We start from the raw sequence: 105,000 nt of genomic DNA, 5'->3' as shown, positions 1-105,000 counted from the left end.
GACCTTATCCTGGTATCCTTTGCATGAAGCAACTCCAATTATTTCTACTCTCCTTTAGATGGGATGCTATTCCGTTGCAGGGTTACCCCCAGCATTGAATTTGCTGGTACTGATTTATATACCTGGGTGGAGAGAGGCACTATAAATGTATAGCATCTTGCCCTAAAACACAACACAGTGCCCTGGTCAGGACTTGAACCCGGACTTCTCAATCCTGAGTAGTGCGCGCTAACCATTAGGCCACCGCACCTCTCAATTGGACAGCCGTACTGTGTATAATTTCCATGCTCAATTAAGGTTACGGAACAGGTTCGCAGGTCAAATTTTTCCAAAATTGAGATATTTGGCATACATAAACTATGTGGTCTAGGATTTCTTTGGCAGAAAGAAAAAATCCGAAATCTCTTTTCGCTCTGGAGTTATTGTAAATTTCCTTTTTTGCATGACTCTTCATGTCACACTTCAAAGGTGTTAGAGTTGTCAACACCGCTGGACCTCCTGGGAATTTAGTGTAGGAGAGTGACTTCCAAAAGCGCGCCATCACAACTTTGCATTACTTGCGTTGCTTGCTTGTGTTGCTGTTGGTTTGTTGTTGTTGTAGTTGTAGTTTTGGATGGAGAGAGGAAAAAAAAGAAAGCGAAACAAAAGCGTTCCAAAGGCTGATCGACACACTCGGAAAAAGAAATCAGAAAATTTTTGTAGCAAAAACAAGGAAATGTTGGCGGAAAATGACAAAGGGTTGTCGTATTCACAACCATCGAACGAAATACAAAATACTGCTGCTATTTTGGCTACTTCCTCAAGCAGAAAAAAAACTAATAAGCTCAAACGTTCCAGTTGAAAGTGAGCGTAAGGAACTTGCAGTACTTCTACTAGTACATGACAGGTCCAAGGAAATGTAGTCAAAGTTTCATGCTTTTGTAAAGATAAAACACAGCAAACAAAAATGATGTTAAAAGACAATTTTTTGTGGCATAGTTGTCAGGACTCCATGCTTACTTACTAACTTGATTTGTGTTCAAGTTATTTTACTCTTACCCGCATTTTTAGCCAACCACTGCAAGCAAAACTCAGTTTGTTTTGTTTCTGAAATCTACAGGATGACAGATGAAAATCAATTACCTTCATTTCAGCTATTCCCTCAGATACATGCACATGACTGTATAATAAATTTGAAACTGGAGTGTTATTAATTAATCAAAACTACAACTACAAAATTCTTGAACACGATTGTACCTGAAGGTAATTATGCTCATAACCCCAAGTCAATCACTCATAGATTGGAAGTAAAATGAAAAGAAAGAACAACTTTTATTTCAAGTTTCCAGCAAGCTGAAAAAGCAAATATAGTTGAACCTCTATTATTCAGTCTCGTGGGGACGGGACAACTGGCCACTTAATAGAGGTTCACCTGAAAACAATGTTAGGCTTGGTCCAGTTTTCAGTTTATTTAAATATCAATAGAAACAAATGAAAGTGGAGAAAAAGGAGGATAATGATGGGCACTATAAAGTCCGTAATGTTAACAAAAGCTAAAACAAAACCTAAAAAAACAATATTATATGTATGAATACGGCACATCTGTCAACCCAGAACTGGCTCATACGTCTCTCAAACAAGCTAAAACGCTTCAAGAACTGTAGTCTACATGTGCTGTAACCTTTTGAATGAAATGCTTCTGACATCAAATACAATAAAATATTTTTACCATATTCTACATTTTCATTCTTTTACCCTCATCTGGATAGAAAAATCCAGCCTAAAATTTCCCCGGCCATTTAACAGAGGTATAAAACAATAATCACTCTTTCAGACAGCAAGAAGCAGGTCCCTGTTTTAAGGTGGCCGTTGAATACGAGTTTTGATTACAGTGATTAGTTGACAAAATTTCCGCAGCTGGCCGCTAAATAGAGGTTGGCCACTTAAAAGGGGGTTGCTAAATAAAGGTTCGACTGTAGAATTCAACTGTTACTTATAAAAAAAATAAATAAGTTAAAAGGGTACCTAAGCCTGTTTATAGTGGTTAGCTTCATTTCACTAAACAACATGCACAGTACAGTCAATCAAAGCTAAATACATGCTCCTACAGCTGTAAGTCAATGTACCCTTCCCAGACTCACAGGGTTATTCTAAATGATATTAATTTCTAAGGCATATATGTACCCTACAATAAACAGGAGGAAAAATGGCGGTTTGTTCTGGATTAACAAAGCGCAACTGGTCTAACCAGATCTTACAGTAAGTGTCATCTCTCTTGGCCAAACCCTCAGCAGGATCTGGTTTGTTCTTTCACCTAAAAAGGACAGGGAAGCAAGTAGAGAATGGATAAATGAAATTAGTATCACCCAGCTAGTGAACTAATGCAAATCCTGCATTTTAATTGGCTATGCTACTAGAGGACTATTACTAATAGTCCTCGAGTAGCGAAATTAGCGCAATCAAGCGTGACGCTTTCTTTCATGTTATTCCCAAATAAATATTTCTTCAACTTGCATTTGCTAAGTTTGTTATTGCCTTTTCTGTCCGACTAGTTGGTTGATACTAAAACAATTAGACCCTTGCGGGCTACGGGTCTAATTGTTAATTAGACATCACATTGTCAGTCAAGGGTTCTAATCAGAGGGTGCAACCCTTGGAACTCAGGAATCAGTACCAAGAAACTTAAAAGCCAGCTGGTGCCACCTGCCTTGAAGAAATTCACTTCAAGTGATCTCTTCTGACCATAAAAGATTAAACTTGTCATAAAATTGAGCCACAAAATTCACATCCATACAAATGGTTTGAATACTTTTCATAGGTGCGCTGCAAAATATCCTTAGCATGATCTCCCATATATACCTTCCTACTTAAAAGCTAATGAAACCCCTGCCGATCTTCTTAAGCTAATATTACCATGTAAGTGTTTCATACTGACCTTAACAACATATATTTTATTCTCAACCAATAAATACAAGATTCTACAGACTTCAATTCAACATGAAAACAAAAATAGCTATGGAGAAACAAAAACAAAGTGTTGCTGTCTGAATTGAAGTCTACGTACAGCAAATAACAATGCCAGAGTGTCTACAAAATTCCATAAGAAAAATCCTAAGGATATGTGCTAGTTTGAATCATCACTTCACTAATCAAAAATAATAGGCTAATAAAAAAAAAATTGTTTGGCTGGGTTAAAAAGAAGCTGGGAAAAGTAAAACTATTTTGAACGTGAGCCAACTGCTTGACTTACATTACAGACAATAATAATTTATTAACACATACATGTACATGTGGACTGGAATAATAATAGTTACCGGTACTTGTACTCGTGGCTCTGTATTGAAGGCCTACTTTAATTTCACCTGTAAGAAGCAAAATCATCGCAGTACTTAGGAAAGGAATTTGCGCATGAGCAACTGGTAGAAACGGCTGATTCTGCAACTTTAATCTGTACCAGGTGTCTACAGAGGACCATTTGGAACCGGTCCGGATTGGGTTTCAAATGGTCTCGTGTAAACAGAAGCCAATCCGGACCGGACCGTTCCGGAATGGTTTCAGTCCGGTCCCATGTAAACTTAGCCTAAGACCCAACCGCTTAGGTTTTAATGTACATGTAAGATTATAAAAATGCTACTGTTATACTAACAACCTGTCTTCAAAGGCTTTACAGTGACGACACTCGGACTGTAGACACTTGAGATTTTTTGTCCATTTTGTTAGTGACCAAAGGATGAGGGCTCTTCATATTAAGAAAAGTATTTAGCGTTTCTTTAATGTAAAAACGCTAATCTTATACATTACCATTCTCGGAAACGCAGAAGAGAATAGTTGGGTCAGGAAGTGTGAATGAAAGTTTTCAAGATCTCTCTTGTTCATTCTTGTAAACATTTGTTCGCACCTCTTCACCCGACTATTTGCGTCTGGGTTTCTGGGGATGGTACATCATATGAAGAGCCTTCATTCTATAGTCACCAGAAAAATATAAAAACACGTAAAGTGCTCATGGCTTATCTGCCTGTATTGTATATTGGGCCTTGAAAGTTTGATTACTTCCGTGAAAAAGTGGTGACACGAGTCAAACATTGGATGTCTGAAGGTGGCAATTGCCCTACTAGTGAGGTAATACTTACAATGGCAAGTTCGTGTTTGCTTTGGGAATGCTTCATTCAATGTCAACATTATCACTCGCTTTAATGACTGAAAAGAGAAATTTATTTATATTTAAGACGGTAAAGTAGTAAGTAAGTAAGTAAGGAAGCAAGCAAGCAAGCAAGCAAGCAAGCAAGCAAGCAAGCAAGCAAGCAAGCAAGCAAGTAAGTACGTAAGTAAGTAAGTAAGTAAGTAAGTAAGTAAAACCTTTACACATTTTGCTGTTCATTTACAGAAAACAAACATTCATTTGTGTCCAAATTTCTTTCATTATGGTCATTTAACTCTCATTAACACCAATATGACCTTCATTTGCGCGTAAGGAACGTTCAAGAAGAACATTTACATATGCATTAACATTCAAAATCATCAAAAGAAAAACAATACCTTCATTTGACATCATTGACTGTAAATGTATTTTCATTTTGGTCGAAAAAAAATTCGTTGTCACGAAACGACAATCATTTACACTTTACGACATTCAGTTTTCAACAAAAGACTTTCAATAACACAATTTGTATGAGAACTAACATTCAACTGCATTATTATGCAACCATATCCACGAAGGTAACAATCTTAAATGCGGTGAGACATACATTACCGTGTTTTCACCTAACGTTAAGAGAAAACAATCGCTCATTAGCGTAATTCTTTTGAACAGAGATATCTCGCCCAATTTTCCTCGAAAATTTGATTATAGAACAAGGGACCATATGTACTTTTTTCAAATCATAATTTCACAATCCTCCCCTTGCAGATATAAATTCGGCCACTTACGAAACTTTTTGCGTACAACTCAGAGGGCGCACTACAGTGTCCATGTGACATACATGTACATGTAGTGACAGTTCAATTTGTCCAGAAATGCCACGAAGAAATAGAATCGCACTTGAACACCGCGAAAGGATAGTCAGGGCTTTTGAAGATGTCAACGAAGACTATTTACTATTTACTACTGAGGCGATTGAAGGATAAATCGTTCAGCGAATTTGATATTCTATCTTTCAAAAATAAATGTTATTATGGCTGTAATGTTTGTCTCGCCGCATTAAAGATTGTTACCTTCATGGATATGGTTGCATAATAAAGCAATTGAATGTTAGTTCTCATGCAAATTGTGTTATTGAAAGTCTTTTGTTGAAAACTGAATGTCGTAAAGTGTAAATGATTGTCATTTCGTGACAACGAATTTTTTTTCAACCAAAATGAAAATACATTTACAGTCAATGAATGTCAAATGAAGGTATTGTTTTTCTTTTGATGATTTTGAATGTTAATGCATATGTAAATGTTTTTCTTGAACATTCCTTACGCGCAAATGAAGGTCATATTGGTGTTAATGAGAGTTTAATGATCATAATGAAAGAAACTTGGACACAAATGAATGTTTATTTTCTGTAAATGAACAGCAAAAGGTGTATTTATATTCAGTTGGTAAATTACAGTGAGATAGGGGAACTGTAGCTGATCTGAACTATCACATGACGTAAAGAAATCTCCAAATCTTTCAAATATCAACATACCGGTAGTGCATGGATGATGCTTTGAAGATGTTTTCTCCGTCGTGAAATGAATGTCCTGTACCTGCTCGCAAAATTGATTCGAAACTACAGCATATATTCCATATCCTCACTCCTCACTGTATAATATCATCTATTGATTTCCTTGATTATATGGAAACTGGTCCAGATGCTTTACTAAAGAGAATAAGAGCAGAATAATTATTTTTTTCAGTCGAGCACTATTACAAGCAGGAAAAACAGTTCAGTTTACGGGCAGACTTTATCCAAACCTACCACTACCCCCGAGGGCCTCTAAGACAAAGGTTTAAATTTCCTTAGGCTCGAAACATGATTCGAAAGCGATTTCTCGGGAAGAAGGATTTGTCTCTGGTTACAGGGGCGCAGCCTTATCTTAACTCAGATTCAGTTGATGCTGCTAAAATTTAAATTAACCAATCAGCACTCAGCCGGCCAAAGAACCTGTACTATTGGCACCTTCCTTTTAGAAACAAATTTCCAGGATGTTTCCACTGAGGACTCAAAAATTCATGTTAACCTTTTCACTCCCAAGATTGCAATATTAATTCTCCTTACTGTCTGCCATGCATTTCTTTTAATGTTAGTTCTGAGAATTTGATTTGGTGTGAGAATCTGGGTGAATTTATACTTCTGAGATTTTCAGCACTTTTGGACCAGCAGTTTTTATCCAGTACTATCCAGTCCTGAAAAATGCCAGTAACATTCAAGGACTTTCTAAGCTTTCCAGGACCCGCACAAATCCTGTTACCAGAAACCACATTGAATATTCACGAAACAGGATTTAAAGAAAATTTCGGCTATTAAACCAATTGTTACATTACGGACAGGGCGGACAGAACGCAAAAATGGCTGGACATGCGCAGTACGAGGCAAGCATTCACCTGCAAGGAGTCCCGCCATTCCATTTTCAAATGGCGGATGATGAATTAGCCTACAAACAGGCTCCCAGCAAGGACGGAAAAAAATTTCGGCGAGCGCGAAACAGAAGAATTCGGAGAGCAAAGCAATCGGGGCGGGGACAGGGGAGCCTGTATATAGCCCTTGGTGATAAGCCTGTAACAAATCAGTCAATGAGGTAATTAGACCTGTCAAAAAGCTACATTTTCGGTACTTGCAAACAGTTCTAATCCAGCTAATCAAATAGCCGGGCCGGGCGTCATAATATAGAGTGCAAGTAAGCACCACGTTCATGGAATATTTCAAACTTAACTTTGACCCTCCAGAGCCAATACTTAGAGAGCTTAAAACATATTTTACAATACTGAAATGAGCCTAAAGAAATTATGAGCACATGATAGGTGTCAAACTCTGCAAAGCGACAAGCAGATAACAGCGGAAAGTCCGGAAACCAAGCCTCTGATCTCTAAAAAAATTGCTATAGCACCGCCAAACGGCTCCACTCCACTAGCTTCTACTTAAAATTCGTCCTGGTAACAGAGCATAAGATACCCTTCAGAATCACTTGTGAAATAACGAGATGTTGAGAGACCGAAACTTAGAGGAGAACAGCGAATGCACTATTACATTTACTATTGTAACGAACTGTTGGAGTTGTATAATTTTACAAAGATCTGTCAAATATTCATCTCAAAGATCTCAACAATCAGCGATTTAACCAATCATGTCATGACACCAGGAGCTGGTATCATAGAATGGCAGCATCAATAGAATGTCTACAGGCTCCCTCGCTTCATTTGGGCTCACCGGGAGCCTGTTCGCAGGCTAACGACGAATGAAAAACGAACATGTCATTGGAAAAGCCACAGGGCCACTGATCTTCCCGCTGTAATTTTGTGGTCTTGTGAAAAACAAGTGCCATCATTCAAGGACTTGTTGTGGTTGTTTGTGCAGGAATTGGCAAAACGATCCTGTCAAAATCGGCTGCTAATTGTGGCAAATTTGGGGCCAAAAGTATCGCTTCTTGCTTTGTGTTGGGAAAGGTTTTTGCCTTTCCATAAGCTCGCCGCTAACTCAATAAGCTCAAGAAAGGTCAATGTTTGAGATCAGTACTTTTTATATAACATATCGAATACGACTTTTGTTTCGTTTCTATGAAAATTTTTGAATTCCGTTTAAAGGAGGACTTTTGCCGAGACACTTTTAGAGAGAGAATGAAGGTTCTTGTCTGCCAAGACCTGCCAAGACTGCCGCTAAGTGAGTAATTCAATCACCACATTACCATGGAGTTTTCGTAAAATTACGTTGTTTGCCATTTGAACGCTGCTAGCCATAGTTTTTTCGATTTCTCTCTCTTAAAGTAGTTGGAAATTTTGTAATTTCTAAAGAGTACTAAAGAGGTTAGTTCATTACACATGAATTTCTTCATCTTGTTTTTGTCTCCTTCGGGTTCGCTTTGCATTTGCGCACGCCATACTTTCCGACTCAAACCGCAGCTACACAGTTAATTGTTGCCAGTCATTGTTTCTAGTATGTAACAACGAAATGGGAATTTTTTTCCGTGAAAAATATGCATTGTTTAACCCATTAGCCCCTAAGGTGAATGGCGGTTTTTCCCAAATCGGCAAATAAAGACACTCTGCCTGTGTACAATATGCCATTTGAAAGCCACTAATCAGCTTATTTAAGAATTGACATCAGCAGCTATGAAGGATGTAGACATTTTGAGAGAAATTGCTTTAAAATAGGAAAATGAACGACTTCAAAAATGTATCAATCTTCTACTATATTAGGTATAACCCTAAACTATAGCTTATCTAGCAGCTCTTAGTGTATAGCTTGATATGAAACAAGTCTTACATTCCATTTGCATCCCAAAAAAGGAACTAAAAACTCCTGGGGGTGGTCAACCATGTCTTGGATAGGAGGGGGTCAAAATTTTATGACTTCAATGAGCAGATCTTCACAAGACAATTTGCATGGCAAAAATTCATAGAAATCTATCAAATGTTCACAAAGTTATGACCTTGTGTGCCAATTTGCACTCTTAGGGGGTAAAGGGTTAAATACCCCACGAGTGTTATGCAAGACGTCTACTGCAGACGATGAATGTTGGGGTAATGTATCTTTGTTGCCAGAATCACAAGCATGGGCCTGTAGGCTTTCTACTCAAGTGACGCTCTGCAAAAAAGCACGACGAAAAAAAATCAACAGAACAAATTAAAGTGCTGCTTCCCATTACGTGATGAGGAAGATTGCAGTGGGAATCTTGTTTTATGTCCACAGCGATTACTTCCAGTGTTCGACTGTTTTCAAAATCCTAAATATACCGGAACATTAATATGTGAGGCACACTTAAAACTGGCTGATGAATAACTACTTAATAACTGAGAGTGAGGTCATTACGGGAAAATCTCAAACTGAGGCCTTGCCGTATTGACCTCGCTATCGCTCGGTCAATATGGTAGGCCGAGGTTTGAGATTTTCCCGTAACGACCGAACAATCGAGGTTATTAAGTTGTCTATTATGTGGCTTATGAATTAAAGCAGAGAAAAAAAATATTTGAGTGGAAATCGTAATTTTACAGCCGGCGATGTGCGCGTTTACCTATTCATTCATCGTCTCAAACCCAGGGCAAAACTACACAGTCAGTGAACTTTACCACTGTATTACGTACTCCATTAAAAACAGATTTCTTTACAGGAAAAATGATTGTCACAGCCTCAAAAAGGTATTTTAGTATCGTGGTGCCACAACTTGATGGGGGAGTTTTTCCGCCTTTTGTGGCGAAACGTCAACGCATATAGAAAAGACAGAAAATGCTTAATAGTCCCAACAACGGTCTTTCGGTGAAAGAAAATACTAATGCTTCAGAATGTACTGCTCAGAATAACTCGATCTTCGCATCTGCTTTCGACAACATATCTTCGCCTTCTTCATTCTGGGATTTCCAAGCCTTGTGAACATCTAAAACTTCCTTCAGTTATCAGAAACACTGCTACCGACAGAAACCACCCGATTGTTTACATCTGATGATCCTGGAAGCTGATTTACACTTGCTTGTGTTAAAGCGATGGAATCTATTTGATGAGAACTGTGACGGAGTTCAATATTTCGGTAAATGTTGTGACTAAGATGATAACTTAAGTTTCTTCTTGGTGTTCTGCTCGGGATTCGTGACAGATCTGCCGATGGTGTTTTTCACTTAGCGATTTTAGCTTTACTGAAGACTCGGCAAACTTTGATTGGTTTTCACTAGTGCCCACCAATGTTGCCGGCTGGTAAGTCAAAAACGATTTCTCTATAAATTTTATTCAGGAAAAATCTCTAAACTTTTAGCTACTCGGAATTAGATTTACTTTCTCTTACTGTTTTTAATCAGCTTTCATCGTTTCAATGTGCTTGAATTTTCAGAGCCGGGCACTTCCTAATTTGCATAACCTGTAATCGGCCCATGGGCATTATAGCTGCATAATAACTGCTCGGATCTCGTTCTTAGCCAATCAGAGCGTGCGTTATATCGGCCACAAGCCATGTAATAAGATAAGAGAATCAGCGATAATGAAGCCTACACTCCGCCAAAAAAGGTAAGACATTCACATCTGTTAAATTCTACCCTCTCCCGAAATGTTACTTTGCACAAAACCACTTGTGGACCTTTGTGACAACCTCCCCTGCCCACGCACACACACACACACCCAGTCACAGATTTGTTTGTTTGACTAGCACTCAAGGTCACAATCAACCGACTCCATGAGTCCAAACCCTGACAGGGGAGAACTCCTAAGAAAAATCGAAGAACTTGAAAATGGCAAAACAAATTTGAAAGAAGAACAAAGAAAAACAGAGGAAAAAAACACATTCCTGATGAAAAAAATTGAAGGTATGTGCGACTGTTACCATGACAGAAATTTATCTGGCTACCACAGACAGGACTTGAAACGAGGATATGGTGTTGCAATGGCATGCAAAAGAGTGTACATGTAAACGAACAATTATTCTTGTCAGAAGGTCTGAAAAATTTTGTAAACGAAGCTTTTGACTGTATCGCAGTCTTCATCAGCGATTAAAGTGAGCTCACGTTGTCACGTGAATGCAAATTGTTTAATCACGTGACAACAGATGGTCAAAAATGGTGGGAAGATCATAGCCCCCGTCTCTGTTCAGTGTTGGGCGTTGATGTCTGATATGGATGGCCTCCTTGATTTTCCTTTTGATATCTACCGACTCTTTATCAAGAATCACCAATACACCAAGGTCAAGAATGAGCGTACATAGTCAGTGTACATGAAGTTGAAATGAAAATGTAGATTATCACAGATCTTAACTATTCCTACCAAACTGCCAGGTGTAGAAGCCATCTTCAGACTTCAGTATTTTAGTTGGCTCTCTAAAAGGTGTTGATCTAAACTTAGACTGGATTTTTACTTGCAATGAAAAACATATATCTGTGATTATAACACCACAAGTAACACCACAAATCAACGGCAAGTATAGGAGACAATTTTTTTTTAATATCCACAACATTATCCTATAGTAAAGAATAAAAGGTGTGGCCAAAAAAGGTAAGACATTCGCATCTGTTAAATTCTACCTTACATTTACTTAATTCTGCTCTACCTGAGAAGCCCAAACCAGACAGAGTTGCTGTTCTTGTTGCTGCTGCTTTCCTGGGGTGGCTAATGTTACGTTCTCATGTGTTGAATCTCTTTAAACTGTGTAAAGGCATTGAGTACACCTGCCTACTTTAGAAAACTACTTGGAAACTACTTGACCATAATGAGGAGATTTGCTGTTTTATCCATTTGCTGGAAGCGACGCCCCTATGACAAGCCAACGTCGTCATTATTGATTGATACAGTACTTCTCAAACTCATTAATAATTCATCAAGTTTAAACAAAGGAAATCATGACCGAGACGGATGTTTGGATACCCTGTCTTAATTAGCATAGATTTTGACAATGATACTTCTCCGTTTACTCCTTGGTTTTTGTTTCGATTGAGAAGATGTATCAAACAGTCGAGACAGTGTTTCATCAGCTATCCCAACACCTCGAATTTCGTCAAAAATACTCCGCTGCACGTCGTATTTTCAACTCTCTTCTTGGTGTTTGGATATCCTGATGAAACACTGTCTCTCGTGTTCGATATATTACATCAAAAACTGAACAATGACAAATACTTTAGCATGAAACAACAAATGCTAGCTGCATTTACAATCATAAATGGAATGACAACATTTGTAGCCCACTCAAATGGTAGTCTTCTTGTCATGGATAGCCTAGACTGTTCACAGTCCCCTATTTTTCCGTGAGATCGTAGATGTTGATTGTTGAGCTCGACGGGCCGCCATCTTGATCTCTTAATGCGAGCGAAACTGGAGAGAGTACAAAATGCCCGTGGGTAGGGGTGGTGGAGGGCACGGCTGGCGGAAAAAATAGGGAGACTGTAACAGCTTCACTCTGTCTCGTGTTCGAGGGGTGTGGCCGCCGGTTTGGCGCCTCTGTTAATCAAATCAATTAACAATCTCCTCCCCTGAGAAAAAACCTGTCAAATCAGGGATGATGATATGAATACATGTTACTGTGTTGTGAATTTCGAAACATTTTGAAGGTTTACTAAGTTGAGTCGAATGAATGCGGGACGGAAGAACTCTTCTCTGACTCCACAAAAAGTGGCAAAGCCCGCAGAGAATTCCAATTATTCAGATGCGTGCCGTCTTTGTGGCATTAACTGTAAAATTTCAGTTGGAAATAAGAACAACCAACAGAGCTTTCAGCCATTTCTTTCACCAAAACGAAACTTTGATATATTAAACTCTTGCCAAAACCAGTTGGAAGAACCGCCAAAACACCCTTTCCTTCGAGTAAACAAGAAACGGCCTCCTTTTGCTCGCGCTTTAATACCAATCCTCCAAGACAAGAAGCAGACAGACGATCAAAATCAAAACATTCTCAACAAAATTATCTTGAAATCGATGCCATTTTGGCCTGAGCCACGAAGTCACTCAAGTTGTCAATGCTCTGCTACACTCTGATGAACTCTATTGTCCCTTCAACCAATCAGGTGTTGCCGTTGCTGGAGCAACTAACGCAGCGAACACCAGACAGAGTGAAGCTGTTACAGTCTCCCTATTTTTTCCGTCCCGTCACCCCCACACTATTAAGCCCAACCGCCACTACCCACGGGCATTTTGTACTCTCCCCAGTTTCCTCGCATCAAGAGACCAAGATGGCAGCCCATCGAACTCAACGATCGACATCTACGATCTCACGGAAAAATAGGGGACTGTGAACAGTCTATGGATAGCCATCTTTCTCTCCCAAATGGTGCCCTACTCATACAAACGAGATGACATTGAGGATCTCTTAAATTGGTTGAGGGTAGCCTGCAGAGCAGGCGAGATTTTTTCGAGCGAGCGCTCACATCGTAAAAAGTTTAGCCACCATCTTGAATTTTTCATGCAGTGGAAGACTGGTGAGAGAAAGAAAGGGAGTGAATGATAGGCAAGAGGAAGGAAAGGGGAGGGGGTGGATTTTTCCCCTCCGCCATCCCCCACCGTCTAGCATGGCGGTCGCAAGGTTGTAACGCTAACTTGAGGGCTAAGTTGTTGATTCGCATTAATTGGTGTACAATCACGTTTGTTAAGTTCAACTGACAGTATTCAGCCTAGGGCAGTCCCAGAAGGAAACTGAAGAATTCTATTTTTACGTTGCGTACATATAAGATAGTTACTTGTTTGAAAAGTCTGGAAATGTTCGTTCAATCGAACACAAAGAAAGTCGCAAACACAAGCTTTATTATGAAAGTCGAATGAGCCGACCACTTCTAAGCTTCATTATAAAAAATTTAAAAAACGTGCCACGTGATAATATATTGCAGCCGGTGAATAACGTTAAAGATTTTAGCCAAAATTCAATTCGCTATTGGAAGGCAATAAGAACACGAGTTGAAGGGATTAAATCTTCGAGGTTATTTACATAATTAAAGCTCACTCACCGTCTGCAGCTTTCGACAAGACACTCTTGAAGCATCTCCATCGAAGTCGCAATGTCTTTATAAATAATAAAACTTATTTCCGTCCACTGATGGCTTCAAATTCGGAGAAAAAAAAATGCTTTGTTCTCCTTATCGAGCGTCCATTCGCACACTGCACGCAGAGCGGAAAAAGGCCAGGCGGTGAGACGGGCAGTCCGCTCTTGGTTCTCTTGGTCCAATGTGTGATGCGGAGAGGGACTGGCACGAGCGCACCTTTCGCGCTTCCGGTGCAATTAATGGCTGCCAAAAATATCCTCTCGACGAACCGGAAATCAAGTTTTCTTAGTTTATTTTTGAGCCACAAGTAGCGTATTTTGAAAGGTCTTTTTGATATTTTTGGCCCAAAACTCAATACTATTTTGTCTGTTGGAATATCACTCAAGTGTTTTTGTCGAAAGCTGCTCAAATTTGAGTAAAATAAGACGGTGTCGATTGCATGTATGTTCCGCTTATCATGACCAAGCTGTGATCTGCTTCTTCTTTTTAAATCATCATAATAGCCTTGTGACTTTTCATACCTTGTTTTCCTCAGCAGCATGCTTACCAACTGTTACAATTGTTTCTGGGGATACTGTTAAGAAAAATCCCTGAGCAAAAGAAAACAATTTTAATCTCGATAGCAAGCTCAGTATTGACTTTGACAGCAATCGCAGTTGACCGGTTTTTGGCAGTAATGTTTCCTTTAAAGTGATTCTTGACTTTTTAGGTATCATGCGGTCAAGCTATATCGAAGTCCTGTAATTTCGAACTATTTTTCGTCTCCCTTGAGAGTTCGAAACTTCGGGGTCTAACTGTAGTATAGCGAGATGGCCTGTGAACAAACTTTCCGTAACATAACAATATAGAATTATACAAAGAGGAAGACGGTTGAGAATAGAATATATTTGTAAGCCTTCAAGGGTCATCTGGTTTTCAGTGCAAGTTAATTTGCAAATGTCTTCCTGTCAGTCAACACAATTTTTTTCCTGAATCGATAAGTACCTCCCCTCTTATGTTAATTATCGCTATAAAGTACTATAAAAAGTACAAGGGACCAAAGCAGGTGGTTTCATGATCAAGAGGCGGACCGAGTTATTCAGCATTTTTGACTATCAGAAGGTGAGTTTTTCCTGCCTTTATCCATATTCGTGTACCTGTTAAGACCAGACACATATCATAGTAAGAAACTATCCCCGGCAAAGCTGTTCAGTCAGAGTTTGATGCACATGCAGTAAAAATGTTAAACACTTGATTGATGATGAATCTGAAGTTAATACAGATATAGTGTAAATTCACGGCCTTAATGAATTTTTTTTAACGGAATTCTACTGCAAGTTGTGAGCCGTAATGACTAACTAATATACAGCACTAGAACGAAACAAGTGCCCTTATTCATCTTTCCATAGCTAGACAACACGCTCGCTGCACACCGTGCATCATATTCTTCGATCTACAACCGTCGCACGAAATAATACGCAAAATGTTGTATACGTTCTTCCGCTATGACGGGTCGACATCATAGGAGACGAATCGAGTCGACTCGACAATATTTCCAGTTTAGGTGTATTGGGCAACCCTCAAACGATTTGGGAGAAAAAGAAGCCCTCTGACAAAAAGATGTGATAATATAATACGACTATATCAATTTCAAAGAAACGGGATAAATAAGAGACAACAAACTGAATTGTAAAAGAACCTTTTGATGAGAAAGAAGCAGAAATAAAAAGAAATCTAACATCAATTTTCTTTTCTAAGATATTATTGTTATATTGTTTTCGCGTAGGGTGTTAAATAATTCGTCGTGCTGCTAGCCCGGGGCAAACTGGCTCTAGGTAATTGATAAAATTACGTAATAATAAAAAATAACTATTTTATCTCGCATAATAACGGCTAAGCTACACAAAGTCTACATCTTTCTTCAACCTGTGGCGCGCTATGAATTTACATGTTTGTTTTAGTTTAAACGCTATTTTTATCCAAGACAAAACAACATCCCCAACATCTGCTTATGAGTGTGCTAACGCCAAAACTCGATTCTCGTAAATTCTTTTGATATACGTATATATGGCACTCTCAGTCGGCAAACGACAACACTTCTTAATTGGAGAGCACAACGTATGGGCAAAACTTTATACTGCTTTGCACTACATCAGCGTAGCATTGAAATTGGAGCTGAGTGTTAAATGAAAACATCTGTTCATACAGCGTACAATGAAAGCCAATATGTTCTTTAATATTATTACACGCAAAGGGCTGAACCTTTCGTCGATTTCTAACTTTAACTAGCTCTCTACAAGTAGTTTGCAGTCAAATCGTACTTAGAGTGATACCATTTAGTCTTTAAACGTGACTTCCTTTATAGCAAAGACACAAACATTTCCAATGCGATTTGTTTTGAATCAGTACGAGTGGCGAAAGCCCTAATACCATTTTTACCAGAAAAATCGCCATCCTCTATCAAGCACCGCCCTTAAATAAAGTGGCTATGAAGTAAAAAATAATTGCTGCTGATTTGAAAGGCTTTTCAAAGTAAAGAAGAATGGCGTTTTCCTTTTTGGAATACCTTTTTTCGTTTTAGAGATATTCACGTTTTTGTATTATAAGTGTGACGTCATGGGTGGTTCCACTGAAACAGTTCAACACTCAATCAAGAATATCTCTAGAAATATTAAAGCAGTGTTCTTTAAACTTGGCACCAGAAATGTATATCACAGAAGAAACAAAATGACACCCGTCGTGCCGTTGCCATGATAACACTTATGCCGCTGGTCCTGTTTTAATTAAAACTAACATTACCAGATTTTATCTTAAACAAGGATCATCCACTCCCAACAATCTAATGGGGAGAGTTAAGACAGTATGGGAATCATGTGTGTTCCGAGCAAGACCCTCTGTCCCTTTTCAAAGGGTTGCAAATTGGCATATTTGTTTTTTCACAGAAAGAGACTGGAGCCAGAAGAGTTGCCATGGCAACAACACAGAAGGTGTCATTCTGTTTCTTTTTTGATGCACATTTGTGGTGCCAAGTTTGAAGAACACTGCTCCAATATTTCTAGAGATATTCTTGAATCAGTGTTTTACTGTTCAAGTGAAACCACCTATGACGTCATCACTTTCCTCATTTGCATAATACAAAAACGTAAATATCTCTAGAATGAAAAAAGATATTCCAAAAAGGGAAAGGCCAATCTTCTTTACTTTGAAAAGCCTTTCAAATAAGCAGCAATTATTTTTTACTTCATAGGCACTTTAAATAAGCGCCACCCACCCCTGAACGACAGCACAGCGCGTTATATTCGAAACACTTGTGAGACTGCACCTAAAGCAGACGCTCATTTAAATGAAAAGTCCGCGTCCCTTGGCAACTTGGTGTCCCTCACAATAAAATACATTTTTTAGTCTCCATTTCATTAAAACCTCGCACTAGCTTCTGACTGAACAGCGTAAATTTTAAATTTCTAACTAGGGAAGTTATTCAAAAGGCAACTATTTTTTCCAGATTACCAAGAAAAGCAAAAAGCACTTCACTTTCCTGAGGCAGACACCAGTTGATATTGAGATATTGAGCAAGTTGATATTGAGATATTGAGATATTGAGCAAAAAACAGTACAAGACAACTATCTATGAATTCCTTCTTACTTTCTTTTTGGCAATAGAACTTTCTTCTCCGAAAATGGCCACAAATCCCAGTGAGAACTTCAAGATTTCCAGTTCTGCATCACTCCCGGCATCACCGCAGTGCACCTATGACCCCGATTCACCGACTGAGCAAGTTTTCAAGACTATTGCGTACTTCATCATCATGTTCTGTTCACTGATCGGTAACGTGATGGTCATATGCGTCGTTAATATAAACAGGCAAATGCGAACTACCACAAATTATCTCATAGTAAATATGGCCGTGGCAGATCTTTTGATTACAGCCTTTGGCATGCCAGTGACCATTAAAGCGCTTGTTACAGGACACATGGATTGGTCAAACGGGGTACTCTCAGACACCTTATGCAAGATCATCACATTTACCCAATCCCTCTCGATAGCAAGCTCAGTTTTGACTTTGACAGCAATATCAGTTGACCGGTTTTTGGCGGTAATGTTTCCTCTTAAACGATACATTTCTTTTCAGATATCATACGGTATAATGGCAGTTGTTTGGATCGTGGGCATCACTGTCAGTTCTCCGATTCTTTACGCTCAGAAAGTCATCATGTTCAAGGGAAAATGGCACTGCTTGGAGATTTGGACGCCGTCTTTCACGGAAGAGGCATCTAAACATTTTACCGTTGTTCTCTTCATCGTTTTTTTACCTGGTTCCACTTTCAACAATGGCGGTACTGTATGGTTTTGTCGTTCACAAACTTTGGGTGAGAAAAGTTCCAGGAAATCCATCCCTTGAAAACCAACTCCGCGCTCAAAAGTCTAAGAAGAAAGTTCTCAAAATGCTGATGACAGTAGTGATTATCTTTGCACTGTGTTGGCTGCCCGTGTACATTAACCAGTTTATTTATTTCTTAGCTAGAGAGAACTTTCCTTGTGGTCCACCGAGTGTTCTTTCCTTCCTGGGCTATTTTTTGGGTCATACAAACAGCATGATAAATCCCACTATCTATGTGATATTTAACGCTGACTTTCGGAAAGGATTTAAAGATCTTCTCCTGTGTAATTGTCATAGAGTTTCCCCAAAACGAAACGTCGGCACACGTGGGCTTGAAATTGGCAAAGATAACGAGTTCATGGATGGCATTCGTCCGTTGTCCTATCAAGCAGACCTGACCATTCCCCACTCCTTGGAAGAAGCCAGAAGCGACATAACTTCACATGATTTTGCGACAACGGCGTTAAAAAGCTCTTGCGGAGACGATCGCCATAAGATTTTCACTTCACAAAAATCTTGATCACCTTTTGACAACTTTGTGACGATTAAAATTGCAAAAACTGTAGTATGCAGAGATTTCAATTGTTAGAACGCAAGTGTAGATCTTGACAACTTCACCTCCACCACCATCGTAGTTGTTGCTTTCGATTTTTTAGTTGAAACGAAAACTGCCAAAAAGTTGGCAAAATGTAAAGTGTCGGCCAGAGAATAATTCTCAAAAAAAAAATTATTCAGAACTTAGTCAAGTGGCAACGATATAGTAAATCTTCACTGCATGTAATAAAATAAACTTCAATTTTTAATTTCGATACTTCCATCGACATTTGTTCTCTGTGTTTTTGTTCTTAACGGACACGAGCCGATGACAATAGCGACCCACACAAAAACCTCGCATCTGCTCCTGACTAAACAGCGTAAATTTTAAATTTCCAAATAGACAAAGTTATTCAACAGGCATCTGAAGCAAAAAATAATTCACTTTCCTGAGGCAAACACCAGTTGTTCCTCCAAAACAGATATTGAGCATAAAATAACACAAGGCAATTTACTATCCTTCTCACTTTCCTTTTGTCAATAGGACTTTCACCCCCGAAAATGACCCCAATTACCAGTGAGAACTTCACAAACTCCCGTTCTGCATCACTCCCGGCATCACCGCAGTGCACATATGACCCCGATTCACCTACTGAGCAAGTTTTCTTCAAGACTATTGCGTACTTCATCATCATGTTCGGTTCACTGATCGGTAACGTGTTGGTCATGCGTCGTTATTATAAACAGGCAAATGCGAACTATCACAAATTATCTCATAGTAAATATGGCCGTGGTAGATCTTTTGATTACAGCCTTTAGCATGCCAGTGACCATTAAAGCCCTTGTTACAAGCCACATTGACGATTGGTCAAACGGGGTATTCTCTGACGTATTATGCAAGATCATCCCATTTACCCAATCCCTATCGACAATTTGACACTTCTCTACATGTTGTTACAGAAATGAAAGCAAATAAATTCTTTCTTGTTGTCATCGCTGTTTTCTTTGATTCAAATTCTCAGGGGACAAACTTTGATATTTTTTCACCACCCAGTGTTTTTTTCCAAAGAGGTTGTGGAATCTATCATTTTAGTTTAGGCGCTTTTACTGACAAAACGTATTTCCACGCAGACCGCCCTTTCAAAATTCCCTGATCGAAGGGGTAAAAGGTATCATGCGCACGTCTAGGGAAATAGAATTCCGTTTCCGTCTAAAACTAAAAATAACTTTGGCGGAATCGACATAAACCAGCCAACGCCCTCAATGTCCCTCTCTGTCCCCAAATTTTCTCTTGGTATTTTTGATCGTATATGTAGGTTATAACGAGTAGATACGTAATGGGCACCTTGTTTTGTAAATTGTAGTGTAATTTTAACTTTTTTGAGCAATAAAGCTAGAGAGACAATGTCAAAAAGTGCAGAGTGCAATTATACTGATAACCCTGGCACCGTAGTCCCTCAAGTACTCCACCCCTGCTCAGTATACTTCCGGTTGGTATTTACCTTGGTAGTCTACTGGGGCTTTTCCCCTTAGTAGTGTGTATGTTTCATGGTTGCATTTTCATTCCAGGTCCAAAACTCACTTACAATTAATTGCTGTTTGTCGCGACAGTCTTTAAATTTTACTCTGGTGTTTGACGTTGTTTTTCATCCATTTCAAATTCAATATTGCGTTTAAGCAGCAAACATGACAATTTAGCCTTTCACGCCAACTTTGTAACTTGATACTTTTGTTTTCCTCGCGAAGGTATGTAAAATGAAACCCTTGTTTTCTCCAAAACACACGGAAGGTGTGGTTGTTTTTTTTCTTTCACGGCTGGAGGTAAATGAAAGAAAGTTAAATATCTGATGAAGAAATGGAAAAGAATCGATTTTGTTTTACTCAAACGTAAATTTTTTTTTTCCCCGATAAACAAGAACTAATTTAATTATCAGATAGTCACGGAAAACCACGTTCTTTTTCTTTGGCCGGTGCCAAAAACAAAACAATTCAAAATTAATACACAACGATATCGATTGATACATAATGGTAATAGGACTGAGTGGAGTACAATTCAGTCTGTAATCACACGAGTGGTTAACAAAATCGGACCACCGCGAAGCGGGAGTCCGATTTGTTAATCACGAGTGTGATTACAGACTGAATTGGACGACACGATGTGCTGTTACCAATCAATCATAACAATTACAATTTCCCACAAAAGCAAAAATTCATTTCAAAAGAACATTTTATGGTCATTTTTGAATATCATAATTAAAAATATGGAGAATAGCTTGCAAAATGGCTGTTAAGGTTCTTTCAAAACAGTCACAACAGACTAAACCTCCACAATTTTACAAAGTCAGTCTCTTGAATTGGTTACCATAGTGATTGTAATCAATGTTGTGATTGGTGTATTTAGTGGAGAGGACTTAAAAATGATTGGCTCATGTAACTGTCCGATTACAGGTGTCCGAGTACAGCCAACTGTCCGATTACACTGTCGATTACAGCTTTGCAGATTAATTAGAGCAAAATACAGCAGTTTATGCACCAATCACATTTGAGAAAATTGTACTTGTTATGATTAAACTGAGAAGCGTTTCAACGAGAAGTATTGAAGGTAAACAGTGCTACTCGGCCGATATTATATTCTGCATCGGTGGGCGTGTCTCCTCAAAGACTAATTAAATTAATTTGCGCTTTCATTAGATGATACGGCGTCTGCAGCAATATTTGAACACTTTCCTGGTTTCTTTTGTCACAAATTTAGTATTTGAAGAATTTCTCTCTTACAGACGCAATTAAGGCAAGCGATAAAAAGCTGCTAAGGAGAAGCAATACTTTTCCCATTTTTATTTGGACTTTGACAAACACATTATTGTAGTTTGAAAATTTTGAACCGACCTTTGGGTAATTCTAAAAGATACGCAGCCACAGTAACGTTTCAGTTTTGCTCTAAAAAAGGAGAAGTGGCGCTACTTGAAAAATAACTGCCGTCCTCTGTCAGATCACGACATATAAAACAAAACCGCATGGAAACATAGTGTATAACACCAACGATGCTAGAACGCATGCGTCTTACATGTTAGGTTCTACCATAAGGAAAACCACTCAAAATTTGTGTGATCCTGTACGCAATGTATCCTCCACCTGATATACAAAAGACACGAACGCTGACTAATCTGCGCACGCCCATAGAGCAAATTGTTTTTTTTTTCTAGAGATTAGCACCACAAGGAGAGCAAGTGGTTTTCTGAAACAAATCTATGGCTCTGCAATGTTCGTACCCAACCGGCGTAGGTGGAACACGTTTTACGTAGAGTACACAAGTACCTTACCCACCCCACCCCAACCCACCACCTCCTTCCCTCTGGACTAATCAATTTATTGAAATTAATTAATTTAACAAACATTAAAGTTTACACCTTAGTGCCTTAGTAAATTAGTCCCATAGTGCCCTAGTAAATTAGTCCCATAGTGCCTTACTTCCATAGCGCCTTAGCGGAAGGCAGTCCCCCAAACCATCCCAATAGTGCACTCTGCACTAAAAAGACTGTATCAAGAACATAACTGAATGAAACTTACGAAATTATCAAAGTGGAACGAGAACTAAGACGAGAAAACGATTGCATTTGAGCCTTGATGATGATGAGGGAGGGGAGGAATGAGACCAGGCATGTGTGGATATTTATAACAAAAACTAGATTTTCGCTTCTCGACTTCCTTGCATAATAAAGCAGCTTTAAATTTTAAACGATTCCCTTTTTGGCAAAACAAAGAGGCGAATAAAATTCTTTTCAGGTACGAGCTCTCTGACAAGTTTCTCTTTTCTCACTGTTTATATATGCAAAGCACACAATCGCAATGTGTAATGACTGTATTCCTTTTGTGCGAAGCATATTGCTCATAGCTGGAATGAATTTTAATGTCGGTATATAAAGTGGTGTAAAATGACACACCATTGTCATTTTTGTGTTCTTAGAAAAAATTATTACTCATTAAAAAGGACGATTGAAGGATTGCAGGTGACAGTTAATTTCCTTACAAACTTCTCCCTTGGGAACTAGAGGATTGTGAGGGGGGAGCAGGAAACTGAAAGGAAAACCCAGAATGGATTCATCTGCATTCGCCTTTCAGGTTCTGCGGCATATTTATTTTTCATTGTTTTGGGGTTTTAGTCGCTATTTATTATAGGAAGGTTTTAAGAGCTTGTTGGTCTCTAGCCTTTAATTTGCTCTTAGCACCTTCTTTATATCAGTGAAGTTTACTTTCATTAACTGCAAAAGTCTTGTTTCTTTATTCTTTTTTCTTCTACACTTCTCACACATGATTTCAATATCACATATATGATCATGCATTACTATCGGGATCAAAGCATGAACAAGATGATTTTTTCCAAGTTTATTGAGTATTTACTAAAAAGTTCCTGCACTTGTCTTGTTGCCATATCTTTCCTTATGCACTGCCTCATTGTTCACATTCTTGACCTTTCCTCACCCTACCTGTTGATAAAATCAAACATAAACAGTACATTAGAACGTGTCAACAAGAATACTCTGCCAACTAATGACCTTGTGCTAGGTCATGCGTACTGATTGTCGTTCACTTTCACCTTGAGCTTACCTTGTGCAGTATCAGAAATGAAATAGTAATTTTCCACTTTAATATTCATTCAGTTGTCTTCGTCCAGTGCCAGAACCCAAATACTAATTATCCATGCCTATGGAACATCAGCCATTTTTATCTTGTGCAGTGTCAGAACTGAAATATTAATTCCCCATACTGATAGCCATTCATGTTTATCTTGTCCAGTGTCAACTGAAACTGAAATATTAATTCTCAATACTGATGTTCATTCAGTTCCATCTTGTTTATTTCAGAACTGAGATAGTAATTCTCCATAGCCATTCAGTTTTACCTTTTCCAGTGTCAGAACTGAAATATTACTTCACACACTGATTGTTATTCAGCTTTGTTTTGTCCATGAGTGCCTGAGAACATACAGAATAGTAATTCTCCATACCAAAGGTTATTCAAATTTATCTTGTCCAGTGCCAGACCGTAAACAGTATACTCCATACCGAGTGTCATTCACTTTCATATTGTCCAATAACAGGCATGAAATAGTAATCCTCCATGTTGATTGCCATTCATTTTGATCTTTACCTTTATCTTGTAGTCAGAACTGAAATTTTAGTTTTTCATACTGATTGCCATTCAGTATTATCCTCTCCACTGTCAGAGGTTAACTAGTAATTCTCCATACTGAGTTTCACTCATTATCATCTTGTTGAGGATTAGAAATATAGTAATCCTTCAGTGATCGCCATTCTGCAGTTTTATCTTGTCCAGTGTCAGAACTGAATTAGTAATTCCCCATACTGGTTGACATTCAGTTTTATCTTGTCTAGTGTCAGAACTTCAAAAGTAATTCTTCATACTGCTTGTCATTCAGTTTCACATTGTCCACTTACAAAACTGAAAGATCATCCACCACACTAGTTGTCATTGTTCAGTGACAGAACTGAACTGGTAATCATCCATATTGCATTTGATTGCGATTTGGTTTTATCGTGTCCGTTTCCAGGATTGAAATATTAATTCTCCATGCTGAATATCATTCACTTTTATCTTCTTCAGTGCCAGAACTGAAGTAGCAATTCTCCATATACTGATTGTCATTCCGTTTATCTCTTCCAGTCATATATTATTTTATTTTGAAGTGTTTCTGCAATTGTCTTGTAGCCAGATCTTTGCTGTGATGTTGTGTCATTGTTCACTTTCTGGACTATCCCTCAGCCTAACTGTTGAAAGGATCAAATGTTAATGATACATTAGAACAGGTCAACTAGACTATCCAGCCACCCTGACCTCACCTTTGTTAAATAATGCATATATTTTAATTAACCATTTTTACCTTGTTCAATGCCAGAACTGATATTAATGGTAAATCGTCCGCACTGATTGCCATTGATTTTGTATCTTGTCCAGTGTGGGAACGTATTTTCATTTGTAATCTTCCAAAGTAATTGTCATCTGCATCTTGCCCAGTGTAAGAATTGAGGTAGTAGTCATAAGAACTGAAATTGTAATGCACCATACTGGTGTAAGCCCTCCATACTGATTGCCATTCATTTCTACATATATCTTGTCCAAATATGTCAGAACTAAAATAGTGATTCTCCACACTGTTTCCCATTCATTCTATCTTGTCCAGTGTCAGTAGTGATATAGTAATCCCCATACTGATTGTCATTCAGTTTTGCCTTGTCATGTGTCAGAACTAATATTCTTACCCTCCATACTGATTGTCATTCAATTTTATCTTGTTCAGTGTCAGAACTGAAATAGCAATTCTCCATACTGATTGTCATCCATTTTTATCTTGTCCAGTGCCAGAACTGAAATAGTAATTCTCCATACTGATTGACGTTCAGTTTTATCTTGTCCAGTGTCAGGAAATATGGTAATTCTCCATACTGATAATTATTGTAATTCAGTTTTATCTTGTCCAGTGTCAGAACATATTGTAATTCGCCATACTGATTGTCATTCATTTTTACCGTGTCCAGTGTCAGAACATGTTGTAATTGTCCATACCCATTGCCATTCATGTGTACCTTGTCTATGCAGTGTCAGAACTGATATGCCAATTCTCCATACTGATTGTCATTCAGTTTTATCTTGTTCATTGTTAGAGCTGAAATGGTAACTCTCCAAACTAATTGTCATTCAGTTTTATCTTGTCCAGTGTCAGAACTGAAATAGTAATTCTCAATACTGATTGTCATTCAGTTTTATCTTGTCCAGTGTCAGAACTGATATAATATAGTAAATCCTCAAATTAGCACCCCCCCTCGAATAAGCACCCCTCTTCAAATAAGTGCCCTCCTCCCCTCCCCCCATTTTGTGGACGAGTAATCAGACAACAAAGGACGTATAGTTTTTGTCGTGTAGTATTAGATTAGTACATTGTTTCAGTTTGTGAACATGTTAAGTTTGGAAAAAAAATTACAAGCACTGACGGTGCCGCAATTTAAACTTTAGGATCAGTTTTTAATGTCGAAAAACAGCTTATGTTGTTGTTTACGCGCAGATAATGTATTACAGAAATGATCATGTCAGGCCACGAATTGGGAAAAAATAAAATAAGCACCTCCCCTTGATTAAGTGCTCCTCTCGAATAAGCGCCCCTCGTCTCCTCCTAAATTTGAAATAAGCGCCCTGGGCGCTAATTCAAATATGTACGGTAATCCTCTAGACTGATTGTCAATCATTTTCATCGGGTCAGAACTGGGTGTCATTCAGTTAAATCTTTTTCATTGGTTTCCACTTTTGGTCAAAGATACTTAAATGGGGCAAAAAGCTTAGCAACCATTTATTTCACTATATTTTGATAACTGTAGTTCTTAGTAGAACTTAAGAAAAGTTTCAATGTAAAAATAGCATTTAGATCTAAATTTATGGCAAAACAATGAAATAGCATGCATCTTATAATGGGCCTAGCTTTTATTAATGAGTATTTTTTAACACGTGAAAACATTGCCAAGTCCTCAGTAGTTAGAAGACAATTAGTACTGATTACAGTTTCAGGAATATTAATAACATCCAAATTAGGGAACTCTTTTCCCCAATACCTGTACATGCGCTTTGCTTGACACCACAAATATTCTCCAAGTAGGATTTGCGGCGATGTCAGATAAATGTCACATAGCGGATAGCAGTGGCTTCATTCGCTTCTACCCATTCATTAAACTTCTAATTTCAACACATCTTCCTTCTTCATTTAGGAAAAAATAAAGTTGAGATCACAGTGACCCAAATACCATCCAGCTTTTACAGGTATAAAACCAGTCATGCTGAATATTTTCTACCTCTTCTTCAAAATGTCATTTTTCCCTAAATCAAAATAAAATTCCCCAACCTTAGAGGAATGTTTCCCGACCATTTCCTGCCGTACTGTGGCACCCCTGTTTTATCTATAACACAGAAAGGCTATAAAACTTATCAAGAAATCAGGCTCCCAACCATCAACCAATACAAAGATTCTGACATCAGACTTATTCTCTTAGAAAAACCACTTCACTGACAACTGACCACAACTGGTTCGAGTTCAGCAGTACATGTAACTTTCCTTGAAACCCTCAACAACTACCATCCCTCTATCAAATTCACCATAGAAGTGGACACCAATACAGTTGACTCTCGTTATAGTGGACATCCTCGAGATTGTCATTCTTGTCTGTATTAGCAGGACTGGCTGCACAAGAGGGGTGTGATGAAAATGACTCAATACACATCAACTCACATGTAGTGTATATACTGCTTTGCTCTTTTAAGATTTCCATTTTTTACAAAAAATTGTAATATATGTAATATAGGTCAAAATAGTGTACAAACTAGTAAACACTCCAAGACAACAGAATAATGACAAGTCATTCAACACATCCCAGGCATCCATTGCAACAATTGAGAAACACTGAAAGTATCAGTCTGGGATCATATGAAGTGTCCACAATTTTGCAATGGGGATATGATAATAGCGGTAAATCGATGGCTGCTCGATCATTCAACTCTCTGCCAGACTGTCAGAAAACTGACAGATTATTTTTTATTCGCAAAGGCCATAAGTAACTTCTTATTTCAGAAAGTGATTAAGATGTTTAATAACAAATGTTATTTTAATTCTAGCACTTTGTAGTTTGTATAGTCCATTGTATTAGTTTTAATATTAGTTTTAATGTTGTAGTTTTAATATCCCATTGTATTAGGTTTATTCTGAGATTTTTACAGTTGGCGTGACATCTCTGGATTTTTACCGACTTAACTAAGTGTAGATGTAGATGTAGTTATAGGCTGTCTTGCCAATTTTAATATCATAAATTATGGTTTTTCAGTGGGGATATAACTTGTATCAGTAACATCAGGCTATCCATAATAGCAGAAGGGGCCCGCAAGGCAAGAGTTGTCTGCAGTAATTGCTACCAGTTATTGCAAAAGAAAGGCCGCAAACTAGAAAGGAAAGATTTCTTGCTTTATTGTAAAGCCCAGGTGTGTCAACTTGCCAACTTATTACCACTAAGGCAGTGGATCTACACCATACCCTACAGAAAATGACATCAAAGATGACTGATTTAGCTCCCAAAGCAAGCTTTGAGCTTGTTTCCTTCTCTGTCTCAAATGCAGACCATAACATAAGCAGAATTGATAAGGGCCAAAGCAAAGTATATAAAGAGAACTACATTGGAACCCTGTTAATACAGTCTGGGCCACGAAAATTTGGCCGTATTAACAGGCTGGCTGTATTAATGGGGTAGGGTCAAATTTCATGAGTGATATAAATTGACTTACAGGATGTTAACAGATACATCACAATTAAACTTGTAACAATTTCTAACAAGTTTAAGTGTAAGTCTTTAATATGCATCAGACTAATTGATTTTTTTTAAAACACTGAAACTTTAATCAGTATGTACACCAGTAACAATGGAAATATGAACATAACTGGTCTGAATGGCCATATAGACAAGTTAACATTATAAAGGATTATACAGGTTGCGATTTCAGAATGTGGCAGCTTTGGCCATGTATTAAAGGGGTGGCTCCATTAGCAGGGTTCTGTTATAAGAAAATGTATGGGTATTTCACCCAGACACAATAAAGTGGCCATAACAATGGTGTGACTGTACTAACAAGGTGACCGTAAGATGCAGTTCCACTGTAATTTTGTCACAGTCTAGCTACTTCCATTCAAGCTAGGACCAAACATTCTTCAGTCACGCAAGAGAGAAGAGAAAAATCAACTTGTACTGGCACTAGTAAGGGAGAACAAAAAACAAAATCCCACAAAGAAAAAAAGTGTGCAAAATGAACACCCACCCTATTTATAAATATTAGCGGGGCTCAACTTTCAGGAAAAAACCTTGGGGCCAGCTGGCCCCTTAGTTTCCAGATTTAGTCACCAGCAAACCTATTTCAATCAGTGAAAAGCATGGAAAGTTAGTTGCTGGTGAAAAAAATTTGGTCACATTGGCGACCCCAGCGGTTGCAACATTGAGCTCTGGTCAGCCTACGAGCACCAATCCTCAACCTGGCCAAAGTCTTGAAAAGTTCTTCTCTGATATTGCTGAGCAAGGAAGGTTTCAAAAGCTAATCAGAGAAACTTCTCCAAGCTAAATGGAATGCCACATGGCCAGGGCAAAGGTCACAAAAAGACTCCAAGTTAGAAGAAAATGATGACCAGACTCCGTCATGCCCTGCACCCTACAGGGCATGAAGAGTCCATTGCTGCTAAAACATTTTTTTTTTGTTTCTTCTTTTAGTCTTCGACCACAGTTTGGATGCATTTTGTGTTTAAAAAAAATCAGGTCATAGAACATGATTCTGTTCAATATGACTAAACAAAATCCAGCAACAAAGTTAATTAAGGACCATGGCACAGGTGAAGCTTATTCATCTTTTTTTTATTCAAGTTTGCAATAAATTATTTTCCTTTACAAGAAAGTAATTGAGTGATGTTTCTTCTATGCACCTTTCATTATCATATACCAGTAATTATCATATACTGGTAATATCATTATTGTGGAAATTATTTCATTTCATTTTAATTGTTACATGTACTGCTTTGTACCAACTGATTCCTATAAATGGTTCGTTCTCTTCACGGTGTTTTCACACTAAAGCTATCAAACAAACTATTTATTGATAAATATAACATAATATTGACAACTAATTAGTATTCTGTATGGCATACAATATTTCATAAAGACAACTATTTCAGTTTAATTGTTACTTTAGCATATTTAGCTTTGTATCAACTGATTAACCCAGGATCTCTCATTGCCAACAAAAATTGTAGTCCATTAGCAGTGTTAAAAACACTTATTTGGTCTCCCAAAGGCAGCCCTAAAACTGATAACTGGATAACATTTCCTAACAGTCTCTGGCTCAGTTGCAATTTGAAGATCCACTGGACAACATTTTATGTCCAAAGTCAAGCTGGCTTGACCTCTTGACTGCAAGAGGAATTATGCACACACTAGTGCAACAGATCTTTGACTTGGGCACAGCTGAAGAAGCTGATGGTGGACTGATTAGAGGAGATAGATAAATCAGGTACACCAATGATGGACCTGAAGGGGAATAAAATTGTATGTTCCAATCAAGTCACCATTTAAGGTGCAAGACTTAGCCCAAGCTTCTGTCAACATCGGCCTGTTGAGGAATATTTTTGATACTTAATTTGCAAAAAAAATGTGACTGTATGTTGCAGCATGCTGCAGTTTGTTGTTTTCTGTCTAAGTCATCTCGACTCAAACAATGTTTTTGAATTCAAAAGCAAATCATTCTGTAAAAGTTTAATGTTGAAAGCAGGAAGGTTAATGCATAATTTTATTATGCGGCATTCTTTACCAGGATAATTAAGTCATATAACGACCAACCACTTGTTGTTAAAGCAGGCAGTTTGTCAGCTTTCAGGAATGAACTTGAAGTTCATCTAGGTATTTATATAATTTTACTTTTGCAAAATGCTTGCATATGATTTTTATTATCTTATTATTACATTGCTGTAGCATTTCTTCCCTTTATTCATGTTTCCAAATTCAAGGAAGTTTTCAATTACAGCCAACCCTTCTAACTTCCTTTCAGGGTGCCTATTTACTTTTGGATGTCCCTAATCATTCGTCATTACTTTGTTTTACCCTTTCATCTTGTTACTTCTATTAATTTGCATCCAGGAAAAACCTTCATTGTATCATTTGTATTGTACTTTTCTAGTGTTACACAAGCCCTATATTTGGTGCAAAGTCTACAGATCTAGAACCAGAACAAGTTCTAAGTCCACAACCTACAATTATTACAAAATAAAAGTGAAAGAGTTACCTCCAAATGTAATAATAATAGTAATAATCATAATGTCTTGATTCATTTGATAAAAATACGTATCAAGTGTTACAATTAATGAAAGATCGAAATGATTAAAAACATATCTAAAAAGTAGTTTTCCAAATTTAAAAAAGGCTAAAATGATAAAAAGGTAAGACTATAATTACTGTTAATTTATACTTAACACATAACCTACTGATAATGATAAAACTATTTTTAAAACATTCAGTGTTTATTTCAAGAAGCTGGTTTCTCTTACATCTTAGCCTTGCTGATGGTTCTTTTACTCATAGAAGCAAATTATGATCTCTAAGTTAAAGTTTAATTTTAAAGATACTTTGCTACATATATGCAAATTAAGAAAACAAAGCAAAATGACAGTGGGATAACAGCTGGGGGAAGGCTTACTCCCATTCTAGGGCCAATCAAAAGAATAAAAATTGGTGTATTTTATAAAATAATATGATTTGCTGAACAAACTGTACAAGACAGAATTGATAAAGAACAATATCTGATTTCCTACAACCATTCTGCACCTATCAAGACAAGCAGTCAAGCAAAAAAAAAATACCAACATGTTACAGGACGCTTTTGTTGCATACTTCGGCCCAAAGTTGAACATACAACTGTGTAAAGATGTCAAATTCTGGCCTGGCATGCAAACTGATACGAAACATTTGCAACCCTGAGAAAAATGTGTCTAGCTCTTTTAGGTCTGGGAAACTCATCTTGCAAGGAGCCCTTTTCACATAGACACACCCCCAGTCTGGGAAACTCAACTTGCAAGAAGCCCTTCTCACAAAGACACACCTCCAGGCTGAGAAACTCAACTTGCAAGAAGCCCTTCTCACATAGACACACCTCCAGGCTGAGAAACTCAACTTGCAAGAAGCCCTTCCCACATAGACACACCCCCAGTCTGGGAAACTCAACTTACAAGAAGCCCTTCTCACAAAGACACACCCCCAGTCTTGGAAACTCAACTTACAAGAAGCCCTTCTCACAAAGACACACCCCCAGTCTGGGAAACTCAACTTGCAAGAAGCTCTCCTCACATAGACACACCCCCAGGACATTCTTCAGGGCCAGGGTTGCCTCCAGCAATGTCCCCACCAATATATACTCTCTTTCCATGGTCTTGCATGAAGCAACCGACTGTTGACATACTACCCACAGTAATCCTGTGCCTGTGCTGCTTTCCTCCACATCCCAACATTCTCAGCAACACCCTTGGCAATCCAACACAGGAGAGCATAACAGAAACAGCACCTGAACCAATGGCAGCACCATTTCAAAATATATCAGACTATCCAGTCGACCAACCAAACCCAATGTTATATAGTAATGGGAAAGTGACTTGCCCTCAGTCTGGATCAAATACCCAATAAGACATGAAACAAAAAAACCTGACCAATATTAGATCAGGCTGTATGTCCAGACCAGTTGTGTGCCTAGACCTGTACACTACCATTTCAGCCATCAGTATGATGGCATGAAAATAATACTGACATCCCAACATTGCAATGTACATGGTGTGCAGTATGCATAGTGGTGAGGCAGAGACTAACCATTCTCTTAATACTGCAATCTTGAAAGCCAATAACTAATATATCATGATTAAACTTTCACACAGGTCCTCAAATTCACAGGATTCTGCCAGGTGGCTCAATATCACATCATAATCAATCAATAACCTCATGTTCAGCTTGATTGGTGAATCCAAACTTGACCCCTTAAAATAACATGTTTCCGTGGCATAAAATGGTTGCTTAAATACAGAATCTTCTCAGGGTGTTCCTTATCCGCATCTGTTAGATAGCAATATTCATAACTTTACACAAGCCATTCCCATCCCACAACACAAAACCATGCAGTCCAGCCTGTCCAGCCTTTACTTCATTAGATTTCTTGTTAACATTGATGGTGTTGACATAGCATTGGCACAATTACAGAAATAATTTCCATTTTGAAAGACAGAATCCTTCCATTTATAGGCTGCAGTGATGGTGTAGTGTAAACTGCCATGATGCTTCAAATTCACAGTTCTGGTGCTTTTGAAGACAAAAATTCCTTCATCACACTCCACTGCTGCTAATACACAAATTTCCTGCCTTTCTTCCCTTCTGACACCATTCTTTCTGCTACTGAAGCTTGATATATTCAGGAGGTGATTAACACTAATACACATGGAACCCAGGAAGCCATAGATATAATTCTGCCCTTTGCTGAAGATCCTTTGGGTTTGGATCCTTTGGGTTAGATCCTTTGGGTTAAACATGCTATGCTTTATAATCTTTTTAATGAAAAGTTGTTGAGATCATAGGATTTACATAGAGGGGAACTGGAGGTCTGGTCATCTACCATGACTAATCTTCAGTAGCATTTTGTTCTTGCAGAGTAACTTTCAAATTTTTTTTTGCCTCCAAAGTTCTTTTCTTTTTGGACTTAGGCATGATGTAAGATTGCTGTTTTTCTTAAACGTAATGTCATCAGCTTAGTTGAAACATACAATTCCTTGCACTGAGGCCTTACATTCATGCATTCAAGCATACAATGTATGGCTATGTGTACGTCTGCACACTCTGTGTGATCCCTGCTTTGCAAAGGACTTCCCACAGCTTTAGACTATTTGGCCTAACCATCCCTGATTGCTCATTGCTAAACTGATTGCTCATGGTGTGGAATGCTAAAATGGATGATAGAGTATATTATTTTGAAATCAATACTCTATCATCTCTCTATAAAAATTAAAAAAAAAAAAGATTATGAGGAATTTTTTCATCCAATCCTTACAAAGACACTTGTAAACAACTGTTTCTGCTTTTTAAAGCAACCATTAGCTTTTTGTTGCATGATTACACAAAGGGCAAAATTTTAGCACCTGGTGCACTGCAGGTGTTAAAATAAACCCCTTAAAACTTCTTATCAAAGAAAAAGCAAAATGAACAAGACTGACAACATTAACTTCATCATACAATGCACTTTGAATGTACTGTAATCTACCTCAAGCAACTTAACCCAGACCATGTATTCACACTCTGTACTGTGACAACACACAGGGCTGGTGATTCATTTTGACGCTGTTGTGCTGTTCTGACAATCCACTTGTGGTCTTCTAACAAGCACCATCACTGATCCCATCCCGTGCAGTTGAATTTCTCAACTTCATGTACTTGTCATGAATCATGCCTGTTTTAGAATACCTCCAAGAATATTTCATATTAAGTTTCATGTTCCATACTAAAAATGCAAAGTACATTAACATTTGTCACAGTCACAAATATATGCTGCAATAAAATTAGAACAATTTTTTAAAAGGCAGAGGAAGGGAAGGGGAGGGGGGAGTCATCCATCCTGACTTCTTTTTTCACTTTTTTCATTTCAAAGCTGGACCTAAACAGTTTGAAAGGCCTACCTTTTTCTTTAGCACATGTTGTAAGATTAGACACTGACAAAATATGTTGACTTAGACATTTTACAATTGAGTCCTGCAAAATTCTGGTTGGTATGACATTACAAGTCATGAGAGTTACATGATCTCCTTAAGATCTAGTCACTATAGGGCTCTAATTTCAAATTAAACTCCTCATTCTTATCACCATGTTAGGTCATCAATCTGATCAAGAACAAACTTTAATTATGAGCAAAGTATCCACCATACCAATACATGTCAATCTGGAGGCACAACTTCAAGTTTTACTAATTCAGAGGTTTTCTGTTTCTTGTTGCTACCCCAAACGTAAATCCACCAAATAAAGGGAAGATTGCTGAAAAGTTTATTTATATTATAAAATTTTAGGTTTGACCAACAAAGCTGCTTGGAGACTCTTTAATATGTATGGACATTCCCTTAAAATGGCCTCTGCCTGGCCTATAAATTTTGTCTTTTCCATATCCATTAATGTTTCCCCAGCCATATTGTGGTGACAAAATATTGTTTTAATGCTCCTCATAGTCATTGGCATTCATGAACATTTCAAGAGGATTCTAGAGGTAAAAGGGTCTAGTGGTAAAACTTCAAGACTTTTATGAGGAGAACACTTACTTTTCAGAATTTTCAAGACCTTTTCAAGCATCTCGCAAAAGCCCCATCATAAGGTATAAACTGTACCAGACAAACTAATTGTGAAAGGTGGGAAAGGACTATACTTTAGCCTTAGCTACCAGTAAGTCCTACTGGCAAGTCAATTCAGTGCCAGCTGCTAGCATCAGTCAACTACAAGTGTCTAGACAGCCTAAATTTGGCTGCTCGAACATCCAAATTGATGTATGGCCTGCCTTTGAGATGTTGAATCAAAATTCTTCATGATTTAATGTTGTCATGACAAGTGTGCACTGTTAACAATACCTTTTTTGCCAATGTTGGGAGGGGGTAGTTGGAGGTTGAGCAGGGGTGGAAGTTGATGGCCTAATGGTAAATCAGTTGGACTCTGGATCAACAGGTCCAAAATGGAGCCCAAGCCAGAGTTGCTCTATCATGTTCTCAGGCAAGACACTTGACTCTCCCAGTACCTCTCCCCTCCAAGGAGTGGAAATGGTACTGACCGATTGTAAGGGCAACCTGACAAAAACAAGGGGTAACCTGTGATAGACTAGAATCCCATCCAGAAAGAGAGTGGCAATACCCCTAGGCATTTCATGTCGCAGAGACCAAAGGGAAACACCAGCACTGATGAGCCATCTGGCTCATCCATATCCCAAAGGGGTGGAACAGAGTTCCCTGCCCTGCAGCCAGAGAAATAATCACTAAAGTGTTCTCATTCTGAGCCACAAAGACCAGACAAGGGATTTGATGTCCTGTTTAAAGCAAACCTTTTCCCATAAAAGTTTAACCCCCTTGACTGGATGTACAAACAAAACCTTCAAGTGAGGGAGGGAAAAGGACATTGGTTAACGTGCATTTTAAACAGACAGCTACACAGCAGATGGCTGGAAATGTAAAAAGGTGGGTTGGGACCAGGGCAATGGTGGATCATGGAATGAGGAGAGGACATTGGAGAGTGATGCTCCTCGAGTGTGGCTGTACAGGCAAGTTGATTCAAGAACCCACAATGAAGGACAATCCCCCAGTGGTGATGTGGTCGGCATGTGGTGTTTTGGTAACCAAGGCCACTATTCAGAGTTCTGAAGGAGCCATTTTTTATTATAGAAAAAAGACAGGCAGCCTTTGTAACAACAATTATTCCTTTTGATATTTAAATGCCACATCTGATAGGGATGAAACTCAGCTTTTGATTTTTTGTTGAAAATTGGGAAAATAATGCATTCCATGCCCAGTAGAAATAATGTTACATGTTCCAGGCTATAATGACAGCAGGTGGGGTGGAGAGTGAGTCATGGTGGCAGATCTTTCTTTCATGTCAGTGACATTTCTGTCCTTCAGGCATTCAGTTCAAGATGCTCAAGTGTATCTCTTGCAGGAACTACAGTGTAAGGATTTTCTGGCTGTGATGAAGCAAAATCATCCATGCATTCAGGAAAAGTACCAGGTGATGAAATGACACATCCTGATGAAGAGGTGGCTAACAGCAATCGCATGAACTGAGGAGGATTCAGGTTGTCTGCCTAAAGGTGTCACAGCAACAAAGATGTCGCACATGCACCCCTGCACCACGCGCGCCAACCTTTGCCTCCAACCATGCGCTCCAGTGCTGCGCCATCACCACATCTGCATTGCCTCCACCTTTGCTGCTGTAACACCTTTGTGCAAAAGCATGGTGAATCCTCTCCACCTCATGTGACTGATGTAGGTTACTTCTTTGTCAAGGTGTGTCAGTTCATTGCTTGAGACTTCTCCTAAGTACATGGAAGATGATGCTTCGTGACAACTAGAAAATCCTTGCACTGTAGTTCCTGCAAGAAACACTCAAACATCTCGAGCTAAATGCCAAAAGGATGGAGACGTCTCTGAAATGATAAAAGGATCACCAACCACGACTTTCTTTCCACCCCATCTGCTGCTCTGTTATGGCCTAAAACAAGTGACATCATCCCAACCAAGCATGCAATACATCATTCTCCCAATTTTCAACAGCCAATCAGAAGCTGTGCATCATCCAAATAAGGCATGTCATCTGAATATCAAGCACAAATAACTGTTGTTTTATAACCTGTCTTTTTCCTATAACAAAAAGACTCATTCAGAGGTCTGAATTCTAACCTCGGTGACCGCAATAACATGTACTAACCAAATCACTACTGAGGAATTGTCCTTCACCGTAGATTCCTGAATCAACCTGACTGTACAACCAAACTCAAGGGGTACCATTCCCTGATTTCCCACCCCATTACACAATCCACTACAGCCCTGGTCCCAATCTGCCATTCCACATTTCTAGTCATCTGTTGCATAACTGCTTGCTAAAAGTGCATGTTAACAAACGCCCTTTCCCTCCCTCACTTAAACGTTTCATGGTATATCCAGTGAAGGGTGTTGGACTTAAATGGTGAAAGGTTTGTTTCAAACAGGACACCAAATCCCCCTGCCAGTCTTTGTGGCTAAGAATGGGTACATTCCAGTGATGTTTTCCCTGGCTGCAGGGCTTGAAAGTCTGTTCCATTCCCAAGGGAACAGAGAAGTCAGATGGATCATCAGCACGGGTGCTCCACTCCAGTTTCTGTAATATGAAGTGTCTAGGAGTGTTGCTTCTCCCCTTGGATGGGATGCTAGTCCATTGCAGGTGACCCCCAGCAATTGTCAGGTTGCCCTAACAAATTGGCCAGTACCATTACACTCTTGGGTGGAGAAAAGCATTGCAAGGGTAAGGTGTCGTGCCTGAGAACATGACGCAGCAACCCCAGCTTGGGCTTCATGTTGGACCTATTGATCCAGAGTCCAGCTGACTAACCATTAGGCCATCAACTTCCCACCCCAACCCACTACCCCCAGCCGGCCCACCACCCCTTCCAAACATTGGCAAAAAAGTAATTATTGTTAACAGTGCACACTTGTGATGACACCTTTAACTTGAGAAGAATTCTGATTAAACATCTCAGTGACATGCCATACATTAAATCAGATATTCAAGTAGCCAAATTTAACCTGCCTTGATGCATGTAGTTGATTATTAGAAGCAGTGAACAAACTTAGGACTCACCAGTAAGCAATGTATGTAGATTACGTTTGTTTCTCTTTTTGCTGCATAGCTCGTTCTCAGTAGAGTAACCAGTGAAATCTTACTGTATTCTCTTCCTATGGGTTATACGTTTGTTTTGCCTTACCCTGTTGGCTTGGTAATTTTTTAAATTCTTTTTCAGAACAAGAACAAGACAACAAAACACGATTTCGGTATTCCATTTTTTGGGGGCTATATAATTCCCTTTCTTAACTGCTAACCCTCTTCATTCACCTTCACCTATCACTTTTGTGACTACGTGTCACACAACGCCTCACCCCTCTTTATTGCTGTATCTTATGCACAAAAAAAATTATTCAGCTCCGCGACATACTGCTCTATACATGCTAACTTACAGGCAGCATCCACTACCTGTTAAGTAAACTAGTACACAGCAATATCAAACAATTTAACAATCAGTGTGCAATGGACAACAAACTCACTCAAGACAGGAAAGAATTGAATGTTTTGCAAATCCACCCAAATGCGAGCAACAGCAATGGAATGCTGCAAGAAAACAAGGGACTTTGGGGAAAAAAAAAAATCAAGAACCGACAAAACAAATATCTATTTTCCATTGAGGTGTGATGGATACTTCACTGACTAAAGTTTGCATTTCGCTCACGTACACCGAAGGGCCTAATTCAACAACTCTTACTGGTCAATAATTAATCGTGTGAACATAATTTTCAATGGAATGAAGCATTGCTTATAACGCCCATAACCAGTTTTCACTTGTTTATAACCATAATGAGCACAATTAAAAACATTTTGTGAGCTTACCTTGAACTGGAAATACGACGCACAACGTGGGCCGGCTTTTCAAGCTAGAGTTGTAATGCAAGTCAGACAGACCCTGCGACAATCATCAGCAGCTAGTGACCTGGTTAAACATAGATATCAAAGCTTGAGTTCCTCCAATTTACCGTAAACTAGACATGAGCAACATGTTTGGTCAAAAGCACGACCAAATAACTGTAGCTAGCTTACTTGGTTGAAAAACTCCGCGCCTTCTCACTTTGAATATTTGAATCGAATTTGAATACAATCAAAATCTCCTTCCCAGAGTGCACCGAGTGATTGCGAGTACGGTCTCGTTTGACAGCGGTTTCTCTCAATGGAAAGGTTAGTACTGGTTGTAACAATCATATAGTGAATCGCTAGCGCTGCCGAAGGATATGTTCACAATGCTGGACCGATGGGATCACGACCATGTTCCTTCAATGGCGGCATTTGCGTTTTGTATTATTTCCAGAAACTATAGTGAAAGCTCTCACGGTTAGTCCTATATATTCACCCTTTCGAAGCCCCCTCTCGGCCCTCTGGCTATAGTTGGACGTTGGAATAAACTCTCCCCCATCCCACCTCCGAAACAATTTTGTGAACATCGACTTCTCCTAGTAGCCCTTTGTGGGGGCAAATGTACATGTGCATCGAAGGCATGTAAAGTCAAATGCTTGAGTCAAGAACCTCGGTTCATAATGTTTATTTTCATCAGATTTGTGTTTAACTGACTTTGGAAAGTTACATGAATCAGCTTTTTGAAATAAATATCATAAGGCTATTTCTTGCAGCCTTAATTTGCAAATTTTATCACATCTTGGACATGCTGCGCGATATCCAAGAACGATCGAAAACTAGAGACGTGCTCCTTTCCTGTGGTCTTCACAATATAAAGTATGAAAAAGACGTTATAGGCTCCTTTTAAATAATGATTTACGACAGTACTGGTCGTGTTAAGAGTGTTTATAGTCGGCAGTACGTCAAATCTTTTTAGTATGACATTTCCGATCTTATTCAGCAGCAAATTAAAAACTGTACGTGTCCCACTTCAGGAAATACCTCACTGCCCTGCAGGCACACTTAAACATAAAACGGAAGCTGTTATTTTGTTCTCCGTAGTGTTTTTGTTCAGCACCGGACGAAGAAAGCCATTTCTATTAGGCAGTGAATTTTGAGAAGGCAGCCTGCCGAGATGCACGTGAATCAACGATTTTGGTGTTGTGATAGTAAATTTGTTTTGGCAAAAACTCTGTAGAGGTGTTTATTTTCTAGGGACAACAACTACTGAACAACTCATGCCAAATTTTCCTAACCGAGCGAAAATTAAACATAATAAAACATGCAGTTTGAACAATGTCTGTCCGAGTAAACTACGAAATAATAGTTTAATTGCTTTATCTTGAGTAGTGCTCCACTGCTTGAGTACTTGTCTAACTGTTTGCTAGTCTAGTCCCTTCTTTTCTTTCAGCATGTCTTTTTCAGCTTTTTTTTACGCATCCTGCTGACAACAGCAGCCTGTAACTGAGAAAAAGGATCCAACGAACCTTTTAATACTTCTTTATTCACTAACAATCAAAAACGAAATAAGATTGTTTTCTTGCAATATATACTCATTAAATCTAAAAGAAATGACTAACAATCAAAAAGGAAGTAAGATTGTTTTCTTGCAATGTATACTCATTAGATCTAAGAGAAATGCCTTTATTTACAGTTCGTTCTTTGCACAATGGAAAATGTACATCCGCTTGTTTCATAACGCCTGTGGCGAGAAATAGAACCAAACATGGAACCTCATACAATATGCATGTGAACTAATAAAGTCAACAAGTATTGAACAATCTCTCACAGCAGGGTGATATATATGTGTGCTCAAAATAACTATTGACAGAAGAAATAACAAGAGAAGATGAAAGCAATTTTTGGACTGACAGTGCCTGAAACATTTTTGACAAGTATTTTATATTGGAAACTTTTGTCTGGGTAAAATCGTCATTCAACTCTTAGATTTGTTGGCAGTTTTGTGCTACGAAACTGACATGCAAGGCAGTGTTCAATTAAAATTGATGCTTTTTGATTTTGAGTTTGAGGCTGTCATGTTCAATTCTTAGTCTTATAAAGCGAGCCTTTAAAAACGAAAGGTAAAAATATAGACTCAGATTTAACTGACAATGTCTATTCTAGTTCACCAGACCTCGTGTGAAAAAAATGGATAATTAAACTCTATATCCTCATCGTAAATGGATGTTTTATAATGCGAAATTGAAGAAAGTTTTCGTTTTTCACGTACAGAAAATTAGAAATGTAAAAGCGACTCTCTTCAATTCATGCCATTATCTTACTTAATCGTGAGGTCAGTTAGCGATACAAAGTAAAAGATGCACTGATCATCGATCAAAAGATGTGATTGCTTTGACAATCTTAAAACTAGGAAAAGGATATTACAGTTTAGATTTTAGACAATGTAACTTCAGTGTTTACTTAAGTTCGTCACGACACAATGAAGAGCTGTTGTGTAAAAAAAAATTATTTATTTGTTGTTTTCTGGACGTTATCAAATCGAACAATGTCGACTCTTCTACTCAAAAGAGTTCGCATTTACCTAGATAGATAGTAGTCAGAAATCGGATAAGCTTTTCTATCTCGATAAAGATGATAAACTTTATTACGTTTTTAATACTGACAAGTTTACAGAGTATACAACATAGAGTAACGGAAATTCAAAATCAATTTCTTTTTTACGGCTGAAGGGGGTAGATAAACATTTAAATGGATCGCCTAGCCTGAGGCGTTGGGTTTCGTGCGAGGATTTGAAAACATTTTCATCACTTACTGCTAATGCTTGACACGGCTTTCAATACACTGTGTTTACATGTCGTACAGTTGCGATTTACAAAAATCGGGCGTGCAATACAATCTTTTCAAGCTTGTTATAAATTGCTAATTGTTTTCTGTTGGAAAATATAACACCTGCCAGCAAAGGCTTTTTAAAGGACTTATTTCACAGCGAGTCAATCTAATGATATTGTGAGATGTGTAATAAAACGTACAACCTTCAGTGTAAAGTTTTGAAATGTTGCGTTTTATGGAACGATAATACGTGGAACGATAATCTTGGTTTCTTTTCCCTCTTTAGCTGTATTGTAAATTCGAGGGCGCGCGAGGACGCACGCGCGTCAAGGCAACCCCGCCAAAAGTACCATCTCGGCCAATTGCTGACCCTACGTTGGTCTGCGGAGCTACCCTGTTCCTACGACAACGACACAGCAAAATGTCTCTGAATCCTTTGCGAAAGTTAGAATTAAATATCGCATATATAGTGGGATTTATTGCACTGTTTGCGTGACCCAGAAAGTAACCCATGAAACTGAGGACCGCCGGAGGACCACAAGGAAAGTTCTCTTTATCGAAGAAATAAATGAACTGGCTAATGTACACGGGCAGCCAACACAGTGCAAAAAGAATCACCACTGTCATCAGCATAATAAGAACTTTCTTCTTCGATTTATCAGAGCGTCGTTGATTTTCGGCGGTTTGGTTACCCGGAACTTTTCTCACCCAAAGTTTGAGAACGATAAAGCTATACAGTAGTGACATAGTTAATAGTGGAACTAGGTAAAAAACGACGAAGATAACAATGGTCAAGTGTTTAGATGCCTCTTCTGTGAAAGCCGGAGTCCAAATCTCCATGCAGAACCATTCTCCCTTAATCATGATGACTTTCTGAGCGTAAAGAAATGGAGAAGTAACAGCGATGCTCACGATCCATACAACTACCATTATACCGTATGATACCTGAAAAGTCATGTATCGCTTTAAAGGAAACACGACTGCCAAAAACCGGTCAAAAGCGATTGCTGTCAAAGTCAAAACTGAGCTTGCTATCGAGAGGTATTGGGTAAATGGGATGATCTTGCACAATATGTCAGAGAATACCCCGTTTGACCAATCCATGTGTCCTGTCACAAGCAGTTTAATGGTCACTGGCATGCTAAAGGCTGTAATCAGAAGGTCTGCCACGGCCATATTTACTATGAGATAATTTGTGACAGTTCGCATTTGCCTGTTAATAATAACGACACATATGACCAACACGTTACCGATCAGTGAACCGAACATGATGATGAAGTACGCAATAGTCTTGAAAACTTGCTCAGTCGGTGAATCGAGATCATGTGTGCACTGCGGTGATGCAGAACTGAAATTTGCGTTCGTGGCCATTGCGTGTAGACAGAAAACCTTGCCACGTTTCGTCCACCTTTCGTGCTAATAATCTTTCAATGAAGATGTACCTTTTTGAATTCTATTAGCAAGTAGTTGATAAGTGGATTTTGCCGTCGCACTCTCTGAAGTCTGTAAACTTTCCTTTCCAATTAAAGCTTGAAATCCTGTCGCCTTCACTCTCGAAATCCGCTCTCAGTGTTAGATGAGTGAATTCGAAGTCAATCAACGAAACAGTGTTCTATAAGCTTCTGGAAACCCACTGTTTGCGTCAACTCAAAAACACCGGTCAATCAAATATACTGCTTGACACGCCAAATTCATTTCCATTTAGATAATTAAACTACTCCGTCAGTTCCGTTCTCTTGTCTTAATAAATTCCTTTGGCCTTTCGCCTTTGATGTGGGTAATTTAATCCAGTTGTTGAATACCTATTACGCTAGCCAGTTTCTAAATCCGGATATCGAAATGTTTTCTTGTCACGACGCACTGTTTCTAAGCTATCACAAAGTTATTCAGCAGATCGCTTCTATTGTTCCACTTGACTGCCGTGCATCCTTAGACTTGACATATTCTCAAAGAAACGACGTTTTCTGATTATACGCACATATTGTGCATCTTTCTGGATGTAACATGTTGATGATGTACTTTGCCTTGCTAGCAGATACGTGGTGGCACGCATTCCTCTAACACGATTACTGTGTTTGTTCGTATGACCTTTTAGCCTTTTAGATGGATGTTCTGCTTTTCTGAGCTATAAAGTATCTTTTCATCTGTCAGGCTAATGCAACGTAATGACAGTAGCACAGCCACATTCACCGCACTGAGTTGAATGGACGCAATCAAAGCTTGTCATAAAAACAACAACAGGTTCAGAGCCGGTTCTGAAAGTGAGCTGACTATCACAACATTCAAGCATACCATTTTTCGATTGAAAACTCCATAAAGAAGTTTCACTCCTTTTCCGCTCTCTTATTAACGATTTAAACTTAGCTTTCAAGAGCAATTTTATGTCTCCTGCGATGAGGCAATAAGCGTACAAAAGGCACAGAGTTGAATTCAATATCGGAGCCACCCGAACTCGGTTTGTTTGTCTGGAGTTGTTTGAATGAGTCACCATGAGAAACAAGGTTGTGTAAAGTATTTTGTTGACACTGGGGTGACGAAAGTGGCATCAGTAAACAGAAGGCAGAAATCGCTTATGAGAATTGGTAAAAAAAACCGCGGAAGCTTCAAAATATTGACTCTAAAAACAACTCTAAAAGGTGTGAGCAGCACGGATTGTCTTTGAAAAAACCTTCAATAATAGCTCGGATTAAGTATCTCAACCCAAGACTGCCTATTTACGTCTAATTGTCTCGCGTTGAAGGAATATTAGAAAAAAATTCAGATTTAATAACACGCTTTTGGCCAATTGAATGTAGTTAATTGCGTGAAAAGTCTTGTATTATCACCTTTCATAATAAGAGCTGAACTCTGCGTCAAAGGCGGTGTACTGTACAAAGAATACCTTATTTGTTCCTAGATTAAAATCTTTTGAAAATTCTAACATCGCTTTCATGGAATGACGGCATAGGACGAAATGATTGGATCAGAATTTAATCAAGGCTGCAATGTACAACAAGATAAATATCATTGCTAATCGCCGCATAGCAGGTTTTTTAATTTCAGGGAAGCCAATGAAGTCGTTTTGTTCGCTAATTGTAACTGAAGAATTAAATGGTAGCGAATTCGATGTTACTTCTAGCCAAAGATAGGGTTGAATGTACCCCTCGTGAGGGCGTTTTCATGGTTCACAGAATCAAAATAACCCGATTAGAAAATTAGCGATAGACAAGAGCTTGTCAATCACGAATACCCGCATTGATAATGGATTTGTAACACAAGGCACCGCTCGCGCTCGACCAGCGCCCAGCGCTTGTGTTTTATTGTTGCAGGAAATTGTTTCACAGTTATTAATAGGAAATGATTATGCAAACAGTTCCATCACTAAGACTCATTTTTTAATAGTTTTCCGCTCGTTATCGCCCCCTTGCACTGCAGATTAAGCCTCCCTTAATGAGTCACGCCCAACGGGCTTATCTGCGAGCAGCGGCTAATCGCCACTCATGTCCGAAAACTCCCGGGCTTTCGGTAAGTGGGGACGATCGAAAAAAGCGAAGTATCCTTTTCTCTCCCGGATCCCGCTCGTCGCCCGCCCGCTTTTTCGATCGTCAGGCTGCTAGCCGAGAGCCTGAAACAGACTGGAAAATTGTGGATCCATCTTTACAGCGGTCAAACACAAAAATATAACGTCAGAGACGAACCATGGTAGCAATTGTCATATTTTCTTTGCATATGCGGGGTACACGCAAAACGTAACTCTTCAGACAACTGTCCTATCCCCTGTTTCACCTGAAAGTGTAGAACTTCCTCATATATAAGCGGCAGCTTTGTCGAGAAATGCTTGCGCCCAGCGTCTCTGACTTCTATGTGTACAGGCGGCGAGCAGTTGACTCGTACCCCAGTCGCATCTCTTATTTTTCGGCTTGTTAGTAATGACGTGCTTTAATTAGGGCCAAACGCGTTTTTCTTATTGGGTGTTTCGCGTTCTTTTTGAAGAATGCTTTTGTTTAATTGCTTGAACAACTACTGTTTCAAACTATAAGCAATCAGAAATATAGAAAGGTTTTTTCCTGATAAATAGGAGATAAAAAACGCTGTTCAAGTAGGCTAATAATTTTCCCCTGACCTTTTACTGATACTAACGAAATAAATGTCAACAGGCAAGTGGAATCCTCTCAAGATCACTGCTTTACACGTTCATATCTGACGATATCGGGCAATCCTGGTGGGTCAGAGGGAGGTATTTGTTCACAAGTTGCCTGTCAAGAGGTTTGCCAATCATTTCCCCGCTCCCCTACGAAGCCTATTTACAGTGCAGTTCATAGGCGCAGAAAATAACAAACAGTCAGATTTCATTAAGCCACATTTTAATGAAAATCATTTTAAATAGTACCACACTTGACACGGGCATTTCTTTATGACTACAACTGATAAGATAGGACTAGGAGTTGAACTTCGTTTAAGACACAAATGTCATCAGAAAGACACATCACCGCAGACAGAAGGTGAGTGCAGGTGTAATCGTATCTATAACAAAATTCTCGATTCTAGTTGGTTCGCTACGCGCCTATTTGTCACGTGGTTGGTGCGCGATCACGTGGGTGTCCAATTAAAGGTATCCAATGACAACATTGCGTCATTGGATATCTGTAATTGGACACGCCTCACCGGCCAATTCCCTCTACGAGACGCGCCAGCAGGGGATCATCATATTGATTGTTTCATCAATTAAGAAATTATTTGACCTGAAAATTGTTATTGATTCGTTTAATTAGCAATTAGACCACGTGTCGTGCAATGGGGCAATCGTTTTCGTAATTTCAAGACGAGCGCGCAGCGCTAGGCCGATTTTAAAATTGCTCGCACGATTACTCCCTGCATTGAACTCCACTCGGTCCAGTTACTATCACTAAGCAGCAAGACTGAGACAATTCCCTTGGCTAGATGAACTTAGGATCAAATTGGGGAACTGGCTACTCAATGAAAAATCACTAAACCATCTATACATCAGTTTACTCGACACAGGCTTAGGAAGCTGGCAAAGATTCAAATCTTTTTCAGTGGAAACTGCAAATGTGTAATTCAGGAACTAACAAATCAGGGAGAGTTCTCCACACAAATGCAAAACAAAAGCAATTACGACTTGCCTCGCACCTGCCAATAAGTTTCATTTTCCTGAAATTCTAATTAGTGCTTTATGACATCTTTTGAGTCAAATTAGTTCTGTATTAAATTACAAACGTTCTACGGTAGCCGCCGCAAGAAAACCTCTCTACAAATTCTCGTTCCTACCAAAATCTTCACCAGCTTAATACAAACTAGAATACGACAACATACAGTCATGGTTTCTCAGAGCAACGTAAAAGTTTTTCGTTCGTTCGTCCTACTTACAAACATTACAACAGTACCCTTGGAAAAACACAGCCATGTATGGGATCACTAAGTTCCCAAGTGTCTTCTTCAACCTCAGGAACAAACAGGTCTTTATCTGAACTCTTCTGAGCACGTTTCTACCCTCAAGGGTAGCGAACGCGTGGTTTTATTTCTCTGTCATCCAGTCTTGTTTTCTCACGTATAGTATCGCTGTTCATATTTCCAGCCTTTCAGCCATACACTGTGTACAGTGCATGCAGGCTAATTCTTGTAAAATTGACTGACTTCTTGTCCTCGCTGTACTATTAAGAGGCCTACACCTGAGGAAATAAGTAGAGCAACAAAAAACCAACCCACCCACCCACCCAATAATTTCACTCCCTTCTTCATTCTCTCCCACGCTCGGACTTACACAACTTGCTCTCTTGAAAATGAAGGATCAGGTGAAAGGATAGAAAGTGTCAGGCAGATAGAATGAATGTGTATTTTTTCTCTAAGAGGAAATAATGAAAACAGAATGTGTATTTTTTTAACAAAAACAAAGAAGAAATGTGTATGTAATGAGAACAAGTTACGGTCAAAGACAGCAGTTAAGGTACTGAAGAATGAACAAAATATTAAAGACACCTAATTTTACTCAGCGACAGAATTCTCCACGTCTAAGAGACACAGACAATATAATTTTACCAGACACTGAAAGGAAGACAATGGTTTATATAGAAAGTTATGTATTAAACCGTTCACAGTGGTTATAGAGAGCATGAGGTCTTTGATAATGACGAAGATGACAAAGATGATGACGATGAACCAAATAAGATTGCAATGCTTGTACGAACTTCCCAAGTCACAGACTGACTGCTGTCTGACCGCCTGCCTGACGACTGACTAACTGACTGACTGACTGACTGACTGACTGACCGACCGACCGATTGACTGACTGACTGACTGACTGACTGACTGACTGACTGGCTGGTTCATTGACTGTAAGCTGACTGAGTGACTGAGTGACTGAGTGACTGAGTGACTGAGTGATTGAGTGACTGAGTGACTGAGTGACTGAGTGACGACTGACTGACTGACTGGCTGGCTGGCTGGCTGACTGACTGACTGATTGACTGACTGACTGACTGACTGACTGACAGATAACTGACTGACTGAATCAATGACGACTGACTGACTGACTGACTGACTGACTATCGAAGACTAACTGACTGACTATTAAATGACTGTTTGACTGACTGAGTGAATGACTGTTTGCTGACTGACTGACTGACTGACTGAGTGACGACTGAGTGACTCACTGAGTGATTGTCTGATGACTAACTGACTGACTATTAAATGACTGTTTGACTGACTGAGTGACTGACTGAGTAACTCACTGACTGACTGTCTGACTGTCTGATGACTAACTGACTGACTATTAAACGACTGTTTGACTGACTGCTAGACTGACTACCGACTGTAGAATCTCTACTTCTACTTGCATTTTCCACCTACAGACTGTACTCGTTAAATGGGAAATGGGGATTTATAGTGCTTACGTAAGCATTAAGAGGTATTCTGAATGAAGAACAAAATAAACAAACAAAAGGAACTCACATAAAGTGTTATGTACTCACTAGAGCTATTCATTGAATAGCACTTCAAAAATACAAACAACCAAAAGACCTAAATACACACCAAGCAGCATAAACAACAGCCAAAAAAGACACTAATAATAATTTTGTCAATTAAAGAACACAACAGGAGAAACTGAACCGGTAGGAAGCGAACCATTCGGCCGGCTACTTATTTAACGAGTACCCTCGTAGTTGAACTACAACCCCAGCCAGCTACTGCCTTGAAACCGAGACATACCAACGTAACACGCAAGACATACAAACAGAGCACAGATGAACAAACGAATACAATGTACTGAATAAATCAAAATACCAGAACAATAAAACAATCTATTCCTGTTTTCTTTAATAAATTATAGCAATATACCTCTAGGGAATAGCCATCAAAAATAATCAATTCATATACTGCTGACAAACAACTGAAGTTTGTCATAAGAATTTAAATCACTAGTGTTTGCACCAATCGTTTCGTACAGGCGACAGTCTCATTTTGTAAGAAAAATACTACAGTATATATGCACAGGTAAGAAAACTTTAAAAAACCGGTGGAAGCCAAAAAATTTATGAAAAATGCGACATTGCAGCGAAAACTAATTTTCACTCAAGTAACTTACTATCAATTTGGGATTGTCCGGCCCATCATTGTTATCCTAATCAACACAAATTACCCTTGAAGCAGTCTATAAATAAGTAGCTTCCTTCGCTATGGACGGATAGTGCATTTAAAATAACGCCTACCTTGCCAAGCTGGAGTTAACTGTAACCAAACATTTTTTTTGAGACCAAAAGTTCATTTACACAGAGTCCTGTGTATGTCCCGCTCACAAGCTTTGAGCAAGGCAATTTTCGCAATCGTACCTTTCAAAACAGTTAAGTCTGGCAACGATTGCGTTCACATGACTAGAACACTCTCATTTGCCCAAGAGAGTGTTCAAAAATTCCTCGAGTTCGACACCTATATGCCGACTATTAACCAGAATCTCTTGAACAGCACGGCCATTGCCACTCCGAGCAAGCTCGAACATCAAAAACTGTGAACACGAAAAGAGAAAATGAAAACCTGAATTCAAAAATAAGAATACATACAAAGGAAAACACATAAACAATGAGAACAGCCACAAAGACAAAGAGGAAAAAGAAAAACAAAGCAAAACAAAAACAAACAAACAAAAACATAAAAGAGCAAAGGTTTAAACGAATGTCGTTGAACTTTACATCTTTCCAAAGAGTTGCGGCGAATGGTAAAATCTCGGTGGCCTGTTGGTACATCTTGCGTGCCTAAGAAACAGAGATGATCAAACAACTAAACCCTGAAACATCACGTAAATCACTCCATAAATCACTCCCGAGGAAAAAGTGTGGCGTTAGCTTGTCACCATCAGAACACGTCACGTTACCTAGCAACAGGCATCGCAACAAGAACTGCGGGCTCAGGAAATGCGACCATGCGCGTACTTGATGTTGTACTACAAATATACTCATACAACACCTGTTGAACGCCCCAAATTAAACATCGAGAGTATAAGAATAAAAAGAGGCTAACCTCCTTGACACAGTTTCTCTGCAGCTCGATAGAAATGGCCCTGTTGTGAAGAAAAGCAGAGGAAAAAATACAAGACAAGGGGAAGACAGTCATTTAAATCTGTGATTGATGAGAGAATTAAAATGGTTCTTAATTTAAAGATACGTTTAGTGAGAAAGGAAACATGCTGCCTTTCCCATGTTACCTAGAAATGTTTAATCAAAGGAGCCTTAGGTATTCTTTGCAAATGCCATGTTATTATTTCATCAAGAGGCTTAACCTGTCATTAACTAGTTCAATATGCAACATGCACAGAGTCGGTGAATGGTACACTTTCCACATGCTAATACTGTAGGGATTTTCCGAAAGGAAATGAGCACTGATCCTCTTGGCTTGATCGAGGTTTTTCTTCTCCATCTCGTGTTTGCAAGCCCTGCAGAGAAACAAATTACTCAGTTAAATATTACAAATGGCGGCAAGTAAGCTACCAGTTTCAAATCTTACTACAAGAGGGTAGAACATATAGACTATCAGTGTTTCGGCCAGAGCGCACCATTGCGGGAATCCCGCGTTGCAATCAGAGATGGCCCCCAGAAAAACGAAAAAAGGGCCAATTTGGCCCTTTTGTTTTACAAGACTGCAGGCTTAACACAGGCATAATATTTCAAAAGCCATCCCAGGACTCGAAATTGTGATCGCTACGGTCGCCAATGCAACTAACATTTCATCCTTGGCGACCAAAAATTCTGGGTTAGTCGCCATAATACGGCATAATGGTGACTACATTTCTCTGTGTTGACGATCAGTAACGGTTATTTTGTCACAAATTATGTCGTTCTTTTGCTTCTAAAACATTCAACATAAGAAGAGAAGTCAATCCGTCGTTTTGCTTTGCTGTATTGATTCTTCTCACATCGGAAAACTTCCAAATGGCTGACCGTGTTTGAAATCGCCCTATAATGCATTGCAAACGCTTGATCATTGACTGCATCATGTATGCCTAAGGATTGTTCTCTTGTAATGCACGGATCCTTGATACTAGTATCTGATTCAAAAGAAACTTTATTGAGTAGAAACACTTCAAAAAGCACTTACTATTAAATTTTATCATAGATCCTAATAAACTGCTTTATTTTCCTTGGTACCCTGATGCATTTTAACCCTCTAGCTTTCAGTTTATTGGCCCCTTTCCTAAAAAATTGGCCCCAAAAAAAGATGTTCAGGGGCCACTTTGGCTCTCAAGTAAAATTTTCTGGCTGAAACACTGGACTATGTTCAAAATCCTGAAAAAGTCATTTTTAACGGAAAGCAACGACATTGGAAATGCCTGCTTTGAAAGTGAAAGGCGTCTCCTCAAGAAATAACAGAAGGCGGCGTAACCTAGTGTTCAAGTTCAAATCCTCCTCCATGCCACTATAGATGGAATAGTGTTAGGTGGTCCCAGATTCAACTCCTTCACTTTTTGTAAATAGCCAACTAGTCAGCCTCCAACCAGTTGGGATTTTTAACAAGTTTACGATCAATTTGCAATTTTTGTTTGTTTATTTCAGTGTCCCCAATAGACCTTTTTCGCTTGGGCGGTTTGTTTTCCCATTACAGACCACGTGATATTATCTAGAGAATTGTTCTTTTATCCATCTAAAAATTATTTGTTCATATGGAAGAATTCTCAAGAGTATCATCACATGGTTTGAAATGGGGCAACAAACCGCCCAGTCGAAAAAGGTCTATTAGTACAGTGGTGCTGAACACTTCAACACTTCATCAAATAAAGTGATTTGTATTATCTTGTTTTTATTTACAACTCTCTATTATAACTAACGTACCGCAATGCTAAGCTGACACTCCCAGGAAAAAGCCTCAAGTAAGTTTTAAAGACAGATGACCACGAGGACTGTGGATGGCAGCTTAACGATATACTGATGATCTGCAAAGATATATCACTCCAAGAGAATGAGCATTCCTTTAATCGCCACGCATGCCACTGAAGTGATATAAAAAACCCTAGGAGAAAACGACTAACCTGATTGTGAAATCTGTAATCCTGCCAAACAGCGCTTGAAGAATAAGGCAAGGAGCTGTGTGTGCTGACCGACATTAAACACCTGTTTATTAACTCATCCATGGACTGCTTGCTTTGCAAGGCTTTCGATCTCTGGTAGAATAGGTATTCAGTCCACAGCGTTTGTATGTCTTGTCTCTCCAGAGGACTATGCACAGCTGTCTCAAATGCTGACACTGCAGACAGACTGTCCCACATGGAGGTGGCTGGCGGTGATATCTCCAGTAACAAGCTAAAAAAAAAAACCAAGCAACACAGGAACTGAAATCAAGAAGCTACCTACAAGATGTTCTCAAGACTGGCTTAAACTAACGCAAGTCTCACGAGTGACTCACACGAGCTGAAGCCAGGTTTTGAAGTAAAACAAGCAACAGCTCTCCATACAACAGCAAATAAAAGTAAAGGGATAGAGCACACTTTTCATACTCGCTGCATGCTATAGAACAAGAAGAATGCTGTTGCTAAATACACTGTAAATTCACTTATTATACTGCTAGCTCCGTGAGCAGGCAAGATGAACCAAATCCTACGCTGTGATTGGTTACCCGAGTGGGCAAGATGGCGCTATTTGCAAACTCAGGACTACCTGCTGTATCCCGAGAAAAAAATTTCCCGGAAAGATTTATACTAAATTCTCTACTGACCAAGCTTGTTCAGTCAAGATGGCTGAAACTGGGCTTGTTCTTGTTTCTGCTAGTTTATGACCCTTGACTCTGTCTTGGTCCATAAACATGCAAAAAAAGAACTTGGCCAAATGCAATACCCAGCCATCTTGACCTCACGCTTGGTGAATAACCCATATGTATTAGCCCATACCAGTAAGACAACCAGAGAAAGAGCTTCTCTCGACCCAGGCTCTGTGAGTTAACACCTGGCATCAGAGGAGGGCACTTGTAGTCATATGGGAGTGGCTGTGACAGCAGCCTGCGATACAGTGCCACAGGATCGGCACTTTGGTCATCTGAAGAGACAGTGGCCAAGCTGTGTGTTTGACTGTCCTGTGGTGCATTCACTGCTGCGAACTTGTGACGAACACATTTCACAAGAACTGACACTGCTTTCTCAGATTCGTTCTGTTGGAAAGGCACAAGCACTTCGTAAGGTTAATAAGAAACAAAGACTATATCTGATAATGCCCAGGTAAAATGATTTTGAATATTGACACTTCTTGGAGTTTGGAATGAAACACACTTTTTAACTAACAACCTAAATTAATCAACCTTTTGATTCGTTGTTCTAACAATACTCACTTATGATAGGTCGTTTTTTACTGTTTTCAAGTTTGAGATTGACTCTGAGACTCAGTGTGGTTAGAATGTTGAAACCAAAAAAAAGCTATCAAACCTATCGTGGAGCCAGAGACCAATACAGTCACCAATACATAGAAGACACAGCAGCAAAGCTTCATGACACTAATAAAACACAATCACTTTTGCCTATTGTACTTTACCACATGCACTGTACTCAAAGTATTCAATTCATAATAAATATCCACAGGATCGTAACTGAAGACTAACCTGCTCCAGATAAAACCGCGCCGCACTGTACGATAACTCGGCATGACCCTTGCACTTGTCTAGTGCTTCTAGGTACACCTGCTCTGCTTCTCTGCTCTTCTCTGTGGAGTCTTCAAGGGCTGCTAGACACAGCCACAGTACTACCGCTGAGGAATTGTCCTTCAGTAGATGGCGGCTGATTCCTCTGGCAGAGTCGATTCTGCCGTAAGCTCTCTCCAGGGCGATGAGGTTCTTGTACAATGGAAGGCAAATACTGGGTTTGTCCGAGGAAGATTTTGCTAGGACACTGCAAGCTTTTAATGCATCTGATTCGAGGAGAAAGATAACTCTTAGTCAATTAATCCCAATATGACATGTTTGGGTGTTGTTCTTAGAGTGGAACCACTTACCAGCTCTATAATGCAACCACTAGAGCACTGAAATGAGATCATGTCAAGAGGTTCCAGGAAAGAAAACGATCAAATTGGCCACACTGAATAAATGGGCTTTAATTTGGGCCAAAAAAATGAGGTTGTCACAGTCACTGTTAATTCTTCATGCAAGGCAACTAAAAATGATAGGGAATGCAAAGCGGTATCTTTACCTTGAAACATTACCAGCAGCTTCTCCCCAGGAGCTCTAGATTGTTGAGATGGTTTCCATGGAAACACAAAGTCTTCTTTTGTGACCATCCTAGACGGCTTGCCATGCCGGGGATCAAACCAAGCAGCAGGAAGTCGGTGAAACTCAAAGACGTGGATATATGCCAACCAGGCCAAACAAAAGTCAGAAGGCAGCAGATGGTTGGACAATTCCGGGACCTCTTTGCAACTGCTGGGTTTCTTAGCTATAGCTGCCTTAAACACAGCCAGCGCTGACTTGTAATGTCCAGAATAAAGTTCTAGTTGTACAAGATAAAGCAGTGTTTCAAGAATACAGTGGGAGTGAAATTCTCCTGCATCTCCTGGGTTCCCTGTGAGGAAGGAAATTAAACGTAAACAAACTGTCCTCTTGTCATGGTATGTCTGTGAATACTCCAGGTACTTCCACCAAACACTGTAGGTTGGTGAAAATTCCACAGCTTGGTCACAGATCTCTCTGAGCTCATCTCTGTTGCTCTGTGAGGAATACAGCTCCAAGTACTCTAACCACAATTCCTGTACAAAAAAAAAAACATCAAGAAAACCATCAAGAAAACCATCACCATTCACTTTATGTAACAATCAGGCACAGCATGCACATGGTTACTCCTCCCTTCCCCACCCCACCCCTCTCCCCTCAGAATGATGGCAAAAGTGGTTGTGGTATAAAAGTAAACCCAAAGTTCACAACTGATTCTCAAAATGGAGGTTAGGTGCCTGGGACATCCACGAGCTTCCACCAGATCAAGTTCAATTCTCGCTAAACTGAAATACTTGGTACCGGTCTTAACTGGCCATGGTCAAACAATTTTGACCTTATGACACCTCCATTAAGTTGTGTAAATGATAAAAGACAGTGTATCAGCTATTTCATTGACAAAATAGTCCATAGTTTTAGCCTCTTTACACACTTTATTAAATGGTTTATATGTGTGAAAAACAATTATTTACCTCTAGAGACAAAACAAAAGATGAGAACTCTAATGGCCCCGGTTATGTCCCACAAGCAACCTAGATTTCAACTCTTTTTAACATGGTGAATTTAAATAACATGGTTTCTTAGCAAATCAGAGTTCACATAGAATCCATTTGACATATTATAGCTGTTATAACATATCCAAATGTGGCATACATCTATTTACTACTCATCAACACACCTCTGACTGTGCATTCTCTTCTAATCCCCTTGCAAGTGTGCTGAGTGCCTGCCTAATATTGTTCTCAGCATGGGTATCATCACTGTTTTGATGAAGTTTTAACCTAGCTAGCTTGGTCCACAAAGCTATGTCACCAGGAGAATCTTCCAGTGATGTTTCAAGAGCTTCAATGTTATTGTACTCTTCCAAAAAGTAGCGTATTTCTTGACTGTAAAAAAGGAAAGCATAGAGCATTACACTCAGCATGTACAATGTCTGCCAAGATAAGGAGATTAAGGTGAAGTCTGCATCTGACCAAGTAACGCATACAGCCAGAGCTTGTGGCAGAACTCTGTAGCATAAAGCAACTAAAGTATTTCCACTCCTTTGGTATTTGCAAATATCATGTTGAAGAGTATTAACTACATTGTAAGTGTAATGATTTACACTGAATTGTTGTAAGTACTGCATATTACAAAAAGCAGACACGACTGCTGCATGCGTATGTATGTCTAGACCATCAAGGCAGGACATTTATCTCACCTTTCTTCACCAGCAGGCCTTGTTTGATTTCTCACAGCCTCTCTTGGTTGTGAAACTGCATCATACAATTGATCTTTCCTAGAGAAAACAATCCCCTTGCCTATGTCATCTGCACTGTCATCCTCCATGTATTCTACTTGTCTCTTTTCTGTCTGTGGCAACTGCCAGGCTCGAGGTTGAAGAGAAACATTAAAAGGTCCACTCCCTTTCCTGTGCTTTCTAACTTCATTAACCAGTAATATACAAAGTTCATCCCATGACATCTTGCCTTGGTATTGTTTTGTAAAAGCCTTTGTGAAACATTCCACATGCTCATGCACTTCCTTCGAGTCTTTACAATCCACTGTGAGGTTTGGGTCATATGCGGCCAGATCCTGGAGCATTTCTTCCTGAGAAAGCTTACATGTAATGACGTGTTGGAATTTACAGTCCTCATCATTACACTTGCCTTGCAGGTCAAAGTTGCACAAAGGCCAGAGAGGATTCAGTTTGTTTGAGAATGTGAGAGATGTTAGAGAATATCCACCTTGGATTCTGAAATATGGGCTCAATCTGCAAAACAACATGCTGCTTTAATTTTCTTTATTCTATGATTAATAGCTCCGTGAGTGGGCAAAATGAACCAAATCCTGCACTGTGATTGGCTAACTGAGCAGGCATTACGCACTGTGTACCAAGAGCAAAGATCATTTTCTGGGGGCATTCTTTATTCCATATAATAAATAAATCCTTTATTGACCAAGCTTGTTAGGTCAAGATGGCTGGATAGGGACTACTTTTGGGGGGTTCATGGACCTTGACTCTGTCTTGGTCCAATAACACTACATTTTACAGTTACATTTTTACCTGTAAGATTTCAAGTGCAATAGCTGACTCTGGTACTTTTCCAAAGGACATAACAAAACTTCATCACCATCTCCTCTGGTGATCACTCTTGTTACAGTTCTGGTGTCTTTGTGTTCCTCTCCACACAGGCCGCCAGCGTCTTGGTCTGTCACAACGCTTTTAAGCTCACAGCCATAGGGCAAGCAAACACAAAGTGTAGAGCGCTGATGAGCTGTTAATGGGATGTCATCAAGATCGGAGGCAGAAAACTGGGGAACTTTCTTTTCCTTCTCAGCCTAAGAATAGTTGTGCAAATAAATTAGCAAATTGTTTTTTCAAATAGAAGTGATAGGCTTTCCCAAAATAGCCCTCAGGCTGGTAATTCCTCTCCTCCACTTTCCCCAAAATGGTGTCTAGTATTACAGTTGTCCGTATCTAGGAATGTATGTTTCTTGCAGAGACTAAATCAGTTCCTGCCAACAATTCCAATTAAAGAAGGTAGAGAAGGAGGGAAACAAAGGTAAGGGGTGTACCTATAATTATGTTTTGCATTTTTCAGCTGGGGAGTAGTAGAATGATACATGTACACTGTTTTTCCACAGTATAGACTAAAATTGGTTATTGTTTTTCTCTGTTTGAATAAGATTTTTTTTCTATCATGCACTCCAGCCTGGTGGTCAATCAGGCCAACACTCATCTCTGGTTCCATAGCATGAAGTATCTAGGAGAAATTCAGTCTACTTCCCCTGGAGAGGATGTTAGCAGCCACCTCATTTTTGTGGCCACTTAATTCTAGCCCAAACAAAAGCTCAGTCAGTCATTCTCTTATTCCAAGAACCCCATGTGCAGCCAGCTTTCAGTGACCTGTTGGTGACCCGATTAACAGGGTTCCACTGTATATATAATACAACATAGACAACTTGGGTGCAAAATACAACTCCTGGTACATGTAGCTTTGGCTTTTACAGTTGGTATACATTGGGACACTCACCTGCAATTTTCTGATACGTTCCATTTGCTGGGCATTGATGTTTAACTCCATTGCCTCTGCACTTTCACTATCTTTAGTTGAGACAACTGCTCCCTGTCTTTCTAACAACTGATTACTCTGCTCTGAATCCACATCCTGTCTTTCTGATAAAGCGTGAGTTGAATTATCACTAATTGCAGCATCTGGACCAGGCTGTTTTTCCTCTATTTCAGTTCCAGTGACATCAAAAATGTCTTTGTTATTTTGTGATGGTTTCTTTGGTGACACTGAAGAATGGCTTTTCCCTTCATCCTCCTGTCTACTGTGTGAATATAACCTTAGCTTTTCTGACAGCTCATGCTCCAGTTTTTTAAGCCTGGCTTTTTCTTGAGCAATACGTTCAGCTGTGGCGGACTTCCTCGGAGTGCTGGGTGCTGATGAAACTGGGCTTCCCTGAGCAACACCTTTCTGTTTTTTGGCCACCTAGTGAAAAATGACAAGGCTTTGTAATAATTTTTTTTTGACTAGCAGTACAGTAACTGTATGGAGTTCTCTCAGAACACTTAGAAGTACAGTTATGTGTATCAATTTGAAGTGACACGTTTCCCCCTAGAAGACTGGAAGAGCAGAGGGTTGTTAAAATATAATGTCAACAGTGGAGCAACTCCAAGCAGCAGGACCTATCACAACAGCCACTTGCTGGAAAAGGACGTCCCCTACAAAGAAAACCTTGAAACCAATCACTTCTGAGGTGGACACTTCCTAAAAGCCACATGTAAGAAGGCACCTCTTAAAAGAGGCACCTCCTGAAAATGGCAATTCCTGGATGACGGCATCCCTTGTGAGAGGATAACTTCTGATGATCATTTCTTTCTGCTTTGTTCCTTCCTATGCAGTTCAAATAATTTTATACATGCATGACGTAGCTTATATCTTCAGTGTCACATAGTTAACCTTAAAGTGAACGATATTAGCAATAAATGACAGGTCAAGAAACTAAGAAACTTACAGTTTCTTCTGATGAAGACTCACTGGCACCCTCCAGTTTCCTTTTCTCTCTGTTTTCCAGCTTTGTTGAAGAGGATAGTTTGTTGAGCTTTGCATCTAGTGAGTTTTTAATTTCCTGAGCAGTGGAAGAAGTGATTGTAAACTTCTGGTTTTCATTACTGACACTAGCCAATGATTCGACTTGAGGACTGTTTCTTCCAGATCCTGTATTGCCTGCAATAGGCATTTTTCTTTTCACTGCCGAAATAATACTTTTAGCTCTTAAAAGCTCTTCTTCAAAATTACTTGCTGCCAGCTGCTTGTCCCCGATTCTCTCCTTTACCAGCTTTGTCTTACTTTGTAGCCTGCTTACAAGCATTCTGTTGGCTAGGGTAACTTTCTGTGCAGCTTCAAGTTCCCGTTGAAGTTTGCGCACAATTTCTTCCTGGGCTGCAAGGGATCGCTTTTTGGCAATCAATTCTGTCACCATTTTATTCAGGATGCCTTTGTCTTTCTCAATGACTTTCCTAAATCAAGAAAAGAAAAAAGCACATGCATGTACAGTGAAACCTGTATTAAACCTGTATTAAGCGGACCCCCTCTGTTAAGTGGACACCAGCTTGTGTCCCTAAATTTTCTTCTCACATTCACTGTAAAATAAACCTGCATTCAGCGGACACCCCTGTTAAGCGGACACAGAAACCAAGATAAGTCATTTTGTTGCACAAACCCGCAATAAGCGGACACTTCAAGGGCTGTTTAGTTCTAAAAGCTCGGCTCAGACTCCTTTAACATTGTTCAGTGATATCGTTTTATAGCTAAGTAGATTATTCCACATTGATGCATTGACTAATTGGACATTGTGCAGCATTGAGCAGTCTTTGATCTTACACCGTGTTAAACTGTGTTACAAAAGGGTTAATAATTACCTTTTACTACACACCAATATTGTGTAATGAATATTAGAACCTGTTTAGAGTGGACACCATGTATTAAGCAGACACTAGTGAAAGTCCCAAGGGTGTCCACTTAATACGGGTTTCACTATAGTAGACAATAAACAGCAACTACTGTAATGTGGCAGAATGCAGCAGCACATTATTTAGCTGAGTACATATGAATGATGAGATTGGAGTTGAGCTCGCAGGATGAATTTGCCACGTATTGTATTTCAGAGTTTCAATTTTGCAGACTGAATCACCAAAAAATGATGTACCAGACAGACATACTAAAAATACTGCTGTCCTTAAGACAACAAGATAACAACTCACTTGTGTTTGGACAAGTGTTCTTCACAGCCTGTAACAAAACTGTATAGATCTTTCAAGTGACTGTCGTCATCTCTTGTCGCATTTTGTACCTGATCCTCAGATTCTACCAATGGAGAACTGTCTACTAGAAAAGAGAACATCAGAAAACTAACAGTTAGCTGTCATTTCACTCCGGCACCATGCAGGTACAAGCTATACTTTTATCCAGTACTGTTTCTAGCATCTCTAGAAGTGTGCATGAAACTGCAATGGGTGGCAATTCAATCAAAAGCCACTAAATGTTCAGTAGTTTTTTTTTCTCTGATGCAGTTTTTCAATTTTGCTTTTGAATGGGAATCTACAATAAAGTACATGTGCATTAAAAAGAACTATCTTGTAGTAAGAGTGAGTGAGTGAGTGAGTGAGTGAGTGAGTGAGTGAGTGAGTGAGTGAGTGAGTGAGTGAGTGAGTGAGTGAGTGAGTGAGTGAGTGAGTGAGTGAGTGAGTGAGTGAGTGAGTGAGTGAGTGAGTGAGTGAGTGAGTGAGTGAGTGAGTGAGTGAGTGAGTGAGTGAGTGAGTGAGTGAGTGAGTGAGTGAGTGAGTGAGTGAGTGAGTGAGTGAGTGAGTGAGTGAGTGAGTGAGTGAGTGAGTGAGTGAGTGAGTGAGTGAGTGTGAGTAAGTAAGTAAGTAACCTTTATTTAAACATGATAAATAATTAAGCTTGCAGCTTGTGGGATTAAGCAGACAACTAAACATTTTCTGTAGTTTGGGGTTCATTTTCCTACATGTACAGTGTACCTTTTTCTTGATTAACAGTAGTAAGTGGCTGCCTTGTTTTACTCTCACGCAGTGCTAACTGTTCCTTCAGCTTCTTGTACTCAGTCTTCATTTGTTCAGGCATGTGGGCCATTGCATCTGGAGTCTTTGGTTCCGGTGGTAGTTCTTCATTGTCTTGGTGTTCTGTATCGGTTGCCTGTGGTGACACTGTTCCTTTCACTTTAGAAGCCTAAACGATAAGGATATAAAATTGCTGTTTCATTCAAAGTCCCTGGTCTAGGAAGGCAGAGCAGCCAAAAGAATGCACATAAATTATGCAATCCTGAGTCGTGTCCATGTCCATGTACTTGTACTGTATGTCTGTGTTTATGTTTGCCACCTTCTCATGCTCAGGTAGTGCTAAAATGTGATGACAACTGTTTGGTAACTCATATGAAAGTTTTATCAAGGCATGGATACGTATACAGTAACTGTGAGTTTGTTTCCACATTTTCTTTGCTCTGTGATTAACATGTTGTTAATGTTTCAGTGTAAATGTGAAACTCATGTACATTGTTTGTTTCACAGAAAGTGCAAAATGTCATTACCACCACAAGGAATAATTTGAAGTACCCATATTTGGGGCATTAAGCGATTAATGGTCAAAACAAAGATGATCAACTTGTACTCTTTGCATCCAGTTTATTCTCAGTGGAAAACCAATGTACTCAATATTTGTTACTAACATGCTAAGCATGTGTAATGGCAACCTCATATAATAATTCATTCTTATAGGATTGCGGTAGCCTGCAATAACTGCACCTTTCAACAACACACAAACTCTGCTCAGTCAATGGTTTCATGTTTTGCTAAGTACTGTCAATCATCTCAGCGAACCTCTCAGGAAACAGAACTTTATTTAAACAGCTTCAAAAGGTCTCATCCATGGGTTGTGATTGGTTGATTTTGCCTCTTGTTTTTCAGGAATCTTTGGTTGTCATTGAAATTTATTATGATCAAAGGCAGCCAGAAATGTGATCATTAGTTAGCTTTGAACTTCAGAGTTTGGATGTTATTGAAAGCTGCAGTAATAACTACTTTTAACCAAGAGTGAGGTCTTTAAGGGAAAATCTCAAACCAAGACGTTGCCATGTTGACCAAGCGATAGCAAGGTCAATACGGCAAAGTCGACATTTGAGATTTTTCCTGTAAAGACCAAACATTGGAGGTTAATAAGTTGTTTATTATATGGACTTTTTGCTTTGTTTTTGCAAGCCTGTAATAAGCCCTTGGGCATTACAAGAGAATAATGCCTTAGAATTAGCCAATCAGAGTACACATTATATTAGCTTCAAACACAAGCCATGTAACAAAAAATGTAATTGTTATTTTAGAACAAATTTGATACTGGCCACTCTGGTGAATAAAGGGTGAATGCAGTTACATTTTAAGTTACCTCAGCAGACTTGCGAGCCTCCTTGATCATCATTTCTAGTCCTCCAAATAAGCCTCCACCTCCAGAGCATTTAGATGCTGGTTTTTTGGCGGGTTCTGCATCTGACGCATCTGACTCATCTGAGTCAGAATCCTCACCCAGCTTAATCACCACAGGATCATGCTTGGGAGGTGCGACAAATGATACCTACATGTGTTAAGATATGCAAGGGTTAAACATCGAGCAAGGAAACTCATAGCCTGCTAACACAGATGGATTTCAGGCTTTTGTTTCATGCTGAATTTTGCAATGGTATTTTTGGCAGTGTGAAATGAAAGCGGGAAATCTGTCTGTGTTCACAGGCTAGGAAACTTGAGGACTTGTCAAAATCATTTGTCAGGATTTAAATACTCTACAATACTTACAATGAAGAAACCAATTCAAATTTAGAGGCATTGCAAAATTGAAGGATTTGTGACTGTTGAGATGCATTAAATTCATAGAGAACAGGGAGTCAAATTAGAACAATTGAATGTGTAAAGTGGTGGTGGGAGGGAGAGGAATTTTTAAAGCTTACAAGTACTTACCTGTTTAGAAGTCTGTTGCTGTTTTGCTTGATGCACTCTGTTGTTAGCTGCTGTATTTGCCGACTGCATTCTCTGGTTTCTGGTTACTGACATACTTATTGAAGAGCTTGCATCCTTCTACAATAGAAAGAAGTCAATTCAACTGACATTTATCAGCATGCTGTATACATGTAAGTTCCTTTAATTCTGTACTCAAACATAGAACGTCGTTCAGTATTAAATAAACATATATTTCTACATGAGACAAAATCTCTTTCCTATCGACAGTTATTGAAACAATTTGGGATACCTGGAGCTGTTCCATTAATGAGCCATTCCACCAAAGTGCTCTTTCAACAACATAGCTTACATCACACAGTTGTGTTACTGGATGGAAAAATCTGCCAGTTACCGGAACTCATGATATACATTTGTAATGATCACAGTTTCTAGTTACCCCAACATCCAGTTTAGTCTTCCGTTTAACTGCTAAGGATTTCAGTAGCTGCTCCCTAAGGGCTGCCTCATCATCTTCATCAGAATTATCCTGACTTGACACATCCCTGCTCTCACCCGGTGGCTGTTCATTATTTCGTTCAATCTCAGCAGGATATGATTCATGGCTTGCAAATTCTGTAACAAGACAAAATGATCCCAAACTTCAATTATGATATTATTGTGTAGTAGAGTGTCACTTTATCTGCATGCATTGGAGAAGTAAACTAAGGTGCTTCTTTAACAAGGCACATCGTGAAGACATGATTGACCTCGCAGTTACACAAACAACTTAAGCAGCTGTGAAATTTAAGGATACAGCATATGGTCTTTCACATATTCACTTGCAAGGCACATCATATTCAACATGAAACACACAATTTAACAGCTTCTCTGTATTTACAAGTACTACACCTTGGTCATGGGCATTTTGCAATGACTGCTACAAAAATACAAACAACTGCTCAAACAAACTCCCAGATATTTTGTTCAAACAGTATCAAGTATGTGCAATGCTACACTTTCATAAATGAAATGCAGACGTTACCATACTAAATTCTGGTGATGATGTTCACCTTTCTTGTTAAGATACTATAGCTATAGTGTGTGCCATGAGTACTTACATTTCTCTAGAGTTCTCGAAGCTTGATGTGTTTTATGACAGGACAATATCTAGCTTTTAGGGGAACAGGGTTGGCACAGTGGTGAGAATGTTTGCCTCCCACCGATGTGGCCTGGTTCAAATTATGGCCTAATACAGGGCTGTCATTAAGTTTTACAGTAATTCACCTGTAGCCTTGATCTTCACACCCATAGCAAACTTGTTACTTTATGAGTGAATTGTATCATCTATCGGCCAGTTCACCCAAAACATCAAGGGTCCATCAAACATACTCAGCTGTAACAGGTGTTACGGGTTGCGGCCCTTATTGACAGCCCTGTGGTGCCACTTCTGGGTTGAAATTGTTATTGGTTCTTGCTTTTCCCCCTAGAAATTTTTCCTGTTAGTCCAGTTTTCCACCCCCCTGAAAAACCAACTTTTCCAATTCAAATTGAACCTGGTTGGAGGACCCACAAGAAAACCAGGTACAGCTGATGTGGCTTCCTCGTTAAACATTTTAATTTATTTACTCATCAGATTATTTTTTTTTGTGATTAACATACCTCCATATTGAAACTGCTGGTCATCATGTGTTGCTGGCATTATCTGCACTGCACCACCCAACCAATCAGTGTAATTCTGTGGAAATAATAACATTATCATAATATTATATCTAAGGACTTTAATTTCCTAGTTTGAGATGGATAGTAGGATTCACTTGTTTGCATGAAAAATACTGCAATACCACAATCCAAAGTAAATGGGGTAGAAGGTTATTAATCATTCTTTTATCCAGCATGTTTCTGTAAAGTTATGGAGAGAAAAATGAAATTTGGTCAAAATAAACTACATGTGTGTGAAATGATTAAAAACACTACTCTACTGTGTACTTCTATAGTAACATGTAAATTATGTAAATAACAACCTGTTCCATGGGGAAATATCCTGAAGGATACACCTGTGAAGACAAGAAGCAGAAGCTCTCTCAAATGTGTGTGCATGGACCCGTATTTTCTCAATGTAAATAAGTAATTGTTTTACACCTATTGAAGACATTGATCATACGTTATGTATTGTACAGTAATCTTAAAGCTGAATGCAGCCACATTAGAAAATCCACAGTTACTAACAATGATGGGTTCCATCTTATGCTCACTTGCATAATCATTTCTCAATGATAAACATTTAACATCCTTTAGGTCTTTAAGCTTAAGATGCGTTCCATGTCACTTTACCAAATGATTAAAATCTATGAAGGGTTGAGGGGCCAGGGACAGTTAACAAGAAAATGTATGACATATAGAATATCTTGCACCCTACCCTAATATTAGATAGACCAAATCAAATGGAATCAATCAGAAATAGCTGATAAAGACACCAACAAGATAACTTTGCCAAGTGCTAAAGCATGGAAGATGTCTCTTGAATTCAATTATATGAGCTACAGTAATCACAAAGTTTTCAAGGTGGCTGCAATGATTGTTAGATTATGTAGCAGATTTTCCCATCTTTTTCAAAAGAATTGGAAGAATAAGCCCAGCAGGATAGTGGGCTGAGATCATGAATTAAGTAGAAAGCTCTTTTCCTGGGCAGCTGGCTACTTTTGACAATCATGAGTAACAATGATTTTGCATAGAGCTCATTTCTCCTTACCAATACAAAGTCAGACATGCAAGATGCAAGAACAAAGAAGCTGATCAGCTGAGGGAAATGAATTGACATTAAAGCACATTTGCCTTAGAGCGGTTCTCAATTGAGTGTTGAAAAAACCCAAACCAATAACTTACCAGTTAGACTAGTCAGTCAATCTCGAACTGTAGCACAACCAGTTTACATTTGCCTGATTACTTCTGACACTCAAATGAAAACTGCTCTAAACAGTGTAATAAACCTTATGGAGAACACAAAGTGGAATATTTTCATTGAACATGCTGAAAATGTTGACAACTGATTTACATGAACTCACCATTACAGGATGTTGCCCAGGTTCAACATAAAGAGAAGTTGCTGTAAGAAGACAAAGACAGTGAAAACACAGTACAGGCTAATCATAGTATTAGTAATAAAACAGACCAACTGATCTGGATACATGTACATTGTACATTAGCACACACGTAAATGAACTACTTTACTGGTGAAGTTTGTCCTGCTAATCAACAGGTTGTCACCACTGTAGCAAAGACAATCCAGTGGACTAATCAAATCAAATCAAATCAAATCACAGTAATAACATGTAGTCGGCACAAAGCAAGGGAAAACGTGTGCAAGCAAGTCATGATTTGTTTTCATCTTACTTTTGATTGGAAGACAAAATAGCAAGACCTTTTCTAGGTCAATTGCTTAGCTCAGAAGAGCAGTTTTCATTTGAGTGTTGAAAAGGTCTTGCATCAACTACAAAACACAACAGGCTTAAAAAGGTTCACGCCACTTTTTCAGCCGATCAGAGGTCAAACCAAGACCAATCATAACTCACTCACACTTGTTTCCTGTGCTTTGCATTGGCTATGTCTAATTACTTAATTCGAGTTTTTATTAGGTGACTGTATTGTTAGTGTCTTTTGTGACTGGCTAGAAAGATTACCTTGGTTTTGTAACTTACCCTAAATACATGTAAGCTACATACAACTTACTAAATGTAGCTTACATGTACTAATATTTAGGGTAAGTTACAACTGTAGTTACCTGGGTCTCCACTGGGTAATGGGGGCGGCGGTGGAGGGAGATCTTCAGCTGACTCATCTATCAATGGAAGGGCTGGGCCATCTTAAGAAAGATACAGAGCAACTGAATTTAGCATTCAGCCACACATCCTTTTGATCATACATTGCATGTAGTTCACACTTACAAGTACTAACCTAAACTAATGGAATCATCTCAATAAATAGTTAACTGACAAATGTTTTCCAGCAAAAAACACATCTGAATAAAAAGAACTCAGAGTATGACTGCAAATTTATTCTGGACTCGTACTTCTATGACTTGTGTATAAAACTTTTTAATACATTGATCTGTCTTACTGTAGCAAGGTTATTATTACCAGCAAAACAAAGTACAATTCCTTGAACAGTCATTTTAAAAATAATTTCAAACCAGACTCTACATGTATTTAACTAAGTCCTGATTTTCCACTCATGCCAAATCATTTGAGTGTGGAATGAGTCAATTTCTTTCAAAACTAATCCCCTACACTGTAGCAAACTGAATGTAACCAAACATTTGAAACTCAAATGGAAGCCATTCTTATAAACAGTATTACACCTGGAATATAAAGCCATAATAATACAGTTGCTCCATTTCTCCACTCACCTGTTGAATCACTTTCTACATCCATGGGTATCTCAAAGTAGTCATCACTCTCAAAGATGGCAGAATTCATTGTCCTTCTGTGTGGATCCCTGTCTTTCTGGTCTTCATCTGACTTCATACTTTGAAAGCTAGACCTTCTCTTGTCATCTTTGGTTGGTTTTGATAATTTCTTTTTTCCTCGTCCTTTGTTTCCAGGTTGTTGATTTCTCAGATCTGAAGATTTCTCCCTACTCATTTTTTCTTGCCACTGACGGAGCTTTTCACGTCTTTCTCGTTTTTTGTTGGCATCCTCTCTAAAAATAAATTGATAGCAAATCATTGAAACTTATTGGAAACTCTGGCAATGACCCTCAACAAAGAAAGAAACTCTAAATTTGTAACTCTCAACAAAGGATGTCTAGAATCATCTCTACTATCCATGTAACTAGTACATATCCATTGCAAGCCACCTTACACTTGTAATGGCTTCCACAAAGACCAAGATCAGTTCCTCATAATGTTGAAGAAAAGTCACTGCTTATAGTTAAGACACAGAAGCTTACAGTATAACACCAACTCATCATTATCACCATGAACCTAAGTCACATCTTACTGTGTGCATTATTTAGAAATCTATCTGAATTTCTCATTTAGGTCCAGCTTGATGCTATTCAACTCAGATCCAGTAAGGTCTACATGTAGTTACAGTATATCAACACTACTGTACATGTAGATCATCTTACAAATAAAATGCCATCCCACTTGTTTGCTGCTTATGACTGACTCTTAAAGTCAGTGCTGTTTGATATGTTATTTCAACTCTTCATACCTGTTTGGTTCGACTGAAACAGAGCTTCCTGCTAGAGACAGAAGCCTTGCTTCCAGCTCATTATAAGGATCAACATGTGAGCTTTGGTTGGATGCAGTAGCTCCAACTGGTCGACTGTTTATGTTACTCTGTCTTGCATTTTGTGATACCTTTCTTTTCCTTTTTCTGCGATTCTTCTTGACTTTTGAAAGATTCTCTCTTTTACTATTCTGTGACAGAGTTTGACTATTTTCTGAACCATTACCCTTGGTTGTGCTTTGCTGCTTTGCCTTCCTCTGTTCGAGATCTTGTTGGCTCAATTCTTTGATAGAAGGAACATTGCCATAGCGTGGTTTAATTTTAAATGGCAGAAATGGTTTTGGTGTCCCAGTTTCACCAGACATTTCATTATCCATTTGTTCATTTCTTTTATCAAAATCATTAGTTTCACTGCTGGTTTCAAAGTATGCTAAATTCACATCTTCATGTGACTGGAAATCATCTTGCCTCCTATAATCTAATTGGTAAGTTTGACCAAGGTGATCACTAAATGTTTCTAAGTTTTTTTCTTTTTCAAGCAACAAATCAGATTGTGTATCCTCAACTGGAATATCTACAAAAGTGTCGTCAATGATATTATCATCTCCCAAAGTTGAATTTTCTTGATTCTCAAGAGCAGCAAGATGTTGTTGAATAAGACGATGTCGCTGCAGTAAGATCCTGTAATCATCAACATCATCATCCAAAGGAGATAGTAATCTTCTGGGTTGTTCATCGAGCTCTACAGGATCAGAATTTGTCTTTTCATTATGTGATGATCTGGATTTGTCTTCCAACTCCATGAGAGGTACTCTCTCCCTATCAAAGGGGAATGTATGTGGCAGTATTGGCCGATCAGTATCAGAATAACCCTGCCCCCTCTCTTCAAGGTGTGGAGTCCATGATCGGATGTCAGGCAGAGAATATGGCAACCTTTCTTTTTCATTATCAGGATGTGGTAGCACTCTTTTGTCAATATATGGAGGCCTTAGTCTTTCATCAGGAGGGGGATGTGGCAAGTTAGGTCTCTGAGGAAAGGCTGTATATAGTAGTGTTATTAAGGATATGATCAATAAAAAGGATTAAAAGTGGTCCAAGCTGGCATCTTTTGAGTTCCCAGCAACTTATATGTAAAGGTTCTCATATGCTGAGGACATATCTGCGACATAGACAGTGATTACAACCAGGCAGCATGCAGTGATCTCCTTGCACGTGTATTCCACTCAAGGTCTTGCAAGACTTGTTGATGATTCTAAACCATCACAGGGTAACCATTTATTCAGGTAACCCGAAAACACTGACCCCCGGTTCGCAGACCCCCACAACGGACCGGGTCCGCGGACTACCGTACGGACCGGTCCATGGACTACCCCTACGAACCCCTCTACAGACCACCCTAACATAGTGTAAAAGTAATAAATAAAGATGTCACTTATGGGTTGTCTAATAGATTCAGACTTGTGTCGGAGATTTTTCAAGTGTTACACTACGCAAATGTAACAGACTCAGGTTTTTAACATCCCAACCCCCCCCCCCCACCCCTCCCAAAAAAAATGCCTAAAAGCTGTTTTCAGCGTAAGGAGATGCCGATGGTAAGAAGGAAAGTTCTTACCTTCCATTCATGGCTCAATCTGGCTATGGAAGATATATTTTTAGGCTGTTAATTGTTGTTTGTATCTGTTATTCCGCTGAGCAAATTGGGAAGCCTGGAACAAGTTCACGAACCCACAGGAAAATGGGCTGAACAAAATGGCCGAGGGGAAAGAGCACAAATTTCGAGGCTTCCCGGAGGCTTCCCCATACGTGTCTTTCGTATATCTTATGGCCACAGCAAAGGAAATAGCAATGTGTAATGATTTAAATTGCACCCGAGCCTGAACCCAGGTCTGTTACATATTTTACAATGTAACGTTCGGAATTTCGCTGTCACGAGTAATCTATTAGACAACCCGAAACTGAAATATTTTATTTATTAATTTTATTATATTTTGGGGGGTGGTCCATAGAGAGGGTCCATCGGGGGAGTCCGTGGACCGGTCCATAGGTAGTTGGTGGACCCGGTCCATAGTGGGGGTCTGCGGACCGGGAGTCAGTGTTTTCGGGTTACCCCATTTATCCACCTGGGCAGAGAGAGGCACTGTGAGAGTAAAGTGTCTTGTCCAACAGCACAACACAATGACTCAGGCCAAGGTCACATTACCTGACCCGAAGTCCAGCATGCTAACATTAAGACCAACCATACACAAGCAAACCAGCAATATCAAAGTGATTGAGTCTTCTACATGTATGAAATGGTAACAAAAGCTATACAAAGTCTATGGACGCAACACTAGAGCATTCAAGACACCTTTGATGGCTTGATTACTGAACTGATTTTCAGGGTGATCTGTTTACCTTGAGTTGGTACAAATATACATGCACAACCATATCTCTTGAAATCTAATAGAAATGTACATTCTTGTTTGAAACCAGTCAACAAAACGATGGCGTTGCCGTAACATTTAAGTTACAATAATTACGATCAAAGACCTACATGTATCAGCCTACTACAAGACTTCTGTGCAAAACTGAAATATGAAGTACCAAAGGATACGCGAACGCGTACTGCCTCTCTTCGCAGGGAAAGCTTTGCCTCGTCCCGTGGATATTATGTGTCGTCCAGTTCCACGAAAACCTCTTCTTCTTGTTCTGCTTCCTCTCACCGTTGTACTTGCGCGGGATCGCGGAAATCTTCCCCGAGAAGAAGACACACCGCGAGTTTCCCACCTGTCAGGTGGAGGGCTAGAACCCTGAAAACCGAAATCTCGGTTTTTCTCTGCGTAGGAATTATCATTTAAGTGTTGATCACGTACAAATGAGTCGCGTTGGCAGCGACGTTCTAGAGGCAAGAAAACACTGTTTTTCGATTCCGCGACATGAAGTATATCTTCGTCTATTTCGCCATCCTCTAAATCATTGATTTCCCCGTCCTCTAGTTCTACTTCACCAATTTCTGCCGCCATCACGTTCGCTAAAGAGGCAAACCAGGAACTCCCGTTTCATTTTCGCTGAATATGAATTCCTTCGCCGCCATTTTGCACACCCCATTAACATCGCAGTCCCATGAGTCTTAGCAAATAGATTTCCAAATTCCGCCCCAGTCTCTCAAATGAGACCTTACATGCATACATACTTTATTGTTACCTCCCCAATGGGGCTTTTCGGGAACAATTACTTAAATTACTAAGTTACTAATAACTACACAATCAAAATTAATCAAATTTAAAAAAAAAAAAACATTTACAACATTATCTAAACTTTGTAGTCGCGAAAAATACTAAAAATAAATGAAGTTTAGGGAGTATTTACAAAATTGTCTAAAAGCTTATTCTTTAAGATACGTTTAAAAACTTGAACTGAACAGCTTGATTTTAAAAAGGGGTCTAAATTGTTCCAAAGTCCAATATGACCTTATGGCGCGGATTAAACTGCGATGATGCTCTGCTACGCAGTTTAGGCGCGGATAGGGCGACAAAACTCCTCTTCGCGGGCTAGGGGGAGATGAACAAGACTAACAAGGGAAGGTCGACTTGTGGCAAGTCTACGTCCAAACTTGATTTTAGGTAAAGTAATCTAATTAAGTTGCTTTGGGTAATCCCTGTTCGAGAGGCAATGCATTATCCGTGCTCTGATGAGGTGTAATACTACATAATTCTTGAGAGTAATCTTTTCAACAAGAACATCCTTTCAGCTACTAGAGCAGTCAAGACTACGAATGACACTTGCATGGTCATCTAAAACACCGGTTATTGCACAAGCACAGTTGATCCACCTCAGACTAGTAGCAAGTTCCCAATGTCTCCGGACTCGCCGAAAGTCAAAATGAAAATGTTTTTACTTTCGGAATTTTAATTCTTCTGCAGAATACGTGACTGGATGAAACGTGACAATGAAAAATGCATAACCTGAGATAAATTAGTAAATGAGAAAATGTTCCTTTATACTACGGAGAGCTTGAATTACTGGAGTCTTGTTCTAAATTTAGCTCAAGGTTTTCTTTTCGCCTGATGAAGAGCAGTACTGAGTAATCGTTTCTGAAAATGTTTGTATGGGAGGATAAAAACTGAGGTGTTCTTAATTACCTTTTACATGCAATTGTATCATAACTGGTGATATTCCCTCAAGAAATACTGCCATCACTTCATTTCAAGTCATAGAGACTAGTTAGATGAAATTATCACATTTAGTTTATGTGTTGGGCTGAATCGTGTTGGGTTGAATGATAATAGGGGGTGTGTTTATCCTACGTAGACAAATTTTTCTAGCCGGGTTTTTAAACATCCGGGGCGTATTCGTCGCATACTGAATTTACAAGACCATTCTGCTCATCAACAACCCGAGAAACAGTTTGTTTCCGTCTAACCTTCATGTTTATAGTTGCCTCAGTTACAATACATGTGCGAAACAGCAAGTAACTGATTGATGAAAAACGGTTTGTTAACCGCCTTCTTTCTCTTATCATTAGAATTCTTGACCTTTTTTCCAGAGCTCTCTTTTTGATGATCGTAGAGACAAATGATTTAAACAGAGACTCCATCTGATAGCATATTATCCCGGCGGTATCTGTAGAGGAAAGCGGGGCGGACCAAAAGGGCGTGATAAGAGGGCGGCCTCCCAGTATGGTTGCTATTTTTGGAAGATAAAGTCAAAGTTCTGTTTCTTTAACCGAGATGATGCACAGACCATCACAAAAATATGGAAGATTTCTATTTCTGTCTACAATCAAGGCTTTCAGCTACGTAAATCTCCTTTCTGATCTTGTTGGACTGGCAGTCAAGAAAACTAAACAGATCCTTGCTCATAGACGTACAGCCTGGGGTCGGACGGGGTTAAGGTTGCTGCACTCCCAGTTTCGGACGTTTTTCTGTCAAAACGCTCATGATTCGGTACCCTAGCGGCCTGCGAGGAGAGTCTCCAGCAAACTTCCTAGAAGAGAAAGCCTTCTTCCCGACTGAGAATAATGCTGCTCGCAAGGTAATGATCCGGGCAAGAGTACTAACGAGAAAATATTCCAAAAAGTGTCAAGTCTTGTAGGCTACTCTTTCTAACGTTTGCCTTGCCAAAACGGACTTTAAGTCAAATGATATGAGGGTTCCAGGCATTCTTCTTTGAAAAAGCCCTATCACATCATTATAGGTTAAATATGTATCGTGGAAATCTATGACATGGATATTACTTCCATTTCCAATTTCCCACCAACAAAACAACGACAAAAGGACTAAAGCCAACGAAGACTTGTTTTTGTGGTGGCTCTGAAAAGAGCTGTTTAGAGGGCTCCACAGAGAGCCGTTTTAAATTTTTTTTCTTGAAATTTTCTTACGCAGAAGAAATATATAACTTTTTCTTTTTCTTCGAAATGGTAAATCGGTACGTTATTTTATTATATTGAATTCGCCACCAAAACACAAGAACAAATGCATTCAAATAGGCAAACAACCAACTTGAAATAGACAAATAAATAAATTCAAAATAGTACGGGATGGACGGGGGAATGAAACAGAACTAGCGCCCCAATTGCTATCTAAACCCCTAATAAACTCAACATACACTTAATATATACACTAAAAATAAATACAAGCAAAAATAAATGTGACAAATACCGGTTAATTATTGTATAAGTATCAAACCTTTTTAGTTTCTAGTCAGTAGGACTATAAATTCCTCACTTTGATAAATAAATGTTAATTAAGCTGGTCTTAAACGTAGTGAATGAATTAATTGCTTTAATACTGGATAACAACGAGTCCCACAGTTCAGCAGTCCTAATAAAATATGATTTCCTATAGTAATCCTGCTTACGTTCATAAATTAAATTATAATTACGATTAATTACCATTAATTACCATCATTGACTCCAACCAGTTATATATAAGGTATTAGCTCAAGTCGCATAAATGCTGCTTTGTCAAAAAACCAGGATTTCTCCCAACAAATAAAAATAGTAGTTTCCTTTGATTTTAAACCACCTAGGACGCTTCTTGTATTGTTACTGGCTGCCGGAAGAACTGCTGGCAGATGTGAGGTGACGGCCTGTCGCTACCTTTGCGCTAAAAGGCTGTTGTTAGTTACCTAATTTTTTTTGGCGTCTATTTACGCACACGCCGGCTAAGTCGTGGATATTGTCTGAAGAGGAACATCTGAAAACATCTCATATTATGAACTGTTTAAGCAAGCAACCGGAACGATGACCGTGCTTATTATTATTACCATGAAATCAGAGGTACCTAGGAAAAGAAACTACGGAATAACGGTCCAACTCTGATCGAGAAGATGAATCGAGTGAGAGTATCGTTTTGGCAAAAGCGTGGAAAGTGGTTAATTTCAGGTGATTCCAATCATACCAAATTCTATGTTTTGGTAGAAACATTTGCATTTGCATTTCTATGCACTATTTGCTTTGCTAAGAAACAGCTTTTCTCGGACGCACTTAACAACAAATGCTTATTGGTGAATCAGGGCTGATTTCAGTCAATTTAGTTGCATAATGAAATTCCTTTCTATAGTGGTTTAAGATAATGTTTAAGATAGAAAACATTTGTGCATAATAAATAGCTATATTAAAATCTAAAATCGAGGTTGCCTTTGATGTGTACATAATCAGTACAGTATGACATTCAGCTAAAATGCGTTGGCCGGGGAATTGCTATCTTGGTTGATCTGCTTTTCGAGGACGCGCGCATGGTGTATTTGTTTTCCTAATACCTTTAAAGGAAATATTCTGAGCTATTCTGTGGCGGATTTTAGACTTGATGAATTTGAGTAAGTTGATCAATTTGTTATTGGACTTGGACTTTGGACTTGGTATTTATTGTTCGTGTTACAAGGCAGATGGCACGAGACAAAAAAGCACTGACTGTTATTGAAAGTGGTGCTCAAAACATTTCCATCAACAGGTGTTAAAAATACACGGCCACATCGTTAAAATTTGATGAAATTGGAAGACCATGCATACTTGAACGCCCCGTCCACGCTGCGGAAGAAATTTGCTATTTCCTATCACCGGTCATTTTGGATTTGTGTTTGAGGAAAATCCGGGCATGGAAATCACATGTTTATCGTAATGTCATCTAAAAGCTCCGTTTTCAAAATATGTTTTCCGATTTTTCCGTCCACACTTATTAAAACGCAAAGCCAGCGTTTTCAAGTTTCTCCGGTTTGAAGAACCTTTGTGAAAAGCTCAGTTTTGGAGACCGTGATTAGTGTGGACGGTAGGCCTAACCGTAGAAATAAAGCTGCATTTTCAAATTTCCCTGGCGTAGTGTGGACTAAAGTTGCTGCAATCCACGCCTTCGCGCTCCCAACTGATGACAAAGTATTGTAAGTGTGTTATTTTCTGCTAATATATCATATCATCTTTATACAGAGCAGTTCGTGTTCTAGATCTTCAATTACGACGGTTTTGTTAATGAAATTACATGATCTGCATACAAAGCCCTCAAGATCACTCACGCCCTCAAGTATTTCTTTTGCTCCATCTCCAGAAATTACTATGCTTGTACAAGCAGTTTCACTATACCCATTTAGTTATGGCAGTTGCTGATTTATTTAATACGGACTTTCGTTCCAGTATGTTTTCCATATCCTAGTCGGCGGCCTGAACGCATATCAGCCCTGTGTATTCTGATCTTTACCACAAAAATCTCTGGCCACAAACGGGTTCTGTTTGTCAGTTTTCATGTCTCCTCCCTGATCGAGAGTTTGAAGATGGATGACACACAGACCGTTTAAAAACGTCTTGTTTTCACTTGATGAATGCTTAGTTGATAAACACAAGGGTATAAGAGAGATAAATTAGATTTCCTGTCTGCATGTTACAGATTTAAACCACCCACAAATGTAAATGCCCGCACTAGCTGATGGAAAAGCATGTAAAGCCCGGGGTTCCTCGTCTAGATAAGATATATGTCAAAAATAGGTATGTGTCAAAGAGTATGGTTTTTGAGCCGGGTTTTGAGCCGCTTTGATCGGAATTGGGTGTAACTATTGACCGGTTGGTCCGAGACGAGGTATCAGTTTTGCACTTTAGAATTGGGTATGATGTTTCGATGTTTCTATAATTAAGCCTCCATTAAATTTGGAAAATTTGAATCCATTCTAACTTTTTAAGCAAATTCATGCCGTAATTGTTGAGGCCTGAGATAAGGTCTCAAACATTGCTTACTTTGGTCTAAAAAAGTATAAGGTTTTCTATAAACGCGCGGCACTCTTTCAGCAAAAAGCTGGGGAGTACCCGCGCCTCCCCGGCACGCGAGGTCACTGGCGCGTTGATGGGACGTTAAAATTGAATAAGGAAATCCGGATTAATACTTAACGCAAAACGGAGGAAAAACAGGAGACAGAAAGTTTGCTTGACCTATTTGGCCCCTGGCCTATGAACTATAAAAAGAACGCTTTCTTGAAATACCTAACCGGCCATTGAGTTCAAGGTACTCATAACACACAGCTTGTTGCTAAACCACCCCGAAGGTCCTTGAAAAGAAGTCCAACCCCCTTCAGTAACAACAACAACAACAAAAAGTATCAAAAGTCTAACAAGCAAAGTGACAGTAAAGTTCCTTCGTTTAGAATTGGTCTCTCAGGAAACCGATGGCTCACTGGCATGGACCGGACCTCCGGCTCAGAGGGCCCTGCCCAAAGGCTCAGCAACGAACATTGGACGGCAGAAACATCAATTACGAAAATGACAACTTTAAAAATCATTGCTTTTCAGATTAGTAGTACTGATTCTTATTGATTCTGACTGGGCCGGCTTGTCACAATGTTACGAGGTTAGCGAAAGCTACTTACTGTTCCTGGTTAGAACTGTCCGAGGTCGCACGCATGCATTCAGAGCATGCGATCGATATGAATCAGTTGCGTCAACAATCGACTCTTCAGTCAATGTTATTTTATTTCGTTTGCTTGTTTGCTTCTTTTAATTGACTTATAGCTAATCTCGTTTTGTACCTTGTAACATTTTTACAAGTTACAACGTCTTAATTACTCGCCAAGGATATGGATTAGAACCATTTCGGGTCAATCTCGCGATCACTGTAATCCTGGCTGGGTTAGCAAGGCAAATCGGCTTTTTATTTTAACCGCGGTCCTGACCGCGGCTAAGCTGGGGTTTTGCGGAGTTACGGTAAGACGCGCGCCCACCGCTAATCTCGAATTAATCTCTAAGGCTATTTATTGCTATTACAATTGCTGATCACGTTTGCCAACACTCGCGCGGTTGATGTCAAACGTACACGGGGCCAATAACAAGGTCAATAACTGACAGCATCGCAGGCATAATGTAAACCACAGTCAAAATTCTCTCTGGTGAAGATTCGCTAAAATTATCGAGGTGAATTTTCGAGGGCATTATTATTTGGTAAAACTGTTGTTCATTCATAGAGTCATAGAACTCTGCAGGGATGATTCAGTCGGATATCCGCTACAAAATATCAAGGCTTTCGTGATTGTGATTTGTATTTCAAATTTCCATTATGGTTGTTCCGTGCGTGTCACAGATTGGAAAACGTAATAGGATAATAATCGGTGGTAGGAAAGTTGGATACCGCAACCGGTAACGCTTTGGTAATTCTCTCATTTTGATTTGTTGATCCTTCCATTGTCAAATCACGGAATTGGGGCGCAGACGACATGAACAATACAACACAACACAATACGGGCAAGACAATTCGGTGCTATCGATTTCTGGGCAGAATATAATGATATTGGTTAAGTCTGGCGAGTAGTGAAGGAACGAGGGAGTGGGTTAACTGTGGCTTCAGTGGCTTCAGCGGTTACGAGTTATACTGTGGTTTCAGCCTACTCATAAAAACAAACATGTCTGACTCTACTGATAAAGTTCAGTGGTTGGGGAGGAATCTGGCTGGTAATAAAATGCTGTTTCTGTAACGCGGTTTAGAAAGATCATCTGCAACAAGAGACGATGATTTAAGCTTAGATCCGTTGCCCCTTGTCTGCAAACAAGTGGCATTTTACGTCCCGGTATGTGTTTGTGTGGACCTCAGTGAGTATGTTTACTTTATGGTATCTTACAAAATTCACACTTGAAACTGTTCTGGTCGTTCTGGCCTGATGCCCGTGCGTTTTCAGAACGAGATTACGGACACCGGCAGAAAGTGTCAAAGTGTGTTTTTAGCAAAGCCACCTGTTTGACTGAATTGACGTCATGGAAGTTGACGAAAGCAGTGAAACTGTAAGATGTGGAATTTTTTGATATTTGACGCATGAAGCTGATAAAGTAAAAGCACAATTGCTGTCACGTGCGCACAATACTTCAAAAAGTCTCCACTCATTCATACGGAATGGTATTTGCCTCTGAAACGCCTATAATGTGAAATGAAATCACGAGGCTGAGTCATGCATCAGTATCCATCGTAAGGAATTTTGAGAACTCTAAACTTTCAACTCATTTCCTAAACGAATCTTTCGGCAAGCAGAAAAAACGTCTACCCACGCACTCGGTTTCCAAAGCCTGAAAAGACAACGCATGCTATACAATACTCGAACCTTTTTTCTTAACCAAACACGCTGTCACTTTTCTTCCTTTTGCACCAGCCGAACCACTGCTCTTACCTTGTAATATAAAATCAGTTAAGCCATTTCCGGTGCTAATTAGCGCTTCATTCAATTAGGCAAAGACGCAAATAGCCCCCCAGAGGATACTGCTACTCCGTCCCATTTCCGGATTTGCGGTCATCTTGTTACCAACGAACGTCGTGTCCAGAGCCTGCCCTATATTGTGCTTGGATTTGCGTCTTCAGAAGGAGTTTAAAACTGCCTTTGTAGTTTGTCTAGTTGTTCGCTAAGAAGAGAAACTGTTTAACGCTGATGAAGCCCCTCACGTTTGTATGTGCAGTACATAGTTTCCTTGGCAGTTTCTCTGTCGAGACGCGGGGTGATTCGAATTAATCGCAAATCAAGCTTTGCTGCAAATTAAACTGGGAAAACTATCAAACACAACAATTGAAAGGATGGCTTGGAATGTGTGGTTTGAGTATTAAAACGAACTTGAATAAAAATGTGGATGGAAAAATAATGACTTAAGAGACTTAAGCAAACCACAATCTGATCACTCCACTAGGGGAACCGCCTTTTATACTCCCCAAGAACAATTCGCAGCTTTCTTTGAACCTGTCTTTGCACATGTTTATTCGATCACTGAGCGTTCTTTACTGACGGCGATATCATTAGTCAAGTATACTTTAGTATACTTTTTGATTGCTTACCTTTTAGTATCGCATCTTTCAACGGATCTTTAGCGCTCAAACATAAGCTTCGTTATCGATCAAAAAACAATTTTTATCTCGCTGCGAAAAATTCGCTTAAGATTTTCCTATCTCTCCATCTCCTACTCCCGTATACGGGCACTCGATCGCTAAACAATTCTTAAACTGGATAGCTGGAATACCACTGATTTAAATCTTGATTCGTCGAAATTTGTGGACACAAGAATTTCAGTTATTTTTTGTTTAGCTACGTCAGTCCACTTACACGTAAATTGTACGTGCACGCAAAGCATATTCGTTATTTTAGAAAAATATTTACGCAAAGTTGTGGCTTGAGATTGTAAAAATTTACTACCTACTGTTCGCAACCTCACTTCCGGTTTAATGTTGTAAGTGTTGAAATTGCATTAAGACCCTTTTTAGTAATTTATTGCTTGGTGATATCATTCTTTTTCAAGTTTGCCGGTCTTTCAATACAGAGTCACAAATTGACGCCGCACCAAGCTAAGAGGAATGCGACGAAAGTCGATGCTAAAGGCAAAGTGTGTATTGGGTATAAATAGCGCTTTCCGGTATGTACCCAAGCAATTACTCAAATTTCCGTCAGTGTGTTATAAAAACAGTTACGCTTGATCAATAAGAAGGTCATAGCTGGGCACTGATAGCTTAAGAGGAACAAGGTCCGCGCAACTGCTGAGCATTCCTCCAAATACTGCAAAGCATCACTGAACAGATCTCGCAGTTCGCCGTCAATATTGTCACTTCCCTTGGGACTTCGTAGTCTTCTTGAGTTATGAGGCTGTTTGCAATTTTTATCCTCTACTTTGAAATCTGCGCTGGCCTTCACGTCGCAGGAACTCATTGTAGCGATGGGAAATGCTCGTCAGTTTCACAGGAACAAATTAGCCGCCCAGGTAAGTTGTCCGGCGTTTTATTCGTTTTTGAGTACATTAATGTTTAACTGCGTTTTCACCTCAGACAAGGACTGGATGGTGTTACGTAAAGCGGATTTTATATTCCGCGCGTGTACATCTTTAAAATTAGCCGTAAATGACTGCGAAGGGAACTACAAAAGAACGATCATTTTATCTCGGCATTTTAGATTTCCAGGATCCGTTAGAATTTTCAAAGACACAACACGCAGGTAACTGAGTGTCATATCTGATGCACCAGAAACTGACCTTAACGGGCTGCAAAAGTTGAATTCTAATTTCAACCCCGAGAATTAAACGAAGAAGAAGTTTCTGGAGAGAAAACACACCACCGGACGAATGCACTTGAAAATGCGAAAGCTATGCTTGCCAACTGGTTTCTGTATTGCTTTAAGAAGTAGAAAATAGTTACAATAAGTTCATGGGTCATTCCTTTCATTTCTTGCTACGGTGAAGGATTATTTTTTATTTGAATTGCGCGAATTTTTTTGAGAGAAAAAAAAAATTGGCGGTCGCCGATGACGCTCACAGCTCGAAAAAGCTCAAAGGCTACAAATATTACGTGGGGAATTTCGGCCTGAGTGGGAAAAACCTTTACAACATGCTGTTACCTGTCAACGGCTGTTGTTTTTGCCGTGAGATATTAAGCTCGAGTCTTAAGCTTCCTTTCGTAAGCAAGCGTGCGGTTAGGCATGGTTATTGGTGATGAGCTTTAAATGATCGCTCGTTTACAAAGTCTTTGTTAAGTATTTTAAAAAATCTTTGGCCTAAACAAGTGCGAAAAGCCTTGCATTTAATCGGAACTCAAACCAAACTCAGCATCACCACAGTGGTGACCAGTGATGCGGCCGGCAAATGAAACAGATCGAATTCTCAAACATATGTCTTAGTTACATTCAGTGCACAAAGAAAGTTCACTCACAAATGCGCAGACTACGGGTTAACCATGTTCTGGATAATTCCATTCGCCATTTGCGCTAGCCGAAAACACGGGTCTACTTCCATTATGTCCGCCCTACTGCACCCATCTGGTTTCAGGGGGGTAATGGTTAATTTGCCTTGAGGCGAATTTCGACACGAAACAATTACACTCATAGTTTATAACTTGATGAAGACCAACGCTTGCGTGCAGAGTTACCTGCTATTTTATTTCGGAATATCGTGACCTACAAAACCCAAGATAAATTTGGACATAACGCCATGTTGGTCGCGGATTTGGGTTTGCGTGTGAAGGAAGTGATCTTGAACAGTGTCCTATAGATGCAACAGGGCATTTCAACGCAGGATTGCCAATTTTCAGAAAAATTTCCTTCGAATTGTTTTTTAAGTTCCATCATTTAGCACTTGAATACCATCGTCGATTATCCCAGATTAGAAGCGGTAAAGTCTATCTGAGGCCAGCAAAATAGATTTATGTCACGTTTGTTGCTTTATTTATCTCACTTTATAAGATTCAAAATATCGTCTTGCGAACGTACTCTCCTAATAAAGACGACGTAAGTCTAGAACAACGCACATACGTACACATTTCATCTCCCTGGCAATTCAGGAACACGGAATACGATACAACTGAGTCGGCATTTAACACCGGCGGCCCAGCTTTGAAACGGTGTAAGATTTCTGCTCCAATACAGGTATTCCGACTTTCGGGTTTTCTTTGAGTGTCGTCTCCACCTACCGCAGACATTGAAGTAAGTGAACTTTTCCCGACATTTCACATTGTTTATTTCTGTGAAAGAACTCCTCTTTCAGACAAGTTGTTTAAAGATTAAGTTTGAGCCTTTTTTCTAACGTTGAAGAGACGAGCGAAGAGGCCGAAGTTTCACAAAACTGAACTTGTTTTACGTCAAAGGGCTTTATTTGTTTCTTTAGCGGAGGTCTTTTATGCTGTATATTTATAAGTTGTTTGGTTTCTGTCTCGGTTACACGCTCAAGACAAAATGGCTTTTCTTAGGATTTTGCAAGAGAAACATAAACAAATTATCACGTTTTTCAGTTAAAACGTGAAAAGCCACGACATTGAATTAGGGGTGAGTACACTACCCTTTAAATACGATTAGTATGTCTTGAGTTGCTGAAAAGATTTAACTACACCCGGGGCGCACTTTTTATATTTTCCATGTGAAATCTCAGTCGGTATTCCTTGATTTATTTGTTTTCTGGATGCTTTCTTTCGTTCGGCGTTTTCTTGCCTTGCTTCCACACCTTAATAGCCCCATCGGCGACGTAACGGGAATAAGAGAATATATAGGAACAATGATCCCTCAAGTGCGGACTTCAATTCAGGCAATGTGGAGCCAGTCTTGAATTAACCCGTCTGGGTGCTATACAGTTTTTCCGTTTTCTTTTTCATTTTCTTTTGTCCTTTTTTTGTCCGCGATTGCCGATCTAAAGGAGAAAGCCTGTATGGCGACTTTAGCGGCTCTAGTCTGTTCTGAACAGTTTCCTGGAGTGAAATCAGTTAAAGGTTGTTGTTGTAATGTTATTGTTTCGTGTATTGTTGTTGCCATTGTTGTCTTCAATCCGTATTTAACTATCGTCAGACGGGGAGACGTTTTATGTCGTTCTCTACTATTCCTAGTTTGCCTTTTCCGGATTTTTTTTTTTTTTGTAACAACCAAGCAATTTCTTCGCGTGTTACGATTCAACAGACAGGCAAACATTTCTGTTTGTAAAACATTGCAGCCAATATCATGCTATGATTAAATGAGTACGCAGTTATTTCAACGTCAGCCGCATTTGTTTAATTGATTTGCGGAAACATCAGACACTGATTGTGTTAGAATGCATGTATGTATGTCTCAGATAATTCACTGTAACCGTTCAGACACGCTGAAGGGAGGCTACAATGTGAAAAACAAAAAAAAGTAACGCTTTCTCGTCGTTCGCGACTAACAGCGCAATTAAGCGGATATTTTGCAAATTTTCTGTTAAATATATTGGTAAATTGCTGATAAAAGCACAAAAGTGTATCCTCGGTACGGTATATCCAATCTTTCAATCTCAAAATACTTGACAGGAAGATATAAATTAAACAGTTCATTATCATGGTGCGATATAGGATATGCGCCGACAATAGAAAGCGATTTTTAATTACTGTCGTAAAATAATTGCATTTCACCAAATTGGAAAACACGTAACAAGCTTATTGGAGTCGAGGAAAAACGTGGAATCGGCGGCGGCGCAAAGCGCGGGAAAACACAATTGGTTTTTGCTCCAACGTGATTGGTTAAAAAAGAATGCTCTGATTGGTTAACTTGTTTAACACAATGCCATAACAGTCACGTGATCACAATAAAAAATTCCCATCTTTGTCAAACGATTGTTCTTTTCGTCGGTAGTCTTTCATCTCCTCATTAACAAAAAAAATTATCGTAGACGTAATTTAGTTTGGAAAATTACTGATGATAACGGTGGTAAACTTGAAAACGACCTTTGCCACTGATATTAATTAGCGACGTGAGATAAATCATTTGAAGACGATATTTTGTTTCTTCACAACCCTAGATTTGCAGACGTTTGTCTATAACTGTCTTGCCCCACGTAATAAATATTGCAATCTTTAAAGCAAAGAAGTTTCAAATTTACCGTAATGATTCACAGTGACGTCACTGCGGAGTGTTCCAGATATAAACCAGTTTATTTGTATCTTGTTTTCCAGCTTTGTTTTGTTGCATCATAATATTTGCAGAAAAACTTGATTTATTTTGGCATTGTGTAGTGTCAGGGGTAGTATAATAGTTTAAAAGTTCGGGTGATTTGAACACCGCCATCTCAAAGTCTTAATAAAGAGAAAAGAAAAACAGTTCAAGATGTCAGGGGTTCGAGCTAACCGTTATACAGTAAATATACTGTAATAGTGATAATAATGATGATGATAATAATAATTTTAATAATGATAATGATAATAATAATAACAATAATAATCATAGTAATGATAATAATAATAATAATAATAACAATAATAATAGTAATGATAATAATAATAATAATAATAATAATAATAATAACGGTAATAGTATACAAAATACAAGATATAGAGTAAGTGACTGGAAAGTATACACATCCACGAGAAAATGATTTGAAGTTGACATATCGGGGAGTTCGAAATAACCTTGGTTTTACTGCAGAGCGAACGTGCAGAAGTGCTGAATTCTTGGTTTAAAGTGTAATGCGTATAAACTGCGGAGGAGAAAGAACACGAAGTCACTTTCTTTTAGCACACAAGAAGTGCTGTCTGAAAAAAAAATTGGTTTGTTTTACTGAAGTTGATCTTTTTGTGTGAAGACAATTGAATACCTAACGCTGAATTCAACGCGCACCGGCTTAAAAAATAGGTCAATTGTCGACAACAGCAACGGTGGTTCTTATCTCTGACTCGATAGCAAAAGGCTAATTGCTGCTGCAATATTTAGAAAAGTAATTAGTCTTGTACCTTAACAATATCATTCAGAGTCCATTTACCCTGAAGACGTAGTAAGTGTCTCATTTAAGCACTCTGATTTGACGATAAGAACGTGTTTTGTTCGAGCATCTAACTTAAAAGCGTGGAAATCGTATTAGGTCTTTCACGGTATATGCTTAGACACACCTAGCATCTTTGAAAAAAATATTTATTGTGTGAATGAAAAAAATTGTGTTGGCATATAAAGCAAAGGCGTCCCTACCATAGATATGCACATTATTTTATTCTATTTTGACAGCAGCGCCAGATCAAAACGAACCACATGATCAATACGCTTGCTGCGCCTGTGGAGGAGCAACTTATGACATCACTTTCATCGGTAAGCATTCATTTCTTTCTTCTTTTTTTTTTCTTTGTAAATATTGGTATTGACAGGGACAAATTCCTCGAAGCATTCTATAAATCATCGTTGAAGCGCAAGCGAGAAGAATATTAAACGGCCAAGTATCACCTCTTTTCTCTAACGTTTCTCTCCGTTTTTTCACCTCGGAGATGTTAGTCTCCTCCGCAGCCATTTTTTTGGGATGTAACGCAACGCTCCCCCCAAAGAGCGTTGGGGGAGCGTTGCGTGACATTCCAAAACACGGCTGCGGAGGAGACTACAGAGATGTATGAAGGAGACAGAACCGGCGCTTAATGCGTAGCCTTAAAGGAGCTACGTCACGGTTTTCACAGTTCAGCCTAAATTTTTCAAACTCGTCGTTTGTAAACCGTGTTAATCTTTTCCATTTTTAACCATACTCGTTACTTTATGGTTTATTTTTAACTGACTTATCTCTTTGTTTTTTTATGTACCTTAGTAAACTACTATTTTCAGGTTTTCTTCAATTTAAAGGTAATTTTGTGCGTGGCCAAAATAACTCAAAATACCGTGACTGTGCTTCTTTAATGTAGTGTTTTACTGTTATAATTAGATTCTGTAGTTTAATCTCCATTTTGCACCTAAAGAAAGTTAATTCAAGAGGAGATGTTGCGCCTTTCTGAAGGGCTAATCACTTCAGTCGCATATGTTGGACTACTTAATTATAACTCCCCCAATCAAAATTCAGAGTAAGGAGAATGAAAGGCCGGAAATGACGCGTAAACGAGACAGAACTCGTGCAAACCATGTGACCCTCAGCAAGAGCGGGAAAAGTACCGCTAGCTAAATGATGATTGGCTGGTATTGTAGTTCCGTTACCCCTCGCTGGATAAAGCACCCTGTACAATATAGGCCACAATCGATTCTCGGTACTGGACTAGAACAAACTTGCAACTGAGGCTAATGCAGGGGGTCTTTTCGAATGCAAATGACATCAACCACGTTTTAATGATATTCCCCCGCATGAGCCTCCGTCGAAAGCTAGTTCCAGTCCAACACCGACAATACGAATATGTCGCATTATTTTTGGACCTATCATGGGTGCAACAAACCGACTGAGAATGACTATTATTTTGTAGTAATGTTAGCACATTGAGTTTTTTAAATGCGCCCAAAAAACTTTATTATTATTATTATTATTATTATTATTATTATTATTATTATTATTATTATTATCGCACACGTCAACGACCTGGCAGGATGAATATTTCAACCTCGAAACCAAAACTGTTTCTCACTGCTAACTCAAATTATTGTAGGGCCAGTTATAAACATCACAGTCTAAATAATGCTAAGCGCACTTCTCTCAAGCTCGAACAGATAAAGCCTTCAGTGTGAGAAACACTGAAAACAGCTAACATGACGTATTTTTTTTAAAGGTAAATGGTCAAAGGCTACATATCCTCGGCACTTCCCAGGACGAATGGCTCGCTGGTCGCGTTTGATCGGTTCTTCGCACAGCAAGGATTATGTCGTATGGCAATACGGCGGAATGGCCTCCCCCGGTGTCACTTCTGTCAGTGAGTGGGGAGCTGTTGAGGGACTGGAGAAGGAGATGAAAGACCAGGGGGAGAAAGTCTTCAGGTAATGCTCAAAAACTGCACACATTGGGTTACGTCAGGGGGTGGTCTACAATCCACGGGCAGAGTGAAATGCTACTGTTGCCGTTTGGTGGAAACAAGAAGTGTTACCATTTTTCAGGCACATTGGGCAGCAGGCGGATTCGGCAAAGTGTAAAAGACCATAAGGCCGGTCAAAGGCGACTAGCTTTAGATGGCCTTACCACAGCACAAGACCGATGCAAACAGTTGTAAAGTCACCCATTGTCATACTGTCCAAATTCTCAGAAATAATTGACCATACTAAAGGAAATGTAATTAAAGCGAACTGTAAAGATATTTGCAATTGTGACAGACAGAGTAGATTGCGGGGCGGGAACTGAACTTTGGCATTTAACTGATGTCAAGGTGTGTTGTTCTGAAACAGTGGGTCGCGCGTCAAAGAGCACATAAACCGTAACATTTTTGAAAACATAGTTTACTCTCGCTTGCCACTCAAGTCAGTTCTTGTTCCAAAAATAATATTGATAAGCATTAAAAGTGACTAGACTGATGAAGATAAATAATGCTTTGGGAACTATTGATATAATTGTAGGCATTTTCGGTAAACATAACACCTTACTAAAATTATTTTCAAAAGGTAGTAAAGCGATCCGGCGGGGAGGAGTCTGGTAAATAGGCGCCAAGAAAGTGACACTTTCTCGCGACTATGCCACTCGCTTCGCCGCTCGCACGTATGCTCTCAAACATGAGCCAACCTGCAGGCTAAAAGACCTTCACTGTAACCCTTTAATGTTTAAAACTGATTCATGTCCTAGCTCTCCTTTAATACCGAGAATGTTTTGCCCAAACTATGAGAGGTAATTTTTCTTTCGTAGTCAGCCGTCGGTCGATTGGTAAGCCGCGATCGTCTAGTGGTTAGGACACTGCGTTGTGGCCGCAGTAACCCAGGTTCGAATCCTGGTCCCGGCATTTCTTTTTTAAACTCCTGTTGTTTAATTTATTTTAGCCATGGTGTAAAAAAATTGTCAACTTAGGTATATAAATATTTTTTTTGCTGTAAATAGGAATTTTCAGAAACATCACCAAGGGAAGTTTTTTTTATGGCAAACTTTAAAGAGAATTTACAGCTCTCCTTATAACATCCAGAATGCATTGTTTGAATTAAGAGCAATAATTTTCTATCTCCCTCCAGCTATCGAGGAGTGGCGAGCCGCGATCGTCTAGTGGTTAGGACACTGCGTTGTGGCCGCAGTAACCCAGGTTCGAATCCTGGTCCCGGCATTTCTTTTTTAAACTCCTGTTGTTTAATTTTACTTTAGCCATGGTGTAAAACAATTGTCAACTTAGGTATATAAATATTTTTTTGCTGTAAATAAGAATTTTCAGAAACATCACCAAGAGAAGTTTTTTTTTTTTTTTTTATGGCAAACTTTAAAGAGAATTCACAGCTCTCCTTATAACATCCAGAATGCATTGCTTGAATTAAGAGAAATAATTTTCGATCTCTCTCCAGCCATCGTGGAGTGGTAAGCCGCGATCGTCTAGTGGTTAGGACACTGCGTTGTGGCCGCAGTAACCCAGGTTCGAATCCTGGTCCCGGCATTTCTTTTTTAAACTCCTGTTGTTTAATTTTACTTTAGCCATGGTGTAAAACAATTGTCAACTTAGGTATATAAATATTTTTTTGCTGTAAATAAGAATTTTCAGAAACGTCACCAAGAGAAGTTTTTTTTTTTTTTTATGGCAAACTTTAAAGAGAATTCACAGCTCTCCTTATAACATCCAGAATGCATTGCTTGAATTAAGAGAAATAATTTTCGATCTCTCTCCAGCCATCGTGGAGTGGTAAGCCGCGATCGTCTAGTGGTTAGGACACTGCGTTGTGGCCGCAGTAACCCAGGTTCGAATCCTGGTCCCGGCATTTCTTTTTTAAACTCCTGTTGTTTAATTTTATTTTAGCCATGGTGTAAAACAATTGTCAACTTAGGCATATAAATATTTTTTTGCTGTAAATAAGAATTTTCAGAAACATCACCAAGAGAAGTTTTTTTTTTTTTTTTTATGGCAAACTTTAAAGAGAATTCACAGCTCTCCTTATAACATCCAGAATGCATTGCTTGAATTAAGAGAAATAATTTTCGATCTCTCTCCAGCTATCGTGGAGTGGTAAGCCGCGATCGTCTAGTGGTTAGGACACTGCGTTGTGGCCGCAGTAACCCAGGTTCGAATCCTGGTCCTGGCATTTCTTTTTTAAACTCCCATTAGTTTTATTTTTGCCAAGGCGTGTGAAAATTGTCAACTTAGGTATATCTTCTTGCTGTAACTGCGAATTTTCACAAACATCACCAAGAGCAGTTCTTTTTTATGACAAACTTTTAATTAAAAAGAAGTTGCGGCTCTCCTTATAACATCCAGAATACACTGTTTGAAATAAGAGAAATAATTTTTCATCTCCAGCCAGCCGCCAGTAGAGCGGTAAGCCGCGATCGTCTAGTGGTTAGGACACTGCGTTGTGGCCGCAGTAACCCAGGTTCGAATCCTGGTCCCGGCATTTCTTTTTTAAACTCCTGTTGTTTAATTTTATTTTAGCCATGGTGTAAAAAAATTGTCAACTTAGGTATATAAATATTTTTTTGCTGTAAATAAGAATTTTCAGAAACATCACCAAGATAAGTTTTTTTTTATGGCAAACTTTAAAGAGAATTTACAGCTCTCCTTATAACATCCAGAATGCATTGTTTGAAGTAAGAGAAATAATTTTCTGTCTCCCTCCAGCCATCGTGGAGTGGTAAGCCGCGATTGTCTAGTGGTTAGGACACTGCGTTGTGGTCGCAGTAACCCAGGTTCGAATCCTGGTCCCGGCATTTCTTTTTTGCACTCCTATTAGTTTTATTTTTGCCAAGGTGTGTGAAAATTGTCAACTTAGGTATATTTTCTCGCTGTAACTGCGAATTTTCACAAACATCACCAAGAGCAGTTTTTTTTTTTTATGGCAAACTTTTAATTAAAAAGAAGTTGCGGCTCTCCTCATAACATCCAGAATACACTGTTTGAAATAAGAGAAATAATTTTTCATCTCCAGCCAGCCACCAGTAGAGCGGTAAGCCGCGATCGTCTAGTGGTTAGGACACTGCGTTGTGGCCGCAGTAACCCAGGTTCGAATCCTGGTCCCGGTATTTCTTTTTTAAACTCCCTTTAGTTTTATTTTTGCCAAGGTGTATGAAAATTGTCAACTAAGGTATATCTTCTTGCTGTAACTGCGAATTCTCATAAACATCACAAAGAGAAGTTTTTTTATGGCAAACTTTAAAGAGAATTCACAGCTCTCCTTATAACATCCAGAGTGCATTGTTTGAACCAAGAGAGATAATTTTCCATTTCACACCAGCCATCGTAGAGTGGTAAGCCGCGATCGTCTAGTGGTTAGGACACTGCGTTGTGGCCGCAGTAACCCAGGTTCGAATCCTGGTCCCGGCACCTTTTTGCTCTATTTTTTTTTTTTTCATAAAATGAGAAAACGAAACCTCAATTTTAAAGGTGGTTGACAGTAAAAATAACTTAAACTTACAAGTTGACTTTGTTCCGTTTAACGCGCTTCGTTGAAATTCTTTGAAAGTGAAAGTTTTGCAACCGATAGCAACAAAAAGATCTCGATTCCTAGTTTTATTGTTGATCAATTAAAAGTAGTTCAGTGGAACCCCACCTTACGGCCACCCCATTAATATGGCCTTTTATTCTGGCTCAGTTAGTCATTTTCTTATTTAAAGAACCCCTTTAATACGGCCACCCCGTTAATACGGCCAGATTTTTGTGGCCCGTTGGTGACCGGAAAAATGGGGTTCCACTGTATATTTGGGACCCATGTGATATTGATACAAACTTAATTGCAACCATTCACGATATATGTGTACAGATGTACAACTTATTTATTCAAGAGAGTACTTTAATCTTCTGTTGATTTGTTTTAATCCTCAGGATAATCAAGACGCGAATGTTGTACACGGGTGTAGGCCAGGTTTCCACCACATTTAAAGCTGACAGCAGGCGCAACTTGGTGTCAGCGGTAGCCAAGCTTTACCCAAGCCCTGATTGGAACGTTGGTATTGACCGGATTAACCTGTGTGACGGAAATTGCACGTGGAGACGAACTATCGTCAAAGATCTTTACCCATGGGATGCTGGTAATGGAAAAAGAATATTATAAGTTTTATTTTAAGAAACAACACGGCACTTTTGATTCTTGAAGAAGCAATGTTTCGACAGTCTCCACAACACAAAGTACAGAGTTAAATTTTATTTGAATGACTATACAGAATTAATACAAGTCTTAACAGCTGGGATGTTTTTAATAATTGTAAAATTTGACAAGAGAGCAAAATAATGCATAGCTAGAGTTCTCATATAGCTATGAGTTCGAACTTGTTAGTGCAACTTAAGAGACAAGCCGTGAGGGTACCTTTGAAGGACCTCTATTAATTTTCCACTGTTTTTGTGTGCGATAATATATGATACTAAATATAAAACAAAGGAAAAGTTGACATTGAACCAAGGTCAAAATTGTACCACAACACGCATTCAACAGAGCAGCGGTACCTCCTAGTGACTTTGTACTTTGAAAAACGAGTCAAGCTTTAACTTTTCTAACCTTCTTTCAATGGTTTAAAGTTTAGTGAGCATCCTTGTAGTTAACAATCACATTAAGACAGCGTCCGAGTCATTCAGGGCAAACGTGCTTTCGTTTTCAAACATATTTATTTATATCATCTCCTTAAAACTGAAAAACAGCGAGATCTTTTGAGCTTGTAATCGATCAAATCCGTCAATGTTTTCTAGGCACGGATGACGGGATCACCTTCACCTCAGCGAATTCCAAATCTGTACCTCAGCAGCCTATAAGGAACATCACCACGAATACACACTCCCATGGCTCATTCCCAAGTAAAGATGGGAGCGACATTACACGACCTTTTGGGCAAATTAAACTGCAGCTTATGCAAACTTTCGGAGACTGCGGAAAGCCAGGACTCCCTCCCTTCCCCGTGAGACGTAAGTGTTTCGTTCGCTGAGTTAGCTAGCTGCTGCTGTTGCTGTTGTAATGACTGGTTATGCAGCTCTTTCTCTACATTGAACGTAGTCTCTTGTATTGTGAGTCTCAATATGATTGGCTGTTTCATTACTGGTCAACTGCCCCAGAGTGTTTATGTTGAGGGACTATCGGTTGATATCCTCCTGCAGAAATTCAAAGGGAGTTATTAGACCATGTCCCCAAGACAAACTTTAGCAAACGCGTGCATGAATATGACGCACAGGTTAATGAAGAAATACTGTGTGGCAACCTGCTCATACGTTTTACCCTTCTTTTCACTCATCATGTTTATTGTCGTTGCTGGATTTGTGTTTCAAACAGCACCAAGAGTTCACTGTAAAGTTTCCCGCTGGTCGTCATGGAAACCGTGCTCTGTCACCTGTGGTCGCGGCGTACAGCTTAGGGGCCGAGCAGTTATCAAGAACGAAATGAATGACGGGATACCATGTCCACATCTAACGGAGTCCAGATCCTGTATCCAGCCCAATTGCTCCGGTAGGTGAAAACGTCACATCATTGCTGTCTTTGACTATAAGTTATGAAAGTACTTCTCAAAAGCTTCCGTTTAATATTCACCCGCAAGGGTTCATATACAGCCTCACAACATAATAGAGCGGTTATCAACTCAGTATCCCAATAGTAACCTGGATTACTTTTATTTTGCTTCACTGCCCTCTGTGACTGGGTTAAAAAGCTCGCGTCGTTTGCGCAACTTATCAGCTGCCTAGCTATAGCCTCGCGCGAATTTAGTCACGCGCGTTTTTAGCACGCGCTCGCCAACAGTTTTGTGGACATTTACTTCGATTTCTCATTGGCTTGTTGCATTGATTACGTTTGTTGTGATCGGCTTGTGTAATTACGTTTGACGGTTGAAAACTGATCTAAACAGTGCCATTTCTTCTGCGATCAGACGTTCTTTTCGTTAATGGTGGCAGACGAAAAGAACGCCTGATCTTGCATGAGGTTTCAGAAATTTAGACTCCGGCAGTGAAAGGGTTTGGTCCTTGGCAATGTCCAAGGGAATTTAGCTAAGAACAATTTGGGGCTAAACCGGTTAACACTTTAAATGTTTTTTTCTTCTTAGTGCCCAAACCGTCCAATTGTAAGCTTTCTCCTTGGTCGTCTTGGAGCGGGTGTCGTGGCACGTGCCATAGAGGCGGACGATTTCGCTCGAGGACAATTCTACAAAAAGCGGAGCCTGGGGGAAAGCCGTGCCCTGACACAAACTCTCTTATCAAATGGAGGCGCTGCAAGCTTCCAAAATGTTCGTCAGAAAAGGCCAACGGTAAGGCTATAACTACTACGCATTTGAATATTTCACGATACATGATATGCCGTTTTCCAAAAACTGAGGTGGTACTGCTTTCACCTGATTTATAGTGTCTAAGGTTCAATTGACTTTTGCAAGATCATTATGACGGGAACTCTGCATTACAGAAACTTTTTTAACCTGATATCAGACACGGGCATTTTTTTTTTCACCGTAGCTGAAAAAGAACGCCTGATCGAAGATTTTTTCTTTTCTTTTTTATATCGTAAAAAATACGTATTTTTTTACATCTTTTATTTTGAAAGTTCTTGGTCAGAGGGCGACTTATTTATCATTAGCTACTGTCAACTGCACCCTCTAAATAAAGCTGCTTACTATTTTCTTACTCTTAGAACGTTTTCAGCTCAACCATCTTCTGCACTGATCATGAACTATATACATGTTAAATGATTTCAAGAAGGCAACACCAGAATCAGAAAAATGCAATTGATCAACTTAGGAAGAGTCTTGACTGAAAGCTAAATTTTTCCAAGACAATTTGAATAAAATATAGGACTGAGAGGTGGTTAGGAGAATTTTGACATTGGTTTTGGCTTCGTTTCTTTAGACTGTATAGTAACGGGATGGTCTCCTTGGACTCCATGCTCCAAAAAGTGTAACAGAGGAAAAAAGTTTCGAGTAAGAAAGATCATAAAAAGCGAGAAGAATGACGGAGCAAGCTGCCCGACAAAACTTAAAGAGAGAAGAAAATGTACTCCTGTCAAGTGTTCTGGTAAGAAACAGTTTTACTTGAAACATACCCCCTTTCCCCTTGACCAGCGTCATCCAATCTCGTCCCCAGAGCCTCGGTTTCTTTTGGTCACGGGGTCGGCGAAACGGAGGGCTCTACTCGTAACGACATTTTAAAACGAGTAGCACTGTGGACTAGAATGAGCATCAGCAAAACGGAAATTCTGCTCTTGGTTTATGTTTACTGGTGCGCATGCCCTGACGTTTAGAGCAGCTGGCCGTTGTATATTACCTACCTTGCTCTGCACTATATCTAATAGACCATTTTACAGTTGTCTGCTTAATGACCTGGCCTTTGAATGGCAGCGAGGCTGCAGGTGACCTTGTTTTGATACAGACCTCACTGCTTTTGTTGTGCAAATCAAGTTTTTCTTATGCTACTAGTTGGCATTTAAATAAGAAAAGCAGAGAGGTCTGTATCAAAGCAAGGCCAACTCCAGCCTCGCTTGCATTCATGGCCAGGTAACTAAGCACACAACTGTAAAATGGCCTATTTGCGTAGTTTAGCATAACTGGATGTAAAATCCACCACTATGACATAATTATGTTAAAGGTAAAGTATTTTACAGCCTTTCTAATCAAAAGGTGAGTCAAATGAAGGCAGTTAAACTCCAATTTGGTGACAAGTTTGCTTAACAGTGACAAAACTTGAAAATAAATGAAATAAATAAATAAATAAATTCTAAAGTCACTTAATTTTTAAATGGGTTGTAAGGTTAGTCCACGCGACAATTAAGAATGAGGCAGTTTGTAGTGTTATGAAGCCATTTCACACAACATCGAGAATGAAGTCACGGGGAGAAAAATAATGAATTTAAAAAAATTCTGGTAGACGACAAGACCATCACCATGTCGATGATTTCCGTTACTATCTCAAAAAAAGATAAATATGACAACAACAACAAAAAAAACACAATAAATGCCGGGACCAGGATTCGAACCTGGGTTACTGCGGCCACAACGCAATGTCCTAACCACTAGACGATCGCGGCTTACCACTCTACCATGGCTGAGAGGCAATGGAAAAATATTTCTCTTAATGCAAACAATGCATTCAAGGAGAGCCGTAAATTCTCTTTAAAGTTTGCCATAAAAAACCTTCTCTTGGTGATGTTTATGAAAATTCGCAGTTACAGCAAGAAGATATACCTTAGTTGACAATTTTCATACACCTTGGAAAAAATAAAACTAACGGGAGTTTAAAAAAGAAATGCCGGGACCAGGATTCGAATCTGGGTTACTGCGGCCACAACGCAGTGTCCTAACCACTAGACGATCGCGGCTTACCACTGTACCATGGCTGAAGGAACATGTAAAATTATTTCTCTCAGCCCCAACAATGCATTCAAGGAGAGCCGTAAATTCTCTTTAAAGTTTGCCATAAAAAAACTTCTCTTGGTGATGTTTCTGAAAATCAAAAAATATATATATACCCAAGCTGACAGTTTTTTTTTTCAATATCGCTTAAATAAAAACTAAATAACAGGGGTTTAAAAAACAAAAATGCCGGGACCAGGATTCAAACCTGGGTTACTGCGGCCACAACGCAGTGTCCTAACCACTAGACGATCGCGGCTTACCACTCTACCATGGCTGAAGGGCAATGGAAAAATATTTCTCTTAATGCAAACAATGCATTCAAGGAGAGCTGTAAATTCTCTGTTAAGTTTGCCATAAAAAAACTTCTCTTGGTGATGTTTCTGAAAATCAAAAAAAAATATATACCTAAGATGACAATTTTTTTCAACATGGCTAAAATAGAAATTAAATAACAGGAGTTTTAAAAAAAAGTGCCGGGGGACCAGGATTCGAACCTGGGTTACTGCGGCCACAACGCAGTGTCCTAACCACTAGACGATCGCGGCTTACCACTACTACTGAGGGCTGGTGTAAAATGAAAAATTATTCCTCTTATTTCAAACAATACACTCTGGATGTTATAAGGAGAGCCGTAACTTCTTTGTAATTTAAAGTTTGCCATACAAAAAAGAACTGCTCTTGGTGATGTTTATGAAAATTCGCAGTTACAGCAAGAAAATATACCTTAGTTGACAACTTTCATACACCTTGGCAAAAATAAAACTAACGGGAGTTTCAAAGAGAAATGCCGGGACCAGGATTCGAACCTGGGTTACTACGGCCACAACGCAGTGTCCTAACCACTAGACGATCACGGCTTACCACTGTACCATGGCTGGAGGGAGATGGAAAAATATTTCTGTTAATGCAAACAAGGCATTCAAGGAGAGCTGTAAATTCTCTTTAAAGTTTGCCATAAAAAAACTTCTCTTGGTGATGTTTCTGAAAATCAAAAAATATATATACCCAAGCTGACAATTATTTTCAACGTGGCTAAAATAAAAATTAAATAACAGGAGTTAAAAAAAAAGTGCCGGGACCAGGATTCGAACCTGGGTTACTGCGGCCACAACGCAGTGTCCTAACCACTAGACGATCGCGGCTTACCACTGTACCATGGCTGGAGAGAAACGGAAAAATATTTCTCTTAATGCAAACAATGCATTGAAGGAGAGCTGTAAATTCTCCTTAAAGTTTGCCATAAAAAAACTTCCCTTGGTGGTGTGTCTGAAAATCAAAAAAATATATACCTAAGATGACAATTTTTTTCAACATGGCTGAAATAAAAATTAAATAACAGGAGTTAAAAAAAAAAGTGCCGGGACCAGGATTCGAACCTGGGTTACTGCGGCCACAACGCAGTGTCCTAACCACTAGACGATCGCGGCTTACCACTGTACCATGGCTGGAGAGAAATGGAAAAATATTTCTCTTAATGCAAACAATGCATTCTGGATGTTATAAGGAGAACTGTAAATTCTCTTTAAAGTTTGCCATAAAAAAACTTCTCTTGGTGATGTTTCTGAAAATCAAAAAATATATATACCCAAGCTGACAATTATTTTCAACGTGGCTAAAATAAAAATTAAATAACAGGAGTTAAAAAAAAAGTGCCGGGACCAGGATTCGAACCTGGGTTACTGCGGCCACAACGCAGTGTCCTAACCACTAGACGATCGCGGCTTACCACTACTACTGAGGGCTGGTATGAAATGAAAAGTTATTTCTCTTATTTCAAACAATGCATTCTGGATGTTATAGGGAGAGCCGTAGCTTCTTTTTAATTTAAAGTTTGCCATACAAAAAAAACTGCTCTTGGTGATGTTTATGAAAATTCGCAGTTACAGCAAGAAAATATGCCTTAGTTGACAACTTTCATACACCTTGGCAAAAATAAAACTAACGGAAGTTTCAAAAAGAAATGCCGGGACCAGGATTCGAACCTGGGTTACTGCGGCCACAACGCAGTGTCCTAACCACTAGACGATCGCGGCTTACCACTACTACTGAGGGCTTTTGTGAAATGAAAAATTATTTCTCTTATTTCAAACAATGTATTCTGGATGTTATAAGGAGAGCCGTAGCTTCTTTTTAATTTGAAATTTGCCATACAAGAAAAAAACTTCTCTTGGTGATGTTTATGAAAATTCGCAGTTACAGCAAGAAGATATACCTTAGTTGACAATTTTCATACACCTTGGCAAAAATTAAACTAACGGGAGTTTAAAGAAGAAATGCCAGGACCAGGATTCGAATCTGGGTTACTGCGGCCACAACGCAGTGTCCTAACCACTAGAAGATCGCGGCTTACTACTCTACCATGGCTGGAGGGAGATGGAAAAATATTTCTGTTAATGCAAACAATGCATTCAAGGAGAGCTGTAAATTCTCTGTAAAGTTTGCCATAAAAAAAGTTCTCTTGGTGATGTCTCTGAAAATCAGAAAAAAATTTATACCTAAGCTGACAATTTTTTTCAACACGGCTAAAATAAAAATTAAATAACAGGGGTGTAAAAAACAAAAATGCCGGGACCAGGATTCGAACCTGGGTTACTGCGGCCACAACGCAGTGTCCTAACCACTAGACGATCGCGGCTTACCACTCTACCATGGCTGGAGGGAAATGGAAAAATATTTCTCTTAATGCAAACAATGCATTGAAGGAGAGCTGTAAATTCTCTGTAAAGTTTGCCATAAAAAAACTTCTCTTGGTGATGTTTCTGAAAATCAGAAAAAAATTTATACCTAAGCTGACAATTTTTTTCAACACGGCTAAAATAAAAATTAAATAACAGGGGTTTAAAAAACAAAAATGCCGCGACCAGGATTCGAACCTGGGTTACTGCGGCCACAACGCAGTGTCCTAACCACTAGACGATCGCGGCTTACCACTGTACCATGGCTGGAGGGAAATGGAAAAATATTTTTCTTAATGCAAACAATGCATTGAAGGAGAGCTGTAAATTCTCTGTAAAGTTTGCCATAAAAAAACTTCTCTTGGTGATGTTTCTGAAAATCAGAAAAAAATTTATACCTAAGCTGACAATTTTTTTCAACACGGCTAAAATAAAAATTAAATAACAGGGGTTTAAAAAACAAAAATGCCGCGACCAGGATTCGAACCTGGGTTACTGCGGCCACAACGCAGTGTCCTAACCACTAGACGATCGCGGCTTACCACTCTACCATGGCTGGAGGGAAATGGAAAAATATTTCTCTTAATGCAAACAATGCATTGAAGGAGAGCTGTAAATTCTCTTTAAAGTTTGCCATAAAAAAAAACTTCCCTTGGTGATGTTTCTGAAAATCAAAACAAATATATACCTAAGCTGACAACTTTTTTCAACATAACTAAAATAAAAATTAAATAACAGGAGTTTGAAAAAAAAAGTGCCGGGACCAGGATTCGAACCTGGGTTACTGCGGCCACAACGCAGTGTCCTAACCACTAGACGATCGCGGCTTACCACTCTACCATGACTGGAGGGAAATGGAAAAATATTTCTCTTAATGCAAACAATGCATTGAAGGAGAGCTGTAAATTCTCTTTAAAGTTTGCTATAAAAAAAACTTCTCTTGGTGATGTTTCTGAAAATCAAAACAAATATATACCTAAGCTGACAATTTTTTTCAACATGGCTAAAATAAAAATTAAATAACAGGAGTTTGAAAAAAAAGTGCCGGGACCAGGATTCGAACCTGGGTTACTACGGCCACAACGCAGTGTCCTAACCACTAGACGATCGCGGCTTACCACTCTAACGATGGCTGGTTAGAGATGAAAAACTGCCATCTAAATTGCATTGATTTTGTAAAAGCAAAACTGGATCTTGAACACCTTTTGAAGATCTGACAGCAGGGAAAAAAAACATTGGCCAGCACTTAAAAAGATGGATGGCTTTCAGCTGTTGGCCAAGTTCAGAATGCCTATGCCAGTCTCCTTGACTGACTAAATTCCAACTGCTAATAGTTCATGTCCAGGTCCCTATCGTTTTTATCGTTTCCTCGGGTTCCCTTAACATTTGGCCGGAGGAATTTTTAAAACGCAGCTTTATTTCTACTACTAGGCCTTCCGTCCACACTAACCCGTCATAAAAACGCAGCTTTTCGAAAATTCTCTTCAAACCGGAGGAATTTGATTACGCCGACTTTTCGTTTTCGTTTTGAAGGAAAACATTTTGAAAACGGAACTTTTCGAAAACGATGGCGTCACAATAATCATGCGATTTCCCTGATCGAGTTTTCCTCAAGCACAAATCCAAAATGACCGGTGCTTTTTGCTTTTTCAAATTCCTCCGGCCCACGTAGTGTGGACGGGGCGTTAAACGTAACCTCGCTAACCTGTCCGGTTTTGCTTTCTTTCCTCAGCGTGAAGACCATCTGGACGTGAGGAGAAAGAAGGTTGATTGGACGTGCAACAAGTGCTTGGCTTCGCGAATGGATCATATTGCAGATAAAATTGAGACTGGTTATAGCAAAAGACAGGAAAAGCTCGTATATAGTTATTTATTTTGGGTGCTAGGCCAGGAATTGTAGTCCAGTCCATCGCCACCCGAAGTCCAAAAGTAAGACGATAGGGGGACTGGGCTACAGGAAGTACTTTAATTGCCGGAAGATAAGAGAACACTGTGCTGTAGAACACGAACAATAAATATACAAATGGACATGAAAAAAAACAAAAAAAACAAAAAAACCAAACAAAAAAAAAAAAAAAAACAGAAAAAAAGAAAAGAAAGAAAAGAAAGCCACTGCCATTGTAATCGTATTCTATAATGCTATTTTTCAATTTTTTATTACACAAGTGGAAAACTAACCATCACCTGGTGTCAGAAGTCTATAACTTTTAATGCACAGCGAGAGATTATCGTCTGTTGTGCACAGCGCGGTCCTTTTCTTTATATTCTTACTCTAGACCTTTCACGGTTATCATGGGACCTGACAAAGGGTTCTGAGAAAATGAAGCACAGCAGTACAGCGCAGTAAACCAACGACATGGAAACAAAGAAATAAAATAAATGTATCGAATAAGGAATTGCATAACAAGTAATTAATGTTTATCGTCCAACAAAATAGACATAAAATGCCTTATTTGTTCACACAGTTAAAAGCCTCGATCATATCGAGGTTCCTTATCATATTTAATTCATCTTAATAAAAGAGTGCAAACTATATAGGTTTAGGTTTAGGCTTTTAATTTGTAACGACCACCGCCTTTGCCAATATATATAGGGTGTCCCAAAGAATTACGATTCTAGTCAAAACATACGTGTCCACCTTGCTTTCATTTGGCCATGTGAAAAACTAGGAGGGTGACATGACCGCGCTTCGCTGGACCTTGCTCCCAGCAGGGTCTCTCTTATAACAATCCTATAATCAGTTAGGTCTGTTTATTTGTTTGTTGTTTGCTTGCGTGTTCTATATTTATTCAAGCGTCTTCTGGCCGTCTCTCTGTCTATTAATAGTGTTGTTAATTCCTGCTTTTACACATGTCGCTGTATGCCTTTATAATGTTCGGGATATTTCCTCAGTTGGAACCGATTTCTCTAACTCCGTTTGGCGGGAACTCATTCTCGCGAATCATGAAAAAACCGCAAAAATCGCGAAAATTAGAATCTACAAAAATTTCGTGCAACTCGGTACTTTCCCTCCCCTCTCACCCACACCCTAAAGTTTGGCCTTCTGACGCGAGAATAGCGGGACCGGAAATAAATTGGAAGAATTGGACGAGCAGAAGAGATGGTAACAGTTTCAATTTTGTCTCTTTTAGTAATGGTGTCAATGGTAGTCAAATACGTTTTCTCGAGCATCATTTTATATTGCGAGCCTGAATTCAGGCTGATATACATTGCTGTACACACTTTAAATCAAGATAACACTTTTGTTCTTGATTTTATTTAGTTCTCTTCATTCGAAGACCGCTGTCCTAAATGTGACAAACATGAAAGGAATTTGGAAAATTCCTCATTCACTGCCAATAACTTCAGCAAACTAAGCTTCTTTTACGTTAACGATTTGAAGCATTCTTTAAGGGAAAGAATGACGGCCCCCACACGAATTTTTGCCATGTAAGATCGTAGAACCTTCGCGACGAATATTTAACCATCTAGGAACGCGACCTTCTGGGAACCTGACGGTCACTGAATATCCCGGATTAGGCAAATGAAATGACTTCTTCAGCTGTACGCTCGATTCGATGTACCGCTTTCATTGTGAGTTCATTGTTTGAAGCGAGGTAGTAGGTTTTGGCATTCGCAGAATGTAAACCGCAGAGAGGGGATATTTTCCTAATTAAATATTCTGACTAGCAGGCCTGTAAGGGTGGAAACGTAACAGAAGCTCGCTCACATCTTAACTCGACTTCTGTTATCCACATTCAGATCCCCTCGAGGACATTCCATATAAGGGAAACAATAAACTTGACCCCTTTGACATAGCTATTGAATGGATGCTGGCAAATTCCCGCTGAAATGTACAGTGAAAATTAGTTTAGAGGGAGTAAGGAATGTCGTGCAGTTATTCCGGTTGAAATTTTCGCTATATGTTTGTCATTCCAGTTGATTAAGGCAAAAACGAAAGAAACACTTTCAACTGAAAATGTATCGCGCAAAGCTTGTCGAAAAAAAGAAAGGCAAAAAGGAGTACTTTCCCTTTCTATCGTGTTGTATAGTACTTCAAATCGATAAGAACACGCTCTTGGCCTTTCTCACCAACCGAAGATTTCTTTTTAAAAATTCCTAATAAATATAGGGTGTGAATTTAAAGTTACTGCGGATTGTTGTAGTTTAGGATATCAGAAACACAATTGTCTCACGTTGTTCTTTGTAATCCTCTTATTTATTGACTTCCTATAGAAAAAAAAAACAAACGTCGAAATTGTGTAAGATTTACGTGACTCAAATGAAAGTCTGTAATTATTTCAATCTTTTTCTGTTCTTTACGCAACGTACTTGACTGAAAAGTGATTTTCTTGTTCTTAAGTGACGTCACGGTTGCTTGGTGACGCTATTGACAATTCCTAAGGGTCGTCATTGGCTCACGTCTCACCTACGATCTGGTCACGTGGCCTCATGCTCGGTCCTCGGGCTGGTCGGTCTGTAACGTCATGGGAAGATGGCGGACCCATTTACGGGTGGCCAAAGCTCTAGAGCAAGTAATGCTTTACAGAAGCGACAAGAATCCCTAAAACGATGGACGAAGAGCGAGACAGCCCTAGAATCTTCGGACACGTCGAGAAAGAAGACTAAAATTCAATTTTCGCTTGGAACTGTGTTTCTTTCGGCGGTATCGAGCGGTGACGTGGAGGAGGTGAAGAATCTTCTGGCCAAAGGCGCTGATATAAATCACCAAAATGTCGATGGACTCACCGCGTTACATCAGGTACAGTATCTAGCATTCCTGCTGGAGATATAAAAATTGTATTGGATGCGAGAGCAGTCTGTGCGAGAGCGTTTTATGGACCAGGTCCGGGGTCCTAGCTAGAACCCAAAACAATAGCCTAATTAACGAATCACTCGCTCCTAAAACACAGTGATTATACGGGTTGCTCTTGGCAAGCTAAAAACTTTGAGGTGTCTCTTCCATTAAATCCCTACCTGACTAAAGTTAAAGCAGCTTCAGTGCTTGCAAACCTTTGCTTTTGACAGGGTGATTCTCCAAATGCTTGTTAACGCCTTGAACTATTTAGACCACAACCAAATGCTTACAAGGAAATTTATGTCGAATTCTATCCTCAGAATGATCACATTGCTCTGTCGATTGCTCGCAGAACTTTCAATATTTTGTGTTCTTAGGAAATAAACTATTCCTGACGAAACATTCCTTGTCATTTATTGTTTCATATTCTCTCGAGCGAGCAGCTCAAAACCGAAGCAAAACGAGCGGTTCAGGCATTCAAGTGATTTTACAAGTAATCACTTTCCAGCGTGTATATTTACATCTGTTCCTAGTAATGAAGGCTTTTAATCGCTGTTCTTATTCGGCAGGCTTGCATCGACGAAAGTTATGACCTTGTTCAATTTTTGGTCGACCATGGAGCCCGAATGGACATACGAGACAACGAGGGTTGGACGGCTCTACATGCTGCAGCTAGTTGCGGGAGCGTTGAAATAGCACAGTGAGTTTGTGTTTGCTTTATACATTTCATTGTAATCTCCTCTTGAACCGGTCTGGCATTTGGTTTAAATTGTGCTGGCTGTAAATCTACTACTGTTAGCGGCATTTCATGGACATTTAACACGATCAGTTTAAATGTTGTCCATGGTAGTGGTGAATTTGTATCGCGTTTCAAAACATGCAAGGAACTCGGTGCAAATTTTGAAAGGCTTCTTCTTCGATGTGCGAATTTTGAAGTCTGAACCACCGTATTACCCTGTGAAATTTCGCTCGGCGGAATTTCCTAGTAATGAAATCGTTTTGTGAGGAAAGAATAAAAATCATGATAAAGTTACTCTTCAGTCGAACACAATCTCTTGTTAGTCGGAAATTTTATATCAAATGACCTAAGTTGTATGAAATACCATTGAAGTGCTGTATCTCCGGTCTTCGGTTTAATGGACCAGAGCTGTAGGTTTCACAATACGTTTTGTAATGTTTTGTTTTGTTTGGCACGGAAATCTATCGGTTAAACTTTATACCAGGAGCCATTCTATGTCAGTCTGCTATATCTTCAAAAATATGTGTGTGTAAGTTGCAGATGACATAAACTCATTAATTTGGAATTTTCTTGTCTGTGTATTTTCGTTTGTAGTTTGAAGGGATCAAAAGTTTGACGCTCTTGAAAAGCTTTTTTAAGTACCCTGTACGTTTCACTTTAACCAAGTGTAGTATCATTCCTCGAGTGGTTGTTGCGAGATGTTCAAAAGCGTGACTTGTTGCATAGTACGAAACCTTGTACATAATTGTCAGCTCAGGAAGTTTCCTGACCGGCCATGGAAAACTAAGTGAATTTGAATTAATTCTTATCCTCAGGTGCAACTGTAGAATCATTGTAATATTTTCAGAATCATGCTCTTTGCAAACAGTTTAGGCAGTCTGATGGTGGTTGGTTATCTGTGTGCCAAATCTGCTGTTATGTATTCTTGCACTGGTCACTAGATAGACAGAATGGAGGGAACAAGCTGTTTCCTTTGAGAATTTTTTTTCTTTAGTGCTAAAAGTCTTTTTTCCTAGTGTAGTTTACTGAAGAAATGGTGATCGTAAAGTTGGTTATGATATAGTTATCTTCAGAAATCCAACTGTGCTACAACCAGCATGCTTACGAAGTGAAACTTTGTACACAAGAGCATATTGTCTTTTGTTATAAGCCTTACTGATACCTTGTGTTTCATAGTGTTTACTCTATCTCTAGACCTTGCATCGAAGTCAAAGAAACAAATATTTGTAGTGCACAGATATAGCTGTGGCTTTCATGGCAGACGAAAAGAAGCTTGCTAACACTGTAATTCATTTCAGAAATAGTAATTGCTTACTTATTATTGTGCAAGGTTGAAACTATTTACCCAGTTATTACTGAACTTGCCAATACTGATATTTACTTTTCATCAAGCTTCAGATGTGATAGGTCATTTTCTCTTTGCAATGTTTTTTGAACTGTTTAATACTGTGTGATGAATAGTGTTTTTCATCCCACAGTACCGTCTTGTTAGTTTCTCAACTAAGACTATAATGATAGCCCATGTCATAGAGTTTTCTAAGTTATTTTTCTTGACCTTTTGCTCAACTCTGCATGATACATAATGACGAAATGTATTTATTTTATGAAAGCTATCTTTTAGACGTTGTTTAATCGTGGAAATTTTGGTTTGCATCATTAATATTTCAATTTGATTGCAAGCAAATCTTTCTTAAAACCAGAATAATTTGTTCTGAACAAATTAATTTTATTTTTGATTTTGGAAATTAGTGTTGGAAGTAACTCACAGTTCTTCAAGATTAAAATTTTCAAAATAAATAATGTTGTATTTCCTGCAAATTTTGTTTGGTGTATGTTTGTATAGTACATGTTGACATTGAGCTAAGACTTTTTTCATGCTATTTGTTGGTGGACTTGATGTATTGCATGTCGTACAGAAGCCATGACCAATTAGCAGATTTACGGTCTAACCTGGTCAAGTGTTTCTCTACAAAACACTAAGCCTATTATCAGACAGTTTTGTACCTTCAATTTTCATTGTGTCAAACCTCCGCTCTTCAGATTAAGAGTTCAATATTTTCTATTAAGAATCAAGTTTTAATTTGATTAATGTTATCTAGCTCGACCTGCCAAACACTCTGGGGAGTGGGTTTTCGTCATGGGCAAAAGTCATGAGCTGTGAGTGTTGGTGCTGTGAGAGGGTTGAGAAAGCAAGGTAGCTAGGATGGTTAAAAGAGATGCCATGTTTGAGCTTGGATATTTACAGGGCATAAAATTATACAGATGTTTGG

At 39.2% G+C, this 105,000-nt stretch overlaps 4 protein-coding genes, 1 long non-coding RNA gene, 2 other non-coding genes and 1 pseudogene across 15 annotated transcripts in view; 3 read left to right on the top strand and 5 right to left on the bottom strand.

Annotated features, from left to right (window-relative positions):
- Positions 1 to 17,259: 17,259 nt before the first annotated feature.
- Positions 17,260 to 18,481, top strand: LOC145472695 (QRFP-like peptide receptor; annotated as a pseudogene).
- Positions 18,482 to 22,411: 3,930 nt separating this feature from the next.
- Positions 22,412 to 25,327, bottom strand: LOC145479149 (uncharacterized). The gene is made up of 2 exons (XR_014048394.1): positions 24,395 to 25,327; positions 22,412 to 24,281 (listed from the first exon to the last, which is right to left on the bottom strand). It is a non-coding gene; the product is annotated as an uncharacterized LOC145479149 (long non-coding RNA).
- Positions 25,328 to 39,977: 14,650 nt separating this feature from the next.
- On the bottom strand, positions 39,978 to 43,841 carry LOC145479148 (QRFP-like peptide receptor). Its single transcript, XM_081457416.1, has one exon. It carries the CDS (start codon positions 42,477 to 42,479, stop codon positions 41,391 to 41,393), a length of 1,089 nt encoding a protein of 362 aa, XP_081313542.1. The 5' UTR covers positions 42,480 to 43,841; the 3' UTR covers positions 39,978 to 41,390.
- Positions 43,842 to 48,395: 4,554 nt separating this feature from the next.
- On the bottom strand, positions 48,396 to 70,603 carry LOC145479150 (zinc finger C3H1 domain-containing protein-like). 5 transcript variants are annotated; one of them, XM_081457422.1, is made up of 26 exons: positions 70,087 to 70,603; positions 67,476 to 68,532; positions 66,668 to 66,960; positions 66,044 to 66,124; positions 65,328 to 65,368; positions 64,287 to 64,319; positions 63,925 to 64,000; positions 62,723 to 62,898; positions 62,287 to 62,403; positions 61,721 to 61,906; positions 60,307 to 60,514; positions 59,530 to 59,653; positions 58,281 to 58,785; positions 57,293 to 57,754; positions 56,323 to 56,597; positions 55,477 to 56,028; positions 54,955 to 55,162; positions 53,761 to 54,313; positions 53,178 to 53,482; positions 52,477 to 52,733; positions 51,622 to 51,892; positions 51,425 to 51,525; positions 49,930 to 50,031; positions 49,620 to 49,659; positions 49,292 to 49,354; positions 48,396 to 49,107 (listed from the first exon to the last, which is right to left on the bottom strand). In XM_081457422.1, exons 1-26 carry the CDS (start codon positions 70,493 to 70,495, stop codon positions 48,988 to 48,990), a joined length of 6,615 nt encoding a protein of 2,204 aa, XP_081313548.1. In that variant the 5' UTR covers positions 70,496 to 70,603; the 3' UTR covers positions 48,396 to 48,987. The 5 variants fall into 5 exon arrangements, with proteins under 5 accessions (XP_081313548.1, XP_081313546.1, XP_081313545.1 ...); XM_081457420.1 differs by having other exon boundaries at positions 51,425 to 51,892; XM_081457419.1 differs by having other exon boundaries at positions 48,396 to 49,354.
- Positions 70,604 to 79,367: 8,764 nt separating this feature from the next.
- On the top strand, positions 79,368 to 99,777 carry LOC145479147 (spondin-2-like). 3 transcript variants are annotated; one of them, XM_081457415.1, is made up of 9 exons: positions 79,372 to 79,668; positions 84,390 to 84,470; positions 85,892 to 86,096; positions 90,050 to 90,255; positions 90,908 to 91,120; positions 91,482 to 91,655; positions 92,245 to 92,445; positions 93,038 to 93,202; positions 98,947 to 99,777. In XM_081457415.1, the coding sequence occupies exons 1-9, from the start codon at positions 79,548 to 79,550 to the stop codon at positions 98,949 to 98,951; spliced, it is 1,371 nt and encodes a 456-aa protein (XP_081313541.1). In that variant the 5' UTR covers positions 79,372 to 79,547; the 3' UTR covers positions 98,952 to 99,777. The 3 variants fall into 3 exon arrangements, with proteins under 3 accessions (XP_081313540.1, XP_081313538.1, XP_081313541.1); XM_081457414.1 differs by lacking the exon at positions 98,947 to 99,777 and having other exon boundaries at positions 79,368 to 79,668; positions 84,393 to 84,470; positions 93,038 to 96,655; XM_081457412.1 differs by lacking the exon at positions 98,947 to 99,777 and having other exon boundaries at positions 79,368 to 79,668; positions 93,038 to 96,655.
- Trnah-gug (transfer RNA histidin (anticodon GUG)) lies at positions 97,392 to 97,463 on the bottom strand. Its single transcript has one exon. It is a non-coding gene; the product is annotated as a tRNA-His (tRNA).
- Trnah-gug (transfer RNA histidin (anticodon GUG)) lies at positions 97,681 to 97,752 on the bottom strand. The gene has a single exon. It is a non-coding gene; the product is annotated as a tRNA-His (tRNA).
- A 1,896-nt stretch (positions 99,778 to 101,673) lies between the features above and the next one.
- The window catches only part of LOC145479146 (uncharacterized), a 30,206-nt gene continuing 26,879 nt past the window's right edge, over positions 101,674 to 105,000 (top strand). For all 3 annotated transcript variants that reach the window (XM_081457411.1, XM_081457410.1, XM_081457409.1), the window contains exons 1-2: positions 101,674 to 101,955; positions 102,561 to 102,691. In XM_081457411.1, the coding sequence (XP_081313537.1) occupies positions 101,689 to 101,955; positions 102,561 to 102,691 (398 nt within the window). In that variant the 5' untranslated portion in view covers positions 101,674 to 101,688. The remainder of the gene's footprint in view (positions 101,956 to 102,560; positions 102,692 to 105,000) is intronic.

The sequence above is a fragment of the Orbicella franksi genome, chromosome 2 (assembly GCF_964199315.1).
Source record: "Orbicella franksi chromosome 2, jaOrbFran1.1, whole genome shotgun sequence".
In the NCBI taxonomy this organism is placed as follows: domain Eukaryota; kingdom Metazoa; phylum Cnidaria; class Anthozoa; order Scleractinia; family Merulinidae; genus Orbicella; species Orbicella franksi.
Note: the sequence above shows the minus strand (reverse complement) of the source record. Positions and strands in the feature narration are given on the sequence as shown.

What these genes read in the sequence shown, in the direction of transcription:
- LOC145479150 (XM_081457417.1), bottom strand. Translation starts at nt 70,495, where the DNA reads ATGGCGGCAGAAATTGGTGAAGTAGAACTAGAGGACGGGGAAATCAAT. An exon ending in AGGCTCGCAAGTCTGCTGAG is followed by an intron (nt 60,515 to 61,720) that starts GTAACTTAAAAT and finishes CTTATCGTTTAG; the next exon opens with GCTTCTAAAGTGAAAGGAAC. An exon ending in TACTGTTAATCAAGAAAAAG is followed by an intron (nt 59,654 to 60,306) that starts GTACACTGTACA and finishes TCTCTTTTCTAG; the next exon opens with TAGACAGTTCTCCATTGGTA.
- LOC145479147 (XM_081457412.1), top strand. Translation starts at nt 79,548, where the DNA reads ATGAGGCTGTTTGCAATTTTTATCCTCTACTTTGAAATCTGCGCTGGC. An exon ending in TTATGACATCACTTTCATCG is followed by an intron (nt 84,471 to 85,891) that starts GTAAGCATTCAT and finishes TTTTTTTTAAAG; the next exon opens with GTAAATGGTCAAAGGCTACA. An exon ending in TCTTTACCCATGGGATGCTG is followed by an intron (nt 90,256 to 90,907) that starts GTAATGGAAAAA and finishes AATGTTTTCTAG; the next exon opens with GCACGGATGACGGGATCACC.
- LOC145479148 (XM_081457416.1), bottom strand. Translation starts at nt 42,479, where the DNA reads ATGGCCACGAACGCAAATTTCAGTTCTGCATCACCGCAGTGCACACAT.